This window comes from Monodelphis domestica, chromosome 1 (genome assembly GCF_027887165.1).
Source record: "Monodelphis domestica isolate mMonDom1 chromosome 1, mMonDom1.pri, whole genome shotgun sequence".
In the NCBI taxonomy this organism is placed as follows: domain Eukaryota; kingdom Metazoa; phylum Chordata; class Mammalia; order Didelphimorphia; family Didelphidae; genus Monodelphis; species Monodelphis domestica.
The window spans coordinates 614,984,534-615,128,712 of record NC_077227.1 but is presented as its reverse complement, the minus strand read 5'-3'; the positions used below and the strand labels follow the sequence as shown (position 1 = coordinate 615,128,712).

The 144,179-nt window shown below is 37.7% G+C and overlaps 2 protein-coding genes across 2 annotated transcripts in view; one reads left to right on the top strand and one right to left on the bottom strand.

The window, feature by feature from the left end:
* PCSK2 (proprotein convertase subtilisin/kexin type 2) overlaps positions 1-46,981 on the top strand; it is a 331,306-nt gene extending 284,325 nt beyond the window's left edge. The window contains exons 9-12 of the mRNA XM_001382075.4: positions 19,775-19,990; positions 24,473-24,573; positions 35,663-35,890; positions 46,268-46,981. Of these exons, the coding sequence (XP_001382112.1) occupies positions 19,775-19,990; positions 24,473-24,573; positions 35,663-35,890; positions 46,268-46,754 (1,032 nt within the window). The 3' untranslated portion in view covers positions 46,755-46,981. The remainder of the gene's footprint in view (positions 1-19,774; positions 19,991-24,472; positions 24,574-35,662; positions 35,891-46,267) is intronic.
* Positions 46,982-53,594: 6,613 nt separating this feature from the next.
* Positions 53,595-109,588, bottom strand: BFSP1 (beaded filament structural protein 1). The gene is made up of 8 exons (XM_056813858.1): positions 109,070-109,588; positions 103,324-103,384; positions 86,349-86,444; positions 80,108-80,200; positions 74,505-74,612; positions 62,715-62,935; positions 56,256-56,341; positions 53,595-54,940 (listed from the first exon to the last, which is right to left on the bottom strand). Exons 1-8 carry the CDS (start codon positions 109,429-109,431, stop codon positions 54,015-54,017), a joined length of 1,953 nt encoding a protein of 650 aa, XP_056669836.1. The 5' UTR covers positions 109,432-109,588; the 3' UTR covers positions 53,595-54,014.
* Positions 109,589-144,179: the final 34,591 nt, after the last annotated feature.

Sequence of the window (144,179 nt, the reverse complement as noted above, 5' to 3'; positions counted from 1 at the left end):
GGCAGTACCTGTTAGTTGCTCCAGGCAACTTTCTAAAACTGTAAATGGAGAGAAGGAATGAATTGACATTGGAAGAGGAAGCTCCTCACCAAAAAATACCTATCCCAATGTCAAAAAAAAAACAACAATGGACAAGTTATACTGGATGAGAAGGTATAAAGGATATTTCAGTCTCTACCACTGAGGGCAGCACCACCGATCACTGACATCACGAATTACTGAATTAGGAGGAAGATAAATCATAGCACATAAACGATTCATTTACACTTAATCGCCAGTCTCAGAATCTTTTTACTCATGCAAATGTTCCCCCTCTGACTCTCAGACTCCCTGGCTTATTTTAAGATCTAGCTTAAGTACCATCTCCAGAAGGAGACCTTTTTTTGTACCTTCCAACTGCTAATGCCATCCTCTCTAAAACCACCTTCCATCTTTCTGGCGTTAATCTTATATATTCTGACTTATATATGTTGTCTTTCCATTATAGTGTAAGCTCCTTCAGGGCAGGGACTGTTTTTGTGTTTTGCTTGTTTTTGTATCCCTAATGCTTACTTAGCACAGAATCTGACATACAATAAATGCTTGTTACTGACTGATTAGTGTACCTGACAAATGAGGTTTGCATGTAAAGTCAATCCTGTCTATTGAGCTTCCTCCAGAGAATGGGGAATGGGGTGGGGTGGGGTGGAATGAATGAATAAACAAACCTTTATCTTCCATGAATTAGAAATCCTCTAAACTATAGTGTCAGCAAGTCTGATTTTTCTCACTAATATGTGTAGGGCTTTCATCAATAGAACATGACACAAGAGGACTAGGTGGGTTGATGGGGAGCATAACAGGATTTAAAGAGTATATATATATATATGAAGACAGAAGGAATTAATGTGTGAAAAGGCAAAGAAAGTTACTAAAAATGTGTCAAGATCTCTATAGACTACTTGGCAGAAAAGAGAAGGGAATTAATTGCCAAACTTGGACTGTCCCTTTGAAAGGAAGAATGGAATAGACATTTCTTTAAAATTTAATTAATTTCCAGACAGAAGCCTTTGGGAATTTTAGGACTTCACTCTTAAATCACCCTGTCTTTGAAACTACTCCAAGGCATGAACCCTTAAAGATCATTCAGAAGGACAGCTCTAAAGTCCTTCTACAAAATTCTCTATCTCTAGGATGTATCTGTAACAATCAATACAGAAAGTTTATTGCTTTATGATTTATTGGTGAGAGGGGAATGCAAATTGAAGCCCCAGAAAAGCTGACCGTAGAAACCGGATCACCTTACAGCAATGCAGACGCCTCTTTTTACCAGAATACTGTATATAAGCTCAAGCAATTCTTGGTATAGACTACCTAAAAGAAGGTTTTAAAATAAACCAAGTTATTCTAACTGCCTGAGATGGCAATACCTGTCAATTCCTCTCAATTCCTAACCTTGTCAGCCTAGAAAACATTGGTGATGTGGTTTTCCACAGCATCTCATGGATCCATCCCTCTATCACCTCTCACCTAGACTGTTACAATGGCTTCCTGTTTGGAGCTTGGCACATTGCCTGGCACAGAGGAGGTGCTTTAATAAATGCTTGTTGACTGATTGGTGCCCCTCCCTCAAGGCTCTCCCCTCACTGATCACTGCTGCAAAAGTATTTTCCTAAAATACAAGTCTGATCCTTCTACTCTCCTATGAAATAAATTCTAATACTTTCCCTCTTCCCACCAGGATCAAATAATCTCTTCTGTTTGGTTTTTTAAGTTCTTGGCACCAACCTCCATTTCCAGCCTTATTACACATCACTCCCTTTTATATACACTACAGTCTAGCCAAACTGGCCTTCATACTGTTTCTCATAAATGACTCTTCATCTTCTGCCTCTATATTGCCTCGACAGTGATTGCCCATGACATGAAGTCACTCTTTCCTCACCTCCATCTCTCTATATCCCTAGTTTACTAGTCTTTCCTGGTTCTCTTACTCCAGCTGCCAGAGCTTCCCCACCTCCAAAAAAGAGAAGAAAACAATTAATCCAGTATCTTTTTTATATCCATAACAAATTTGTTTATACCTGCATAGGGTCAGGTCTTTCCCATTGGCTAAGATCCTCAAGGGAAGTAAATGCTCTATCTTAGTCTTTGTATCTACTGTGCCTAATATGTGCCAACTGCTTAATAAATGCTTGTTAATTGACAGATTGATAATGGATGGAGCTCTCCACTTGGAGATAAATCATCTAGACTTAAAGCATAATAAAGACTAAGTCACATATTCTGAGCCTCATATTTCTCTTCTATAATATAGGAGTAATACTTGTCCTATCTAGCTTTTGCCAGGAAATTATTTTGTAATATTGTGGTTGTTCTTTGGGATCTCATTTTAGGGTTTTCTTGGCAAAGATACTGGAGTGATTTACCATTTCCTTCTCTAGCTCATTTTGTAGATAAGGAAACTGAGGTAAAATGGGATTAAGTGGCTTGCCCAAGATGAAAGAGCTAAGTAAGTGTCCAGGGTCAGATTTGAAATCATTAAGGTGCCTTCCTGGTTCCAAGTGCAGTGCTCTATCCACAGTAGCACCTTGCTGTCCTATTTTGTAAAGAAGTGTGTCATATTCAAGCATTCCCTATCATATGTGAAATAGATGGTTTAGATATTCTACCAACCACTCAATCACTTAAAAAAAAAACTTTACCTTCCATCAATCAATCAATACTGTGTATTGGTTCCAAGGCAGAAGAATGGTAAGGGCTAAGTAATGGGAGTTGTTACTTGCCTAGGGTCACATGTCTAAGAAGTACCTGAGACCAGATTTGAACCCCAAGATTTCCCATCCCAGGCCTAGCTCTCTATCCACTGAGCCACCTAGCCTCTCCCCCACTCAATCACATTTAATAAATCAAATTTATTAAGTGCCTACAGTGTGCCAGGCAAAGCTGAGGACACGAAGAAAAAAGTGAGACTAGTCCTACCTCCAAGAAACCAATGTTCTACTATACTGGTGCTGCTAATACCTAGGACCAAATGTGATTTTTCACCACCAAACTCACCAAGAGAATCAAAGCTCACCTTCTGATGAAGCCTCTGTAAATTTTAGCAAGTGAAGTAAGCAATTAGTGTGTTGAACAAAGAGTTCTCTTTTGCCTCATCCCTTCCCCTGGAGCCTTCTATTTCCTGTTTTCAAGTTGAAGTTTAAAGATAGTGTTCCAGGATGATGTAAATAGCTAAGAGTAATAAATTATTTAAAATCTCATCCCACCAGTTTCCTTTTTCTTAGTCTGTTTTAAATGGAAAATGCATGTGGGAATCTATACCAACAGCTGAGTCAGTCGACTACTTCTGTCAAAGCCATTGCTAATATTTGTGTTACAGTTGTACTTCATTCTCCTTTGTCAGGGTTCAGTAAGGACTCCCTGGTTTAGGGAACAAATAAATGAATGAACAAATGAATGAAAGAATGAATTCAACCTTCTCTTTTTGACCTCTCCTTGACTATCTCTTGCAATTTATTTCTTTTCCATGAACTTCATAGTTGAAATTCAGTGTCATTTACAGTATGTTTCCAAAATCCACAAGAATTTCCTTTGATCTGTGCCTGTTAATGCAGACTTCACTCCCAGCATCTATTCAACCAAAGAGGGAGACCTGGGCAGCTCTAAGCCCTGCAGCTCCAAGGAAAGCTAGTATGGCCCAAAGGTGAGGAAAACTTAGAGTCAAAAATACCATCCAAAAATTCCCAGATCTTTAATTCTGTATCATCCTGTAGCAGATCTCTAACATCTTACCTGAACTTGGATTTAACTTAATCCCTTCTAAGATAAATTTGCATCAGAGAATATGAGTGTTATAGTAATGAAAAGAGTGAACCTGACCTCAGTAAGATCTGGGTTCAAATCTTGACTCAAACAAGGCTTGTATAATCATGGATAAATTACTTGACCTCCTGGGCCTCAGTTTCCTCATCTGCAAAATGAGGAAAGAAATAAAATCCATCTTGAAGAACTATTGTGAATATTAGATGAGATGAAAGATATAAAGCACTTTGCAAGGTAGTTATTGATATGATCATAAGTCCATTTTCTGCTGGTCATCAATGTGTCTACCTCTTTCTCTCTCTCTCTCTCTCTCTCTCTCTCTCTCTCTCTCTCTCTCTCTCACTCACTCACTCTTCCTCTCTCTTCTCCACCCTTCCTTCTGATGGGTTTTTTTACCATTGCCTCTCAGTAGTAATAATCCTTTTTCCTATCTTTACCCTGGCATTTACATTCGCATCATGGTTTACAGTCATATTTACAATGGGGAGAGGGCAAAATGATATAGAACATTGTGAAAACTGAGATAATTAGACAGGTCTTTATGCTAGTTAACATATAGAATAGGATGGTAACAGACTTTTTACGAACAAAAATGGCTTGTTACTTATCCTTAGGCTACCTGCAGCATACACAAACCTAAACTGACAACACAGATTAGTGTGCATGCATTTTTAAGAGTAACCCATTCAGATCAATATAAAAAGTATTCTGCTATACAATAGTATTACATGATAATATGATATGGATTATCATATGATAAGGAAAGAAAGAAAGAAAGAAAGAAAGAAAGAAAGAAAGAAAGAAAGAAAGAAAGAAAGAAAGAAAGAAAGAAAGAAAGAAAGAAAGAAAGAAAGAAAGAAAGAAAGAAAGAAAGAAAGAAAGAAAGAAAGAAAGAAAGAAAGAAAGAAAGAAAGAAAGAAAGAAAGAAAGAAAGAAAGAAAGAAAGAAGAAAGAAAGGAAGGAAGAAAGGAAGGAAGGAAGGAAGGAAGGAAGGAAGGAAGGAAGGAAGGAAGGAAGGAAGGAAGGAAGGAAGGAAGGAAGGAAGGAAGGAAGGAAGGAAGGAAGGAAGGAAGGAAGGAAGGAAGGAAGGAAGGAAGGAAGGAAGGAAGGAAGGAAGGAAGGAAGGAAAAGAAAGAAAAAAGGAAGGAAAGAAAGAGAGAGGGAGAGAGGAGGGGGAGGGAGGGAGGGAGGGAGGGAGGAACAAAGGAAGGAAGATAAAAACGTGCAAGGGTAGCTAGGTGGTTCAATGACTGGTAGAGAGCCAGGCCTGAAGATGGGAAGTCTTAGGTTCAAATCTGGCCTCACAAGCTTCCTAGCTATGTGACTCTGGTTAACCCTGTTTGCCTAGCCCTTATGGCTCTTCTGCCTTGGGAATAATAGATTCCAAGACCCAAGGTAAGGATTTTTGAAAAAAAAAGATAAAGATGTGTCATGTTATGAAGAGCTTTAAATATAGACAAAACAGGTATTTATATTTGACCCTAGAAGTAATAGAGTCACAGATATCAGAAGATGGGAATGTGACATGGTCCAACCTGCATTTTAGAAAAACCACCTTGTTGATCCTGTGAAGGACAGATTGAAATGCAAAAAGACTACAGGATGATTTCCATAGTCTAGATGAGAGGTAGGCTTCAATGAGAGTAGCGTCTATGTGAGGTGAAAGGAGGTATATGTAAGGAAAATTATGGAGACTGAAAAGACAATCTGGCAATTCATTGGATATGCAGGTTGAATAAGAATAGGGAGTCACAGATACTGTTGAGTCTGTGAGGTTAAGTAAATAGAAGATAAGTTATACCCTTGACAGTAATGGAGAATTTTGGAAGAATTGGGGAGATGGAAAGATGAGGTGTCTTTTGGAAATAGTGAGTTTGAGATGCCTTTGATATAACCAGTTCAAGGTGTTTAATAGGCAGTTTGTGATTCAAGAATAGAACTCAGAAAAGAGACTTAGGTTGGATAATTAGATCTAAGTCATTTATATAAAGATAATAATTGGACCCATGGAAGCTGATACAGTCACCTCATGAGACAAATATATGAAGAGAAAACTGAGCCCAAAATAGAATCATGGGATTTTGCCCCCCCCAATAGGGACATTTTACAGTTAGTGATTGTGATATGGATTATCATCCAGCAAAGAAGACAGAAGGAATGACCAAAAAGAAGAGAAAGCAATGTCACAAAAACCTAGAGAAGAGAGAGAGTATCCAGGAGAAAGGGATGGTTACACATTTTCAAATGCTAAAACGAAGAAATGAAGAATGAGGATCCTTTGTAGATAATCATCAGAAGGAACAATGCGTCTGGAATCAAAAGATCTGGCCTTGAAGCCCAGGACTAGACCTGTGACTAATCACTCCCTTTTACTGAGTTTAAATGGCCTCATCTATAAAATGGGAACAATAATAATCCAATCTAATCCAACAAGTATTTATTAAGCAACAGCTATATGCCAGGCATTATATTAAAATACAAATTCAAGAAAAACAGTCCCTGACCTCAGGGAGTTTGCATTCTATTAGGAAGGATATAACATGTAAACAGAGAAATCTACACACGATAATTTAAGATAGAAAGCACTGATAACTAGACATAATTAGCATGTGAAACTTAAGCTTGGTGTAGTTAGGGATTCTATGAAGCTAAAAGTTTGAAAGAGAATGCTTACCAGGCATAGAGGAAAGTTTTTTTTCAAAGTTGTGGAGGTGAGAGAGATGAGTTTAGGGAAGAGAGAGGTCAGTTTGAATGGAACAAAGTGTGTGTAACAAGAGGACTAAACCTAAATTGTGAAAGCTTTTAAATGCCATCCTGAGAAGTTTAGAGTCTATTCCAAAAGTATTAGTTATTGAAAATTCTTGGAGAGGGGAGTGACATGATTAAACTTGTACTGTGAGATTATTTTGACAACAATGTGGGGATGGAATTAAGATGAGAGTTGTGAAAACTGGGAGTCCATTTAAGAGACTATTTCAAAAGTCCAGGAAAAAGTTCTCAACTAAGGAAATAAATTATTGTGTGAGTCGAGAGAGAGAAGGGAACAGATGCAAGAGATATTATAAAGATAATATTGACAAGATTTGGCAGATTATTGTATAAAGAGTCTGAAGAATAGGGAAGAATCAAGGAAGTACAAATTGGCTAAAACACTTATAATGATGCCCTCAACAGAAATACCTCACAAGGTTATTCTGAGGAAAATACTTTTGAGATGCTATACCTCAATGCGAGGTATCCCTTCCACTATCACAAATGCTAGTCGTTCTATAACTTAGATCTTGAGAGTTTCCAAGGCAAAACAAATTTATCACCTGATAGTCAACCTGATGGTGAGTCCTTGGAAGATAGAGATATATTGCTAGACCTCTATTTAAGACCATTTGGGATTTATGGAAACTACTCAAGCTTGTTCTCCATTGGGATAGCCTTCTCCAATTAAGAAACACACCTCTACCATGATGTTGAATTAGAGAAGAATTGAGTGGTGTCCAGGAAGGTAATAGTACATTTAAATTAAGGAAAATGCAAAAAGACCATGAGGTTGCCACGATCATGAGATTATCTAATAATGAACATTGATTGCCCTTCTACGTGGATGCTCAGTAACCTTCAGTCTGGGGTTAAGGGAAACCATCTCTCTTGATAACAGAAGCCTAATTTTGTCAGTCACTTGCCCTGACTGCAAAGTGTCTAAGCTCTGGAAAAAGTTGGATACATTACAGAAAATCATCCGTTAGAGGAGGCAAGATTCTTGATTGCTCTTAACAGTCCAGCAGAATCACTCAGGCAGCAGCCAGAGGGCCTCAGAGGTGACATATTAATTCATGAACTTCACTTCCCAATGGGACAGCCAGGGCAACACTTTCGAGTCTTTGTTTTTGCCCTGAGGAAGGTGCCTTTTGCCCACCTATTAATCACATTCAAGAATTGCTGCTAAAATGAATATATCCTGGATATATAAAGGTGCAGATTAAAACACACAGAGATATACATACATGGAAAATAATATTTGTTAGATCCACTGGTATTTTCTTTTTTAACATTATTTTTTTATTTGGTCAATTTCAAACATTATTCCTTGGTTACAAAAATCATTTTCTATTCCTCCCATCCTTCCCCCCACCCCTCCCATAACCAACATGCAATTCCACTGGGTATTATATGTGTCCTTGATCAGAACCCATTTCCATGTTGTCGGTATTTGCACTAGGATGTTCATTTAGAGTCTATATCCCCCAATCATATTCCCCTCAATCCATGTCATCAAGAAGTTGTTTTTCTTCAGTGTTTTTACTCCCACAGTTTTTCCTCTGAATGTGGATAGTGGTTTTTCTCATAGATTCCTCCAACTTGTTCAGGATCACTGCATTGTCACTAATGGAGAAGTCCATTACATTCGATTGTACCACATTGTATCAGTCTCTGTGTACAGTGTTTTCCTGGTTCTGCTCCTCTCACTCTTCATCACTTTCTGGAGGTTGTTCCATCCACTGGTATTTTCAACCATTTAATTTTCAATTAAAGTAAAAGGTTTTAATTTCCTTTCACCAGAACTATCCCTAGAATGGGGCAGCTGGGGCTTGGCTCTAAAGTACACACCTGAGTCTCAAGACTACCATCTCTGGCTCTTGTACTTCATCATCCTCCCTTAATCAACCACCTATTACCCCATCCCCAGGTCTCAGCCACCATTACGCCCCTCTCCCAGGACCAGACTTCCCCCCTCAAGCCCTGAAGAGGCCCTGCTGATAGGAATGTCTGGCACACGTGTGACTGACATCGTTCTGTCCTCTGCAACCCTGCCCCTGCTTCTGCTTTATACATCCATGGTCTCCAGTAATTACAAACCTTCCATGTCCATTTCTTTTCTTTTAATTTCATTTAGAAAAATCAATTTTTTCTCTCTCCTATCTTCCCCATTCCATGTCCATTAAAAAAAAAAGTGGAAAGAAAGGAAGGGCAGCTAGGTGGCTCAGTGGATAGAAAGCCAGGTCTAGCAACAGGGGGTCCTGGGCTCAAATCTAGTCTCAGATACTTCCAAGCCATGTGACCCTGGGCAAGTCACTTAACCCCCATTGCCTAACCCTTACCACTCTTCTGCCTTGGAACCAATACATAGTATTGATTCTAAAAAAAAAAAATTGTTCATCGGATGTGGGAAGAGGTTGGGGGAGGGGAGGGAAAGAACATGTTTTTTTGTAACCCTGAAAAAATGCTCTAAATTAATCAATTGAATAAAATTTAAAAATAAATAAATAAATAAATAAAATTCCCCAAAAAATTTTTAAAAAAATAAAATAGAAGGTAAGGGTTCTTTTTTTTTTAAGTTGAAAGAAATGATATAACCTAGATGTCCAAGAAGAAAAAAAGGAAGAGTCACCTAAGTTTCTCTTGTATTATTCTAGCTACTTTAAAGTCTGGTTATATTTTAAATAGCTTAGCAAAAATTTTGACGTGCATATTCATTTCTCTATAATATGCTCCTTAGCTCTCCCTGGGAGTGGGAAACAAAATTCTACCTCCTGGATTCATGGTTGCATGCTAAATCTCATGTTCCAGTTGTATTGAGAGTATTGTCTTTTTAATGGACAGAATAGCTCAGGATTGAGAGGTTCCGGTCCTATTAGCACCAGAAAGTTGCCCTCCGTCTAGTTGTACAAACATGGTTGCCCCCTCCCCCAATCTTGGAGACCTTCTTTTCTTTTAGGAGTATCTCTAACATCAGCGGGCCTTTACAGATGTGGAGCACATTACCATATTGGCATATATTGAAAAAGATAAGAAAGCATTCAGGTTTCTAATAATGGGAAAAACTAGGCTATTAGTTAGAAATTTGCCCACATAACCCAGCTGCTTGGGGCAAGAATATTGCTGGCATACTGCATCCTACACGAGGGGCATTAATCCAGCCATCATCTGGGAAATAGGAAAAAGAAGCCAATATAAAGTGATTAATCAGTATAAGAGCAGGCCCAAGTATCACCTCCTATAATTTAATCAAAACCATTTGGCAAGACACTGACAGTATGTGTCAGAGCTCTTGGCAGTCAGCTAATTCCTTCTGCACTGGGGCAGATGAGGTTTCAAGAGTATTTTACAAGCTTCATTTAAGTGTTCTCAGCTGTACTGTAGGGTTTTAGTTTTGGGGGAGACTGCAACACATTACAAATGAGGAACTACACAAGAAAGGGAACATAAAATCATTAGAGAAACATATGACTTGGGATTTTTAAATGACCAAACAGTCATGAGATCAGGAGATAACTGATGTATTCATGCTTCGTTGATAATCTACAGAGTGTGGAAAGAATGTGAAGAAGGCCCCCAGGCCTCTGATGGCAGATTTATGAGAGGTCATGGATAAAAAGGGTTAAGTATGAGTGAGTTTCCATCTTCGTTTTTGTAGGGTTTACCCACATCAATTAGATTCTTAAAATCTATTGATGTTCTGGCATAGTAATGTTGTACATTATACTCAACAAATACTCTTTTACCTCATTTCATGAAAACTGTGGCAGCAGACAGAAGATCTGTAGGCTCAGCATTTTAATCTTTTTTTTGTTCACTTTTCAGCTCCCCACATTGCTCTTCTCCACTGGAAAAAAAAGAAAGAAAATGAAAAACAAAACTCTAGAAATAGAGAGTGTGTGTATGTGTTTTCAAACAAACTAATCCCAGCATCAGCCACATTCAAAAACTTGCATTTTATTCTGAAAATTAAATCTGTCTTCTCTGTATTAGAAGGAAAAATAATTAAGGGGAGAAAATCTTTGCAGAAAGTTTCTTTGATAAAATTTCCAATTTTATCAAATTCATTTCCAAAATATTTAAGGAACTGATTTAAATTCATAAGAATAAGAGCCATTCTCTAATTAATAAATGGTCAGAGGAAATGAATAATATGTTCTCAAGGGAAGAAATTTAAGTTATCAATACTCATTTAAAAATGCTCCATACTATCACTAAAAATTAAAGGCATTCTAACTAAAAAAACTTTGAGATTTCTCCTGAAGCCCCCAATGAAGGCTTTCTATAGAAAGCTTTTCCCAACCTCTTTTTCCTACTTATCCTGAATATAGCTTGTTTACATATGTTTGTTTGCTTGTTGCATGTCCCTCCAACTCCATCTCCTTAGATTGTAAGATTCTTGAGGCAGGGATTGTTTTATGGCTCTTTTTTATCACCAGTGCTTTAGCACAATTGTTGGCTATATAGCACCTAGTAGGCATTTAATATAAGTTTATTGCCTGACTGATTTACCTGACACCTCATGCCCATCAGACTGACAAAGTTGACCAAATGAAAAAGGAGGCAGTGTGATAACAAATATCAGCATGGCTACAAGAAAAATGGCACACTAATCTGGCTCCCTACCTGTTGACTTTAGCTATCATTACCCAGAATCCCATCTTGAGTATGATGATAGTAATAGCTCAAGCACTTTAAAAGCCACACTAGAAAAATGTTCTGCTCATAGCTTTAGCTTATTCCTTCAAGTTGAAGACAAACAGAACAAGAAAAAGTGATTCTGGAATTGAACTGGTTTGTATTTTGCATCTCTCACCCCAAACCTTGGCCACTGACTGACTGGAAGAAGGCCCTTCTCTAGGGGATAAATGTGAACCTTAAAAAAGGACACTCTATCCTGATTGGAACATTCTCCAGGGAAGCCCCATGGCTAAGGGGAAAAGGAAGGAGAGGTTGATGAGGCTGAAAAACATACTTCAGACCTCAGAGCACAAACAATTTTGATAGCAGTGACATTTGTGTATGTGTGCGTGTGTTCATAGGAGAGGAGAGTAAAAGCATTTTTCCCAGTGCTTTATCATAGCTAGAGATGAACTTTGAGTTTTAAAAGACTATGTCAGTATGTTATGATAGGTCCTTCTCAGTTGAATTTTGTATATATTATATATGCATAAGTATACCTAAGTATGTGTACATGTATGTAAATATGTGGGTATAGTATTATACATGTATCCACACATAAGCATACATATTACATCAAGGTAATCCTTTTGTACCCCCCAAATTGATTCACTATCCCACTTACCACAGCAGCTTTTTTAAACCTTTTCATCCTTCTTCAAATCTCCCATAGCTCCCTATTCCTCATTTGCTCTCAGTAGAGAACCTCACCTCATATTTCACTGAAAATATTGAGGTCATTCTTAGAGAGCTCTATTTTTTCCATTGTTCCTCATTTCACATTACTCAGAGGCCTTCTGCAACTATATCCTCTTCTCCTCCTTTACCCCTATTTCTCAGGATGAGGAAGTTTGTCCCATTGTCACAGCAAACTCTTCTACATGAGCCAACAATCCCATTCGGTCCCATCTTTTCCAGGACATTGACTCCAGTATCATCCCCCCTCACCCACAAATCTTCAATCTCACCCTGTCCAGTGGCTGCTTTCTTACTGCCTACAAACATGCCATTCTATCTCTCCTATCCTCTAAAAACTTTCACTTGAGCCATCCATCCCTACAAGTTCTAGTCATATATCTCTTCTCCATGTTGAGACTAAACTACTCAAGAAGACCGTCTTCAATAGGTTTCTCCATCTCCTTTCCTCTCTTCTTCACTCTATAGTCTGGCTTCCAATTTCTTTAATCAAATGAAACAACTCTCAAGTTATGAATAATCTCTTAATAGCCAAATGTAATGGCTCATCTTTCTTGACTTCTCTAAAGCCTTTAACACTGTTGACCCCTCTTCTCTTCAATATTCTCTTCTTTCTAAGATTTCATGACAGTACTTTCTCCCAGTTGTCTTCTTCTCTATCTGATCCCGCCTTCTCAGTCTCCTTTCCTAGCTTTTCCATCCAGGTCATGCCTGCTAAAGTATATTACATATTATTTTACATTATAAAGATATTATAGATATAATAATATATTATATGTTATTTCTACCATACTATTACTATACTCCTGGGTGATCTCATCACTCCCTTGGGTTCAGCTGTTATCTCTACATATTCTACTTATACGACCATAATTTATCTCTTGACTTTCACATCTCTATCTGCCTACTGGAAATCTCAAACTTGATGTCTCATAGACATCTTAAACTCAACATAGCCATAACAGAACTAATTTTCTTTCACCCCAAACAATCTCTTTTCTTTTTTATTCCTCTCCAGCTCATTTTATTATTTTTTTAATTAATTTATTTAGTCAATTTAGAACATTATGGCTTGGTTACAATAATCACATTTTTTCCCTCCCTCCCCTCCACCCACCCTTCTCACAGCCAACACGTAATTTCATTGGGTATTACTTGTGTCCTTGATCAGAACCTATTTCCATGTTGTTGGTGTTTGCATTAGGATGTTCATTTAGAGTCTACCTCCCCAGCCATTTTCACCACGTATTCAAGTAGTTGTTTTTCTTCTGTGTTTCTACTCCCAGTTTTTCCTCTGAATGAGGATAGTGGTTTTTCTCGTAGATTCCTCCAAGTTGTTCAGGATCACTGAATCCATTCTGCTATTCGTTTGTGTTTTATGGGTGAGTTCATTCCATTCACATTCAGAGTTATGATTACCAGCTGTGTATTTCCCTGCATTTTGATTTCTACTCCTGGTCCTGCCTTTTCTTCTTTCACTATTTCCTTCTACACCAATGTTTGTTTTGAATCAGTCCCCCTAGTTCCCAATCTTATTTTAACTTCCCTTTTTACCCCCCTCCCTTCTTATTTCCCCCCTTATTTTCTTTGCAGTCTTTTTAAAACTACCCCCCACCCTCTCCCTCCCTTGTACTGCTTCCCTCCCCACCAGTCCATTTGTTACCCTTCTACTTCCCTATAGGGCACAAATCTATTCTCTGCCTCAATGGATTGGATTGTTCTTCCCTCTTTAGATCAATTTCAATGCACATTAAGAGTTGAGTATTTCCTATTTCCAACATCTTTACCCTTCCAGAGTATTGATGTTCTTCCCCCTCTCGCCATGAGCTTCTTTGTGACACATAAATTTACTCCCTTTTGTTTCTTTTCCCATTTGTTTTCCAATTTAGTATTAACCTCTTTTTTTAGCTCTAGTTGTATATATACATATATACACACATGTATATGTATTTATGCATACATATATCTATATATGTATATATATATATATACATATACATATTTATGTCTTGTCATTTCATCCTATACAGTTTGTCACTATTCCCTCTAAGTGTAATTCTTCTAGCTGCCCAGGTGATAATAACAATTTTTAAGAGTTACCAATGACTTCTTTTTTTATAAGGATACATATCATTTTAACTTATTGGGTCTCTTAAAAAAGGGGGGTTTGTTTGTTTTGTTTTGTTTGTGTTTTTGTTTTTTCCCTCTTTTTTAATTACCTTTTTATGATTCGCTTAAGTTCTGTGCTTAGGCATCAAATTTTCTGTTCAGTCTGGTCTTTTCGTTACAAATGCTTGGAATTCTTCTATTTCGTTGAATGACCATACTTTCCCCTGTAAGAATATAGTCAGTTTTGCTGGGTAGTTGATTCTTGGTTGTAGACCTAGTTCCCTTGCTTTCCCGAATATCATATTCCATGCCTTTTGGTCCTTCAGTGTAGACGCAGCCAGATCCTGTATTATCCTCACTGTGTTTCCATAGTATGTGAATGACTTCTTCTTGGCAGCTTGAAATATTTTTTCCCTGGTCTGATAGTTCTTGAATTTGACTATAACATTCCTGGGTATTGTCAATTGGGGATTAAGTACAGGAAGTGATCTGTGAATTCTTTCAATCTCCACTTTTCCCTCTTGTTCTAGAATATCAGGGCAGTTTTCTTGGATAATTTCCTGTAGTATGACATCCAGGATTTTTCTTTTGTCATGGTCTTCCGGTAGACCAATGATTCTTAAGTTGTCTCTCCTGGAATGATTTTCTAAATCTTCTATTTTGTGAATGAGATGCTTCATATTGTCCTCAATTTTTTCATTCTTTTGGTTTTATTTTATAGTGTCCTGCTGCCTTATGAGGTCACTTAATTCAAGTTGTTGTGTTCTGGTTCTTAAAGACTGGATTTCATCCCTGGCTTTTTGGTCATCCTTCTCTTTCTGGTCTGATTTTCTTTGGAGGTCATCTTTCATTCTCTTTACCTCATTTCTCATCTCCTTTGCCTCATCTTTCATCCTCTTTACCTCATCTTTCATCTTGTTTGCCTCATGTTTTGTCTTCTTTGCTTCATCTTACATCTCCTTTGCCTCATTTTCAAGCTGGTTGATTTTGGCTTTCAAGACACTATTTTCTGTTTCCAGATGATTTATCTTTATTTTAAAGTTCTTTTCCCAATTGTCTTCAGACTCTCTTAAATGTGTTTTGAATTGAATTTTGAGTTCTTCCAAAGTCTGTATCCAATTTGCTGGGATTTCTGTTTTCTTGCTTGGTGTTCCCTCCTCCTTCTTTGTTCTATTTGCTCTTTGTTCATTACCTGGATAGAAGCTATATATTGTAATTTCTTTCTTCTTTTTCTGTTGTTTGCTCATATTTACCCCCCTCTTTTTTCCCTGCAGTTGTCTGTGCTCTTGCTCCTCTCATTTTTTTGGGGGGTGGGTGGGATTTTCTGTCAGTCTCCCCACTTGGAGCTTTGTCAGAAGATCTTAGTGCAGTCTTTGGGGTAGGAGTGTTGGAGCTTGAGCTTCCCTGTCCTCAGAAGACTTTTGATGGGATTAAAGTTCAGCTGGGTTGGGCTGGATGTGCCCTGAGGCCAAAACCTCCTGGAAGTCTGAAGGAATATGAAGGGTCTCTACTGCTGTAACCAGGCTGCCTGTTCTGTGCTCCCTCTCCAGCTCCTTCCCCACCACCTGTGTTTAACTCTGAGCCTGGCACAGCCCTGCCCACAAGGTACTCCCTCCAGACCAGCACCTTTGCCCACCCAGAAGTTCCCACTGCCACTGGAGGCTTAGCCCTCTAGGTGTGGGGGGGGGGGACCTGGGACCTTCCTTCTCCCTTTCCCTTAAACCTGAGTGTTCTCAAATTCCAGATTTTTGGGGGGTGTACCTTTTGAATTGAGTCCAGCAGGAGGATTCCTTGACTCTGTCTTGTTGTTAGGTTTGATTTTCAGTCCCCTAGGAGCATTTAGTTTGTAATTGGTAAGGAAGGGTTTTCAGAGGTCTGAACTTTTTCTGCCTCTATGCCACTATCTTCCAAATACTCTTTTCTTAACATATTTTTCCTATCACTTGAATGGAAGGAGAAGGAGGAGAAAGTTGAATTCTGTTACAAGACCATGAGGCTGGTCAGATCATGTGCAGTGGGTAAAGGAATACTAGGATCTGATAGTAGCCTTCTCTAATATCAGTTCATTGAATTACTTCCTTGTTCCAATTTCTTTGCATCTTAGACCAAGGAGACAGCTGATATTGTTTTATCTTTTGTGCATAATTCCCATTTTAGAAAAGTTTGAGAGGTTACAAAGATCAGAAAAAATGTCTAGTCCTCCATCTTGTTGCTCATGTGACCTCACAGCCTAGATGCCATCCTTGACTCCTCACTCTCTCATTCCCCATATCCAATCCATTGTCAAGTCCTGTTGTTTCTATCTTCACAACATTTTTACCTTTTACATTTATAATACATTTGCCTCCTTCTCTCCTTGTAAAGGTTAAAATTATGGTTGAGACTGAATATAATAATTGTTGGTCACCAAGGATTTTAATTTCTAAAATCCTAAAATGAAACACTAAAGTCAGGATGGAATTTTATGGAGATTTAATTAAATAGGAGGAAGAAATTAAAAAAGAGAGAGGGGGAGAGAGAGGGAGAGAGAGAGAGGAGAGAGAGAGAGAGACTTAACTCAAACTGCTCTGACTCAGGCTGAGCCAGGCAGGAGTTCAAGGCCTTGGAGAGCCAAGAGAAATGGGAGTCAGTCCTTTTCACTCACATGACCAATTTGAGGGAAGCTGTCTGAGGGAGTTCCTCCAAGCTTGAGTTCCAGGATTGAACTGCTGGCTCGCCCTCTCCACAGGAAGTGATGAGAACTCCAGAAGCAGTTCTCTACCTCACTTCCTGCATCTCACATGTGCCAATGGTGGCTCAAGCTTGGCTTAGGACAGCCCAGAGGACAATCAGTCATTTCTGATTTGTCATTTGCTAGCACATGCCAGTGTAATGTAGGTGTGTACATCCCTGGGTGCTAGACTAAGCAAGATGGAGAAAATCTAAAAATCACATCCTCTGACACTGACACTACCTTTGTGCAGACCTTCATTGCCTCACACCTAGATGACTGCAATATCCTGCTGTTTGGTTTCTCTGTCACAAGTCTTTCCTCAACTCCAGTCCATCCTCCATTCAGCTATCAAATTGCACTTCCCACATCATAGGTCTGGCCCTATCATCCCCTATTCAGTGACTTCCAGTAATTTCTTCGTACCTAACAGCATCAAATATAAAATAATTTATTTGTATTTTAAAGGCCTTTGAAACTATCTTTCAAGTCTTTTTACACCTTACCTCCCTCAAAGTATTCTGTGGTCCAGTGACAATGGTCTCCTTGCTATCCTCCTGAGGACAAGAGTTTTCGCTATCTGTCCACCCATGCCTGAATCTTTGTCCTTCCTCATTTCTATATCCCAGCTACTTGAGTTTCTTTCCAGTTTGGCAAATGTCTCCCCTTCTTCAAAAATTCTTTCTCTGTCCTCCCTAATCTTAGTGACTTCTTGCTGACATTACCCCAATGTGTAACCTTTCTATATCTTGTTTAAACATAACCACATGTTGGCTCCCCCATCAGACAGTAAGGTCCTTGAGAGCAAGAACTGTAACTTTTTTTTCTTTTCTTTATACCCCTAAAGCACATATCAGGCTCTTAATAGATGCTACCTAACTGACTGACTGACTAAATATATGCACAATATCTTCCCTATTAAAATGTAAAATCCTTGAGAGCAGAGACTATTCATTTTTTATCTGTGTATCCCCAGCATTTGGCATACGCCTATCATCATAGGAGGCACTTAATAAATACTTTTGATTGTTTGGTATACACCTTAATGTATATCTTCCAAAAAACCAGTCTAGATAAGTTTAGAAAGGCTCCAATTAACCAAACTTCAATAATCCAGTGACAACTGCATACCACTATGAAACAAAGGAGTCAGACTATAGTAGAGCATGTTTATCATGGGTATGAATCAAACTGATTTAAGTTTTTTATTGAAAAATTAAACTCTATGTACCTTGGTCTCCACTGTTACATACATAGCATGGTCCTCTGTTCTTCCCTTTAAATAAGAAATGATTTAAAATGGACACACTAGAGATGAGGACTTTAAGACATCTCAAGTACAATCCTAGGGGGAAGAGAGAGATATAAGCCTGGTTGAAAAGTACTTATCTTTCCACTGCAAAATTTCCCCTGAATATCTTTGAGGAATTAATGGAACAACGTTCTGGAATCATGGGTTTGGGATTGGAAAAACAATATCATGAATTTAGAATCTATTCCATCATAAACCATTTCTTTAATGTTGTGGTTGTTCCATGTGATCATGCAGCAGAAAAAAGAAAAGAGGATCAAATTCACTCACCCTTGTCTAAAATAATTCTTTTAAATGGGTTATATATAATCTATAAGTCACACACACAAAAAGCATATCATCAGTGGCTAGAATGTTTTTTCTTTTCTCTATGATTTTTTCTTTTCTTGGAGATTCCCTATGCCAGTAATGGCAAACCTTTCAGAGGAGTCGATGATGTGAGAAATGTCCTCAGGTGAGGGGAAGGGGAGCAGCCTGGCCCCACATCCCTCTGGCTTTCTAGTAATGAACTCTGGTGAACTCATTGCTGGGGCTATGCTGTGTGTGCCCACAAAGAGGGCTCTGAGTACCCCCTCTGGCTCACATGCAATAGTTTCACCACCATGGCCCTATGCTAGGAATCATGTGTTGTTACTGATTAATTTTGAACTAACCCTTTAAAAAATGTATGGATATCTTTTAGTTTTACATCACAATCATTTATGGAAGTACCAAGCCCACCCCTCCAAACAGAACTCCCCTTGATAACAAAGAAAAACAACCAATACAATAGTCATATCTAACAATGTACAGGACATTCTGCCCTAGTCAACTGCCCATTCTTGCTAAGGACTGAAAAACCCAATTGAATAGTTTAGTGTGAACCTTTTGTTTAATGAGAGACATTCTCTTCCTCATGTAGCTACAAATTACATAGAAAGACCAAAATCATGAGCCAAAGGGTTTCCTTCCAAAGACTGATCTGGTCCATTCAGATTCAGATCAATGTTATGTATTAAAAGTGAGCTGACTTCATAGTCAAATGGTCTGGATTTGAGTTCTAGCTAAGATATTTGCTACCTTTGTGACTTTGGGGAATGAAAGGAGACAAGGAAACAAACATTTAGTAAATTCCTACTCTGTGCCAGGCACCGTGCTAAATGCTTTTTATAAATATTAACTCATTTTATCCTTACAGTACCCCCATGAAGTAGGAGCTATTATTACCCCATTTTATAGTTGAGGAAACTCAGAATGGCAAGTGGCTATGACTAAGGAAATATCTGAGACTAGATTTGAATTGTATCCCCTGGGTCACATAACTGCTGAAGTTGTCTTCTCTGGGCCTAAGTTTTCTCTTCTGGGTTTGGTCACCTCTGAGATACTTTTCAACTCTAAATTTGAGATCTTTGAGCTCATCCTTATCTCCATCTTTTGTATTCCTGATTTAATTCTCGTGTTCAAGTAACTCAGATGGATTGGAATCTGACACAAAATGTCACATCTCAATTCCCCTCCAAGAAAAGAGATTCTTTCCCTCGCAAGGGCTTCAGTCTATAATTGAAGATAAATCTTTGATCCACAGAGAGCATTCAGATGATAAAAAGCCTTTAGTTAAAATGTGCCTGCTTACCAGTCCTTTGAAGCTCTGCCCCTAGGTCTGTAAAAACAGGCCCTCTAAGCAATTGTGATTGGAAACGATCACAAATCCATCTTCTTCTTTTTCTCTTCAGGGCCGTGGGGGTAAAGGCAGCATCTATGTGTGGGCTTCTGGAGATGGAGGCAGCTATGACGACTGCAACTGTGATGGGTATGCCTCGAGCATGTGGACCATCTCCATTAACTCAGCCATCAATGATGGCCGGACTGCTCTGTATGATGAAAGCTGCTCTTCCACCTTAGCATCTACATTTAGCAATGGGAGAAAAAGGAATCCTGAAGCTGGTGTGGTGAGTGCACAATGTATGTTGCAAAAGGACTATCCCCTGGTCTGAGACTCAGGAGGCCTTCGGCCTGATTCTGGTATTGATACTTACTCCACTATGTCACCATTTAACCTTCCTAAGCCTCCTTCTCCCCATCAATAAAGTGGGAATTATAGACTGACATATACAAAGAGGCAGCATTTACTGGGCATTTATTATGTACCAGTCATCATGATAAGTATAAATACTTACAAAATAGAGTCACAAATAGAGTACAAAATAGAGTCAAGATAACACTTCAATTCAAGGAGCTAGCATTCTTATTTGAAGTTTATTTATATTTATCATTATTATTTATATGTTACAACATCATATTATTGTGATACAGTATAATTTTGTAAGATTTAAATATGCTTCATAATATTTATATTATTAAAATAATATTTTCCCATTAACACAAATCTATATTCTCATCCTTCCTCCTCCTCCCCACAATTGGAAGAGAAAGAAAAATAAACCCCTTATAACAAATATTCGTAATCAAGCAAAATAAATTCCCACAATATATATCTCAGTGTATACCCTGTGTCTGTCACCTCCCTACCAGAAGGTAGGTTGTGTGCTTCACCCCTTGTCCTATGGAACTGTGCTTGGTCAATGAAGAGGGTTATATTCTGAGGGAAGACCACATATATAGGGTACAGTGGGGAGTTCAAAGGGACTCTGGGCTAAGTCCTCAGTAGCACAGCTAGAAATATGTACTGAAATCCTGGAGCCAAACAAGAGAGGCCAAATCTGCCCTTCTTAGCAAAGATAGTGGAGTGGTTTCCTTATATTCCCATTCTCCAGCTGATTTTACAGATGGCAAAACTGGAGTAAACAGGTTTAAATGACTTGCCCAGGGTTACACAGCTAGTAAGTGTCTGAGAACAGATTTGAACTCATGAAGATGAATCTTCTGACTTCAGACCCTATGCTCTATCCACTGTACCACATAACTGGCCTAGCAAACCCCAAATTGGTTCCAGAGGTAGTCTCCATTTGGGATGAGAGAGAATAGAGATGATAACCTAAATAAAGTATAAAAGCATGGCTAGAAATGTCCAGGAAAAATAATTTCTATCTGATATAATTAAAATATAAAGATTTATGTTGAAAGCTCTTCAAAAAAAGGGATTATAATTTCTTTTCTGTGCAGCCTAAAGCATTATCATTATTCCTCCTACTTGTCCCTTTTCTTGAAGGTGAACTGTGCTCCTTACAGAATGAACAGATCCTATGAGAATAACACAGTGTATTTTATCAGCTCCCATTAAAACTCTACCAGTAAAGTGGAAACTAAGGGTTTGCATCTTGGGGAAAAGCAAATGCTTCTACCAGATGGAGCATCATGTATCAAAAAATGTTAAGACCACAACTTCCTCTTGTTAGGAAATTTGGGTTTTTATCCTTACTGCAATGACAGAGTTGTAATGACACCTCATCTTAATACCGTCATGCACCAACCGCTCTGAGTCCATAGCAAATTAGGACATTTATTGCTACTTTTTTTCTAGTTTTGCATACGCCCTGCCTTTTCGTGATACAGAATCCTGAGGAGGCAAGCAAGAGATGAAGTGGAGACATGTTGCCAAAGTTTACTAATAACTTTAGTAAATAAGTATCTTCTCAACTAAACAATGTAATTACCAGGCTGTTCCCAAAGTCTATGCAGTCTAAAGCTCTAATTTTTTTTAACTCTTACCTTCTTCCTTAGAATTGATACTAAGTATTGGTTCCAAGGCAGAAGACAGGTTTGGGCTCGGCAATAAGAGTTAAGTGACTTGCATAGGACAGCTAAGAAAGGTCTGTGGTCAAATTTGGACGCAGGACTTCACAACTATAGGTCTGAATCTTTATCCACTGAATCACATAGTTGCCCCAAACTTGAATAATTTAATTTAAATAACTAGCCATCCTGCCTAGGTGCTTTTGAAATATCATCTCATTTGATCTTCATGACTGGGATGGTATTTTCTATTTTGATTCCCATTTTACAGCTGAGGAAACTCAAACAGATGGGTAAGAGACTTGTAGAGAGTCACACAATTTATTGTTGCTCAGTCATTTCAGTTGGTTCCAACTCTTCATGAACCCCTTTGGGGTTTTCTGGAGCAATCTCCAAGTCATTTTGCATATTAGGAAACTGAGACAAACAGGGTTAAATGACTTGCCCAGGATCATAAAACTAAGGTGTCTGAAGCTGATTTGAACTCAGGTCTTTTTGACTCAAGACCCAATGCTTTATTTGTTGTACCAACTACCTGCCCAAAGCTAGTAAATGCCTTTGAAAGAGCTTTAATAGCTTAAAATTGTACTAAGGCTTTTGGAATACCTTATAATATTATAGAATCAGAGAGTCTTAGCATTAGTAGGGAACATAGATCTTATTTAGACCAAAACCTTCGCTTTGAAAATTAGTATACTGATGCTCAGAAGAATCACAAGATCATAGATTTAGAGTGAAAAGAAATCTTAAAGGTTATAAAGTCTAATTGCCTCATTTTCAGAGAGGTAAACTGAAACTCAGAATGGTTAAGTGACTTGCCCAGAGTCAAACATATAATAAGTATGAGGCAAGATTTGAATCAAGGTCTTCTGACTCCGTGTCCAGCTCTCCATCCTGTTTACCAAGCTTCTTAAAGCTCAGTGAATCTCAAAGCAGGTAAAAGGACTTGTCCAGAGTAACACAGGATAACAATGGAGCCAAAACCAGATCTATAGTTTTCCATATGCCCGTATATTTCTTTTCCAATGCCTCTATTATGAATTATTATTTTTCATTTTGAGTTAATGGTTTCCTAATATTTTTTCATTCCAAAGAATCCACTTAGATTCATTGGATTTACCATTACATAGCAATGTTTCTATTTCCTCAAATTATATAGTGAGAGGTGGGGTTTGGGAAGAAGGTAAGAGATTCCTTGAAAAGGAGTACATTTACCAGTATTCAATGAGTGGAGTTTTGTTTTGTTTTGTTTTGTTTTCATAGAAGATAATCCACCAAGAGAAAAAGCTTACTCGGCTTGTTTCCAGATGCATAAAACATTGAGGCAGACAGGTCCAAGCCATGCCAAGAATCCTAGATTTCAAATTTGGTGGGGTAGAGGGGAGATCTTGCTCTAACCCTAATATTACTGTAAAAGAGGGAATAGCTTTTACATCCAAAAGATCAGCACAGTAGCTTCATAACCAGAGACTTATTTTCCTGCAAAGTGCTGATCCTGTGCTCCTGGCATAGCTTTTGTTGAATAAGAATATAATTGAGATGGTATAGATTTATTATTGCAGCTTTATTATGGAGTCTGATTTGAATGAAGATCAATGGAAAATGAACAAGCTCTCAATCACCTGCTAAACAGCAGGTGTGACAAAATAAAAGAAAATAAAGAATTTTGAATCATTTTTGTTACTTATCTATACCAGGATATTTGTCTTTCTGGGCCGGATTTAGAATTATAAATGTTTAAGCTCCAGAGACTAGTTAGAAATATGAAACAGACTTGGCTCTAGCATTGGCCAAGGAATAGTGAAACTTCGGGGGAAGTTGCTTTAACCTCCCATAGCCTTAGTTTCCTCATCTGTAAAATGGGCATAATAATCATTGTTTTTACCTTCTCCATTGGGTTGTTGTAAGGACAAATGCATAAAGCTCTATGGAAATATGAGCTATTATTATTTTGTGTTTGTACCTTTTCAACTTAGTAGCAGACATTTGTATTTTGAATGCCATTGGGTTAACGAGGAGGGGGGAATGAAAAATTGAACCCTTTGGCCCAACAGGTTTCTAATTTCTGCATCTTGGAAATTATGCTCTTCTCTTTAAGCATTTCAAAAATCCATTAACTCATTATGGAAATGGCAGCAATGTGTCTTCAGAAACAGGACTACTATTTACTGGACTATTTACAGGACTACTGTTTAACAATCATTACCATCAACATCATCTTAACTAAGATTTTTTGGGTAAGAGGAGGTGGGGAAGAAGTAAGGAGATGTAAGGGAAACCTCAGTCCAAAACCTGCTTCTGACACATATTTGCTATATGGCCCTTAGCAAGTCACTACCTCTCTAGACCTTAGTTTCTCCATCTATAAAATGGAGATAAAGATCCCTGTAAACCCTACCTCATAAAGCAGTTATAAGGCTTAAATGAAATAATCTCTGTAAAGTGCTTTATGAATTTTAAAATATTATATAAATAGGGTTTATTATCTGAATTTAATGTTCTTTCAAACCAAATGCCCTTGAAATTGGGCATATTTCTTTTTCTATTTTCGGAAATTTGAACCTTTCTTTCATAGGATGAAAGGAAATATTGACTGAGTGAAAAAAGATGTTCAATGATTCCAAAATCTCCCACAAGAGAGCCCCACCTCTCTCACTTCCCCATTGTGCTCAGTTTTCAGGAAGTCAATTCAATCTGTCATTGTCTGTTCTATTCACGCTTTCCACCTTCCCTCCTAGGCGACCACGGATTTATATGGCAACTGTACCTTGCGTCATTCGGGAACATCTGCTGCTGCCCCTGAGGCTGCTGGAGTGTTTGCCTTGGCACTGGAGGCTAAGTATGTAAACAGCAGATATGCCTAGTGTCAATTCAACAGAGCTGTTTCAAACACATCTGCTTGCCTGTTTATGGAGTTGTTATTTAGGACTGAGATGGAAAGCAAGCCTGATCATTTGTACATTGGTGGGTCCCAAGGATGAAGGATCAGCTTCCATGTTTACAGGTGCCATTTGGGTAGCTCTAATCTAGTTATTGCCACCAAAGGACACACATGGCTAATGGGACCATATGTTGTGGTCACTCCCAAACACATGAGGCTCATTCTTAGCTCCAATTCTTTTTTGAGGTCATTCAACAAATATTGATGTACTTAGAATGCCCAGTTCCAGTGAAGGTGAACCTTTTAGCAACTCAGTGCTCAAAATGCAAACTGCATCAAGAGGGAGAGGGGTGCAGCCTACCCCCTTGTCCCTCTGGTTTTCTAATAACAAACTCTGGTGAATTCTGTGCTGGGATAATGGCATGTGTACCCACAAAGAGGGCTCTGAGTGACCCCCTCTGGCATGCATGCCATAAGTTCACCAACATATCCCTATCCTTACCTTCTATTTATTTAAAATCAAGTCCTTCCTTTAGCTCAAATTCTGCCTTTTCTATGAGACCATATATCTAAACTCAAACTAAGTTCTTATTGTAGCAGGCTGGAATGAATGGGGTTAAAACCTGGAGTTGGATACAGGAGAGGGGCTGGGGAGAGTGGAAGGAAAAAACATGAATCTTGTGACCATGGAAAAATATCCTGAATTAATTAAATAAAATTTTCCAAATTTAAAAAAAGGCCTGGAGTTGAAAAGAATGAAGTTCAAATTCTTTCTCATATTTAGCTATGTGATGATGAACAAATCATCTAACCTCTCTGTTTCTGTTGCCTTGTATGAAAATGGGGAGAATTCTATTGGTAATGGATGCTAAGAAGTTCAAAAAGATAATGTAACGCCTCGTGTAATGTGAGCCTCAAACTGATATATGAGAAAGAGTACAGAGAGTTCTACAAAACTAATGAAAGTATGGTGATGGATTTGGTTGTTGTTTTTCATACTTGAACACCAAAATGACATCTCTGGTGTCTTTTGACTGACACATAAACTGAATTTAAGTGAGGCAGAGATACAGAGTCATCAGCCTCCCCCTCTCTCACAGAGTCATTGAATTCCAGTGCTAAGACAAAAGTCAAGATGATGAGCAATAGCTCAGGATGAAGTAAATGACCTTGGCTTCTTTGATGTCTAACCAAGCTCTAAGCACTCCATGGTGCCTGCTTCTGCTACCTCCATGGCCACTGGAACAAGTTGTTCTTATCTGGCCCTTCTGCCAGGGGAACTCTTCGTATGCATTAAGTAGATAGATGCCCATCTCACTCATCATTGGATCTGAAGTCTGTCAGTGGCCCTCAACCCAGTTTAGCCTACCTGCCAAGACAGCATACAGGGGTGTGGCCACTGCGCATGCTACAGCTTCTTGGAGCCACAGGTGAGAGCTGGGTGAGAGGGACACCAAAGGAAGAAAGCAGTCCTGAAAAGGGCTTAAGCCCTCACCCCAAAGATGCTTATCTTCCCCAAACAGACCACATACTCCAATGAAATGGAATGGAATGAAATACAGACATGGGGGAATCTCTTGTAAAATGGGCAATTTTCCCTGTTACTATTGCATAAAAGGGAAGTCAAATAACCTTGTATGAATACCAGAAAAAGCAAAGCAGAGTGGAAGCAAAGGGAAGTAATAAGACTGGAAAGGTGAGTGAAAGCCAGATTGAGGTACGTTTTACATAGCAGGCTAAATAGTTGGCATTTTATCCTAGAGGTAATAAGGAACTACTGAAGTTTTTCAATATCAGGTAACATATGATCTCTGTTTTAGAAATATTAATATCATATCTGTGTAAAATATGGATTAGGGAGATTACATAGTATCATAGATTTAGAGTTAAAAGGGACCTCATAGACCATTTCATCTAATACCCTCTTCTTTTAAAAAATGAGGAACCTTAATCCCAGAAAGATTGTGACTTGCCTCAGGTCACTGAAATAATAAGTGATAGAGACAGAATTTGAATCCATGTCCTTCAAGACCGGAAGCAATGAGACCAATTAAAACTATTAGGGATAACTCTCTGGTAAGGAGAGGAATCCAGAGGAAAATCTAGATAATATAAAAGCATACAGCACTACTAATTTATATATATATATATATATATAATTAAAGTAGAGAGTAGGTAGGTATAGAGAAGGGGACAGATACTATAAACACAGTAACCATAGGTAAACACAGGCAACCCAAACCCCATGCTAGCATCATAGGATGAAAGGATTTAGAGCTGGAAGGAGTCTTGGAAAGTATCTTTTCTAGCCCAACTTCCTCACTTTATGAATAAGGAAACTAAGGCCCATAGAGTTGCAGTGATTTACCCAAGGTCATGAAGGTAGATGGTAGCAGAGCCAAGAACAGAGATATCAAATCCCTTGTATTCTAAGACGATGATCTTCCTTTTAAGCTCCATCCTTTCTCTTCAGTGGCAAAATCTGTGCCTTTTGTGTGCTGGGCACCAAAAGAGATAAAAGTTTAGACTGGGCACTACCTTCATGGAACTTACAAGGGGATTTGACACCTACACAAAGTCCTGGGATACCAAAAAAAAATGCAGGATAAAAAGAGAGAAAGACACATAAAGTACTATTTGAAGGCCGAAGCTGAGATCAGGTAAGGGTTATTGAATGATGAGACATAAGAGCTATGTTATACAACAGGAAAGAATTCAATAGTACCTAGAACATAATATAATAATAATAATAAACAATAAATACTCATTGACTGACTAATTAGTGGATTCTCCCTCACTGAAGGTCCACTAGTTGGTGCTATAGTAGAAATGGAACTAATGGCCTCTGAGGTCCCAACCAACTTGGAGAAATTGTGGTTTCTGTGCCATAAGAGTTACTTCATTTATTTCTACCATCTGTATCATAATTGACTTGTGGCAATTAACTACAGTAGATAGTCAGCTGTCCTACATATGGCTGGAAAAATTCAGATTGCAAAGTATAACTTTCCACATTCCAGAAATACCCCCACCCCGGTTAAACTATCCTTGGCATCTGGAAAAGTGGAAGGCACACTGTGGCCTGGCATATTTTCAGGGGGACTGGAAATGATCCAGTCTGTTCAAGAACTGTTTTCTTCCTTGAATATAATTTCTTCAGAATTGACTGAGTAGAGTAAAGATTTCGTGTAAATCCCAGGCTACATCATGTAAAAGAAAATTGATTTGATAGACTATTTCTATGACTTTCATAGTGCATACTCTCCCAAATGCTTCACACTCTCCAGCTGAAGCCAAGAATAATTAGGCTGCTCTTAAATGCTTCTTTCTCCCTTGATGGTCAGGAGTCAGGTTTTAATTGGGCTCCAGGGGAATTTGATGGCACGGCTTTCATAATTATCATGGAAAAAAGAATCAGAGAAGTCTTTTTTAAGCTGTAAAGAAGTAGGGAGTAAATCCCTATATAGGCAGAGGTTGTGTCAAATTTTCTGGATTTTTAATTCATTAATTCAAAGTCAAGAAAAAAAAATCTGTAAGCTTTAGGGGAAGCTGCCCAAACTATCCACCATGAAAGGTATCACTCAAAGGCTTAGGACTCCCTCTGGTAATTCTGCCTCCCCCCACTCCCCTTTATCTTCTATATTCTTCCTTGTAGCAAATCCAATAAACAGAGAATCTAAAGTTAGAAGATACTTTAGAAATTATCACATTCAAGCATTTTTAACCTAGGATACATATACAGATTTTGTGAGGCCCATGAACTCGAATGAAGAAAGGGGGGGGACCAAGGGAAAAGGTATCTTTATTTTCACTAACCTGTAACCAAAATTTAACTATTTCTTCTATGTAAATGTGGGCAACAAACATTATTCTAAGACATGGTCCAAAGGCTTGACCTGATTGTCAAAGATACCCAAGACACAACATAAGAAAACATTCCAGATGAGTCTTACTGAATTTCTTTGGCTTTAGAAACCTCTTCTAATTAATCAAGTCCAATTTATCCCTGAACTTCTGCCTGGATTCCCTAAAAATGCTGTGCTCTCCTGTTTCCAGCCTAATTCTCCTTCAGCTCAGAATCTTCAACAGTACATCTTTTGGTGCCCTGAGATGTGTCCCTCCCAAAATAAAAACTTTCTTTAAAATATTAAGTTAAACCAAAATTTATGAATTATCTGTTGTGTGTAGAACCCTGGGGTAAGTGCTGGGGGAAAGCAACAAGTTAAAACGTAGTCTTTGCCCTCATGAGCTTAGGATCTAATAGGGGGATATGACATCAATGTAAGTACTGCTTCCACCTGGGCTGATTGAGACTCAGATACACTATAACATATGCAAAATGATAAATGCATAAGAGAGAAGCAAGCAAAGTGCTACATGAGATCCATGGAGGGACCATTATTACTGGCTGTGGCAATAAGGAAAGATTTTGTTGAGAAGATGGCATTTCAGTGGATTTTAAAGGATCTGTTAGAATTGAACGGGCTTGGAGGAAGGCATCAAAGACATAAGGGACAGAAAGAGCAGCTCATATACAGACAATAGAAAGTAGTCAATTTGACAAGGCTCGTGTGAGAATTTTCCTTGATAGACTATATACATGCTTGTTGCAAAGATTTTGCTCAGATTTTATTCCTTCATTCATTCCTTTAGCATTCAATCAGGGAGGGACAGTGGGAGATAGAAATAATAAAAGCTTGTAAAAATGTTAAAATAAACATTAGTGCAAATTGATAAGAATGTGGCATGTCTAGAAGGATATAGTATCGGAGAAAGATAGGTATGAACATGCCAAATTGTGGAAGTTTTTTAAAATGTCAGACTAAGGAGTCTAAAGTATACTTGGTAAGCAATAAGGTGTTATTGAAAAGTCTTGAGCACAGGAGTGATATGAATGAGGAAGAGGAATCTGACAACAGTATGAAGAATTGGAAACACTGTTAGGAGAGTATTATGTTAGTCTAATAAAGAGATTAGAATGGAAGGGATAAATGATTAAAAAAAATATATCAAGGAGGTACAATTGACAGGATTTAGTAACTGCTTTGGGAGAAAGAAGAAAATGTCAAAGAGAATTAGTCAATCAATTCACAAACCAATAAGTATTTGTTAAAGTGTTACATTGTGCCAAGAACTATGCTAAGAGAGTTAGAGACAACAAAAGGGAAAAGGGAAAAGTCTCTACCCCCAAAGGAGTTTAATGGGAGATCCAAGTTTTCAAATATGGAAGACTAAGTAAATGTTTGATAGAAAGGGTGAAGTCAGAAAGAGAAACAACTTTCAGGGGGAAAATAATAGGCTTGGTGATTACCAAAATCAAATTCACATTCCAAAAACATATTTAATTTTTTGTTAACACAATGAAGTTCTAGCCAAAGTATTTTTGCCATAGAATAAGTGGAACAGTGGATAGAATGCCAGACTTGAAGTGGGGAGACATCTTCTTGAGTTCAAATCCAGGCCTTACTAGCTGTGTGACCCTGAGAAAGTCACTTAATCGTCTTTGCCTCCGTTTTGTGATCTACAAAATGAGCTGGTGAAGGAAATGGCAAACTATTCCAATATATTTGCCAAGAAAACCCCCAAATGGGGCCACTAAGAGTTGGACCCAATAGAAACAAAGAACAACAAAAGTTTCTAAATGCAGAATTTTATTCTAATTTATATAAGTTCCATGCCTAACTTTTATACATTCTAGGGAGCTAGCCTACCTAGAATACTGCTTCCAGGGAGCAGCTGGGTAGCTCAGTGGATTGAGAGCCAGGACTAGAGATGGGAGGTCCTAAGTTCAAATCTGGCCTCAGACACTTTCCAGCTATGTGATCCTGGGCAAGTCACTTGACCCCCATTACCTAGCCCTTACTTCTCTTCTGCCTTGGAACCAAGATACAGTATTAATTCCAAGATGGAAGGTAAGGGTTTAAAAAAATATAATACTGCTTCTGAACTTTTCCAGCTTTATCTTTTACAGTATGGATAAGTTCTAAACTGCCTTAAAATTACACATTAGGAAGCACATAAATGGCATAAACTAATATCTCAAAGATTCATGTGTCCAAGAAGTTCTCTGGAGTTTTAAAATAATCATTGCCCCTTTTTATAGCAATTTCTTAAAAGCCAAAGTTTTTAATTCTGAAGCTAAATAAATCAATGTAACATTTTAGCTATGGTTCAGAACTCCAGACCAATGCATTTTGAATATTTTTTCATTTAATCCTTTTAAATTTTATTATTTATTTATTTATTACTTTTTTTAATTTTTTGTCCCAAATTCTCTCCTTCTTCCCCACTTCCTTCTCCTCTCACTGATAAAGCAATCAATATTTCATTTACACATATGAAATCATGCAAAAGATATCTCCATATTAGCTGTAATTTTAAAAATCAAGAAAAAGTTAAAAAATAAGAAAATTATACTTCATTTTGCACTCAGAGTTCATCAGTTCTCTCTCAAGAAGTAAATAGCATTTTTTCCATCCCTAGTCTTTTCAAGTCATCTTGGATCATTGTATTGATCAGAGTACCCAAGTTTTTCACAATTGATCATCATTACAACATTGCTATTACTGCACATAATGATCTCCTGGTTCTTCTCACTTCACTTTGCGTCAGTTCAAATAGATCTTGCTATGTTTTTCTGAAACCATCACCATTGTCATTTCCCACAGCACAATAAGACTCCATCAAAGTCATATACCACAATTTTTGTAACCATTCCCCAATTGATGGATATCCCCTTGATTTCCAATTCATTGCTACCAAAAAGAGTTGCTATACATAGTTTTGTACACATAGGTCCTTTTACTTTTTTCTTAATCTCATTGGCATATAGACCTGGTAGTAGTACTGTTGGATGAAAGGGTATGCACAGTTTTATAGTCCTTTGGGCACAGTTCCAAATTGTTCTCCAGAATGATTGGACCAGTTCCCATTCCACCAACAATTCATTAGTTTGCCTCTTTTCCCCTTGGCCTCTCCAGTATTTGTCATTTCTGATGGGTATGAGGTAGTGCCACACAGTTGTTTTACTTTGCTTTTCTCTAATTAGTAGAGATTTAGATCATTTTTTCCTATGACTAGAAACAGCTTTGATTTATTCTTTTGAAAACTGCCTATTTACATCCACTGACCATTTATCAACTGGGAAATGGATCTTATTTTTAATAAATTTGACTCAGGTTTATATTCAACATAAATTTTAGAAATGAGAACTTTATCAGACAATTACTATAAAAAAATTTATGCTACTTCATTGTCTATGGTATCTTTTGGCAAAATGTTGCTTCCCTGATTATTCCTTTTAATTAGTTTATTTTTGCTTTTGCTTTGTCTGAAATCATGATGGCTACCCTTCCTTTTTTAAGTTCATCTGAAGCGTTTACTCTGCTCCAGTCCTTTATTTTGACTCTGTCTTTCTGTTTCAAGTGTGTCTTGTGTAAATAATATATTATTCTATTCTGATTTCTAATTCATTCTGCTATCTACTTCCATTTTATCAGTGAACTCATTCCATTCACTTTTGCAGTTATGATTGCTGTGCATTTCCCTCCATCTCATATTCTTCTGTTTCTTCTCTCTCTCTATTTTCATCCTATCCCTCCTCAGAAGTCTATTTTGCTTCTAACTATTTTCTCCCTTAAATCTGTTCTCCCCTTCATCATCCTCCCTCCTTTCTCTTATAACATTGCCCTGCTTGTTCCCTATTGGATAAGTTGTATCTCTAGAAACAATTGTGAGAGGGTGTGCATATTCTTCTCTCTTTGAACCAATTCTGATATGAAGTTCAAGCATTGCCCACCACCACTCTATTTCCCCCCCTACTGTACAATATTTTCCTTGAACATCTCTTTTATGTGAGAAAATTTTCCCTATCCCTTCTCCCAATAAATCCTTCTTTCTCACCCTTTCATTTTTTTGGAGATCATTACAATGTAATCAACTGGTATCCATTCCCTTTTTTTTCAAACTCCTTACCTACCCTAGTGATTCTAAAGTTCTAAAGTTGTATGTATCATCTTCCCAAACAGGAATATAAAAAGGTTAACTTTATTGAGGCCTCAATGATTATTCCTTCATGTTTGCCCTTTTATACTTCTTTTGAGCCTTGTGTTTGAATGTCAAATTTTTAATTCAGCTCTGGTCTTAGCTCTTCATCAGTAATGTTTGAAAGTCCTCTATTTCGTTAAATATTCATTTCCCCCCTAGAAATATTATACTGTTTTGTTGTTTAGATTATTCTTGGCTATAAGTCTAGCTTCTTTGCCTTCTAGAATATCATATCTCTAATCCCACTATTCCTTTAATGTGGAAGCCACTAAATCTGGTGTGATCCTGACCTTGACTTCATGATATCTGAATGGTTTCTTTTTGGCTGCTTGCAGTAATTTCCCTTTGATCTGGGAACTCTGGATTTTGGTTATAATATTCTTGGGAGTTTTCATTTTAAAATCTCTTCCAGGAGATGATCAGTGAATTGGTTCAATTTCTATTTTACCTTCTGGATTTAAGATGTCAGGCCAGTTTTCCTTGATCATTTCTTGAACTATGATGTTAAGTTCTTTCTCAACATTGCTTTCAGGTAGTCCAATAACTCTCAAATTATCTGTCCTTGATCTGTTTTCTAAGTTGATTGTTTGTCTCAATAAGATGTTCACATCCTCCTCTTTTTTTCTTTTTACTTTGTTTCATTGATTCTTTCTATCTTATAGAATCATTAGTTTCTACTTGCCCAATTCTAGTTTTAAGAACTTATTTTCTTTGGTAAATTTTTGTCTCATACCACATTTATTTGGTCTATTCTCCTCTTTATAAAGGTCTCTTCCTCAGTGATTTTTGCACCTCTTTTACCATTAGGCCAATTCCAATTTGTTTGTTTGTTTTTTTTATTTTTTAAATATATTTTATTTCCTCAACTTCATGTAATAATTTTTAAAAGATATTTTCTAAAATTATGAGATCCAAATTATCTCCCTTCCTCCATTTTCTTTCCCCTTTCACAGATAGCAAGCAATTTGATCTAAGTTATATATGTATTATCATGCATGGTCATTGTTGTAAGGAAATATTCATATGAAACCAAATCCCCCAAATAAAAACACAAATGAACTAATGTGAAAAATAATATTCTTTGATCTGCATTCTGACTCCAACAGTTCTTTCTCTGGAGGTGGATAGTATTCCCTGTCATAAGTCTTCCAGGATCCTCAATCATTACATTGCTAAGAGTAGCCAAATTTTCACAGTTGATCATCATACAATGTTGCTATTACTGTGTACAATATTCTGCCAGTTCTGCTTATTTTGCTCTGCATCAGCTCATGCAAATCTTTCCAACTTTTTCTGAAATCATCCTATTCATCATTTCTTATAGTACAATAGTATTCCATCACCATCATTTACCACAATGTTTTCAGTCATTCCCCAATTGATGTAAATCCCTCCAGTTTCCAATTCTTTGCCAAAAAGAACTGCTATAAATATTTTTGTACAAGTAGATCCTTTTCCTTTTTTATGAACTCTTTGGGAAAGACCTAGTAATGGTATCACTGGATCAAAGGGTATGCACAGTTTTATATTCCTTTGGACATAGTTACAAATTGTCCTCCAGAATAGTTGAACCAGCAATGCAATGGTGTCCCAATTTTGTCATATCCACTCAAACATTTATCATTTTCCTTTACTGCCATATTAGCCATTTTGACAGGTGTGAGATAATACTTCTGAGTTGTTTTATTTTGCATTTCACTAATCAGGAGTGATTTAGAACATTTTTTATGTGATGATTTGGTTTCTGTAACTGAAAAATTCTTGTTCATGTCCTTTGCCAATTGGTTAATTGTGGAATAGCTTATATTCTAAATTTATTCTAGTTCTCTATATATTTGAGAAATTAGAACTTTGTCAGAGAATTGTGTTATACAAAATTTTTCCAATTTGTTGTTTCCCTTCTAATCTTGGTTACATTAGTTTTGTTTGTATAAATACTTCTTAATTTAATATAATCAGAATTATTCATTTTATATCTTTTAATGCTTTCTACCTCTTGTTTGATCAAAAATTCTTCCCTTCTCCATAGATCTGACAGGTAAACTATTCTATGTCCTCTGCTTTACTTATAGTATCACCCTTTATGTCTAACATATACCTGTTTCAATTGTATCTTGGTTATAGGGTATGAGATATTGGTCTATACCTAGTTTCTCCTATACTGTTTTCCAGTTTTCCCAGCAATTTTGTCACTTAGTGAGTTCTTATCCCCAAATCTAGGGTCTTTGGGTTTATCAAACATGAGATTGCTAAGGTCATTTACCTATATATATATATCTAATCTTTTCCATCTTTCCACCATTCTGCATCTTAGCAAGTACTACTGCTAAGACACCTTCTTTCCCTTTTTTTCATTAACTCCCTTGATATTCTTGACCTTTTGTTCTTCCAAATGAATTTTGCTAATTTTCTTCCATAAGATTCCATTTTTAGAATTTCATTGCCAGATGTACCCAGTTCCAGCAAAAGATCCCCTATAATCTCCTTTTGACTAAATGTCTGATCACTTTACTATCTCTGGGCTAATAGTTTCTGCTACTGCCACCACTGTGTGGACTCAAGACAGGCTTCTACTCCAGTGTCACAAACTTTTCCTGCTGACCTAAGACTGGAAAAATGCCTCCTCCTGATTTTTTGTTGGCTCTGCCACTCTAAAATTTGACTTGAGGCATTATTTTAAAGTTGTTTGGAGGGGAATATTGAGAGAATTTAGCTGGAATGACTCTAATCTCCCATCTTAGCCTATTTAATATTTTTAATCCTGTTCTTTATTACCAGGATAATTTGACTTCTGCACACTACCAATGAAATCTCTTCAAGCCAATGACATTTTCATACATAGAAATATGCTGAGATCACTGTTAGTGAGTGGTGGGTTGTCAAAGACAGGATATGCTTTTTGTCATTTTCTTTCCCTATTGTATCATGATATGATCTTATAGGAAAGGAGTATCTTGTAGAGCTCCAAACCTGACACATTTTCTTTGTCCTCTTTCTCCAGCCGGGAACTGACATGGAGGGACATGCAGCATCTGACTGTGCTCACATCCAAAAGGAATCAACTTCACGATGAGGTCCATCAGTGGCGGAGAAATGGGGTTGGCCTGGAGTTTAATCATTTGTTTGGCTATGGGGTCCTCGATGCAGGAGCGATGGTGAAAATGGCTAAAGACTGGAAGACAGTCCCCGAGAGATTCCACTGTGTCGGAGGTTCAGTACAAGAGCCTGAGTGAGTGAGAGTGAATGTTCATTCACTTCCTTCAATGGTAGTGAGCCCCCCAGGAGCCAAGGAGGGTAAACTATTAAGTGGCATTCAAAGATGCCATTATTTCCTGCATGTGAAGGAACTTCCTTCATTGTAAGGCAAGAATAACTTTGTAGGTACCTCAATAGCTGGTGTCATCTGACCAATGCAAACTTGGATGGGGTAAAAGAAGAAAATTATCTAGAATGAGAGCAAGAAATGATATATTGTATTCTACCCTGTTTGATATGGCAGCCTATTTGATTCAATACAACTGAGACTACCATATGCAATTCTGCATATCATGTCTTGGAAAAAATAACTGGGACAAGATTTTGAGTGCTGGACTTGGAGACAGGAAGTCTTGAGTTTGAATCTAACCTCAAACACTAGCTATGTGGCCCTGGACAAATCACTTAGCCTCTCTCAGTCTCAGTTTCCTCATCTATAAAATGATATTATAACAATAGCCCCACCTCCAGACTTGTCAGAATCAAGTGAGATATTTGTAAAGCACTTTGCAAACCTTATTTATTATTATTATTATTATTGTACATTGGAAATATACAAAGGAAAGAGACTCAGATAGTGAAGGCCCTGAAGATCAGACAATATAAGGATGAAATGGAGCTATTTAGCCTGGAGAATAAAAGACTGAAGCAATAAATCACAATGTTTTCAAGTATTTGAAGGACTGTCCCTTAGAAGAGGGATCAGATTTTTCTGCTTAGCCTCAGAAGGCACAACAAGGAGAAATGGGTATATAGAAAAAAATTCCTAATAAACTGAGTTCTCTGAAAATGGAATGGGCTGCCTGAGAAGGTAGCAGGTTAACCCTCTCTTGAGAGCTTTAAAATAAGGGTTATATAAGCATGTATTTTAGATATATCATGGTCAAATAGAGCTTGAACTAGATGGCCTTTGATATTCATTCTAATTCTGAGAATCCACGGTCAGTGATCAGTAAATTGAGCAGCTGATGCTAGACAGCTTTGTCCTCTATCTGCCATTACTCACAGTTGTACAGTCTTATTTCACAAAGCTATGGCATTGACCCCAGATTCTCCTAGTCTATAAAAATGGTGTTCAAATCCTGGCAAGTCTTATCAAACTAGAAAGTCTTACAGTTCCATTATCTGAAGTCCAGGCAACCAATCAATTGGGGAGGTTCATCTCCAGAAAGTTATTAATTCTTTAACCAAGGAAATAAATGTTCCTGTTGCAAGCAGAGATATTCCAAGTTATCCCATTGACCTCAGAGATGTACTTTTCAAAAACAATAACCCACATATTTAACAATAACAATAACACACATCTTTGGGGATTAACAGTTGCCTCTCTTTCCTCTAGAGGGAAAAATGAGAAATCAAATTGTAGACCAGAAGAATTTTGTAGCTATAAAGGATTCTCTCATTTTACAGATGAATAAACTGAAATCAGGGTACTGTGACTTGAGCAAAGTCACACAAACAGTGATAAAGCTGGAAATGAAACCTAAGCTAATTAATATTAAAAGCAGAGACCAGGGAAGTGCAAAGTGGTGAAAGAGCAAGACTAACTGCTTAGAAAGAAATGCCTATTCACAAGAGCAATGATTTTGGAATCAGAAGACCTGAGTTTAAATTCTTCCTCTACCACATAATACGTTGGTAACCTGGGGCAAATCACTTCAACTCTTTGGTCTTCAATTTCCTGTGTAATACCATAAAAAAATAACTGACTCTGGAGTCAGATGTTGTTGTCCAATCAGTTCAGTCAAGACTGCCTCTTTGTAGTCCTCTCTGGGGTTTTCTTAGCATAGGTACTAGAGTAGATTGCCATTTCCTTCTCCAGTTCATTTGACAGATGAGGAAACTGAGGGAAACAAAGTAATGTGACTTGCCCAAGGTCACATAGCTTGTAAGCATATGAAGCCATATTTTAACTCAGAAAAGATGTTCTTGCCTCCAGGTCTGGCACTCTATCTACTGTACCACCTAGCTAGAGTCAGAAGATTGGGTTTAAATTCTGCTTCTTATACTCACTGACCAAGTGACCTTAGTCATATCATTTTGAGCCCTTGGGCCTCTTTCTCTTTGTCTGGCTAAGAAGATTGGATGAGAAAGCTGTAAGGTCTTCTCCAACTCCAGATCAATGATCACCCATCCTTAGAAAATCATCATTCTCTGTAACCTAAACCAACTACCTCCTCAGGGGCAAGAATCAATTTGAGAAAATGCATAAGTGTATCTTTCTTAAACCAGACAGTGAAATTTGGATGCCTTTATTAGAAAGAAAAAAAGGAGTGTTTATATAAATACTATCATCTCTAGCAAAGGTATCTAACTGATATCTAAACAGGGGCCATTAATCCATATTTAAGAACTCCTGCAAAGACACATTGAATTTTTAACATATATATTAACTTTATCTGTTTTCTATTGTACTATAGAAGGCAATGGCAAACCACTTCAATATCTTTAACAAGAAAATTTCAAGGATAGTATGGTCCACAGAGTCAGAAAGAATCAGACTGAACAACTAGTCAACAACAAGAAAAATGCTATTGCATTTTTATTTCTTTTGTTAAGTATTTCCTAATTACATTTCAATCTGGACCTTGGGAGTATTGCAGCTAACATGTAGCCCAGAGGACCTGTATTTGACACCTCTGCCCTAGAGATCCTGCAAAGATGAGCAAAGATGGAGACAGCTGCCATTGCTGTTGCCAATGATTATGACTTAGCATTGCTGTTTAATTGTTACTGAAAGCATAGTGTTTCCAGCTACAAGTCAGGGTAAAATCTGTCTCATACAGAGAAGTGCCAATGAGGGACTTTGCAAAGTAAACAAAGATGAGGGCTCCCCTACTTCTCCTATGATGGACATCACAGGCTCATAGGATGATAGATTTAGACGTGGAATCAGTTAACATTTCTTAGGGCAGCTAGGTGGTACAATGGATAGAGTGCCAGACCTGGAGTCAGGAAGACCTGAGTTCAAATATAGTCTCCGACACTTTCTAGTTATGTGACTCTAGACAAATCACTCAGGGCCTGTTTGCCTCAGGTTCTTCATCTTTAAAATGATCTAGAGAACAAAATGACAAACCACTCTGGTATATTTGCCAAGAAACTCTCAAATGGAGTCACAAAGAGTTGTACACAACTGAAATGTCTGAAAAACATAGGGTCACAAGGAAAATAAAAAACAGATCCTGCCTTCAAGGGATTTACATTCCAATGAGAGAGCCAGCCTGTAAATAAACAGGTACATTTTAAAAAATTATAAAGAATAGATGGAAAGTAACCTTAGAGGGGAAGACTCTGATGGGGAGCCTGGGAAAAGTCTTCCTATATAACATTGGAGCTGAATTTTGAAGGAAGCTGGAGGTCCTAAAAAGGTAGAATTGAATAGGGAGAGCATCATAAGCACAGGAATTGGTCATTGTAAAGACCTAAAGATGAGAGATGGAGTGAGAGGTCTAAAGAAGGATTTTCTAGATGTTTTCCTTAGAGATCCTAATTTCAATTCCTTCATTTCAAAACACACAAATTTTCTCCTAAGACTACACAAAACAAGAGAGATAGGAAATACTTTATTAATTTCTAGCCATCCCTGTACAAAGATTCTAAAATAATAAATATATTCTAAAATAATAAATAAAATAAAAAATAAAAAATTTTTAATTTTTTAATTTAAAATTTTTAATTTAATTAATTTTTAATTAAAAATTAATTTTTTAAAAAATTAAAAATTAAATTAAAATTAAAAATTAATTTAATTTAAAAAATAAAGAATATTCTAACCTTAATTTTTTTTAGCCATAAGAAACCCAAGAACTATTTCAAATATGAACATGTTGGGAAAAGCTGGAGTTGGGGGGGAATTTTTGCATTGTTCATGGGACTGGCATTTAGAAAAATTATGAATTGGCCAATTTTGTCTACCCTCTTACCTCCTATTTCAGATCCCGTCTTTGCCAGACTTCTTCATACTACCAGCCCTCATCAGTCAGTCAGCCAACTAACATTTATTAGGCTCCTACTATGTGCCAGGCATTGCACTAACCACTAGGAATATAAAGAAAAGCAAAAGACAATTCCTGACCTCAAGGAGCTTACAATCTAATGGGAGAGACAACATGTAAATAACTGTACAAACAAAATGTATACATAATGACACACTGGAGATAATCCACAGAGGGAAAGAACTAGTGGCAGTTAATAGAACATGGAGTCAAGAACACCCAAATTCAAATCTAGCTGCACACACATCCTAACTATGTGACCCTGGGCAAGTCATTTAACCTCTGTTTGCCTCAACTTCTTTGCCTGTAAAATAAGGATCATAATAGCACCTACCACCCATGGTTGTTATAAGGATCAAATGAGATCACATTCATAAAGCCTTTGGCAGAGTGCCTTGGTACATGGTAGGTACTTAATAAAACCTTCTTCTCTTCTTTTCCTTTCCACTAGAGGAAGCAACAGGAATACAGATAAGTAAATACAAGTTGATTTCCAGAGGGAAAGAACACTAAACCCTTCAGGGGATCAGGAAAAGTATCATGTAGGTAGTGATAACTTCAGTCCCCCCACTGGAACCATGAGGAAATATAGGAAGAAAATAGAGTTAGATGGTGCAGTGGATAGAGTGGTGGACTTGGGGTCAGTAATATTCCATTTCATGTCCTGCTTCAGAAGGCTGTATGACCCTGGGTGAGTCCCTTAGCTTTTCCCAGCCTCAGTTGCCTCATCTGTAAAATGAGAATAACAATGTCCTCCACAGGATTGTTGTGAAGATCAAACAAGTTAATATTTGTGAAGCACTTTGCAAACCTTGAAATGCTACATATATGTTAGCTAATAGTATTACTATTACAAGCAAATATATTTAGGAATGAGTAGTAGGCATGGTATCTTGGTTCAATAATGTATTTATGCCTATTATTACTATGATGCATTCACACTCATTTCTCTAGGGAGCTGACAGTTTTCAAGATACTTTCCACACAACTCTGTGAAGTAGGAAATAGTAGGATTGTGAACCCCTTTTTTAAAATGAGGAAACTAAGAGGTCCAGTGACCTGCCGACAGTCACACAGTAAGAATCAGAACAATCTGTGAATTTGTCAGCCTAGGAACAAATCCCCATGTCATCCCTGAAGGAAGATATAATGATGATAGCTAGCCTTCATATAGTACTTTGAAGCTTGCCAAGAGCTTTATAAATATCTCATTTTGTCCTTGCAACATCCCTAGGAGGTAGATTATCTATTATTAGATACAGACAGAAATTAAGTGAGTTTCCCAAAGTCACATAGTTAATAAGTATTTGAGGGCAGATTTGAATTTGGGTCTTCTTGGGAACTAGGAGGCACAGTGGATAGAACCAAGCCTGGGGTCAACTGTAATCTCAAACACTTACTGACTGTGTGATCCTAGGCAAGTCATTTAACCCTGTTTGCCTTAATTCCTATAAAATTATTTGGAAAAGGAAATGGTAAGCCACTCCAATATCTTTGCCAACAAAACCCCAAATGGAGTCACACCAAGTTGGGCAGAACCAAAACAACTGAACAATAATTTCTTGACTCCAAGTCCAGCGATCTAACCACTGAGCTTCCAGCTGCCTTGAGGTGCCTGAAGAAACATTTTCCATCTTTGATATGACAACCATGTCATTTTTGTATCAGTCTCTCAGCTCTTTGATTTTATAAATGGGTTTTCAATGTGTATAAACAGAAGATAACTACCCTAATCATATTTTGGAGACAGAAAAGAGATTTTCTTAGCTTGTGTTTTGGCTTCTGTTTTGAAACCTTTCTTTTCATAGTAGTTATTCCATTTGGCAAAGTAATTAGTGATGCATTACAGTCCCCATAATTTATCCCCAAATGAACAGTATTACTCATAGCAAGAACACAGCTTCAGGATATCCTGCCTCATGCGTCATTGTCCTCATTAAGCTGTTTAGGCTAGCCCTCCTCAGATATCTGGGAAGGGCATCAGGCTCATTACATGCTGAAGAGTCAAGGTTTCTCTGGCTATTCTTTGTACAACCATAATAATTTCTCCTTGCCATTTTGCACACCTATGCAGTGTTCCTCCTTGGTGGAAGCATGGAGAGTTGAGAAGTACCTAGAGGAAAACAATTCAATCTTTTTACTGCTCTATTTGGGAAAGGTCATGAATTGGAAGAGTATTGGGCCTGCTGTCAAAAAAACCAGAGAGTGAGCCCTAGCTCAACCACAGACTAAGACCATTTTCTAGCTATATGACCCTGAGCAAGTCACTTAACCTTTGTTGGCCTCAGTTTCCTCATCTGTAAAAAGATCTGGAGAAGAAAATGGCCAACCACTCCAGTATCTTTGCCAAGAAAACCCCAAATGGGACCACGAAGAATGTGACACAAATGAAAAGAATGAACAACAAAAATACTTAATAGTCATTCCACCTCTGTGGACCTCAGTTTCCAAATCTGTAAAATGGAGTTTTATACTACTGAACACTCATGCTCTCATAGGTCCTTGTGAGGATCATATAAGGAGCCATTTTTAGAACCATTCTAAAATTCTCTGTAGAAGAAATCCAGAAGGGCAAGACTCTCTTCCACAGTGCACTGTCGATCTGGGGAGTCCAAAAATCTTTTCAAGATGTACATGGAAAATATTAGTTTCCCATGAGTGAGCTTTTACCAGGGCCAGACCAAAGAGGCTGGGTCAGCATAGATAAACAGAAATGTGATAGTAGCCAAGAATCAGTTCATCTTCTCACTTCCACCCTTTGTGGACCAAGATCATTTGAGTTCTTGAGAATATTTGTATTCATCTACTTCTCCATACACTATTACTAGAATTCAAGGCCACGAATTGCCTCAGCTATTTGGATGGTGTCATCTTTCACCAATCATGTTTTTTTAAAACTTTTGCTTTGTGTCTTAGTATCAGTTCTGACAGAAGAGCAGGAAGGGCTAGGAAATCAAGGTTATATGATTTGCCCAGGTTCACATGGATAGGAAGGGTCTATGGCCAGATTTGAACCCAGGTCCTCTCAACTCCAAGCCTAGCACTATCCACTGTGCTACCTAGCTGCTCCTAACCCAGCCAATTTTTAAACTCTGCAGACTTTCAGGTAGATGGGGATCAGGGACTGCTTGTTTCCTTAGTAATTAGTTCTAAGGACCTTCACAGAACTCTCCCACTCTCTTCTACTGAGCCAGAGAAATGAAAGATCCAAGAAACTGGCCCCAACATGGGAACTGCCAGACACTAGGGTGGCAGTTCACCATGAATAGCCTATAAAGAACCACGTCTCTTTATTTGTGAATGTCCCTCCTGCTGACACCCCACTTAGGCCACTTCTTCATTCCAAGACAGTGTTCAGATGGGCCACCACCCAAAGTAGTTTGCAAAATGGTGCATTGGGAATTACATCATTGCCTTTTATGCTTTTTTACAATAGACTTCTTTTTGGCATCCTTTTTTAAATTTTAAGATCCAAATTCTCTTCTTCTCTCCTACCTCTCCCTCCCCCATGGAAAAGGAAAATTCTTACATTAATGTCCAAAAGTCTGTCTTGTTCTTTCCTCCACCTCCTTCCCACCCTTCCCCTCCCCTCACCAAGCATTTTTTTTGTTTTTGGCTTAGTGTAGCACATCCAGGAGTCTGGTCCCATTTTCAAGATGAGAAAACTGAAGCAACCTGAGGTTCAGTGATCTCTTCTCAAAAGGATTAGATGGCTGAACACTGAATGAAAGTACCTATAGCAGAGCAAGCTGTTTGCATTTCCAGACATCCAAACCTCAAGGAATCACAGTCAATGCTAGGTTTTGCAGCCAACTTAGCTGTCTCCTAATTGTCCTAAGGAGCAAGGACATAATTAGGAACCTAGACCAGCAGTAGTTGAAATGAAGGACTCGCCAGCCAATGATGCCACATCTGAACATAAATATGGTGGACAAAGGCTATATGCATAGAGTGAAGAAAAAGAAATCTACTCTCTTTAGTGGCAGCAAGGTAATGCAGCAGACAGAGCACTAGCCTGGAGTCAGTTTGTTTGATGGAAAGAACAGGATAAGCCACAGGCATCTTTGAGAAATAAGATTAGATCAACCAGATTCAGTCTTTAACAAAACACAAAGAAACAAGTGCCAGTCAAACCCAGATTAAATAAAATGGGAAAGGAGAAGGACCATCAGTTCCTTCATATCTGTTTTCTTTTTTTCTTCATTGCCCCCAGCAATCTAAGCAAGTGTCCACGATTAAGGGCACATACATACACACACACACACACCCAGGATTATACCTCAACATTTGCCCCTTTTTGGTTTCCCCTCTTGAAGTCTTCTTTGGTGGCATGGATTTATGGAGAGGAACTGTGGATATCCCCCATTGACTGACATGGTTTGCACTACTAGAGGGAGCGAAACCCCACCACCTGCCTTCTTTCCATGTTTCCTCCTTCTCTCTTTCCTGCTATAGCCAAAAACTCTATCCTTGAGTCCTGCTCTTCCATTAGCTTCCTTTCTTCCCAAACTGAGAACTCCCCAGGGAGTTTAGTGACTTAGCCATTCTTTCAAGGCAGCCAGTCCACACCTTTACCAGAAATACTGGTAGGGGGGCAACTGGGTGACTCAGTAGATTGAGAGCCAGGCCCAGAGACAGGGGGTCCTGGGTTCAAATCTGACCTCAGATACGTCCTAACTGTGTGACCCTGGGCAAGTCACTTAACCCCCATTGCCTAGCCCTGACCACTCTTCTGCCTTAGAGCCAAAATATAGTATTAATTCTAAGATGGAAGGTAAGGGCTTTAAAAAAGACTTAGTTAACACCTTCAGTTTCCAAGTTACTTCTCCATTCTTGGAATCTCTTCCTTTAACTGGCAATTTCTTGTATCTGGTAATCCTTGGAAGGCTATTCTGTTTCTATCACATGCACACACACACCCCACCCCTTACAATGTTCCCAATTAGTTGCAAAGTCTGACATTTCAAAGAACAAAAATGCCTCTGTAAATGGCACAGTAGGCAGAATGCTGGACTTGGAGTCAAAATTAGTAGTAGTAATATTAGTGGTAGTATAAATTGCAACATTTTTGCCTATCATCTGGCTAAGTGCCATTAATTAATCATATAATTCACATATAACATTAGCTTCGTTTTGCATTTAAGCAATGGCAGCACTGAGCTGTTCATCTATGTCTTTCCTTGCTCAGAGAATGGTCTCTTGCAAGTTTCAAAAATAGAAGGAAAGTTATTTGCAGACAAAGACCTGAGAAAGCAGTGAATCAAGCAATGTGGCAAGCAGAGCATCAAATCCAGAATATTAATCTCCATCTAGGTTCAGAAAAATATGCTCCAAATTAAATGAGAGTAATCAGAGTTTTGAATGATATAAAGAGATTTACTAATTCATTTAGAGGCAATGGAGATATGTTAAAGAAATGGGGGGGGGGGTCATTGGATTAACTGCCTGGACCCCACAGCCCTCAAAGTATTCACTATCAAAAGTGAATGGGATGAATGTTAAGTTAAGTAGCTGAAATAATTATTAAATCAAGTTCACTGCCTCATCTCACTACCTTGGCCTAGGATTTTGGTTGTTCACTTTTTTTTAGTTCTATCCAACTCTTCGTGACTTCATTCATTGGCAAAGAAACTGGAGTGTTTTGCCATTTCCTTCTCCAGCTCATTTTACAGATTCGGAAACTGAGGCAGTGTTAAGTGACTTGCCCAGGTTCACAAAAACTAAATAGTATATGAGACTAGATCTAAACTCATTAAGATGAATCTTCCTTACTCTAAGCCCAACAATTGTATCCACTGTGCAACCAAGCTAAACAAAGCCTAGGATAAGGAATAGTAACCCTTAGAGCAGAAGTGGCCTAGGAAATGGACAGAATGTTCTAGAGGTACCATTTTTTAAAAAGCACATGGCCTGAAGACAGGAAAGGCAAGGGCTTGAATTCTACCTCTGACATTTACCATAGACAAGTCACCTAACTTCTCTGAGCCTCAGTTTCTCCATGTGTAAAAGGGTATAAAATGTGAAAAATAATACCTTTAATGACTGCTCCACAAAGTTGTCCTGCGCAACAAAGGGATTAATGTTTCTTAAACACTTTGTGAACCCTAAATGCTATGCTAAGATCAATTATTATTAAATAGATTTTTAGACTAAAGATACCCTTAAAATGTTCTCTTTCTTTCCAGCCAATGATAGCTAAACGTAGCCCTTTCAGAATTGTATAACCTTTCAGAAAAGTCATTTGAAAAGAAATAAATAACTCATAAGTTAAAGACAACCTTGTTGATCTTTTCTCATGCTTTCCCAATATTATTATCACCCCCTTAATATTTCATTGTCATTTTCACTCTCAGGAAAATACCATCTAACAACAAATTGGTTCTAACACTCACAACTGATGCTTGTGAAGGAAAGGAAAACTTTGTCCGCTATCTCGAACATGTCCAAGCTGTGATCACAGTGAATGCAACAAGGAGAGGAGACTTGAACATCAACATGACCTCCCCCATGGGTACCAAATCCATTTTACTGAGCCGACGGCCAAGAGATGATGACTCTAAGGTGGGTTTTGACAAATGGCCTTTCATGACCACTCACACTTGGGGGGAAGACGCCAGAGGGACATGGATCCTGGAAATTGGGTTTGTTGGGAGTGCACCACAGAAGGGAGTGCTGAAGGAATGGACATTGATGCTGCATGGAACACAAAGTGCCCCCTACATAGACCAAGTAGTGAAAGATTACCAGTCCAAGCTGGCAATGTCCAAGAAGGAAGAACTAGAAGAAGAATTAGATGAAGCTGTGGAGAGAAGTCTTAAGAGCATTCTGAGTAAAAACTAATGCTGCATGTCTGTTTTTGCCTTCATTCCCTCCTTTCCCACAACTCTGAGCATCTTTCTACTCTTACTTAATCCTTCTGTTAGACCTGTAGCAATTACTGTCACTACCCAAAAAACAATCACATTTCCTTGATTTTATTTCCTACGTTCTGTCAATGATTATTTTCCTTACAATGGAAGCATTCTTTTTTTTTCACTCTAGGCCACAAATATATTGTTCCCTACCAACTCCTGTGTACAGTTTGTGACTATAAATTATTTTCTGTGTCTTTCAAATAGGTAATATCTTGCAAAGAAAAATGCAACAGCTTTTCCATTCACATTTACTGTGGCAAATGTTGTTTGTATAAGAAGAGAAAGGAGTAAATTTGAAAGCCTACACTTAGTGACATCAAACTTATTTTTCTGTGGTCTCAACAGAGACAATAGTTCTTGAAAGAAAAAAAAATTAATGTGGTTGGAGAGTGATGTTTGAAACTCCAAAATCAGAATCTCTAAAATCACCTATCATGGATTCTTTGAAAGGGCTCAGAATTATTTGGATTATTCTCTTAAAAGAATGAAGATAGCATGGTTTATAGGTGCCCTTCAGAAAAAAAAGTCATTATAAGAAAAGGTGAAGAGATTCAGGAAGCACAAGTATTGGGGTTGGGGTAAGACAGGATAGAGAAGGGGGAGGGAGGGAAAATTCAATCATCAGCATCAAGGTCACTATATTCTAAGCAATCAGCATGGTGAATTAGAAACAGCTTCTGGGCTTCTGTGTCACCAGCTATCACTCTCAGTTAACATGACACCTGAAACCTGCTAGAGCAGCACAAATTATCCCCATTTTGTACAGTGTTCATCTACCCCTGTTTTCTGGGGTTGATAGCATGGCTGCCAACAATTTACAGTTGGTGAAGGTTGGCAGGCAAGATTGCAGTTGACATCCAATTTTAGAAGATACTGCAAACTTTTTTTTAATAAAGATTAGGTCACTTTAAGGTTATACCTTTTTTGGTGGGGAGGGTGGAGAGGGGAAGGAAGGGTAGGAAACATTTGTTGGAATTGTAATAACATGTTTTGATTATTTTCTTATTTCCAAAATACTGAAAAGGGAAGAATGTTTGGTAGAGTCCCTTTGGGGTTTTAAAACTACCTGTTGAAACACATGTGAACTGTGGGTGTGATGTGACTTGTTTGAAGATGTTGACCTTTGTCATTATCCTTGCACTGATCATTTTTTCAAAACCCCACAAAAGGGTTAAAAACAAGGCTCAGAGCTTTGAGGAAAAGATCATCATTCATCCAAATAAATGTGTACGCAAAGCCCCTGGATACCATCTTGGTAACCAGATAATGATGAGGTAGACCCAGGTTCATTGGCCTGCAGCAACATACCTAAAATAGGACTCAAAGGTTTTAAGATTCATGCCATTCATGTTAAAAAAACAATCATGATTTTATTCACAAATAGTCATTTCTTCTAAATTTCTTTCCATTGGTTTTTCTTGCAAAGTTCTTGTTCCCATCAACTTCTCCATTCACTCCCAAGTAGTTAATATTAATGTTTCCTTTTCTCTTAGACACTTCTCTTTCTTCCCCCATAAGAAAGTCTTCAATTCAATTCAATTTAGCAAATATCTATCAAGGGCCAACTTTGTGCAAAGTGTTGTTCCAGGCACTTCAAGATGAACCACCACCTGGTACTCATAATCATCCACCTTTCTGCATGATCAAATAGAGTTTAATCTAATAAATGTTGTAAAGTAATGATACAGAAAACAACCCAGGATGTGGTAAATGCCTATTGGGTATCAGAGGAAAGAGATCACACCCATCTGGGCAAATCACAGAAGGTTTTTGGAGGGAGTGTAGCGTGGAAGAAGAGCCTTCAAGTTCTCAACAGGCAGAGATAGAAGGGAAGATGAAGGCAATAGCTTACAAACAAAACTGTGATAGCTTTTCCCTTCATATTTACTGTGGCAAATGTTGTTTAAATAAGAAGAGAAAGGACTAAATTTGAAAGCCTGTACTTAATGGCATCGAGCATATTTTTCAGTGACTTCAACATGAGCAAGGTATAAAAATGGGAAAATATATAAAGGAAAGAGTGAGATCTTGCTGAGTCTTATATTCAAGTTCCCAAAGAGCCATATGTCCTGCGAAAATGAGGCTTCCACGTTTGATCACCCTGAGAGGTGGGTGGTAACTTACAAAGGAGGAGTATGGAAAGTTCAAGTCAAGGGTGATTCAACAACAATTCATTGTCATTTTCTCTTTTTTTTTCTCAAGATGGCATGAGCTAGAAACCGTCCATTTTAATTTTATACCATCTGCCTTTATGTTTAGTGTGCTTGGGGTCTTCATCAGATATGAGTCTGAGAGGGTTGTTTGTTTATTTACCACCTTTTCATGTGTGTTTTTTTAAATAGTTAAGGTTAAAATAGCAAATGCTAACAGCTAAATACATTTCATATTGATGGTCTGAAAAATAAACCAAAGGTAAATATGTGTGCACACCTGTCTAAGTGCACACAGAAATATATACATATGTAAGATATATACACGTATATACATATATACACTTGTATATATGTATATACACACATAAAACTAACGTGTGTATGTGTATTTACTAAAGAAAAAGAGTTCATACTCATCCATAAAAGAATTTTCAAAAAGATCTTGATTGGTCAGTTTAGATGAAAGCATACATTGATCCCCATTGTATCTTGTAATTTTGCAAATCTCTGTATAAACATTGTCATATAGCAACAAAATGATAAAACAGCTGTTCATATTTTCACAACTGTGGCATTAGCAATGAACATAATTCTGTTAAGAAACAGAACTGGTAAGTTTTGATATGAGAATACAGTATATAAATTATATATATAACATATATATATATAGTATTATATATATAAATCCTTGGTTCTCTACTCCATTTTCCACACCAGTATTACCAATGAAAAGCATTCAATTAGTATAAGTTTTTATGATAGCCCTGCTGCAAGATAAAGTTCATTTATAGTCATTTATAAAAAAATTTAAATGAACATTAATCAAATGATGATTTATGACAGGTTGACTTTGTTTAAATATCAATCCTTGTGATGATGTTTTATAAGTAAAATGAAGAAATTACATTGTAAATTAGGAGGCTCAATAAAAAAAATTACCTACCAGAAATTATGTGGGATGTGATATATATTCAGCAAATCTACTTCCTATCAATCCACAAGAAATAATTCTGACCCATAACAGAAGCAATCTTATCCTGGTTACACTAGATACTGGTCATAAATGGGGCAATGGTCGAGGGGGGATATTCCCTGACTAAATACTACAATAAAAACCTCATTATTTCAACAAATTTTCATTAAAACCTATCTGACTTAAGAAACAGTTTGAATTGTAGAAATTTAGGGCAATAAAATGTTGCCCAAGAAAGGTCTTTAGAGGCTGCAAAGCTCTCAGTATCAAGGAAATTAATACTACCAGAAAGTTTGAGCATCCTCCCCTATCCCAAGAGCTTTTTTTTTTTAAAACCTTTACCATCTCTCTTACAAATGATGCTAAGAATTAATTCCAAAGCAGAACAGCCACAAAGGATAGGCAATTAGGTTTAAGTGAATTGCCCAGAGTCACACAAATAGAAAGTGTCACAAATTTGAACCCCAGGACCTCCCATCCCCAGGCCCAACTCTCTATCCAATGAGCCACTCAGTTGCCCTCCCCACCCCAAGATCTTTTTACACTAGTAATTTGCTCAGCAAACCCTTCTTTCAAAAGTCAAAGGGCATACTTCATCCCTTTTCAAGTTATTACAAATGCTGAAAAAGATAAACCTCACCCTATCCTTTTGCAAATTATTGCAAATTTTGGATATGTTGTGTCTGAATTAGTGGAAATTTACTGTCTATCCAGAAAAGGTGTTTGGATGCTCAATTTCATATGGTAGAAATCTCTGGGTTTCAAACAATGTAGACCACGTAACATGTATTAGCATGGGGTGCCAGTGTCCAGCCCACCCTTTTAATATTCACTGTTGTCGGATCAAACTCATAGCAAGTAATGAATCTAGGTTAGAAAGGAGGATAATTTTGTTTTGGAGAATCCTATCAGATATTTCTAACTTAAAAAGTTTTCGTGTAATGGTGTCATCCTTTCCTCTACTACCATCACCACAGAGCCACCCAGAATTCTGCTTTCCCTTAAACTTATTACTATGATCAATATAAGTCTTAAGAGTTAAATGAGATTAGGTATCCACTAGTCTTAATGCCAGCCGCCATAGACATGAGGGAGGGGACCTTCAACTTTGTCATACCTGGCACATTGTAGGCACATCATAAACACTTATTGACTGAGTGATAGTCAATATTACTCAACAGAACCAACCAAAAATGGGTTTTCCCATTGTACAATTTGGTACAGATCTTCTGAGAACCAACTACAAGTCAAATGGTAATATGGGGACTGGAAAGGAATGGCAGGATGGGGAAGAGATCCACTTCAAAGTATGGCTGGCATTCCCCTCAGTTCTCTCCTAGAGGGATGGAGAAGAAAGAAAAAGACAAAGGAAATGGAAGCAATCATTGGGTTTCATCCCATGCCTTACCCCCTTCCCAGCACACGAGCAAGCGAGGGATTGAGGAAGAACTGAGTCTGGCTTCATTCAAGATTCTGCTCAAATCCCACCTTATATCTGAGTGTGATCCAAGAACCCCTGGAAATCTCCTAGACCAAAAGTGTCCAACATGATGCCTACATACAGCAAAGTTCCTGAGTGAGGCCAGAACCAGATTTAAATATGATTGAGATATATTCAACAAATAAATATTCAACAAAAATATTCAACAGAAATATTCAACAAAAAAATATTCAACAAATAAAAGTACAGTAAGTCATGGTAAAGTTCATATATTGTTGTGTTTTTTCCTAAGTCATTATATAGCCTACAGGGATTCTTAGCTACTGGTTAGTGGCCTTATTTCTATTTGAGTTTGACACCACTGCCCTATTTTCATAATAATATGAGGATGTTTTCATTTCTAATATTTGTAAATAAGTAACTAAAACTCACAGAAACCAAAGCTTCTCAGGGAGGTCCTCAATAATTTTTAAATGTAAAGTGGTTCTGATAATAAAATGTGTTAAAACTACTGATCTAATCAATTCTTATTTTGTAGAGAAGATTTTAAAGTGAAAGAAACATAGATAATAAGTGTCAAAGACAGGCCTAGAACCTTGAACTCCACACAACCATGAAGTAAAACAAAAGAAAAGCTTTCTTAAGGTCAGCCTGCAAATGTAAGAATTATTAAAAAAAAAACTATCCCATATTGTACACCATTTATTTATGCAAATTCCAGTGTAGATGCATTTCACCTTAAGGTAGACCTAGAACACTAAATTAAAAATGCTTATGCAATATAAAACTAATCTTACTTTCCAAAAATGTATTCTTTATTTTCCATAAGAATGTCAGACTATGCAGCACTTTTGTTGTTCGTTGTTTCATTTGTTTCTCTTCATAATGTCATTTGAAATTTTCTTGACCACAACACTGAAATGGTTTGCCATTTCCTTCTCTAGCTCATTTTATATATGAGGAAACTGAAGCCAACAGAGTTGAGTGACTTGCTCAGGTTTACCCATCTAGTGTCTGAGAGCACATTTGAACTCAGGGGGATGATGAGTCTTCCTGACTCCAGATCTGATATTCTATCCACTACCAGCACTAAAAATGTTTTTAATAAAAAAGAATGGATTGCATCTCCCCCACCAATACTCAAATTCCAGCAAAGTGATTCTGTGCCTTCTAATAATGTCCTTGCTGATCATACTTCATACTTAGGTTCTGGGTTTCTATTTGGGCTCCCAGAAATGCTTTCCATCACTCTGGCATAAGCTATTAGATTATAAATATTTCACTACTGTGCAGATGAGTGGGCTAATTATTCCTCTCTTCAAAAGGATTTTGTATAAAATATTTCCTGAAATCAAAAACCCAAACAAATTTAGAACAGGCCTTTTAAAGCCCCACCGAGAAAAGTAATTGCATTTAGCATTCTTTCTGTTGTACATGAAACTGAAACAATAGAACATAACATATGACTTTGTCAATTCCTGTAGCTGAAATGCAATTGTCTTGTCAGCTGCTAATTATTTTTAGCTGAAGTAATAACCTGTTTAAGAACATTTACTCAGTATTATTATGCATTCTAGATTTTTTAAAGGGAGGCTTGCAAATGCTAATAGGGAAGATTTGATTTCATAATGTGAAAATAAAAATGGAGCCTTAGAAGCAACAGAAGGAACAGTAGAAAAGTCAAACAGTGGAAAGGTCAAACATTTATATATTTAGAGTTAGAAGGAACCTCAGAGACTATTTAGACCCTCATTCTAAGGAAACTGAGACCCAAAGAGGTTAAATTATTTGCCAAGATCACAAAAGAATCAGAGAAAACCTCCCTTGCTTTTTCATAAAGTCTTGTCTTATGCTTAATATATATTTTTATTTCATTCACAATTTGCACCTACTATATGTATGGTACTGATCTAGATGTTAAGGAGACAAAAAAAAATAGAAAATGAAAAGTAGTCCCTTTCTTCAGGGAGTATACATTCGTTTTACTATAAATAAGTAACTACATATTGTGCACAGTGCATTGAGAATGTTAACGTTCCTTAAGACTTACCTAGGTCTGTAATCTGTAAGTGAGAAATTTCCATATGTTATGAAAATATGACAAAATACTTTGCCCAGTGTCTCCAAAGCCTCCCAACAATATATGGTTTGTAAATCTTAATTTCATATTCATGTGAAAATACAGCTACTACAAACACATTCTGGAGATTATAATGCTTTTATTGAATGCAAAAGAGCCAAATGATGAAAGCTAACATTTTTTTTCAATCTGGAAACCCAACAGTGATAATTCCTGAAAAATAATGCCTGAAACAAACATGCTAGAAAAGAGGATTTCTCAATAAGTATAAATATTTGATAGTAACTTCATTGTAAAGATGTAAAAATATTTATGTTTCATTTCTTGAAAATGTATATTCACCCAGATTACTATAAATTGCTAACGTGATTACTCAAAGAAAGAGAACTTTTAATTTTAGGATTAAAGCTTTCTTTAGAAACTCCAGAGATATCAATTGTAATCTTGCACAAACAACAAAGCTCATTATTTCATCATTCACTCTAAATACCCCACTCAGAGATTTATTGAGTATATTTTCTATTTTAAGTCTGGACCATCTATGAGCTTTTGTCTCCCAGTTTCTTCCTATTTGTCTTTTCTATCATTGTTTCTACAATCACTGCTGTTTCTTCATAAGTTTGAATTCTGTCAGTTGAAAACTTCTCAATAGATTCTACCACCTCTACCTTCTCATAGGTCATGGATCCATGGGGACCCTTCTCTGGTAGCCCTTTATCTGCTGCCTCAGTAGCTTTATCTTTCTTGTTCTTCTGAAAAGGGTCTGCAGAATGTCCATTTGGACCAGGTATGATTACTGGGCAGGGCTTCACAGTCCCCTTTTCTTTTGAAATGTCATCAGTTTTTTCTCCCACTTTCCTCTGATCTCTGTTTTGGTTTTCATTCTTTATATCTCCAGAATGTTCTTGATTTTTGTATTCATCATCATACTCCTGAGGGTCATCTTTTCCATTTGGGCATGGGGGTTCAGGCAGCCCAGGTACTGGCTCTACATCATCTTCTTCAGACTGGTCAATAGAAACAATAATCCCACCTTTTGCTGGGATGGATGAGGAACAAAAGTCAGGGTCTGTATAGCTGGCATCTCCTGTGACAAGTACATAGCGCCCTTTGGTGTAGAGATCAGATTGAGGCTCAGGTACTTTGTCACTTCTTACTCTCTCTTTAATAATATTGCATACTTTACCAAAGGCTTTGCTTAATCGTGCACCATCTGGCACATCCTCTGGAGCTATTTCTGGTTTTAGGGTCCCTGCTTCTCCAGGTCTCACTTCTAGCTTTGGTTGGCTCTCATCTTGAAGTTGCACTTGGTCTTTGCCTTCTACAGATTTTTTGGCTGGTTGATCCTCTAAAGTTTCATCTGTTTTGTCCTTAGCTATAATCTCCTTCTTCCTTGAAGCTTTCTTTGGGAGACCTTTTTGTCTTGGTTTTACTGTTGTTATATCCTGCATAGCTCGGGTGATATCTTAAAAAAAAAAATGTCACTAGATTGAATGTCATTATACAAAACAAAATGTAAATATTTCTTTTGCATCTAAACTCATGTTAAATATCTTTGAGACAAAAACTATGGAAGTAAATAGTTGACTAGGACCGCATGTTAAAAGGCACCTTCACAATTATCTAGTCAAGGAGTTCTTCTGGGGTCTATTAACTTTTTCAAATATTTTGAACTACATTTCAGTATAATTGGTTTCCTGTGTAATCTTACATTTCATTTTATGCACTTAAAAACATTCTCAGAAGGGGTCCATAGACTTCACCAAACGATTATTGGGGTCCATGGTGCAAAAAAGATTCAGAACCCCTAATCTAGTCCAAACCTTTCATTTTACAGATCAGGAAACTAAGATCCAGGGAAAAGGAATCATTTGTCCCAAATCTCACTACTAGTAAGTAGCAGAATTAGAGCATGAACCCAGGTCCTCTGACTTTCTATCCTATATTCTTTCCACAGGACCACAATGCCATGAAATTATAAGGTTGGAAGGGATAGCGAGAGGATTATAGGCTGCCGTAAAGGAGGGGGGAGGGCACACAAAGATTTAAACAGTTCTCTTCAAACTCTTCAGAATTTACCATAGCCTTCATTTGAAAAACACTGAAAGAGAAGCCCTATAGTAGATATTATCAACATTACCATTTTCTCTTTCCTTCTAAAATGCTCTATTCATTCAAATCCTAGGTGGTTTGGTTTCTGATTGCACATCCCTACTCTGCACAAAACTGTTTTGGTTTACATCTGTAGTGTTTTAGATAAAATGTTCAATTATTTAGTGTTACAGGCATCTTCATTACTGCCATTCTAAGCAGATTCATCACTGAGAAGCATCACCAAGGAGCAAAATAATGTAATTTCACTCTGATGGTAAGCTCCATTAAATCATATCAATAAAACAAAATTGTCTTTTGTGAGATAGGCCAGGTTTGTGAACACAACCTATTTGCACTTCATTTTAAAATAAGGTAATATTCTGCAACCACGTATTTCCTTCAGGAACTTGAACTAAATGGTTTTGGGTATAATCTGTCTCTCATTCAGAATGACATCTGGGCCTCTCTCAGCATAGATTATTTTTTTAATCATTTATTTAGCACCCACGGTGTACTAGGTGTGAGGGAAGAAAGCGACACTCATATCCACCATGCTCCCTCCATGATAACACTTTTCAGAAGTAGTGAAAGCATATGCAGAGGAGAGGCTGAAATAAGCTTTCTCTTCTCTTCCCTAAAGAGGAAAGGTTTTGTTTTTAGTGGAGAGAAAGGTGGAGGGGTGTTACCTTTTCTGTTGGAAGGCAGGTTGTAAGAAGCTTGGTAGCTCTGGGTGAAGAGTGTGATCGGTGTTCCCACTATGGCAGAATTCAGCCTGACAAAGACAACCAGAAAGAATTCTCTTTCCATGCCTATTTCTTCAAGCAATAGTAATAATTTTTTTTTAAACTCAAGGAGCAAGATTGGCTCTTTAAGCAAAACAAAGATATGATCTACATATCAAATTGATCACATCACTGGTCATTTCAAATAGATATTTGATTTAATAATAATAATGTCATCTGTTAGCTATTCATCCTTTGTCTTGAAGAGGATAAATGACACAGGGTGATATCTTGATAATAAGTTATGATATATAAGTATATATAATATAATAATGTCATGATAAGGTACCACAGTTGCAGAAGATAACATTTAGGAATTTATACAAGATTCAATGAGATGAAGGGACTTGCCTAGAATATCAGTGTGAAAAGTTACATTTAAGCGTAGACCTTCCTGATTTTAAAGTTATCTCTCTGCCACTCAAGGCTGTTTCTCATAATACAGGGAAAATGGATTTATATAGAAGAGCCTCTGATCAACCCGAGTCCTGCCTCTGCCCCCATAGAGTCCAGAGCAGTAAGGGATGCCTCCCATAGTGTTGGATAGGTGTCATGACCCTCTTACTAGATGATTTCCACCATGCTGGGAGGACATGGTAAACTCTCCATTTAAAGGTTAGTAACCAAGACTAAAAACATTCATTTCTCAGTATCACTAGTTCCTGACCTGTGCTCAATAGAGTCAGTCATTGTACTAGCATTTATTTGTTTGTTTGTTTTATTGTAACCTTTACTTTCTCTCTTAGAATAAATACTAAGTATCAGTACCAAGGCAGAAAGACAATAAGGCAATGGAAGTTAAGTGACTTGCCTGGAGTCACTCAGCTAGGAAGTGTCTGAGACCATTTTTGAACCCAGGACTGTCCCCTCTCTAGCCCTGGTTCTCTATCCACCTGGACACTTAGCTGTCTGTCTACCAGCATTTATTATAGATTAAACACTGAGAATATAATATAAAGGGGGAGGAGAACAATCTAGTCCCTGATTTCAGGGGTCTTAAAGTCTAATGAGGGAGACAGCAGGAAAAGAATTATGTACAAACATATTGGAAGTAGTGGCTCAGGTAAAAGACAGTAAGATTAAGGAAGACTGGGAAAGGCTTCTCACGAAAGGTGGGACTTTAGTTGAAACTTGAGAGAAACCAGGGAAACCAAGCAGTGGAGATGAGGAAAGAGAGAATTTCAAAGAGTAGAGATAGCCAATGAAAATGAACAGTCAGGAGATGGAGTGTCTCATTCCAGGTATAAACAAGAGAACAATATTATTGGATTGTACAATATGTGGAGGAGAATCAGATGTAAGAAGACTGAAAAAGTAGGAAGTACCCAGATTATAAAGGACTTTAAAAGCCAGAGTGTTTTATATTTGACCTGGGAAGTAATATGGAATCACTGGAATTGATTGAGTATAGAGGTGACATAGTCAGACTTATGCAACCAGTTTTCTAGGAATATCATTTTTTAAAAAAGCACATTTACTTTCTGTCTTAGAATTGATGCAAGTATTGGTTGTGAGACAGAAGAGTAGTAAAGGCTAGGCAGCTGGGGTTAAGTGACTTTCCCTGGGTCACACAGCTAGGAAGTATCTGAGGCCAGGTTTGAACCAAGAACCATCTGGCTTTCTATCCATTGAACCACCTAGCTGCAATTTTACAGCTGAGTAGAGGATGGACTGGATTGAGGAGAAACTTGAAGAAGGGAAAACAAATAGCAGGCTATAGCAGCAGACAAAAGGAGAGGAGGGGCTAGACCAGGATGGTTCCAGGGTCAGAGAAGAGAATGGAACATATAGGAAACATGTTATGAAGGTAAACTTTGAAATTGATTGAGTATGATGAATAAGAGTGAAGAGTTGAAGAAACCCTCGAAAACAGGTAACCAAAAGGCAGAAAAAGGCAATCATGGAGTCAAGGTCTAGTCTCAGACTTGCCTAAGCAAGCACATACTCCTCCACTGACATGTGCTTCTCTTCTCCCAGTGTTGGGAATCTAAGGGAGAAAAGGCACTAGAAAAGAGTCCCCAAGGCATAAGGACAAATTTTTATGGGCTATGGGGAAGGTGTATGCCCCACTCTAGATATGATTTCACTAGAACAGAACAGGATTAGGACTGGATTTAGGCAAAACCCAGGAAATGGATTTTAGAAAAGTTGATTTCCAGTTGGCTCCAGAAAAGGTACTACTCTCAGCCATCCATCATCAAAAGGTAGCTCCAAGTCACTAGAAAAGGTCCATCCCCTATAATTTCATCAAGTATGGTGAGGAAGGTAGACAAACTTACCAGAGCAAGCTTGACCAACTTCTTATTTTATATACACATTATATTATATGAAATAGCCACTGTTTGGGTCTCTCCACTATGTATTATACTTTCTGAATACTAAGAAATTATAAAAATAAGCATCTTTTTTAAAGCCAAGGGGAACCAATTATCTCTTTTTACAGTACTTTCCTGAGGCTTTGGTGACATCTTAACATTCTTTCAAGTCCTACTGTCTACAACATTAAGTATATAGCTTCCTCCATAATATAAATCAAAGCCCACTGGTCACAATTTCCAAAAATTGTTACACTAACGAAAGGTCAAGAAAATGTAAGAGTGATTTTGGCTCTTAATATTCATGCCACAGGCATGACTGTCAAAATGAAAACAAAACAAAACATGAACTGCTTCTTATTGGTTTTTCTGGTAGTATTTTTCTACTTTCTTCTTGCTTCATGACACCACAAAAAATTATCCGTTTCAAAGCCAAGAATAATGCCTTAATAAAGAACATTTCACAGCTAAATCCCACGCCTATGCTTCACTGTGTCATGTGGAGGGCTCAGGATCCTCAAAAGCTTTGCCAGGAAATCAAAAGCAAAGATGGGAAGGTTTTATGCAGAGACTTAGCCTTAAACCATCTCTATCAGTTGAGGACTGGGGTAACTGCATTCGTAGAGACCTACCATCAGAAAGGTGTCCACTAGCTAGAGAAAGTGTATAGCAAATTAAGGAGATAGTCTATTAAGGTATGGAGGGGTTAAATAATCTGTGTCAGCAATGAAAGTAGCCATGCTGGTGAAATGACACTGCTTTTGAAGTATAGACATGAGCTGTGTCGCACAGAGATCCCTAATCTTGGGCAACTGGGTCACCAGTTCTAAGCTAGAAGTAAGGGTTAAAAAATAATAATAATGTAAATCAACCCAGAATCTAGATAGACCTAAATTTCTCTGTATAAACCTTAAGGCTTTGACATATAAATTAATTATCAATTGTACTTAATGAGCAATAAAAATGTCCCTGGTTTGAGGCTCCTAGTATAATTATTGATTGAATGCTTGTGATCTCCTAGACATTTGGATCTGTTAGGGAATTTAATAATGGGCTTAGATCTAATCAGAGCAATAGCTTGGGACAAAGGTCCAGCTGAAAGCTATGTTCCTAGATTGAGATGATCGACTCTTGTTAATAGGATTGAACTTCCTTTATTCAAAGCTGACACCTCCCTTTAAAAGCAATAACTTCCCATGAGACAACTAGGTGACTTAGTGGATAGAGAACCTGGCCCAGAGACCAGAGGTCCTGGGTTCAAATATGACCTCAGACCTTCCTGGCTATGTAACCCTGGGCAAGTCACTTAACCCCAATTGCCTGTCCCTCATAATGCTTTTCTGCCTTGGAACCAATACTTAGCAGTAATTCTAAGACAGAAGGTAAGGATTTAAAATAAATAAATATAAGTAATAGGCACTCCCTCCCCCCAATCCTCTCAAATCAAAAAGCTTGGAATGCAAACAAGCCATTTCAAAGATAAATGGGGATCAGAGCATAGATATTATAACAAAGTAGGTGATAAAATATTGCCCAACTAGATCAGCAGTAGTAGGAACGGTATAGGAAAAATATGAGATTTCTTGCTTTATTTTCTTGGGACCAGGTGAAAAGCTGCATCTCTGGTAGGCAGAGCAAGGATCTAGCCACAACATACACAAGCACATAGTTATCCCTTAGTATTTCTTTTTCTTCTTCTGTCTTATACACACAAATATAACCTCATTAAAAATTAGCAAAAGAACACTCCAAGGGAGAAGCTGGGTAGCTCAGTGTATTGAGATGGGAGATCCTAGGTTCAAATCTGGCCTCAGTCACCTCCCAGCTGTGTCACCCTTGGCAAGTCACTTGACCCCCATTGCCTAGCCCTTACCACTCTTTTGCCTTGGAACCAATACTCAGTATTGTTGGTTCCAAGACAGAAGGTAAGGGTTTAAAAAAAAAACACTCTAGAGAGGTGCTGATTACTTCTTATGTACAGTAATTCCATCTAGGAAAGGCTAGGGAATGTCCCTTTAAACTTATTATAGGAGGGACAGCTAGGTGGCTCAATAGGTCTGGGATTCAAATTTGACTGGGACACTTCCTAGCTGTGTGACCCTGGGCAAGTCACTTAACCTCCATTACCTAGCACTTCTACCTTAGAACCAATACACAGTATTAATTCTAAGACAGAAGGTAAGGGTTTAAAAATAAAATTTCTAAAAATTTAATGTGTAATGATATATTCTTATATAACAATATCCATTTATAGAAGTCATTTCTCCCATCAAAAATAACACATCTGGAATCATTCTTTACTTCAAAAGAGCTATGATTCCTTTAGTCTAGATATTCCCTCCACCAACACAGTTCACAACCCCTTCCTGCTATAGAAGGCAGTTTTATGAGCTGCTATGATTTTTAAAATTCATGACATGATAGTTTTCTAGTAATGAGCCTCTCCAAACTTAGTTAGGAGGGTCCTTGTACAACAGTTTGTCACCAGGCTCATACTCTAAACCTTGACAGCTTGACATCTCCTAACAGGGCTTTTACTCAATGGACGTAGCCCCCAAAAACCTCCAACACAATGAGTAGGACATTGAATGAAGGGATTGGAATCACAAATACTTTTCAATAATCAATATTGACAGACTATCTAACTTCAGATTATGCTTAGTTATCAAAGAAAGTTCACATTTGGACAAAAACATGATAAAAGGGAAGCACATTAAGAAGTTCCCCAAATAGATAACCACCATTTTGGAAAGCAATTTGAAGTTATAAAAATAAAATTACTAAAATATCTAGAGTTTCAACCCAGAGATTTCACTGCTAGACTTATACCCCTAGGAGGCCATTGATAAGAAGAAAGAACTTATATACATCAAAATATTGGTAGTAACATTTTTTTTGAGATAGCAAAGAATTGGAAATTAAGTGGAGGTATATCAGCTACAGGAAGGAGGTGTCTAAACAAACTGTGGCAAATTCATGTATTAGAATATTACTCTGCTAGAAGAAGTGACATGATGGAAGACAAAAACTTGGAAAGATTTATATGAACTAATGCAGAATGAAGTTCCAAGAAAACAATATAAACAATGGCTCCAATAATGTCAATGGAAAGAACCATCACAAAATGAAAGAGAATGTTGCAAATTAGAAGAAACAAGCATGACTCCAAAGAAATGACAAGAAAAAAGACCCCAAAAGAAACCTTTTGTAAAGATGGGTTATCTATGGGTATGGTACAAAGCACATTTTGAAACTTTTTCTATTTATTGATCAATATTTAATGATTTCTTTTCTCTCTTATTTAGAAATATTATTTCTTATAAAGAAAGGCTCTCTCCAAGAGAGGACAGGAAAGGGAAACTGGGGAAAATTTTGATGATGTAAAAAAAAATGAAATGGGCAAATAGGTAGCAAATTGAACCTATGCTTGGGTTCAAATCTGGCATCAAGTATTTCCTAGCTGTACAACTCTGGGCAAGTCACTTAATCCCAATTGCCAAGCCCTTGCTGGTCTTCTGACTTAAAACTGATTCTAAGAGGCAGGTAGATGGCTCAATAGATAGACTGCCAGGGCTAGAGACAGGAAGTCCTAGACTCAGACACTTGCTAGCTATGTGACCCTAAGCAAGTCAGTGAGCCCCAATTGCCTAGCACTTACTATCCTGCATTGGAACTGATAGATACTTAGTACTGAGGTAAAAGTTTTAAAATAATAATAAGACAAACTATTTTAATAAATGAATCCATTTAAATGTCATTTTAAAAAGAAAAAGAACCAAAAAAGTCCCCTAAATAGTACAAAGGACTCTGAACCTACAGAAAGAGCCTGACTCCTGATAAAAAGAGCCCTCCAGTCAGACCATCCTTGGAGCCAGAATAAAAAACAAATATATCAAAGCATAAAGTTAAAAGAGTAATCGCTTGTTGCCTGTCTCTTCAGATCTGACTGCCCAGCTCCCCTTGTAAGAGTCACATTTCTCCCAAAACAATAAGCTCCCAGCATCATAAAAGTGAAACGTTCTCTTTCCATGGCACTGGACCACAGTACCTGTTATCTTCATTCTCAATGATACGCTTGTATCGCTCCAATTCATTTTCTAGCGATTGCTGGTATATTGCCAGCTGGCGGCAGTCATTAGTGTATTTTTCCAGCATTCTTTCTGCATCTTCAATCTCTTTCCTCAGAGTTTCAATCTGCTCATTGTAAAGTTGAATCTCATCATCGTAACTCTCTTGGGTATGTTTAATAGTTTGTTCCAATGTCACAGTCTGTTGAGCAAAGGCACAAGCATTAAAAAAAAAAAGGGTTACTATGTTCACTGACACATTTTTTCCATGAGCAAGCACAGACTTACGTAAAATAAAATGATGTATACATGCATACACACATGTACGTATATATTTAAGTGTGTTTCTGTGTAGATATACATATATATAAATATAATTCAAAGCATCCACTCCAGCCTTCTTCTTGATATTCATTCTGATTCCTGCCTCTAAGACCGATCTCCTGGGACTATGCCCTTGGTAATTTAATATACTTAGCTCTGAATACTTGCCCTGGGACTGATACTATCCTAATAGGTGAGTGCTTGAGCCCAAACTCCTATAGCTCACTCTTCTTCTTGCCATCTTGCCCTGATGCCCTATACCTGTGTCGGCAAAGACATGGCACACATACAGAGCCGGCACTTGGGGAGTTGCTCTGTTCCCCCTTTTCCCAGCACCTGAACATTTTTTGCATGCGCCACCTCACTGTCCAGGTGCCCAAAGCAAGGACTTTCTCCTTCAGCTCCCTCCAGTGATGCTGGGCTCACAGACAACTTGAATTTGCCCTCTGGACACTCAAATTTGGAAAAGGTTCACCTATGCTGCCCCTATATCTTCTATCCTCTGCCCTACCTCCCCCACAACACACACCATGTTCTGTCTTTTGTTCTAGGAATCCTAATCAAATCAATATTACTATTATCAAATGGCTCATCTTCCCTTTGGCTCTACTCACCCTCCTTGTGACTTATTAGACCAAAATGCCCCCAATACGCCCCAATATGTGTCATCTCCCCATATTAGAATATAAACTTATAAAGAATGGCTCACTTTTGAATGTATATCCCCAGCGTTCAACACAGTATTTGGTACATAATAAGTGCTTAATCAATAAAGATCAGTATGGGTAATCCCTATTCTGATATAGATCACAACCCTTCTGCAATGTCATAGTGGACCAACTTGGTGACAAGGCTCTTCAAAATCAGCTAGACTAGTCTTTCCATGGCAAACAAATGAAAATGCATAAACAAGTCAATATTTTACTTCTGTTTAATTTAACAGAACCTTCCAGGCTTTAGTCTCTCGTGGCATGATATTTGAGAATTTTAGGTCCCAATATCTCTTCGTGTGTGCATGTGTATATTATATAATACGTAATCTATAATTATATTATATGTTATATGTTATAATTATGTGTTAGTGTGTACATGTGTATGGGCAGTTAGGTAGTTCAGTGGATAAAGAACCAAGCCTGGAGTCAAGAGGATCTGGGTTCCAATCTAGTCTCAGATACTTCCTAGCTATGTGACCCTGTTTGCCTATTTAGAGTTGTTAGTAATACAGAAACTAAGGGTTTTAAATCTATATATTATATAGAGAAAGTTCTACTAAACCATAAAGAAGTCAAATATAGGCTCAGTTTTAGCTTTTTGCTTGATATATCTATTGTATATATGTACACACATATTTTGTATGTTTATAGACCTATATAGTTAAGTATGTATATATGTACATACCCATATATACATATCTAATCAAATATATATGCGTATATATACATACAAAAATGGCCGTTGACAACAATGGTGCCATTTTGGATCTCATAGATAAGAAAAATATTAAAATATACCTGAATATGTTGTTCAAAATGTACATATACATAAAAATTATCTAATAAATTAAGCCTTGATAAGTCAGATTTTTTAAAAACACTCCTTAAAATGTCTATTTATTGGAAATTAAAACATTTTTTAGGACCAGATGGATCCAATATGGGTCTAATTACTGAAGAAAATCAGAAGAATTAATAGCACATACGCAATATATATACTATGATTATTGCATTATAATAATGAAGGAAAAATTATCTTTTATTTTTATTTTGTCTTTATCCTAAAGTAATTTTGGGAATTTTCCAATTCCTCTTGACTTTTGCCAAGTAGAGTTGCTTGTGTGTTTAGTTCAGTTAAAAATGCACAGGTGTAAGGGGGCAGCCTGGTGGCTCAGTGGATTGAGAGCCAGGTCTAGAGACAGGAGGTCCTGGATTCAAATGTGGCCTCAGATACTTCCCAGCTGTGTGACCCTGGGCAAGTCACTTAATCCCATTGCCTAGCCCTTACCAGTCTTCCGCCTTGGAGCCAATATACAGTATTGATTCCAAGGCCAATAGGGAAGGTAAGGGTTTAAAAAAAAAATGCACAGGTGTACTGGGGAAGAGAATACTAGGGTAGAACACTTGTCTCACAATCAAAAGACAAAGTTTGAGTGCCAGGCAGACCCAGAACCAGGAGTTTTTGTGCCTGGGGCAAGTGTTACAAAGTGTTACAAAGATGAAGCAACCACTCATAATGGAGTGGTTTGAGAGAGTTGGAAAGCACACCTTGATGAGAGGACCAAAACCTCAAGACACTGGTGCAAGACACTTACACAAGGAAAAGGAGCCAAACTGGGCAGGGGAGAAATTCACCTCATTGTACCATCTGGCAAATTCCCATTTTGCTGAACTATTCCTGATAATTAGGTGCCAAACTTTAATTTATCCTCCACTTAACAGCCAATATTTTACTAAAGAGCGGGCCTGACTGTGTCACTCCTCTACTCAATAAACTCCTGTTCTCTCTCTGTTACTTCTGGGATTAAATATAAATATAATCTCCTCTTCCCAAACTCTACCTTTTCTATTGTTCCATACTTCTTACACATTATTTCCTTCCACATATTTTACTATCCAGACATATTATCCTTCTTGTTGGTCCTCATACATAATATTCCATCTCTGTGACATCGTATTAGCTCTCCTCATGCCTGGAATTCTTTCTTTCTTCATCTTAACTTCTTAGAGTCCCTGTCTTCCTTCAAGAACAACCTTCCTCCAGAGCCCTTTCACAATCTCCCCCAACTACCATCATCTTCCTCTGGAAAGTAAATTTGTATCTATATTTTATATACATACATATTTATATACATATACATATATACATACATATATATATGAATATATTGGTGGCTAGGTAGCTCAGTAGATAGAGATGTGGGCCTGGAGTCAAGAAGACCAGCATTCAAATCCTGACACTCACTAGTTGAATGAACCTGGGTGAGTCACTTAATCTCTGTTTGCCAAGATCCACTGGAAAGGAAAATAGCAAAAGAAAACTCCATGAGCATTATTGTTCTGCCATTATGGTCCCTGGAGTCACAAAGAGTCAGTCACAACTGAGTGACTAAACAACAACAACAATATACTAATATATAAATAGAACTGTATCTATCTGTGGGCATATATAAATATACCTATATAAAATATATATGTATAGATTTTTCATATCTATAAATATACACTCTCTATATGGGCATATACTATCTTCCCCCATTAGAATATAAGCTCCTTGAAGGCCTGCACTGTTTATGTCTTTTTTTTGTAATCCTAACTGCTTATCACTGTCTGGCAAATGTTTACTTATTAAGTATCTAATTAGTGATTGAGTAGCTTGAGTCACAAACAATCATTGATTGGCTTTTTTTAAACTCTGCTGGAGGGTTATATGCCAAGTCAGAGCCCTTTAAATACTGGGGGGAGGGAGGGCAGGGGAAGCTCCAACCCCCCCCCCCTTAGGGCTCTCATCCCAGTTCTGACTGTTAGCAAATCACTTTATTTCACTACTTTTCAATTCATTGTAAAATGGAGGAGAAGTAACTAGAGGGAAGGAAATGATACTTGCAGGGACTACTTCACAAAATGGCTATGAGAAAAGCACTTTCCAAACCTTAAAACACTATAGAAAAGAGAACCGTTAATAAAAATATCCACTCACACAATCACCAAGACCAAATAACAATTATAGACAAAAGAATGCAGGGGGGAAAGTGTTCTGTTTGATTGACTTTCCTACTGCCATAGTAGCTACAACCTGAAAACTTTCTCTTATGAAGAACTCATTAAAATGTTTATTGCCTGGCAAATCTGGGCTATTTACATCTGCCAGACTCATATTTGAATACCTCAACCTTTCCTCTCTGTCTCATTTCTTCATCTGGCAGACAGATGAGCTGGAATGCCCATGAATGACCAGAATCTTCCACGAGATTCTGGTCAGTATTCATAGCACTGTCCCTGTCTACAAAAGACGCGTTGAAGTTCAGATATGCCCTGGAAGAAAAGAATCTAATAAAGAAAAATTCCAAATTTCAATTTGAAGTGAGTGCATTATCCAAGGTGGATCTGTACATGCAAATTGTTTCCCTGCATTTTTTTTAATGTGTTCAGCATAATTCCTTTAAATAAATTGACAAAAAGTGGATCATACACCATTTTTTTAGAGGCAAGTAGGTGGCACAGTAGATAGTGTTGGGCATAGAATCAGGAAATCCCAAATTCAAATCTAATTTCTGACACTAGTTGTATGTTCCTGGGCAAGTCACTTAACCCTGTTTGCCTTAGATTTTTCATCTGTAAAATGAGCTGGAGAAGAAAAAGGCAAGCCACTCTAGTATCTTTGCCAGGAAAATACCAAATGGAGTCTCAAAAAGTCAGATGTGCCTGAAATAACTCAGGAATTCAACTATGATGTAAAATGAATATGCGTGTCCTCAAAATTCAGACAATACACTCTAACTTCTTGAGTGAGAGTATATGTAGGGCTTGCTATGCTTTTGGTGTGAGTTTTGGAGAGGTGGAGGGTGGAATGCAAAGAAAAAGGATCTAGACCTATGATTTCTTCATGGTAGAAAAGTAGCAATAAGGAAATGCCTGTACTAATGTAGGTCTTTAATTGTCCTGCAATTCATAATCACAGAATTGCCTAGGACCATGAGAGGAAACTCAGCCAGTATTTGTCAGAGCCAGGATTTGAATCCAGATCATTCATCCACCAAGGTTACTGCTCTGTCCACTAAGCCACACTGCCTAGTACAATATCCTGACAAAATTGTGCCTGCTGCAAAGCAAAAGCTTCTAAAGAACAGAAGAATTTGAAGGACAGCATGGAGAATTGCATGAGGAATTTAAAGCTCAAAAGGTAAGAATTATTTCTCAGCAAAAGAGAAACAGAAACATGAAGTCAAGCTTTTCATCTCGCCTCTAAATTAAGGGGGTTGGACAGATGATCTCTAAGGTCCCTTCCAGCTTTCAATTGACAATCCTATGATCTCTTTTTAGAGCTCAGAGGAACTAGACCTGACAATGATGTTGACAGTGATGGCAGCTTATTTAAGAGACTTGAAGTTCTTCCTGATTTTAACTAAATCTCAAAGAGCCCTAAAAACTTGAGTATAGTATGCAAAAAATATGAAAGAATCCTGAAGGTTACAATTTAAATAATACTTATCCCCCTTCCCTTTGTAGAGATGGGAGGTCCACAAGTGCTGTACAGTATGCACATTTTCATACTTTATGTACCAAGAGATAGATATGCTGATTTTTTTCCTCTAATTTTGTTTAATCTTTAAAAGACTGATACACTGTGGTACAATCGAAGGTAATGGACTCCTCCACTAGGGACAATGCAATGTCTCTGAACAATCTGCAGGGATCTAAAAAACACTATCTACAAGCAGAGGATAAACTGTGGGAGTAAAAACACCGATGAAAAGCAACTGCTTGAATACAGGGGTTGAGGGGACATGACAGAGGAGAGACTCTAAATGAACACTCTAATGCAGATACCAACAACACGGAAATGGGTTCGAGTCAAGAACACATGTGATACCCAGTGGAATCATGTGTCGACTATGAGAGAGGTGGGGGGGAGGAGAAGAAAATGATTTTTGTTTCCAAAGAATAATGTTTGGAAATGACCAAATAAAATCATGTTTAAAAAAATCTTTAAAAGTTAGTATTTGTTATATGAAATAGCTCTCTAGGAGGAAGGGGAAGAGTTACCTTGGAAAGCTATGGTGATTTTTTAAAATGACTTATTTAAAAATAAATAATATGCTTCTTTCTAAGTATTTTGGTGAGAAACTAGGTAACCTAAAGTTTCAGATGCCAACTTTAAAAGGACTTTAGAAGTATATGCTGGAGAGGGCAGGTAGGTGGCTCAGTGGATTGAGAACCAGGCCTTAGAGATGAGAGGTCCTGGGTTCAAAAGCCTAGACACATCTTAACTGTGTGACCCTAGCCAGCTCACTTAACTCCCCATTGCCTAGCTCTTAACTCTCTTCTGCCTTGGAAGCAATACATAGTATTGAGTCTAAGATGGAAGGTAAGGATTTTTTGAAAAAGGAAAATATTCTAGAGACCATTGGAAAATAAAGAGAAAGAAAAAATCATAAATGTGAATGGGATAAACTCACCTATAATTGGAGAAGAATAGTACAATGGTTTAGAAAGGAGAATCCAATATGTTTATAAGACATGCTTGAAATATAAAGATTCACATATTTAAATTAAAGGTTTGGAGAAAAATCTAGTATGTTTGTTTTTTTAACCCTTACCTTCCATTTTGGAATCAATACTAAATATTGGTTCCAAGGCAGAAGAGTGGTAAGGGCTAGGCAATGGGGATTAAGTGACTTGCCCAGGATCACACAGCTAAGAAGTATTGTAGCAGTCCACACCTATCTATGGACAAGGGAAACAGTTAGAATGTAAAGATTGTCTTAGAAGAGAGCATGCTCAGTCTTGTGCATGGCAAGTAAAGCTTTTTGTGCTTACCTGGCTGAGACAAACCACACCTATACCTTGTTGTTAACCAATGGTAATCCACTATATACTCATCCCTATGTATTGTGCACATTTGCATCTCAATGGAAATAAATAGGAGCTCCACGGAAGGCCAGCTCTCTTACCGAATCAGCTCTCACCTATCTCTGTCTTTCCTGCAACTTAGCCTCTGGCTAAGCTCACTATTTAACTTCCTCTCTCTATCTTTCCTTTTCTCTCCAAAGACCTTTCCTTATTATCATCCTAATTCTCTAGCCAGAGCAGTCTGGGTTTAGAGTATTCACTCTAAAAGACTGGGTTTTCCTCTCAGCTAATCTCTATACTCCTATATCCACCTGTTGTTAATTTAGGGCTGCTTAGCGGTATCATGTCCTCGTGATAGCTAAGTAGTGGAAGGCTTTTCTGTGGAGCTCCATTGTCAAATATTACATGTGTATCTGTCTGCTTCTTGTCCATCTCCTTGGCTGCAGTCCTTACCCAAGGTCAACTTTCTATCTTTCCTTTTGTGGGAAGGCTGCGGGCCAGCCTTCCTGCTTTAAGTATCTGAGGCCAGATTTGAATCCAGGACCTCCCATCTATGAGCCTGGCTCTCAATCCACTGAGTCACCTTGCTGCCCCATATATAGTTTGCTTGTTTGTTTGTTTGAAATAAATTGTTCAGCATTTATCCTCATGCCTCTGGTTATAAGAGTTTTGTTTTTCCCTTTTTGGGGAGGAAGCAGGGGTCAAAGGAAGAAAAATGCCAGATAATTGACAAAAAGAAAAAGGAAATTAAAGTTACATTTTTTAAAACATGTGCTGAAATAAAGCAGTGATCAACTTTGGTCCCTGAAAATGGATAATGAAATAGACTCTTCTTTCTTTCTAGAGTAAGTAGGAGATTCTAGAACCAGAATGTCAGACTTCCATGATGCATATGATATCAAATACAATAATTTTCCGGTCACTTTTGGGTGGACTGTTTTTCATTGTTACTAGGAAAGTTTCCATGGCAAGCAAAGGGGGATATTGAGATACTGACTTCAGTATAAAAAACAAAGGCAACAATAAAACTATTATTTAAGTGCTAGATTTGAGAGTTAGAGAGCATAGGTACAAATCTTGGTTCATTTCTTCATTTCCCTAACCAACTGCCCTTTTTTGAACTTTTCCATTATGCCCCCAGAAACCTCACCATCAGGAACCTATTATTGTCAAAGAAAACCTTAGCCATGGCACTCATACGTCAGCAGTACCCTCTGCCCCTCTAATTGGAGAGTGAGTGAAGAACTCTCCCAATACTCCATTTCAGAATAATATCCAGGCCAGACATCTCTTCATTTTCCTCGTGGCTACATTCCTTTGGCTTTCTCCATCTTTAGGAGGTATTTCTCCCCTCCTTTTCAGCTTCTTTTATTTGTTGTCTTTTCTAAATTGTTAGTTCCTTGAGGGCAAGAACTTTCTTCTTTTGTACTTGGAACACCAGCACTTAACCTAGTGCCTGACACATATTAGGTGCTTAATGTCCCTGGACCCTTTCTTTTTTATTTTAATTTTTTTTCGACTAACAAGGATTTTTAAACCTCCCACTCACTTCCCCCCTTCCCACTGCTGCTGAAAAAAATCAAATCAAATCAAAGCCTTTGTAACAAATGTATATAGTCAAGCAAAGCAAATTCCCCTCATTGGCCAGGACCTAAAAACTGTCACAGTCTGCACATTTAATCAATCACCTCCTCTAGGAAAGGTGAGAAGCCTTCTTCATCACTGATGATCTCGAACCATGATTGGTCATTGCATTGACTAGAGTGCTCAGATCTTCAATGCTGTCCATTTCCCGCTTTTTGACTTCTAAATCTATGAACTACTAGCTGTTTTGTTTACATAGAGCTTTGCCAAAACTGACCACAAGGTGGCGCCAAATCATTTACTAAAAATGTATTTACTTGCGATTCGCTACAGCGTTTCAATCCAGACTAATGACTTGGCTACAGTAATAATTGTTTCAGCTCCGCTTTTTCCTCCTAAGTATATAACTCCTCTGGCATTGAATCTGTCAGATGGTGCTCTTTTGATAATAATAGTTTAATTAAATAATAAATTGTAAAAGTAATAACAACATTACCCTTCTTAGTTTTGTATCTTTTCTCAGTTCTCTTTATTTCTAGGAGTATTCAGGCCTCTTTCCTTACTAGTTCCTCTGCCTTTCGTCAAATCCCATAAAGATTAGATAGATAGATAGATAGATAGATAGATAGATAGATAGATAGATAGATAGATAGATAGATAGATGCATAGATACATAGATACATAGATAGATACATAGATAGATAGATAGATAGATAGATAGATAGATAGATAGATAGATAGATAGATAGATAGATAGATAGATAGACAGATGGAGAGATGGAGAGATAAACAGACAAATACATAGATATATTAGATTAGATATATAATATATATTTATACTATATATTACATATATAAAGATTATATTCTATATATTATAACAACATATAATGCACATACTAGATTGTTTATATGATAGATTATATAATCTATAATATATACATCAATCTTGTAGATTATATGTATATATATCTTATATAATCTATAGTGTATACCTAGATTATGTGTCTATAATAATCCATAGATTGTGTATTATATATAGAGCGTATTTATAGATTATACCTATAATATATCTACATAGATTACATGTTTATGTCTATATACACATGTGTAGATAAATATATGTATATTTGTGTACATATAAATATCTATAGTTCCTATATATGATAAATAGTGCCTATAGTTCCATAATGTAAATCTTGAAATTTCTCAGACTTGTGAATGTTTAAAAAATCCTTTTGGAGAAATCTCTTATGAGAATCCTTTTGGGGAAATCTCTGATGAGGATCGCTTGGGAAGAATCTCTTAAGACAGGCTCTGGAGAAGGGAAGCTCTTGGAAGAGGACTCTAGCTGGAACTCTCTCTGATGAAGTCAGCTGAGATGGAGCTGGCCTGGTGTCACTAGAATCCTTGCTTAGACAGACCTTGTGGTGAGAAAAGACTGACTGATTGATCTCTCTCTCTCTTAAGACTCAGGTCTAGGCCATGTTGGCTTAAGGCCCTTCATACTTATTTCCGTTTTCTCTCTTTCTCTCTTTTCTTTAATTCCACATTTGTATTAATTAAAATCTCTATAAAACCCAGTTAACTTGGGTATATTTCACTGATTGGGAATATATTCCCTGGCGACCACCTTATATTTGATTAAAAAACCAAGACACTGTAGTGAAACATATTTTCTGCGGTCAAATTTACTCACCCACTCTTATATCTATCATAATTTATATCTTCCACCATTTTAACTCACTACAGTTTATGACCCCAACTCTTTTAACTGCCAAAGTTTATGGCAGACAACAATTTTAAATCTTACAATAAATCCCATAGAGACCCAGTACTTCATATACATATACATAATATGTATATATAGCATTATGATGAGAATTATACTATACCATCTCTCAAAAGAAACACTAGGTATACTTGCATCTTTTTTTCTTTTTTTAACTCTTAACTTCCATCTTGGAGTCAATACCTTGTATTGGTTCCAAGGCAGAAGAGTGGTAAGGGCTAGGGAATGGGGGTTAAGTGACTTGCCCAGGGTCACACAGCTGGGAAGTGTCTGAGGACATATTTGAACCTAGGACCGCCCATCTCTAGACCTGGCTCTCAATCCACTGAGCTACCCAGCTGCCCCCTTGCATCTTCTTAATACCAGCAATATGACTTTTTTTTCCTTGAACTTCTGGAGTGGTGATCTGGCTGTATAAGCAGTAATAGGACTCTATATGATTAAAGGGAATCCCTGTCCGGGTTGGACTGTGTAACTTCTGAGCACTCTTCCCACTCTGAGATTCTCTGATTCATTTTCTGTGAAGTACAGTCAATGGACACAGCAGACCCATTCACGCAATTGTACAAGTGAAGCTTTCCCCTTTTTCCCCCCAGCCTGTTTCTAATCCCTCTAGGGAATGATTTTGACTTTAATGTTGAACAATACGATTGCTTCCTATTCATGATTTAACGATAGTCTTAAAGGGACCTAGAATTGGAACCAAATTTTCTGATTTGGTTTCTTTATTTGTATTGACTTCCATTTTGAGACAGTTAGTGGCATAAGGAATAGAGTGCTGGACCTGGAGTTAGAATGACCTGAGTTCAAATCCAGTCTCACATTTAATAGCTGTGTGTGATCCTAGGCAAGTCACTTAACCTCTGTTTACCTCAGTTTCTTTGACTGTAAAATGGGGAAAATAATAGCACCTATCTCTCAGGGTTTGTGGGATGGTCAAATAAGACAACATGTATATAAAGGACTTAGCACAGTGTCCTGTACATAGTAGAAGGCACTATATAAATCCGTATTTTCTTCCCTTCCCTTTTGGAGATGGCAGCATTCTCAGTGCTATTTTATCTTAAAGTTTGAAGTCTTTGAATTGTATATGAAAACAGAATGAAGAAAAGCAGAGGGAGAAACTGGGGAGGAAAGCTTGCTGGCAAGGAAGAAAAAATTCTATGAACCAAAGTTTAACATCTCTTTGATTTCTTGTTTTTCCAAACTAACTTGATTCACAGTGAAGTGCACACACTGTTTATTTTACCCAAACTTCCAGCTTGAAGAGAAGATAGGCATAATTATGTTTTCTAAGCTTGGTACCACCACAAGGAGAGACTGGGGCATACCAAAAGAAAATGGAGTCTTGAATCAAAATCAAAACGTTTATATACTTCCTCCTAATCTTGAGTCTAAAGAAGCATGGGGAGCACTGGAGAATTAGGTCGCTATTTAATGCTCTTATTAGTGTCCTGATAGTAAAAGGGGACCCCAATGTCTCTGGAGATTGGAAGGAAAGGTACCTCAGTCTGTAGCTTGGATTTCTGCATCTGTAACTGGGCCAGGATACCTTTGTATTCTTCAAGCTGGCTCTGCAGAATGGGAACTCTCCTTTCAGCTATGAGCTTCTCCTGAAACAAAATTTAAAAAATGTTTTCTATTTATAACACACTCCCAAAATTTGAAGATTAGCACTTCTAAATCCCAAAAGCCACAGGCAAAGATCCTGGGACTAGGGTTGAAGGAAGAGAGCTTCAGTCAAACCTAGTCAAGTCAATAAGCATGCATTTTGTGCCCCCTAAAGGCCAGGCCCCTTGCTAAGTGCTAGGAATTCTTAAAAGACCTCCTCCCACCCCACCCCACCCCCAAAAACCTGCTCTCAAAGAGCTCACCCTTGAATGAATGAGATAAAATGCAAAAAGTAATGTACAAACAAATTTAATCGGATATAATCTCAAGGGAAGGCACTAAGATTAAGGAGGACTAGAAAGAGCTACTTGCAGAAACTAGGAATTTAGCTGAGACTTAAAAGAAGTCAGGAGAGCCAGAAGATGGAAATGAGAAAGAAAAAGACTTGCAAGTATAGCAGACAGCCAGCAAAAATATCCCTAGCTGGGAGACAGTGTGTCATATGTGAACAACAAGGAAGCCAGTGTAACGGGATGGAGAGTGCATGGAGGGAAATAAGATGTAAGAAGACTGGAGAGGTAGGAAGGGACCAGGTTTTGAAAGCTAACAGATGATTTTATAAAGGTTCCTGAAAGTAATAGGGACCCATGGGAATGGATTGAATGTGGAGGTGGCAAGGTTAGACCTGTGCTTTAGTTTGACAGCTGAGTGAAGGATGGATCGGGTTAGGTAAGGAGAACAACTAGAAGGCTATTGTAATAAGCCAAGCATAAAGTAATGAGGACTTGCATCAAGGCTGTGGAAGTGTCAGAAGGGAGAAATGGGCTTAAAAGAGAGAGTTGCAAAGGTAAAGTTGGCAACAGATGGCAGGGGGTGGTGGGGCACAATAAAAGAGAATGAAGAGTTGACAATGACACCTAGATTTTGAGCCTGGGCTTCTGGGACTCTGGTGGTACCCTCTGCAAAAACAGGGAAGTTGGAAAGAGAAGAGGATTTGGGGACAGAGTTCAATTTTGGACATGTTGACTTAAGTTGTTTATGAGACATCTAGTTTGAGATGTCCAAGAGGCAGCTAGAGAAATCCTGAACCGGAGAAGGGATGGCCAACCACTCCAGTATCTTTACCAAGAAAACCCCAAATGGAGTCATGAAGAGTTAGACCCCACTGAAAAACAATTAAACAAGAAGAGATGTAGACCCATGTATGCTGGAAGACCCAATTTACATACCACCATATTCATAGTCTCCTCTTATATATGTGGAGTACAATAATAATGATGATGATGATGATGATGATGATGATTAATACTCCATCTACTGTGCCACCTAGCTGCCTAACAAGATGTAAACATATAAGTAAACACAAGGTCATCTGAAGAGGGAAAATGTTCTAACAACCAAGGAGATGAGGAAATATTTCTGGTAGGTGAACCTTAAGGAAGTTAAGGATTCTAAGAAGCAGAGATGAGGGCAGAATAAATTCTAGCATTTGCAACTTGTTCAAAGGTTCAAAGATCAGCTAAAGAATGCCATGTTCTGGGAATAACAAGTCTAGTTTTTCTGGAAGGCATTAAATATGAATAGGAAAAAGGTGGAATAAATCTGGAAAAGTAGGCTCAAGCCAGATTATTATAGGGCTTTAAATTAAGTTAATGAGTTCAAATTCTTTCCTAGAGTCAATAGGGAGCCACTAGAACTTCTTGAGTGGAAGGGTCGCTTAGTCATACCTGAGCTTTAGAAAGATTATTTTGGCAGATATGTGAAGGATAGATTGGAGAAGAGGAAAATTTTGGAGAGAAGAGAATAGCGATCAGATCACAGGGTTAGATGTCAAGGAACCTAAACTTTAACGACTCACATATAGGCATCTAAACTCATACTTATCTACTGTTTGCTTTTTTCACCACAAATCTGAGAGGAAATTTAGTGTAAGATCACAAATACTTTCCTTTATTCACCTATAAGAAAGAGACCATAGTGCTTGGTTGGCACCAGAGAAAACAAAGATGAATAACATACACTCTCTCCTCAAATCTAATTTAAAAAGATTTAACATTTACCACAAATAACTATAAAAGAAAACAAAGCATGATGGGGACACTACATAGGAATAAACAAGTGCTATGTGAAGTCCAAGGGAAAAGGAAAAGTCATTTCTGAAGAGGGCAGGTTGTTATTAAAGATTATAATAATTATTACTATTCAGTCATATCCAATTCTTTATGGCCTCTTTTGGGGTTTCATGCCAGTTACCCAGTACCCTAAAGCTTCCGTGAAGGGCTTGTCAATTGGCTGCACTATGGCTCCACTTGCCTGCTGAGTTCAGTCCAAAATTTCCTTTCCTAATCACTAATTCCTTCTTTATGTCATCTTCTTTTAATAGTAAAAAAAATCAATGGCTAAAATGTATATGGGCCAGGCTCTGAGCTAAGTCTTTTACAATTATTATCTCATTTGGTCCTCTCCAGAATGTAAGCTCTCTGAGGACAGGAATTGTCTCACTTTTCTGTGTGTATTTCCACACGTTAGCACAATGTCCATCTTATAGAAAGTGCTTGATAATTTTTTTTCTCTCATTCATCAGAACCACCTGTACATATAATTGTGGTAAACTCATTTGTAGCTTCATCTGTGGATAATTGAAAGGTATTTTTTTTCCCCTAAGATAATATACTACATAAATTAATGACTTGAGAACAAGGAACTAGCTTTTTTTGTTTGTTTGTTTGTTTGATAAAAACCCTTACCTTCCGTCTTGGAATCAATACTGTGTATTGGCTCCAAGGCAGAAGAGTGGTAAGGGCTAGGCAATGGGGGTCAAGTGACTTGCCCAGGGTCACAGAGCTGGAAAGTGTCTGAGGCCAGTTTTGAACTCAGACCTCCCATCTCTAGGCGTGGCTCTCAATCCACTGAGCTACCCAGCTGCCCCCTCACATGATTTTTTTTTAAATGTTCTAGGCAATTGTATCCATTTTCGAACACAGTATAATTTACTGAGATTTTCAAAGTAAGGCTAGAGTGGTTTCTAAATTATCAAGATTTTAAATATTTCAATTTAAAAGGAATAGCTCAAGTGTGCTTAAATATGCGCTCTGTTAGAAATGAATACTGGATTGGAAAAGAAAAATCTAGTTTTAAAAATTAGAAGTGAGATGTTTGGAAGAGAAACCCTGAAGGAGAAAATTAAGCTTTAGCATTCACACTCAAGAGGAACTGTTAAGAGCAGCTGGAGCAAACCCCAATTATATTCATCAAAGAGAACAGTCAGAGGTGGAACTCGGAATGCTGAAAGGTGGGCTGCAGGACAGTAATTTCACTGTGAAGGTTTAAAAGATCCCTCGCAACCCCCCCCCCCCTTCATATGGCTATTCCTTAAATGAATCTAAATAGTTCCATTAAAGAATGTAATTTATCATCCATATTAGCAAAATGCTGGACTCCTTTGCATTGGAGGATTTGGCACAAAGAAATAGAAAAGATGACACCATGAAGCAGATGTGAAATCTTAAACCAGTCCTGCAAATAAGGACAAAATCTTTACCAGCCTACTATGCCCTCTACAGGAGGAATAAGAGAAATTATGAAGAAAAAAAATTAACATTTCTTTCCAATTTTTTTACCAAGTGTTATGTTACCACTAGGATAGTCTAACTCTTACGAGTTATCTGTGTGTGTCTGTATATATAGAGAGTGTGTCATCTATTATATTTAAATATATATAATAAATTATATTTTATATTGTGTTATGTGATATTTACATTATAATTTTATATTTAACATATTTATTGTAATTTTACATGTGTAATATATATTTATGTTATGACTTATATATAATAGGTAATATATTTATGTTAGAATTTTATATAATATGTAACATATTTGTTATAATTCATATATAGTATGTAACATTTATATTGTAATTTTAGATGTGTAATATATTTATGTCATAATTTTATATAATACATAGCATGTATTTATGTTATGATTTTATATAATATGTAACATTATTGTTATAGTTTTTATATATGTAACAAATTTGTTATAATTTTATATAATACATGGCATATAATTATTATAATTTATATATAATACACAACTTATTTGTCATAATTTTATATAATATATAACATGTTATCATTTTATATAATCTTATTTTTATACTTTATAATATAAAATAAAATAACAAAATAATATTAATATATTTTACTATTTTAGAATATGAACATATTTTAATATTTTAAAATGTGAGTATATTTTAATATTTTAAAATATGAATATATTTTAAATGTAAATAAAATTAATAATGATAAATATATTTTACATTTTAATATATTATATCATATATACATTTTATGTGTAATATATAACTTTTGATATATTAAATAAATTTATATAATGTGTAACATATATTTATTATATATGTATATATTTATGAAATCCCCACAAAAGACAGCAGTGACTCAAGAAAATTTTTGAAATTTTGTATTATTATGCAACATAATAATACATTATTCGTTGTATTGTATTAAGCCTTCTTTTTATAACCTTTATGATAATCACCATCTATTTCATATATGTTGAAGGCTATGATCTTATATAATAAATATCATATTGCCTCTTTTAAAATATATTCACTGCTGGTTTGATGCTTTCTTATATCAAAAATAAAAATAAAATTTGAGTTATCAGGGCTGTTCATGAGAATATACCAGTGAGAAATTACACGAACCTTGGATTGTTTGGACCCATCTAAAATTAATAACAAGACTGTTGAGAAGAGAACAATGATGAAAACTGTAAACCTAGCATCACCGAGGATAACAAGACTCCTTAGTAAAAGAAGCAACATCCAGAATGAGAAGGTAATAGTCCCAACTATACTCTGCCGGGTATATGTGAACTATATCTGAGGTACTGGTTTCTGTTCTGGACATGACACTTTCTGAAAGAAATCAACAAATCAGAACCTAGCCAAAAAAAATCAACCAGGATGAAAAAAGGCTTCAAAGTCATTTTGTAGAAGATCAGTTGGAGATTTGTATAGTCAGTAACAGTGACCTCTTTGCCATTGACCTTACATCCCGAGCTCTGGGATATAAGCAAGGCTTTGATGAAGCCAGCTCAAATAGGTTCCGAAGAACCATTGGTTTTATTTTCAGTGTAAGCAATTAGAAGTTGGAAAATGGCACAAAATAGGGCTTGATTTATTGTTTTGTTTATTAACTAGACTTAAAAAGTAAAGAAGAAATATTAATAAATTAGATTAAACTTAAGAGAATGTTGTGAATACATTTTGGGGGAAAGAGCTAGTTGTTAAACATTTACCAGCACACCTCTGGATTTAAACATCTATGTTCCCAGACACACTCTTTTCTCATATGGAGAATACAAGTGGTAACGTTCCACTCAGGTGCCACAGGCATAATCTAATCCTCTTCCTTGCTTCCAAACTCTCTTTCTGGTGGTTGAATCATTAAGTCCTGTCCTGAGATCTTACCTCATTTATGCTGATGGCAATAGTGGACACTGGAGGTGTGTTCTGAATGATCTGCTGGAGGACGCTGACGTAGGTCTGGATTTCCAAAAGATTCTGTTGGAGGAATAGAAGTATTTCCATTAAAACTTTGCATGGCAATGGTTTTCCTTCTAGGAGTATGTATGTTAATGTGGTGAGAGAGGACCCTACATCTCTTCATCTACCAGTATTTTCCTGCTGTTTACTTTTCAGAGAAAGATTAGATTTTCTGTGAAGTCATAGGTCAGTCCATTCTCATTTCCCTGGATTTCGATTATTCTGAATTCTCTCTTCTGCTTTAAAAATTAGTCATGGAAAATTTCTAATCTCAGGTCAATTTTTTCCATATGAATAGCACATTTCCTGCTTCCTTATGTTCAAGAAATTCAAACAAGTTATACTATTGACCTAAGTCATTTATAACCATAAAAGTTCATTTGTGGTACCCTCCCCTAAAAAAAAAGCACATAAATCACTCCAAAATCCAATTTTAAAAAATTATGGGTTATTGATTGTTTTGTGTTGTCTATGTCTCTATTTTCCTTCACTGCTACAGAAAATTGGGAATTTGGCTATGAGAGCCAGACTTCATTGTCATGGTAGATAAAGTTCTCATTGTTCTAGGATATAGTTGCAGCTCTTTGGGAGTAATAATGGAAGTGTTACAGACAAAAGAGTGGGTGCCTTAATCTGTGACCGCAAAAATATGGTTTCAAAACTTTGAATTGCCAAAACTGTAAAGATAATTTTTAGTGTCTTGATTTTATATTAAAATAAAGTGGTCGCCATGGGAAAATTCCCAAAATATAAAATACCCAAGTCAGATGGGTTTATGGAGACTTTAATTAATACAAATGAAGGAATTAAGAAAAAGGAGAGAGAATAGGCCAATATATCCTAGGCCTGAGCCTTAAAAGAGACCAGTCAGTCTTTAATCCACTCACCACAAGATTTGTCCCAAGCAAGATTCTAGTGTTCAGAGAGATCCAGCTACTCCAACTAGTCCGAGCTCCAACTCAGCTACAAAAGCTGCATTCCCTCTTCAGAGCCCCAGCAGCCTTCTCTGAACTCCTGACCTCCAATTCAGCTCCAAAGCTGAATTAACTTCAGAGCCCTCCAGCTCCTTCCTTTTAAAGAAAATTTTCTCCTATGTCACCTCCCCTAAATTTCTATGTCTACCAATCACCGTAGACATTTTCCAAAGGACTGACCATTCTCAATTCACACCTGAGTAGACTAAAACTTTTGAGTAATTCACACCTGAGTAGACTAATCTTGTCCTTTGCAAGTTGCCTGATTAATTTGATCTTCATAGGTACTTAGCACCCCCTTGTATTAGATCTAAAAATAGACCTAGCTTAAGGGTTCTTGCTTCACTTTAAGTATGGGTTGGGGACTTTTCATTGTTCAATCAGGAGTTTATAACTTTATCTTCCCCTAAAGTATGCTTAAGTATGGGTGGAGTAATGTTAGAGTTCCTGATCAAGTACCTTCATTGTTTTAAAATGGGGAATGGTCCTAACCAAATGATCTAAGGTAGAGTCTGAGAATTTTTAAGATTCACAAGTCTGAGAAATTTTAAGATTCACAGAAGTCATGTGGTATGGTGTTAGAAAACCTGGGTTTACTCAATGAACTGATGCAGAGTAAAATGAGCAGAACCAGGAGAACATTGTACACAGAAAGTAAAACACTGTGTGGCAGAGGCCATCATACCCCAACTGGCTGACAAGGTCACAGTCTGAGGAAAGGAGGCCAGCAAAGCATACCCCAGTATGAGGGCCCTCCGCTGATCTCCTTCTGTGACTTCTCTCCCCAAATTTTCTCCACTAATGGACGTTGTGATTATTATTCTCTCCCCAATATGAGATCAATTACAGAATTAAAACCCAAAGATTACTGCCCATGACTGCTCCTTTCTCAAGCACAAGACATGCTCCAAGGCCTTATAATAAACACTGGCCAAAAGCTTGAGTACTATAATGAATCTTTTCCTACAATTACCACACTCCAATGAATGTGTTGGAACAGATGCCAAGCAGCATTGCTAGGCACTTTAAAGTAACACAAGAAAAACAGAACTTGTAAATTGAGGAAAACCCCCAAACTGGTCTGCTTTAAGCCCTCACACCTAGATATGAAGATGTTTTGTTGTTCATCTCCCAAGTAATTATGATGGATAGTGAAAGATGACCAAAAGCACAATGATCCTCTCAGCAGGTAAAGGGGTACTAACCTACAAATGGCTTTATTCACATTAATTATATCTATCACAAAGTGTTGTTGAAACCAAGTAAATGATCACAGAATTCTTTGTTGTAGTAACATCACAAGAGTGTTGTTTAGGTGATTTGACAATATCCAATCAGATTGTAGAATGTCTCATACGTAGAAGATTGATTGTGTGTCAAAGAAGCATGTACCAAAAAACCTATATAATAAACAAACCACAATACTATGGCAGAGCACTGTGTGTGATGCCTGCATACATGGGTTGAATGCACAGTGTGTCTCATCTCCTTATTCTGACCCTGATGTCACATCTGGGCAGATCCTCAGAGGATCTGCTGGATGGACCCCTATAACTGTCGTCCAAAACAGCTTTTGGACCACAGACCTCTGCCTAGGTAAGTTTCCAATTTTCCCCAAAAAGGTCCCCAGAAAAGAATATACACCCCTCAACCCAGATGATCACAGTATCCCTTTCAAAGGACTGCGGCCTCCTGTTAGCAGAGAACAGTTAAAGAAGGTGGGCAATCCAAGCCAAAGAACTTTTGAGAGATTTAAAAAGGATCATGGGTCACAGTGAATCAAAAGAAAGAAAGCTATTTACTGGAATAATAAAGCACACTCTGACCAAACCACCTTTGGCAGATGGACATGACACATGTCCCCTCCTTTGGCCATTTATCTTATGTACGTGTCTCAATAGATACATTTTCTCATGTAATTATAACCACAGTACACATAGGTGAAGCATACAAGGGTGTGTCTCAGCATTTATTTACATGTTTCTTATATCTAGGTATGCCAAAAGCAATAAAAACAGACAACAGACCTGCATATACCTTCAAAGCCTTTGCAAAACTTTATGGCACTTTTCAAATTTCTCACTCCACAGGAATCCCCTACAACCCCCAGGGACAGGCAATCCCATTTGCTGGACAGACCCCTATAACTGTGGGAAAATCCAATGTAATAGACCGTGCTACTAGTAGCAATGCAGCAAGCCAGGACACTCCTGAACCAGGACACTCCTGAAGGACTTATGTAAAAGAATGCTATCTACACTGAGAAAAAGCATTGTGGGAGTAGGAATGCAAAAGCAAAACATATGACATACCTTATCACATGCATATACGGGTATGTTATTTGGGGCTTAGGCTTTAAAAAATCACTCTATAGCAAAAATAAATATTATGGAAATAGATATCAAGTGATAATATTTGTATAGCCCAGTGAAATTGCTTGTCAGCTCTGAGAGGTGGGGAAGGAAGGGGAGGGAAAGAAAATGAATCATGTAAACATGGAAAAATATTTTAAAATTATATTTTTTTAAAACTGGGTACAAATCCAACCTTAGCCATTTACTACACATATAACCTTGGAAAAGTCATTCAGAGCCTCAGTTTCCTCTTGTGTAAAAGCAAAACATTGAACCTCTAAGGTTTATCTTAGCTCTAAATCTACCCTATAATGCTCTATCAAGGGAAATATTGGTTGTTCTGAGATGCTATTATATGGAAAAAGTAGTACCTAGTGATGCACAAGAAAAATGTAGTCATAGCTGCTCTCTTTGTGGTGGCAAAAAATTGGAAAATGAGGTGATGCCCTTCAATTAGGGAATAGTTGAACAAATTATGGTATATGTTGGTGATGGAATACTATTGTGCTCAAAGGAATAATAAACTGAAGGAATTCCATGGGGACTGGAACAACCTCCAGGAATTGATGCAGAGTAAGAGGAGCAGAACCAGGAGAATATTTTACACAGAGACTGATACACTGTGGTACAATCCAATGTAATGGACTTGTCCATTAGTAGCAATGCAGTGATCCTGAACAACTTGGAGGAATCTACAAGAAAAACCACTATCCACATTCAGAGGAAACACCAAAGAAAAACAACTGCTTGAATACATGGGTCAAAGGGATATGGTTGGGAATGTAGACTCTAAATGAACATCCAAGTGCAAACATCAACAACATGGAAATAGGTTCTGGTCAAGGACACAAGTAATACCCAATGAAATTATGCATCAACTGTGGGAAGGGTGGGCGGAGGGGAGGGAGAGAAATAATGTGATTCTTGTAACCAAAGAATAATGTTCTAAATTGACTAAATAAACTAATTCAAATGGAAAAATTTAAAAAAAAAAAAAGAAAAGTGTAGGCTATCAGGCATGCTATTAGAGGAATGCCCAAATACCATCTATCCAACCTTGTGAATCACCCAACTCAGTGTGCAAATGCAGGAGGCACACGTAAGAAGAAGGAATCAACCACCTAAGACCTCAGAGTGGAGAGGATAATGACCTTTCTGACCCACATGTTCTTCCCATCTGACTCCAAAGAGGAACCTTGGACCACTTTAGAATGACCCAACATCCTACCCACAAGGATTACCCAAAGGGTCAAAGCTAAGAGCAAAATATAGAAAAGAAACAGAGCATCTTGTGATAATTAAAATGTTTGGGAGCAAGGGAAATATATATATATATCAATTATGACCGCTGAAATGTGTTTTCTACTGTGTCTTGGTTTTATATAAATATAAGATGGTCACCAGGGAATATATTCCCAATTTATGAATATGCCCAAGCCAACTGGGTTTTATAGAGAAATTTAATTTATAATATACTGATTAATCAATAGAAAAAGAGAGAAAGTAAGAAAGGAATAAGAATGAATAAATCAGTCAGTTGGTTTTATCACTCACCCAAGATCTCTCTAGGTAAGGCTTCTCATGCCAACCTCAGGCTCCACCTTCAAGAGAGCCTCCTTTCAAGAAATGTTTCCAGAGAATTCTCCTCCTTCAGAGCCAGCCTTCTCTCCTGGTCCTCCCACAGAGCAACCTCCTCAGTCCTCCTTCAGAGCAATCTCGCTCAGAGCAAAAACTCCTCCTTCTCTCCTCAGACCCCGCTATCTTTAAGGAAACCATCTAACTCCCCTCCCCTAAGTTCTCACATCTACCAATCACTGTCGATGTCTCCCCTGTGCCAATGGTGGCTCTAGATTAACCCAGGACCACCCAGAGGTCTGTTTCCTTTGCACATGTCTGTTGTAGGTCATATTCTCAAATAATTAAATCTTGATCTATGCTACAGCCCTTCCTAAATCCTGTTAGACTGAGTAGGGTGGAGATTGTAAGTTCCAAGACCTGGTTCTGTCATTCCAAATATCTCTATTGTATCAATTCTAAAATCAATCATGACTCAAAGAACTTCCTGTTCTATGCTTAAGCATAGGTCAAAGCCCTTTCCATTGTTTAGCAAAAGGTTTCTGTCCTAAAGTAGTCTTAAGTAGGGAGGAAAAGGATCCTCCCATGCCAAGGGGTTTCACATTCCAATAGAGTTCTTACTATCAGTAGGAAATTTTTTTCCAAGTATAAAATTTCCCAATGGTGAAATTTCCAACATTCATAAGTCTAAGAAATTTTACGGTTTACAATCTAAGGATGGAAGAATGGTTGAGAGAATAAGCAAATACTATATAGCAAAGCGGGGGAGGGGGGGAGAACAAAAGATAAAAGGAAAGCATACTACCTCTAGGTTCCTTTTTCACATGAAAAGTACAGAATGATTTGATGAATAAGCATAACAACACCAATTAAAAGATGAAAGGGTGGGGAGATGTGACAGTAGCCTCCAGCATTCAGATCAGTCTGTTGCCACCATATGGAAAAGATTCATTGACATTCATTGTTTCCTTAACTAGTTAGAAAATCTCAGCAGCCACAGTTGATTACTTTGAATAGCTGATGACCATTGACCAATCCCAATTTTTTATCCCAGTGACTAGATCATAAATATGGAGCCCATCCCACCATATGGAAAATATTCAATAAGAATTATTGAGCAACCAGCTGACCACATCCATTTTACTAAACAAAAGGAAAAGAGATCGAGGCTAAAGCATCGTTTTCCATTCCTTTAAAATTTATTTGGACTTATCTGGCTGACTAAGAGATGGGAGAACCTTTTTAGAAATGGTTCATACTTACCTTCTTGTACCTGTCTTTTGCTGCACTGATGTCATCCTGAAGAAACTGGGATTCAATCTGAAGTTCCAGATTATGCAACAAGGCTTCATCGGCTTCCTGAAATGGTAAAAAGAAAATAATTTTACGTTGGTCTCCCCAGTTCAAGAGATGGAAGAAACATTTAAGATTCAGAGAACTTGACACATGTAAGGATCAGTGCAAAACTTAGCTCTATAGTTTAAAACTGCTGGTGAGATCATTAATATTAATAATATTAGTAGAGATCTTTAAGACTTTCCAAAACTTTTCCATACATTATCTCATTTGAACCTTATAACAATCCTATGAGATAAGTGCTATGAGTATTATTGTCCCCACTTTACAAAATAAGAAAATTGAGGCTCAGAGAGGTTTAAATAGCTTTTATTATGAACATGCCAACCTAGTTAAAGTACCATAATAATTTGTAAAAAGAAATGATATGGAAATTTTTGGCAAGAGTATTAGAGCTTGTCAAAGTAGTAGTCATAATTGGGATAGGAGCCAAGGTCTTCCTAATTCCAAGTCCTATCCTTTTTCAATTAAAGTTAATTCAACAAACATTTATTAGCAGTCTACTTGATACAATACCTGGTACTGGAGAGACAAAGACAAAACAAATAAACTAGCCCCCTTGATCAAGTAGCCTACATTCTAATGCAGGGATGCAACATGTATACAAGTAAGTAAATAATAGAGGCATTTAAATTAACAAAGGAAAGGGAAGCTGGGTGGTTCAGTGGTTAGAGAGTGAGACCTGGAGACAGGAAGTCCCAAGTTCAAATCTGGCCTCAGACACTTCCTATCTGTGTGTCCCTAGAAAACTCACTTAACCCCAGTTGCCTCGCCCTTACCACTCTTCTGTCTTGGAATTGACACACATTGATTCTAAGAAGGGTTTTTTTTAATTAACAAAAGAGAGAGTGCTAATAATAAGAACCAGAAACAACTTTTTATAGGTTCTTGAACTATAATTTGAAGGATACAAGGAATGATGGTTACTACAGGGAAAATGTACATGGGAATTATGTGTTCTCACCTATACAACCCAAGAGGTAGATGCCTGAACCCTAAATTTGTTGGCCCAGGCCTGGAAAGAAGAGAGCAGATTTATCTCTCAGCCTCAGAAAGAGAATTCACGAAAAGTAGATTTCATGGCCTTTATTTCACACTCAGAAAATACAGTAAACCATAAGCAATCAATACAATTTGCTTCTCACTCCTACTGAATCCTCAGTTTCTAGCCAGGATCTCAAAAGATGTCCAGATTCATAGTAACATTATAGTAACGCTCTGTGGTCTGAATTCACCTCAGAAAAGGAAAGAGGGGGCAGCTGGTTAGCTCATTGGATTGAAAGCCAGGCCTAGAGTCAGGAGGTCCTAGGTTCAAATCTGGCCTCAGACACTTCCCAGTTGTGTGACCCTGGATAAGTCACTTCACCCCCATTGCCTAGCCCTTACCACTCTTCTGCCTTGGAATCAATATTGACTCAAGGTAAGGGTTTATTAAAAAAAAAAATTTTTTAAAGAAAAGGAAAAGATTTGGAGTTGCTAGAGAAATAGCCACCCAAAATTACAGCAAGCCTCATCTTCACCCCAAGGACCCAAGCAGTGATAGGCAATGGGGTCAACTTGTACTAGTTTAGTAGAATAGATTGTTGAATTTTCAGTGTGAACATTTACACCTCAGCAATTGGCAAATGCTACATATCAGAGGTTGATTTATTGTTTTGTTCATCATCTAGACTTTAAAAGGTGATGGAGGAAACAATAATAATGCAAATTAAATTTTAAAGTGTGCCATAGGAGCTTTTTTTTTTTTCTGGTGACTTTACCACATCCCCTCCAGCATTCATTACTTTCCTTTGCTATTATGCTAGCCAATCTGCTAGGTGTGAGGTGATACCTCAGTGTTGTTTTGATTTATATCTCTGATTATAAGAGATTTAGAACACTTTTTCATGTGCTTACTAATAGTTTTGATTTCTTTAACTGAAAATTGTCTATTTATGTCCCTTGTCCATTTATCAATTGGAGAATGGCTTGATTTTTTGTGCAATTGGTTTAGCTCTTTATAAATGTGAGTAATTAGACCTTTGTCAGAGGTTTTTGTAATGAAGATTGATTCCCAATTTGTTGCTTCCCTTTTAATTTTGGATGCATTAGTTTTGTTTGTAAATTGAAGAACTTTCTAAGAAATAAAGCATATGAGCTTTTGTGACATCAATTGGAAAATGAGGGGATGCCCATCAATTGGGGAATGGCTGAGCAAATTGTGGTATATGTTGGTGATGGAATACTATTGTGCTCAAAGGAATAATAAAGTGGAGGAATTCCATGGAGACTGGAACAATCTCCAAGAAGTGATGCAGAGTGAAAGGAGCAGAACCAGGAGAACATTGTACACAGAGACTGATACACTGTGGTACAATCGAACGTAATGGACTTCTCCATTAGTGGCAATGCAATGACCCTGAACAACCTGGAGGAATCTACGAGACAAACCGCTATCCACATCCAGAGGAAACACTGTGGGAGTAAAAACACAGAAGAAAAACAAGTGCTTGAATATATGGGTCGAAGGGATGTGGTTGAGGATGTAGACTCTAAATGAACATCCTAGTGCAAACAACAACATGGAAATAGGTTCGGGGAGGGAGGGAAGCAATGTGATTATTGTAACCAAGGAATAATGTTCTAAATTGACTAAATAAAATCATTCAAATGGGGAAAAAAAATAAATGCAATTTTATTTTTTTAAAAAAGTTCCTCAAGTCCTCACTCATAATTTATCCTTATTTTAAACATTTCTAACCATCCCTTTTCCTTTGAGATTCATGACCGTGGTACTTCAATTATATATTTTAAAATTTTTATATGTGAAAGTATAATAAGATGATTGGAAACACTACTCATTAGTCACTGTTGAAAACATCAGTGGGCCTAAGTGCAAATTCCTGGGGGAAAACATTGCTATAATCTTCAGGTTTACAGGGATCCCCCTCTAAATCAGTCACGTGATATATGCCAACAGGATCACAGTTTTCAAGGAAGATCAGCAAAAGGGGACAGAATTAGAACAAAGGCTGAAAAGTCTTTGAAGTTGAAAAAGATAAAAAGTCTGGCATATTCATCTTTCCTTAATTTAAGCCATTTAAATCAAAACAACATTTACCCAGTATTCTTTGTGAAACATTGTCCCACAATTAAATGAAAATGGATATTTATTAAGCGTCTATGGAGGGCAGATGGCACCTGCCCTGCTATGCTAAGCCCGAAGAAAGATAGAGTTTAGATAAAATGTGGTCCCTATCTTAAGGAACTTACGGTCTACTAGGAAATAATAATGCATGCAGAAATTATTATAGCACATGTCATGTGTATAAGAGATGTGCAATCAGAAAACCATGTGAGGTCCAAGTGGAACAAGCTCTTTATAGGGGTTTGGGGAGGTAATCAGGTAAGACTTCCTGGAGAAGATAGTGAAAGGTTGGGTCTGAAGCCCATTAAGACCTTCAAATTAAAGCTGCCCCTATTCAGAGTGTCTGTCAAAACACAAGTGATGCTTTTCATCAAAATAAAAAGTTATCCACATGCTCCTGGCAACACTCCTTCCTTTAAGGGCTTTTATCTGGCAATTTGCCACCTTAACCAACCCATAGAGGAGACTGGGCTCCATTTGTCTCTCTCTCTCTCTTTCTCTCTCTCTCATTTTCTCTCATTCTCTCTCTCTCTGACTCTCTCTCTCTCTCTCTTTCTCTTTCTCTCTCTTTCTCCCATCTCTCTATCTCTCTATCTCTTTCTCTCTATCTTTCTCTCTTTCTCCCCATCTGTCTCTCTGATTCTGTCTCTCTGTCTCTCTGACCCTCTGCCTCTGTCTCTCTCCCTTTCTTGTCTCTATCTCTGTCTGTCTCTATCTCTCTCTCTCGTTCTCTCTCTGGTCTGAACTCCCTATCTCTGTTTTCCTATCTCTATCTCTCCCTCTCTGATTCTCTCCCCCCATTCTGTCTCTCTGTCTCTCTCTGTCTCTGTCTCCCTCTGTCTCTGTCTCTCTCTCCCATCTCTCTATCTCTTTCTCTCCATCTTTCTCTCTTTCTCCCCATCTGTCTCTCTGATTCTGTCTCTCTGACCCTCTGTCTCTGTCTCTCTCCCTCTTTTGTCTCTATCTCTCTCTCTGGGTCTAAACTCCCTCTCTCTGTTTCCCTATCTCTATTTCTCCCTCTCTGATTCTCTCCCCCCACTCTGTCTCCATCTCCCTCTCCTTCTCTCTTTCTTCTTCCTCTCTCTCTCTCCTTTCTCTCCTGTGCTCCCAAAACAAAGATGTGAAGATGTACACATTTTCATTATGCCACTGCTGCTGTCAGCTGGTCTTTCAGATATGCCACCAATGAAAACTTCTCCTTTTTTTCCTCATTGAGGCCCAGGCTGATGCTACAAACCCATTCTGACTCAGTCATCAAAAGCATGTGTGTGCCCCATCACACTGAGGCTCATCTATTGAAAAGGGGATCCGAGTAACAATGAGTGTCTGGGAAGGCTTTACAATAAAAACCACCAACAGAATTCATAAATTTCACAAAAACCTCAATTAAAATCCAGAACACTCAGGAAGTGAATAGATGTTATTTGAATTTTGAGTTAAATAAGTTTAACCAGAAAGCTATTTTTGTTTCAACTTTTGCTGTTAGAGTCTAAAAGGGAAGCTAGGTTAGAATGGTGGACCGGAGGTCAGGAAGACCTGAGTTCAAATTTAGTCTCAGATACTTATTGTATAACCCTAGACAAGGCATTTTTTTTAAGCCCTTACCTTCTGTCTTAGAATCAATACCGTGTATTGGTTCTAAGGCAGAATGTTAAGGGTTAGACAATGGGGGTTAAGTGACTTGTCCAGAGTCACTAACTAGGAAGTGTCTGAGGCCAGATTTGAACCCAGGACCTCCCATTTCTGGGTCTGGCTCTCAATCCACTGAGTCACCCAGCTTCACTGCCCCCCACAAACCAGTCATTTAATCTCCATATGCATTTAGTTTCCTCAACTGTAAAATGGGGATAAAAACAACACCTACCTCTCAGGATTATTGTGAGAATCAAATCAGACAATATTTGTAAATCACTTAGCACAGTATCTGATACCTAATAGGCACTATATAAATCCCTTCCCTGCCTTATTAAATACATAAAATTTAATAACTATGCACGTCCATAGGTTTATCATTTCTAAAGTGCTTTCCTTACAACAATACTGCAAGATAGCTACTGTAAGTATTATTTTCCTCATTTTAGATATGAGGAAACAGAGGCAAAAATATTCTATGAAAGGATAGGCTAGGATAGGAAGTTCATGGATAGGAAGTATGTGTTCTAGGACTCAAACCCAAGACTTTGGGCTTCTAATTCACTGTTTTTTTCTCTTACAACATTGAATCTCTGAATATTTAATCTTTCTTTAATAATTCAGAATATTCTCATTTCTCCAAGTTATCATTCATGTTGGGGGGGTTTATCATAGAAATAGCTATAAGATAATTCAGCTGCCAGAGTTGATGCTTTTACAACCCCCAGGTTAGCCCCCGAAAGTTATTTGTTTCCCTGTGTATAACCCTTAAATAAAAATCACTTGTTTTCTTCTCAACTGAATAAGCTAAAGCCCAGATAGATTAATTCTGCTTAGCTGAGGGCTTCAATTAGGTTCTCGTTAATCAAGATTTTACAGCATTTGTGTTGAGGGCAGATGGGCAGATTTCAAAACCAGTTTCCAAAGCACCAAATGTTTTCAAGTTTTGGTACCTGGGTCAGAGAAAGCCAACATGAACCATCTTCAGATGGCCCCCTTGTGAGCTAACAGAATTAAAGAGTTCTTACTGATGAGATCCTTGCACAAAAGTAACTCATTAACTTATGGAACAGATGCTGCTAAGTGCTCCATGAGACAAGTGTTGGTGGTATTTTCCCTCTAATGGGAGCACCAAATTGCCTCTTTTTTTTCCCCTTCACCTACAGCTACTATGTTTTTATTATCCTCTCCTTGTTCATTTTCCTCTTTTTCTTCTTCCTGTCAATAATAGTAACAATAATGATAGTGACAACTCACATTTATTTAGCATTTTTAACATTTTTTAGTTGGCTCTCTCAAGACAATCTACAGGGTACCACTAGGTGACTTAGTAGATTAAGAGCCAGACCTAAAGATGGGAGGTCCTGGATTCAAATTTGGCCTCGGACACTTCCTAGCTCTGTGACCCTGGGCAAGTCACTTAGCCCCCATTGTCCAGCCTTTACCACTCTTCCGCCTTGGAATCAATACACAGTATTGAGTCTAAGATACAAATAAGGGTTTTTTACAAAACCTACAAGGTGGATAGAGTGTAAGACCTGGAGTCTGGAGGACCTGGATTCAATTCTGGTCTCAGACACTTCCTAGCTAGGTGATCCTGGGCAAGTCACTTAACTCCAATTGCCTAGACTTTGCTGCTCTTCTGTATTAAGAACCGATACTGTCAAAAGGTAAGAGTTTGGGGCAGGGGGCAGGGGGAGTGGGAAACAATCTACTGGGAAAGAGAAAAAACCCTTAAAATCTGTTCCCTACTTTATTTTCCAGCAGCTGGTGGTGCAATGAAGAAAACAACAGCCTTAAGGTCTAGAAAATCTGAATTTAAATCCAGACTCAGAACTTACTAGCTATGTGTCCTTGGGCAAGTCATTTAATTTCTTTTTGTTTCAGTTTCTTCAACTGCAAAATGGGAATATAATAATAGCATCTACCTTCCAAATTTGTTGTAAGGATAAAAATGAAGTCATATTTGTAAAGAGTTTAGTCCAGTTGGAGTCAGAATGCAGATCAAAGCAAACTATTTTTCACATTAGATTATTTATGTTTTGATTTAGGGGTTTTGATTTTATTTGAGTATATTCTTACATGACCAATGTGGAAATATATTTTGCATGATAACATGTGTCTAATTGCTTACCAGTTCTGAAAGGGAAATAAATTTGGATCTTAAAATTTGGAAATACATGTTGAACATGTTATTACATGCAATTGAGAAATAAAATATCTTTTTTTTAACTTCTAAAAGAAAATGTACATTAAGAAATTGTATATGATACATAATCTGGAAAAATAGCAAAATTAGTATAATAAAAACCCCTATGGATAAGCATATAATGTAAATGAGCAACATATAATGTAATAATGAAAGTAAAATATTCAATGTATATTAATTTTAAAAGATTGTGGTCGCCATCTATAAAATTAACTCTCAAGTCACGAGTCTGTCAGTAGCGCTTAACAATGAAATTTTAATCAAAACTGGAGATAAAGTAAAAAGAGGGAAATGTAGGAAGGAGACAGAAAATACCACCTAGCGAAAATACCCTAAACTGAATCAGGAAGCCAAAATCTGAAGACTGCCAAGCCTCTTAAGCCTGCAAAATTCCTTGAGTGAGCACACAGCAGGCACCAGAGCTCCCACTCAAGACTATGTTCCACCGAAGTGCCAACCCAGAGAGAGAGACAGAGAGAGCTCTCAACATCCTGCAATGTACCCATGCAAAATGGGATGTGGGGTAGAAGGAGCTTGGGGAAGATGAGCCTGGGAAGTGAATTCTATCTACACAATACACACTTAGAAATATACACATTTCTTTTATTTTTGACTTATAACTTGCATGTATTTTCCCCAAAAAATATGTTCAATAAATGTTAAATTTCATGGGGAAAAAATGCTTAGCACAATGCCTGGCAGATAGTAGGTGCTATACAAAATGCTAGCAATTATTTTCATTTGACTGTGAGCTCCTTTGAGGTCTGGGACTGTCTTTCTTTTTTTTCTTTTCTTTTTTTTAATATTTGTAAACCCAGACCTTACCACAGTGCCTGACATAGAGTAGGCACTTAAAAATGTTGATTGCTTGACAGTCCTTTTAAGACATGCAAAATTAGGCCAAGTTGGGACATAAACTTTTCCATTTTCTGTATCTTTTGCCAATTTTCCTTCTTTCATCCTCCCACCTGTCCCCCAAAAAATCTTCCCTTTAGAGGCAGCCAGGTGAAATAGCAGATAAAAGTGCCAGGCCTGAAGTCAGAAAGACCTAAGTTCAAATCCTGCTTCAGACAATTACTAGCTATATGACCCTGGGCAAGTCATTTAAATTCTGTTTGAATGGGAGGCAGCTTAGATGGCTCAATATATAGTTCTCTGGGCCCAGAGTCAGGAAGACATGAGTTCAAATCCTGCCTTACTACCACTTACTAGCTGAGTTACCCGGGACAAGTCACTTAATCCTGTTTGTCTCAATTTCCTCATCTGTAAAATGGGCTGGAAAAGAAAATAGCAAACCACTCCAGTACCTTTGCTAAGACAACCCCAAACAGGATCATGAAGAGTCAGACACAATAGAATATGGCCCTTTTTAGGAAGTCTATGCTCTATCCATGATAGTCCCTGAATACATTTTGACAAGGAATGAATGAATGAATTTTTGTACCCCACCTCCTCTCCCCACTAACCCTCCTTATCCTCTGCCCCACTGGAACAAATAGGGTAGATATGGTAGTCATTTAACAAAAGCTTGTTGAATTAAACTACTTACGTAGAGTTCTAAAGACTTTCTGGGTATTCATTCACCTGACTAGAATTCTTATTTCGTAACAATTCTTACAATATGAAAAGTTGTGACTTGGGCATCATCAGAGTTTCTCAACAAAATCTCATACACTAAAAGAATTCATTGAGAAATTGGAACATAAACTGAATTCTAACCCTTTTGATGGATGGAGCCACAGGGCCACCATTCTTTCTAAGATGAGAACTACTTATATTTGATGGTTTTGTAAAAATAGTTTCTAAAACCAAGCCTTTTCAATGCATAATAGCATTTTAGACTAGAGTAGCAATTATTCAACCAATTATTTCTACAAAGCCTCTTTCTTTTTACTGATTTGGAATGTAATTCCTCCATTCTAGTCTAGGCTCCACTCCTGACTCTCTAATCTTTAAACCCCATAGCAGAGCAGTCTTCTTGCCCTGGGCATCCACCTTGCCCCCCACCCCAACCTTCTCATCCTGGCAGCTCTCTCTACCCTCAATCTTCTCACATTAGTCATTTACATCATCCCTGCAGACTACTTATTTGATTGGTTGGTTTCTCCTGGCACCTCCATTTTAGGAAAGCTGAAGTCCAACCATATCTTTTTATTCTTCTCTGGGTTTCCCTCATGATGTTCCAGATTTTCCTCATCATGCCCCTAGTGGGTACCTTCCCCACAAGACATACACCCTCTTCAACTTTTTTTTCGAATATGTTTTCACCACCTTTTAGAATGCAAGCTCCTCGAGGGCAAGAATCTTTCTGTATTTTTATTACCAGATCTTAGCCCTGTGCCTAGCACATTAAAAGTACTTAATAAATGCTTTTTGACTTGAATGTTGCCATAACTTTGGGTTGTGATTTCCTTAAGAGACCCTTTGGACCCACATAAGTCATCAGCATTTCTATATATCTCCAACACATCTCAGCAGCAAGAATTAGAAAGAGAAATTCCATTCAAAATCACCCTAGACAATATAAAATACTTAGGAATCTATCTGCCGAGGCAAACACAGGAACTATATGAATACAACTACAAAACACTCTTCACACAATTAAAACTAGATCTAAACAATTGGAAAAACATAAATTGCTCATGGGTAGGACAAGTTAACATGATAAAAATGATAATCCTACCCAAATTAATTTACTTATTTACTGCCATACTCATTGAACTACCAAAAAACTTTTTTACTGAATTAGAAAAAACCATAACAAAGTTCATTTGGAAGAACAAAAGATCAAGGATATCCAGGGAAATCATGAAAAAAAATGTGAAGGAAAGTGGCCTTGCAGTCCCAGATCTCAAACTATATTACAAAGCAGTGGTCATCAAAACAATTTGGTACTGGCTAAGAGACAGAAAGGAGGATCAGGGGAATAGACTTGGGGTAAGTGACCTCAGCAAGACAGTCTATGACAAGCCCAAATATCCCAGCTTTGGGGACCAAAATCCACTATTTGATAAAAACTGCTGGGAAAATTGGAAGATAGTATGGGAGAGATTAGGTTTGGATCAATATCTCACACCCTACACCAAGATAAACTCAGACTGGGGGAATGACTTGAACATAAAGAAGGAAACGATAAGTAAATTAGGTGAACACAGAATAGTATACATGTCAGATCTTTGGGAAAGGAAAAACTTTAAAGCCAAGCAAGAACTAGAAAAAAATCACAAAATGTAAAATCAATAATTTTGATTACATCAAATTAAAAAGGTTTTATACAAACAAAACCAATTCAACCAAAATTAGAAGGGAAGCAACAAATTGGGAAATGATCTCTGACAAAGGTCTAATTACACAAATTTATAAAGAGCTAAATCAATTGTACAAAAAATCAAGCCATTCTCCAATTGATAAACGGGCAAGGGACATGAACAGGCAGTTCTCAGCCAAAGAAATCAAAACTATTAATAAGCACATGAAAAAGTGTTCTACATCTCTTATAATCAGAGAGATGCAAATCAAAACAACTCTGAGGTATCACCTCACACCTAGCAGATTGGCAAATATGACAGCAATGGAAAGTAATGAATGATGGAGGGGATGTGACAAAGGACATTAATGCATTGCTGGTGGAGTTGTGAATTGATCCAACCATTCTGGAGGGCAATTTGGAACTATGCCCAAAGGGCGATAAAAGACTGTCTGCCCTTTGATCCAGCCATAGCACTGCTGGGTTTGTACCCCAAAGAAATAATAAGGAAAAAGACATATACAAGAATATTCATAGCTGCACGCTTTGTGGTGGCAAAAAATTGGAAAATGAGGGGAAGCCCTTCAATTGGGGAATGGCTGAACAAATTGTGGTGTATGTTGGTGATGGAATACTATTGTGCTCAAAGGAATAATAAAGTGGAGGAATTCCATGGAGACTGGAACAACCTCCAGGAAGTGATGCAGAGCGAGAGGAGCAGAACCAGGAGAACATTGTACACAGAGACTGATACACTGTGGTACAATCAAATGTAATGGACTTCTCCATTAGTGGCAATGCAATGACCCTGAACAACCTGGAGAAATCTATGAGACAAACTACTATCCACATCCAGAAGAAACACTGTGGGAGTAAAAACACAGAAGAAAAACAACTGCTTGATTACATGGGTCAAAGGGATATGATATGGTTGGGGATATAGACTCTGAATGATCATCCTAGTGCAAACATCAACAACATGGAAATAGGTTCTGGTCAAGGACACATGTAATACCCAGTGGAATTGCATGTTGACTATGGTAAGGGTGGGTGGAGGGGAGGGAGGTAAATAATATGATTCTTGTAACCAAGGAATAATGTTCTAAACTGACTAAATAAATAATTTTTTTTAAAAAAAAGAGACCCTTTGGGATGAAAAAAACTAAGAAAGGAGTGGCTAAAACTAAAGAAAAGACTGATGCAAAAACAAAATCTTGTTCATTTGATCTAATTATTAGTGGTGCCAGTGATGCATCAATTGCAGCAGTTATTCTCAGCAAAATTTAGGTGCTCATTTACTATATTGACTTAAACCAAAGAACTATATACAACTGAAAGAAGAAATCTGATCCAACATGTTTTCCACAATCCCCAACTACCTGAGAGGATGCCAGAAGGAGGCTCCAGCAGCCAATTCCCAGCCCTTCTCTAACATTTCCTATTTCTGCCCCCAGACTGGCACAGCTGCCCTGATTTCCCTAGACGATGGAGTGGCTTCTGCTTCTTCTACCCCATTCCAAATGATCCAGAACTCCTCCACTTCTACCAGTATTGCTTGAGGTAAAGAATCAGCCAGGTTTTTTATCCAATTACCCCATAAGGAGTGTGGATTTTTCAAGGGAGTCATATTATCCAGAAACATGACAACATAACAAAAGAACAAGAAGGATTACACGGGGTGGATGGAATTACAAGGAAGGAACCTGCCAGAGACTACACATTTCTGGAATGGTTTGCCATTCAAGCAGAAACACTCAAATGTTCAGCAAGTTAAATTTGGGCTGGTACTGACTATAGGTGTGGTAGGACCATTAATTAATAAGAATAGAGGTAGTGGGGGCAGCTAGGGGGCTCAGGGGATTGCGAGCCAAGCCTGTTGTGGAGCAAAAGTCCATCAGATCCTGAGTCAAATGCCTTCACCATCCATTCATTCCTGTCCATTGTCTAGTCACACACATTATATTCTGACTGTCTCTCTGCTGAGCATGATGATTCTTCTGAAGCTGTTGGCTCATGCTTCCTCCTTCTTCCAAGAAGTCTCCTAAAATTTAAGGTTAGGGAGAATGGGAGATGAGAAGTTCTAGGTTCAAATCTGGCCTTAGACACTTCCTGGCTGTGTGACCCTGGGCAAGTCATTTAACACCATTACCTAGCCCTTACCACTCTTCTGCCTTGGAACTAATATATGGTATTTTATTCTAATGTTGGAGGTAAGGATGAAGGAAGGAAGGAAGAAGAAGAAGAAGAAGAAGAAGAAGAAGAAGAAGAAGAAGAAGAAGAAGAAGAAGAAGAAGAAGAAGAAGAAGAAGAAGAAGAAGAAGAAGAAGAAGAAGAAGAAGAAGAAGAAGAAGAAGAAGAAGAAGAAGAAGAAGAAGAAGAAGAAGAAGAAGAAGAAGAAGAAGAAGAAGAAGAAGAAGAAGAAGAAGAAGAAGAAGAAGAAGAAGAAGAAGAAGAAGAAGAAGAAGAAGAAGAAGAAGAAGAAGAAGAAGAAGAAGGAGGAGGAGGAGGAGGAGGAGGAGGAGGAAGAGGAGGAGGAAGAGGAGGAGGAGGAGGAGGAAGAGGAGGAAGAGGAGGAGGAGGAGGAGGAGGAGGAGGAGGAGGAGGAGGAGGAGAAAGAAGAAAGATATGGATTATACCTGTGATTTTATTAGTTATAAGGCATTCCTGGTTGGAGGCAGTCAGTTGGCTCACTAAATAGAATGCTTGGCTTGGAGCTAGGAAGACCTGAGTTCAAATCCAGCCTCAGATACTTCTGAGCTGTGTGACCCTTGGACAAGTTGCTTAACCCCTGATTGCCTGACAGAAGTACCTACTGGGTCCACCAGGAAGGAAATGGCAAACCACTCAAGTATCTTTGCCAAGAAAACAACACATATATAGCTATGATCTACAGGGTCATGAAGAGTTGGACATGACTGAATGACTGAACAATAGCATTCCTAGAAGGGGAATTCTTGCTACCCACACAGATAAGCAACTTCTGTGAAAATTATAGTCTTAGGGGTAGTTAGGTTGCTCAGTGGATAGAGAAACAGGCCTAGAGATGGGAGATCCTGGGTTCAACTCTGGCCTCAGACATTTCTTAGCTATGACCTTGGGCAAGTCATTTAGCCCCAATTACCTAGGAACTGATATTTAGTACTGATTCTAAGACAGAAGCTAAGAGATTTTTCAAAAAGAAAAGAAAATTATGGTCTCAGAAAGCCATATAGAACACTGAAAGCTTAGGTGACTTGTCCAAAGTTACAAAATTCAGTGTGTCTCAGATGTGATATTTGATATCAGCTCTTCCTGGGTTCCAAGATTTCTACCCAATTTGCCAAATTTACTCTCATCAATTAATAAATAATATCAATCAAGTAATATTTATGTGTGATCTGCCTTTGCCAATACCTACAGATATTACCTAGGAAACTTACTATAGAACACACCTGCTGATTGGGCAAATTATCCAGAGTTTATAAGGTTCCTATGTTCTTACTCTGACCTTGAATTTTTTTTCTTCCTTTCTTTCTTTTTTTAAACCTTACCTTCTGTCTTTTAGAATCAATACCATGTTTTAGTTCCAAGGCAGAAGAGTGATAAGGGCTAAGTAATGGAGGTTAAGTGACTTGTCCAGGGTCACACAGCTGGGAAGTATCTGAAGTCAAATTTGAACCTAAGACCTCCCTTAATTATCAACAGACTTCTAGGAAGAAGGAGGAAGCCAGAGAAGACAGCTTCCGAGGAATCATGAACAGCTGAGAGGTGGTCAGAATATAGTACGTGTAAGTAAACAATGGACAGGAATGAATGGCTGGTGGAGGCATTTGACTCAGGATCTAATAGGCATTTGTTTCAGATCAGGTGATCAAAGGACAAGATGGCAACCATCTTCCTTTTCCTCTTCCTTTACACACTCCAGAGAAATGTCAAATTTCCTTTTTGTCAGTCAGTCCTTTCACTTCCTATTTTTCCATTTTCTCTTCCTAGTTTCTTCAACCACAACTGAGTTTCAATTTCTTCATTTAATTTTGTGCTTATGTTATTTAACTATTAAATATTTCTCTAAAAAGAAAAATACTCACTGGACCTGAGACCCAAATTGCTTTGGTTGGTTGTTGAACTGCATGACCCAAATTTTTGTTTTCAGTTGAATTATACACAGTGGATGGAGAATTGGCCCTAGAGCCAAGAAAATTTGGCTTCATGTCCCATCTCTAGCACTTACAGGCTGTCTGACCCTGGGGAAAGCACTTATTACTGCTCAGTGCTCTAGGAAACTCTATATATGTAGCAAAACAGGTGCCAATTTGCACTAATTCCAGGTATTTTTTTATTTGGGGATTCCTTCTGTGAATGAAAGTCCCTATTCCCACAGAATTGTACAGAAAGGGAGAGAGAGAGAGCCACCTTTTTTTTTTTACCCTTTGTTTCAAGCTTGTGGCAGGGGGAAGGAAGGGAAGAGAATAAGCAGAGCCATAAAGAGTCTATTTTGAGAACCCCGAAGATTGCACAAATCTCACGACAAACCCTAGACTGATTTTCTTTTCCTTTTGTGAAACAATTTTCTGTAAAACAGAAAAGCCATTCTTGAGAGTTGAGCAAGCTTCCCACACAGATGTTTGACAGAATAAATAGCCCAGCAAAAGAGAGAGAAGCAAGGGCTTCGTACAAAACTATGGGTCTAAACTAGCGGGCTCCAACCCTTCAGTTATTGAGCAGCCAGCTCTGAGGCAGGAGGCATTTTCTGAAGTGGTCGGGACTTGGAGCTGGATGGCCCCTGACCTGTTCCCACAAGTCCCCTCTGGTGGATTGGTGGATATGTATGTGGAGTGTGTGTGTGTGTGTGTGTGTGTGTGTGTGTGTGTGTGTGTGTGTGTGTGTAAGGGTGGAAACCTCTGATATTTACTCCAATTACTCCAGTCTTCTATCACTTAAAATGATAAGATGCTCATTAATCGATTAATTGATAATCAATCAGTCAGAGGCGTTGGACTTGGAGCCTTCCCATGGAAAAGACACAGGATATGACTAGAGTTTAGAGGCCAAATCCTTGGCCATACTTTAGGGTTCTCGATAAGTATAATCATTCCAGAAATTGGAAGGAGAATGATATTCTTGCTAAACTCCCTTGAAAAGGAACTACTGAGGCAGGAGGAGCAGCTAGGTGGCACAATGGATAGGGCATCAAGTGTGTGTCAGGAGGATCTGTATTCAGGTCTAGTCTTGACCCTGGGCAAGTCACTTAATCCCATTTGCCTAGCCCTTGTCCTTCTGTCTTAGAATTGTTACCAGGACAGAAAATAAGGGGTAGGGGGCTATAGGGAGATATTCTTCCCTCTATTGACCTCTATTGGTATTAATGAATCTCAAATTATGCTAAAAGCCATTAATTTGAAAATATATAAAATTAAATCTGTAAAATAGTCTAGCCTGGGGGCAGCTGGGTGGCTCATGGATTGAGAGCCAGGCCCAGAGACAGGAGATCCTGGGTTCAAATCTGACCTCAGACACTTCCTAGATGTGTGACCCCAGGCAAGTCACTTAACCCCCATTGCCTAGCCCTTATCCAGTATTGATTCCAAGACAAAAGGTAAGGTTATATATATATATATATATATATATATATATATATATATATATTCTCCCATTATTGTGCCATTAGAAATGAAAAACAGGATGATTTCAGAAAATGCTGTAAGAACCTCCATGAACTGATGCAGAGTGAAATAAGCAGAACCAGTAGACCATTATACAAAGTAACTGAAATATTGTAGAATAATCAAATGTAATAGACTTTGCTACTAAAAGCAATATAATTAACCAAGATAATTCTAAGAGACTTATGAGAAAGGCTGCTATCCATCTCCAGAGAAAGAACTGTGGGCGTAGAAATGCAGATGAAAGCATTATTTATCACTTGTTTATTTGGGTATATGATTTGGGGTTTGGGTTTATAAGATTATTCACCTACAAAAAATGAGGAATATGGAAGTGTGTTTTGCTTGATAATACATATATAACCCAGGCTAAATTGCTTGTCAACTCTGGGAAGGGGGAGGGAAGAAGGGAGGGGGACAATATGAGTCATATAACTTTGTAAAGCTGACATGGAAATTTATTATTAAAATAAAATAAAGAAAAAATATTCTTTCAAAACAACCTTGGAGAATTTTAAAGTCCAACTTCTCATATTTACTAGTAGAGTGACCCTGGAAAAGTCACTTGCCTCTGTGAGCCTCAGTTTTATCATCTATAAAATGGGAGCAATACTCCTAGTAACTATCTCACAGGGCAGTTAGGCAGAGGAATAGATAGAGCACTGGCCTTGAAGTCAGGAAGACTCATCTTCCTCAGTTCACATTTGGCCTCAGACATTAGCTATGTGATCCTGGGCAAGTCACTTAACCCCATTTGCCTCCATTTCTCCATCAGTAAAATGAGCTGGAGAAGGGAATGGCAAAACACTCAGTGTCTTTGCCAGAAAACCCCACCAAAATGACTGAAGAGCAACAAAAATGACCTCACAGAGACAGAGGGGGAAAAGGGCAGAGACAGAGAAAGAGAGTGAAACAGGGAGAATAAAATCACTACTTAATGAGGAAGTTCATTCAGCAGACATTTCAGCAATCCAGTAGAGCATTGTCTGAAAATCTGCCCCAACCCCAACATGTAATAAGTTCACCTTGTTCAGCCGTTCAAGCGTTTCTTTCAGCAGGAGCTGATATTCACATTCATTCTGATACCTGCAAATGGAAGGCATAGAGCACATGTAAGCAGCTTATGCACTGATCCCACACCCACTGGGCTAGGTTCTGGGGATACAAAGGCAAAAATGAAAAACCCTACCCCAAGGACTACCCTACCCTTACATTCTATCACGTGTGCCTAGACAGATCCAAGGAGGCAAGGCATGGGCATCTGGGGGAAGTCAAGAAACACTTTGGACACAAGGCACTTAGGCTGAGCCCAAAAGAAAGCTAAGAATTTGAAGAAACTGAAGTGAGGCTGGAGGGTACCCTGGGCATGAGGGACAGCCCATGCAAAGTCACAGAGACAGGAAATGGAATGCCATAAAAAGGAACAGTAAGAAGATCAGACTCACTAGACCATAGAATGTGTGCCGGGGAGTGTATTTAATATGACTCAAAAGGCTGATTGGGGCCAGGTGGTTAAAGGTTTAAATGCTAACAATTTTCCCCTAAAAGTAACAAGATGCCACTAGAGCTTACTAAGTAAAGCATTTGCCTCCCAGGGTTGTTACAATTATTGTAAATAATTATATTTTTAATTAAATTATTATTATAATTATTTATAAAACTCTTTGCAAACCTTAAAGAACTATGTAAATACTAGCTATTATTATCTGTCAAAAAGCCAAAAATATACACAAAAAGTTAAAAATATATACAGAATTATATACATATATATGACAAATCCTCTAAAGTTTTCCTCTAAGCTACTTTAACATGATACAGAGATGACCCTGAATTTTCAAAGGTTATGTCAATCATTTTGAAAGGTTATCTGTCCAGTGTCTGGAGCAGTGATGGCTAACCTTTTAGAGACCAAGTGCCCAAATTGCAACCCTCACACCACATGTGAGCTCCCTCACCCACCCCAGACAGGGGAGGAAGGAAGCACTCCCATTGGGTTGCTGGGCAGAGGGGTGGGTCATGTGAGAAATGTCCTCAGGCCAACATAGAAAGGGGGAAGGGAGCAGCCCCCTCCGGCATGCTCCATCACACATAGGTTTGCCAACATAGATCTAAAGGATAGGTCTAGAGACAGACTCTGGGACCATCAGCTTTATAGTGTTTCAACTAAGTGATACTTTTTTTTGGCTACATCTTATGAGGGCATATGGAGACAGAAGGTGATGCAGTAGGTAGAGTACGGAGTCTGGAGTCAGGAAAATCTGAATTCAAATCTAGCCTCAGACACTTACTAGCTGGGTGACCCTGGAGAAGTTACTTAAATCTTTGGTTCCTCAACTATAAAATGTGGATAATAATCACACCACTTCCCAGGGTTATTGTGAGGATCAAATGAGATAATATTTGTAAAAAGCCCTCAGCCCAATGCCTGGCACATATTCTGTGCTAGATAAATGCTTATCCCTTTCCCTACCTTACGAAAGACCAACTATTAAGGCAAAGGGAGCAGGTGGAGAGGGAGGGCAATAGTCACATTCGAGGAGCAAGGACCCACAGAGATGAAGTCACAATACAGTAATTTGATAGACAAACATCCCCTCGTTTCTGTGGAGTTTCTCTCCCTGACTCTAGAGAAAATGACACTGCCTGGAAAATCAGAGGAGGGAGACTCAGCAAAATGTTCTGCTGGGAAAAGGCAACCATATACTGGGAAATCTTTCCACCTGGAGAAAGAAGGAATGCCTCATCCCCAAATAACTTTCCTCCTTCCTCTGAATCACCCAGTGCAGGTGGGTGTATGCATGCACTTCGGCTGGGAAGAAATACAATTGGTAAATTTTTGAGTTATATGCTTAGGTTTTTATTTCCAAGGTAGTAAGCAAGAACAAGACCTAAAATGTCATCGTCATAGAAGGTGCTTCCCATTGGACTTGCTTTATCAACTTCTCTGCAACTGAGAGCCTTAGAGTTGCCTGGGCACTGAGCAGTCAAGTGACTTGCACTGTGTCACACAGTTTTTATCTGTCAGAAGAAGGGAACGGAACACAGGCTTTCCTAACTCTTAGGCTGCTCTGTCCACTATATCAAGCTGCCCTGCATTTCATCTTGATTATTGGCCTTTAATAAAAGAAAGTATATTAGTATTTTTGCAAATACACTTGAATTTGATGCTTTTTATTTCATAACAGGACTAGGATTCAGAATACTAGCACTGTGAAAAATCTATAAAGGCTTGAGTTTCCTTACCTACCCCAGGAGGCAGTGGACTGGTTCAGGAGCTCTTAACTACGTTTAGATCAAGGACCCCTTTGTGTCAGGGACCCCCCCCCCACAGGTGAAACTTGTGTACCCCTTCTCAGAACGTTCTTAAATACAGTAAATAAAATGCATAGGATTGCAAAGGAAGCCAATTGGATTGGGATAAGGTTATCAATTCTTTCCAAAGAACATATTTCCCAGTCAATATGGAAATATATTCTATATTACTTCACACATGTACTATTAACTATTATATTGCTTGCTTTCTCAAGGAGTAGAGGAAGGGCAGGAAAGAGGAAGAGAATTTGCAATTACTACTAAGACTGAAGTTAAAGGCTTAAAAAAACTATTGTTTTTCTCAATAATCTCATAAAGGTAGCAAGTTATAGTGAAAAAAAAGCATTGTCATAGGAGCCAGGTTCAAATCCTGCCCTACAATAGTTTGCTACCCATATAAGCTTGGACAAATTTTTTCTTTGTAAAATGAGGAGAGAGGGAGGAATAAGTATTTACATAGTGCCCGCACTATGCCAAGCACTGTTGTTAAGTACTTTTTAAAATATATGATCTCATTTGATTCTAACAGAAACCTTTCAAGGTAGGTACTATTATTATCCCCATTTTATAGTTGAAGAATCTGAGGAAAACACAGGTTAAGTGACCTAGCCAAGGTCACAAAGCTGGTAAGTGTCTGAGGCTGATTTTTCAGTCTAGCCTTCCTGATTCCAGACCCAGCACAGTAACAACTGTGCCACTAGCTGCCTAAAATGAGGGGGTTGAATTAGATGAAGTCTTAGGTACCTCTATCATCTATTATTATCTAGGTGATAATAAGAGCTAACAAGGATCTAGAGCAGGACTTGAATTCAGGTTTTTCTAACTCCAGGTCTAGTGCTCTATCCAATTTATGCCTCCTAAATCTAACTCCTAGGCACTGAAATTAGTATATAAGTGACCCTAGGGTAAGAATGAGGAAAGATAAAAGTAGTATTTTTTAAACCCTTACCTTCTGTCTTAGTATCAAGGGTAAGACAGGAAATTAGCAAGGGCCAGGGAATGGAGGTTAAGTGACTTGCCCAGGGTCACACAGCTAGAAAGTATCTGAGGCTAGATTTGAACACAGGATCTCCTCCTGTCTCTAAGCCTGGTTCTCGATCCACTGTGCTACCTGGCTATCCCCAAAGTGATAGTTTCATTAAATAATCTGAACTCTCACTTCAATACCAGATTGTATTTTGCTAATCTAACCTGAAAAGAAATATGATGTATTGAATAGAGAAACTATCCTTAGAGGGAAGATCTAGGTTCAAATCTTACCTCTGACATACTAGATTATGACCAGGACAAGTCCCTAATTTCTAGAGAACTCATGGAATTAATTCTCTAAAAATAAAAACTGCAGGAGGCAGCTGGGTGTCTCCATAGATTGAGAGCCAGACCCAGAGGTGGAAGATCCTGGGTTCAAATCTGGTCTCAGACACTTCCTAGCTGTGTGACCCTGGGCAAGTCACTTAACTCCCATTGCCCTCTTTCTGTTACCACACTTCTGCCTTGGAACCAATACACAGTATTGATTCTAAGATGTAAGGTAAGGGTTTAATTTAATTTAATTAAAAATTACAGAACCATTCTGAATCTGTATGGATGGAGGAATGGTCTGCCTGGAAGAATCCCCTACATGGATAAAATCATAGTTTTGGACCAAAAAAAAAAATGTGTATATATACATATATAGTCTATGCTGGACCTATAAACCCATAGGTAGAAATTCTTAATACTTTTTCATATATTAAGATTCTGTTTTTTTTTTAGTATATGTGCTGCCGAAGCAAGCACAAGATTCTGTTTTTTAAAGTTCTCTAACCAACTAGACATAGAATAAATTTTAAATTAGTAGGATTCCAGGCCAGCTAGGTAGTACAGTAAACTGAGCACCAGGTCCAGAATCAAGAGGTCCTGGGTTCAAATTTAGCCCCAGATATTTCCTAACTATGTGACACTGGACAAGACAACTAACTCCAATTGCCTACCCCTTGCCACTTTCCTGCCTTAGGATCAATACTGAGACAGTAGGTAAGAGTTGTTTGTTTGTTTGTTTGTTTGTTTGTTTAAACCAAAGCAGAAGAGTGGTAAGGGCTAGGCAATGGGGGTTAAGTGACTTGCCCAGGGTCACACAGCTGGAAAGTGTCTGAGGCCAGTTTTGAACCTAGGACCTCCTGTCTCTAGGTCTGGCTCTCAATCCACTGAACTACCCAGCTGCCCCCTAAGAGGTTTTTTTTTTAGTTAATAGGGTTCACAAATGATGGCTACATACATTTTTGGACTTGGGGCCTCATTTCTTTTCTTTTTTTTTTTAATTAATCTCTACCCCAGAATCTTTGTATGTGCAAGGAAGGAATATTCAAGAGGGGAATGCTGCAGTTGTCATAATTTCTCAATAAATAAATCCTTTTGAAAAACTTAAAAAAAAACCTAATCTCTAGTTTGGACTAGTTATAAACTCACCTGAGGAATGTGAAACCAAATTATATGAATTACATGTGATTGGCATATTATGAAAATGTAATTTCATTTTAAAAGAACCTTTCAACTTTCCCTTCAAATAAGTACAAATTGTTCTACCAAATAATTTGTAAAGAAATGGAAATTCTCAAATAAATCACAAAGACAAGAAAAGAATCAAGTAAAATATAGGGGGAAATGGCTAAAATCAAAACTGGGATTTCCTCAGGTAAGAGTTTATAGCACCTTTATTTTAAGGGACCAAATAAATAATTTGCTTCCTCAATTATTAGATAAAAATTAATGTGGGGTCCAAATTACCCTGATAGCCTTTTTGGACTATGGGACAATTGCACAATTCTCCCTTCCCTTTGAATTCCCTCAGAATATGTCTTGCATTGAAGAATTTTGGGAAAACTACTCTAAAAGCAGAGTCAACTGAAATTTGATCCTTTTGTTGGATCACGTGTGAATCTCTGTCCTTACCACATTTAAAAAAACAACAACCAGAACTGGAAATAAAGGGCATCATGGGAAATGTAACTAATTTCTATCATTTGAGAGACAATAGAGCACGCTAAAGAGAGCTAGAGAAGGAAATGGCAAACCACTTCAGTGTCTTTGCCAAGAAAACCCCAAATGGGGTCAACAGTCAGACGTGACTGAAACAACATCAAAGATTCTTGTTAAAGGTAAGTCTTCTCTCATTAATATTCACAATAAATCTAAACCATTTTAACTCTGGATTTGTTTGGTACAGAGACATGGGTACTCAGTGGTACTTACAAAAAGTCAATGGCTAGAAAACACTCAAAATGTCATTTTTTCCACTAATTTGCAAATCAGTTTCCTGAATAACTTCAGAATTATATTTTTATCCCCTCTGAGGACATCTGACTGTGGCCATGGGTAAGTGGTAGAGTGGACATTCCCCACCCTTGTGGGTGACACATTCCCATAACTCCCACCGCCTGGGGCCATATCTTATTCTGAGTGCATCCCCACAAAGCTTACTTATTTCGGAACTCATCAAGTACCCGTTGGGCATCCTTGTCCTCCCGCTCCAGCTTGGCCCGGTCAATAGCCAGGTCCCTTGCTCGCTGAAGGTTCAGCTCTATTTGCTCAGAAAATGCTTCCTCCAAGCCAGCCAGCTCATCTAGACGCTGGAAGGTCTCTAGCTGCTTGCGGAAGATGGCATTGCGTTGCTCCAGCCCCCTGGCCCAGTTGATATAATTGGCAAAGCGCTCATTGAGTTCCTGTAGATGCTCCAGCCCTTGAGCCTGGCCCAGGCTACTCAGCTCTCTTGAGCCATGCAATTCATCAGCCCGCTCATATTTCTCCTTTCGGGTCTCACGAAGGTAGGTGCTCCTATACATGGCTATTTGGGGTACCTAAGCACCTCCCTTTTCCCGGGCCCCACACCAGGAGCTATGGCTCCTTCTGTCTGCTGTGGGTACCGATACAACGCTTCTGAGTGATGGGGGAGCAAGATGAGGACGCTGTCTAAATGCCTGGCTTGCTGCCTTTGTCCCAAGAGCCTGAATCGCAGCAGCCCTCTAAATAAATATCCATGTGCCCACGTCACTCTTCTCTCCCTTTCCAGAACCAGGTCAGCATTTGGACAGAATTGGTTTTGTTCCTACCTCTGCACCATCCCTGAGCTCATGAAAAATAAAAGAGAGAGAGCTCTGGCTTTTGCAAGCTGGATGGGCAGGCCACGGATCAGGTGCCCTACAGAGGCTCTGAGAATTAAAAGGCTAGATTGAGATCATGGGTCAGTAGCTTTTTGTTCTATATTTGCTTAAGCCCCTTGTTGTTTTCCTGAATAGCAGGATTTTGCTGTGATTGGTTTCATTGTTAGGCTATTGTGAAGGAAATGAGGGCAAGTTGGTATGCACAGAAAGTTAGAGACAAGGAAGTTGAGCTCTCTCAACTCTTATAATGCAATTAGAAAAATATGTTGAACAGTAATGCAGTCATTAATACAGCATAATACTTCTTTTAGACATGTCTCAGGAACTCTGTTGACTGTCAACTTCTCTATGATACTCACTAGTTTTTTTTTTTAATTCACCCTTTTTTTTATAAAGCAAAAATATTCTAGGTAAGCTTAAGCTATAAGAAGATCTGAAATCAATAAAACTTGCTAATTTCTGCCAAACTGCTTTCCAATTTTCCCAGGAGTTTGTGTTAAATAGTGGGTCCCTAATTCAGAAACTGGGTGCTTTCAGTTTATCAGACAATAAGTTATTAGGTTAATTTGTCTTAAAATAATGTGTACCTGAGGGTAACAGGGTGACCCAGTAGATTGAGAGCCAGGCCTAGAGATGGGAGGTCCTGGGTTAGAATTTGACCTCAGACACTTCCTAGCTATGTGACCCTGGGCAAGTCACTTAACCCCCATTCCCTAGCCCCTACCACTCTTCTGCCTTAAAATTAATTGGTTCCAAGACAGAAGGTAAGGGTTTAAAAAAACAATAATTATGTATAATGTGTACCTAATCTGTTCAAATGATTAACCCCTATTTTTCAACCACTTTAAAATACTCTTATGATCACTACTTTGCAGTATAATTTGAAATCTGATAATACTAGGTCCCCTTCTTTCCCAATTTTTTTCTTCTCCATTACTCTCAATTGATGATCAACTCAGTTTATAGTCTCCCTGAAAAGGGTTCTGAGGAAATGTTCCATTACTTTAATGATAAGGATAGTAAGAATCACAATTCTTAGACCTATATAGTTGGACATTCTTGAACCCCTAAAACTACATTACCCAAAATTCCTTTCTGTATTACCTAGAATCCTTTTCCCTTTTCCTGGATCCTCATGTTTCTGTGATTGTATTTAAGTTTGCTGTGACTCCTCCCACACTCTCTTTTACTTCCGACCTGCTGAGTTCAGGTAGTTCTTTTACTTTAGTTATTTTTAATAAAACCTTATGGCATAAAGATGTTAAGAATATGCATTTTATTACAAACTGAAATTGTGTCTAGCCTTTGACAATGAATTTCCTTTTTTTCCTTTTTACAAACATGCTCTAATAAACCTCCAAACAATAAAAAAATGGTACCTACAAACTTCATAAGAACATTTACCAAAAAATTAAACATTTATTTAATAAAACTTTATAAAATATAATACTTAGTTATTGGATATTAATTTTAAAACTCACAGACCAATCTACAAAAATAAGATTGACTTTTCTGGGATTCTTAATATTAAATCCCTGACCAATGGTTATGATGGAAATTTGTGAATAAAAGAAACTGAGTCAAAGAGTTCTATGCACAATCAGTTTATTAGCAAAGGCTAACAATTGCCGATGAAATGGGTGCAAGACCATCTCAGACAGTACAATGATAAACAGAAAGATTTATAGAGAGCATTTTCAGTCAATAAAGAGGAATTGATCAAATGACATAATCTTGAATAGCATGTTTACCAAGTTTTCTGACTGAAAGGAGTTTTACAAATCTTAGGTTATTTCCAAAGTTCAGAGCAAAAGAGGAATTTTAAAATTGGTACAGTTTCTGAGAAGTCTTCTTGCTGATTAGCTGAGATATAGGTTGTTGTTTGTCATTGTTGTTCATCCTTTATTAGCAAAAAGGACCAATGACATCATAGGGTGATATCTTGACTTGTACATGATTTGAGTGAGGCAGAATAGCACAAAGTCATCAGCCTCACTTTCTTTTCCAAAATCATTACAGTTCAGTGGCAAGACAAAAAGTCAGAATGACTGGCAATGGCCCAGGATACAATAGATGGCCTTGGCATCTTCAATGGCTGACCAAACTCTAAGCACTCCATCATGCCTGCTTTGGCTATCTTCATGGCCACTGGAACAAATCATTCTCATCTGCTCATTCTACTAACTATAACTAGGGAAGTTCTTTGGGATAGAAATCTGCCTGAGTTGGAAGGCAGCTAGATGGCTCAGTGGATAGAAAGTGTATAGACCTGGTGATGGGAGGTTTAAATATGACCTCAGACACTTCCTAGCCCTATGATCCTCAGCAAATCACTTAACCCCAATTACCTAACCCTTAACATTATTCTGCCTTGGAACAATACTTAATATATATTTTAAGATAAAAGGTAAAGAGTTTTTTTTTATGGAAATATGTATTGTATGATAGCACTGAAATAAACTATAACAGATTATGTACCATCTCAGGGAAGGAGAGAGAGACTTTGGTTGGCAAAATGTCAGAAAATAATTGTTCAAAATCGTTTCTACATATAATTTAAAAATGATAATAAAAGGAATTTTTAAAAAGAAAGAAAGAAATCTCCCTAAGTCATTGATGGATTTGAGACCTGTTGGTTACCCTCACCCTGATTTAGCCCAATTGCAGAAAGTTTCACCAGGATGTGGCCATTCTACTGTGAACTTTAAAAATTATTCCACCCTACTCAGTACTTTAGGGGAAGAGAACTGTTGTAATCTCCTGATTGAACAATGAAGGTACTTAGTTCTCACCTTATAGTGAAGCTAGAACTTTAAGCTGTCTATTTTTAGGTCTAATGCAAAAAGATGTTAAGTACCTATAAAGGTTAAATTAATCACAAAAAGGTCAAGTAACTAACAAAAGGTGAACTTAACAAAGAAGTATGAAGTAGCTCAAAAGATATAATCTAACCAGAGAAGGGGTGAGAACTAAAGAATGGGCAGTCCTGGAGAAAAATGTCTATCGTGATTGGTAGACGTGAAAATTTAGGGGAGGTGACACAAGAGAAAAGATCTTTAAAAAGAGGATGTAAAGGCCAGAAGGGGATTTTTGAACATATAGTTGAGTTCAGGTGAGGAACTCAGCCTGGAGTAGCTCCCTCAAACAGCTTCCTTGAGACAGTCTCGTGGTGTCTTGGGTAAGACTGACTTCCTTTCCCTTGAGCTCAGGGAGGCCACTTTGGCCAAGGCCTTTAACTCCTGCCTGGCTCATCTTGAGCCAGAGCAGTTTAAATTAACTCTTTCCTCTCTCTCTCTCTCTTCTCCTTAATTCCTTCTCTCTATATTAATTAAAATCACCATAATTTCCAGCTGACTTGGATATTTTATTATTTGAGATTTTCCCTGGCAACCAAATTAATTTAGATTTAAGTCACAACACTAAAATTATCCTTACACTAAATGCTGTGGCTTCTTGGAGTCACAGATGAGAGTTGGGTAAAAGGTGGATGAGTAGCCCTGAAAAAAGCTCAGCAAGCCCTCATGCTAGAGGCGCTAGTCCTCCCTGAACACCCCATGCCCCAAGATATAGGTACTGATTAATAAAAGTTTTATATTAGCAGATTATGGCAGTAGCTGATGGGAATGAAGTTTCCAAGAGGGAACCTTTACAAGAATAAAGAACTATAACAGATTTGCAATACTCAAGATTTGAGCATTTCTGGCCCCAAATGACTATAATTAATGGTGGAATAATTATGATCTATAATCTATTACAAGATTTTTATTAAGAATGAGGAACTTAGCTCATCAACTGCTGAGCTCTGGAAGAGTTCAGTTTTGCAAAAATGTGGAAGTTAGCTAATAGGAAAGTTTAGCTAGAGTTAATGCCCTGTCAGCCTATACAGTGGCACATACAAATTTCTTGATTGTTGTTCAGCTGTTTCAGTCATGTCATGATCTCTGTGATCCCATTTGGAGTTTTCTTGGCAAAGAAACAAGAATGGTCTGCCATTGCCTTCTCCAGTTTATTTTACACATGAGGAAACTGAGACAAACAGCCTTAAGTGATTTGTCCAGAGTCACACAGCTAAGTGTCTGAGGCCAGACTTGAACTCACAAGGATAAGTCTTCCTGACTCTAGGTCTGGCATTCTATCCACTGAGGCACCTAGCTGCCATATACTTCTCTAACTTTTTGTAGTTTATAAAATCAAAAGCACAATGTAATTGATTAAAACAAAGATTTTTAAATTGATCAAAAGTAAATAAGTGATTATAATTTCACACAACCACCAAGTTAGAAAGAAGGAAGGAATGAAGGAAAGAAGGGAGAGAGAGAGAAAGGGAGGGAGGAAGAAATTGAAGAATGTTTCCTTAGCAAAGCAAATAAAGGAGTTGGCAGAGTTGACATTATTGCACATCTTTGAAGATTGGATTTAGCTATTTCCTGATTGTAATAATGAAGATACTTAGTTTAACAAAATTGGGAATGTCTTGGGAACTCTAAATTACTCCACCCTACTTAGACCGTACTTTAGGGGAAGATAAAGTTGTAATCTCCTGATTGAACAATGAAGGTACTTAACTCTTACCTTATAGTGAAGCTAGAACTTTAAGTTAAGTCTATTTTAAGATCTTAATACAAAAAGGTGTTAAGTAACTATAAAGATTAAATTAATCACAAAAAGGTTAAGCAATTCACAAAAGGTGAACTTAACAAAGAAGTGTTAAGTAACTCTAAAGATATAATCTAACCAAAGAAGATGAGAACTAAAAAGAATGGTCATTTAGAGGAGGAGACACAAGAGTGAAAGGTCTATATATTTGGCTCACTTCCTCTCTCCGGCACCTTTCTGGTGGCAGAGAGTTGGCTGGTGGTAGAGTGCTGGGCCTTTCAGCATCTTAGCGTGGCTACAAACTATTGTTCAGTTCGGTGGTGAGTTTCTGGCTGTTTTCCTCTTTTACTTTCCAACTTTATCCTCTTAGAAGCCTCTAATCTACTTCAGAGACCTAGAGGTGGGGATTTTAAACTCCCCCTGGCACAGGCCAGGCAGGAGAAATCCTATATCCTCTTCCCTCCTTCTCCTTAAATTCCTTCCCTCTATATTAATTAAATTACCATAAATTTCCAGATTGACTTGAGTATTTTATTTGAGATTTCCCTTGGCGACCAATTAAATCTAGATTTTAAGTCACAACCCTAAAATTATTTTCACACATCCAAAGGCAACATGATGTATTACATGAGGAATTTGGTCATTTCATATTGCATTGAATGATGATAAGTATTTGAAAAATAATCCCTGTGAAAATACTTGTAGTTATGTATATCCTATGTCCCAGTGATACCACTAATTGGTCTAGATGCCAAAGAGACCAGACATGTAAAAAAAGATTCATATACACAAATATATTACTGTTAACTTTTTTGTAGTGGTAAAGAACTAGAAGCTAACTGGGTGCCCATCATTTGAGGTATGGCTAAACAGATTATCATCTGTGAATGGATTGAAATAGTGTGTTTAGTGTGCTATAAGAAATGGTGAAAAGTATGGTTTTAAAGAAAGTGAGGAAGACTCATATGAACGGATTCATACTGAAGTGAGAAGATCCAGGAGAACAATTCCTAAAATAACAACTATATTCCACAGATAAACAATTTTGAAATTAAGAATACTGATCAACAAAATGGTCAACCAAGATTCCAGAAAATTGATAATTAAGCATACTACTCATCTCCTCATAGACAAATTGTCAATGGTCTCAGGGTGTAGAATGACACATCTTTTTTGGACATGACCAATTAGGAATTTGTTTTGCTTACTTGTATATATTTGTTATAAGGATTTTGATTCTTTTTTGTTTGTTTGTTTTCCCTCAATGAAGGAGTAGGGAAATGGGAAGGAGAAAAAAATTGTATGGGGTATATTAAAAAATAATTGTTTCATAATGAAGAACCAGCTCCTATTCCCTTCCCTGCCCCCCACCCACCCACCCATAGAAACCCTGCAGGCAAGTCATCACATCCTGACATATGCCAGGAGCTGATAATGACCCCAACCCCAGAAGTTCCTGTCACTCTCCCTCCTGACATATGCTAGGAACTGATAACAACCCCAACCCTAGAAGTTCCTGTTAAGTTCCTGTTCACTCCCCTTACCCCAGGAATTCCTGTGCATTCCCCCTACCACAGAAGTTCCCATTTACTCTAGTTTATAAAAGACCTTTAAGCCCCAGAATAAGGGCTCAAGCCATTTTTAGAGTGCCAAGTCCAAGCTACAGTTTGTTTAATAAACTCCCTCTTGCATTTTACATTGTTGGTCATCGTTTCATCCTTGGGATCGATTCGCCGGGCACTTCAGTAAAAGAAAACAATTGTAACTTATACAATAACATCTGTTGCAGAGGATGATGAAGCAGAGAAATTGTAAAGCTTGCCTTCCACATTAAATTAACATATACTTTAATACTTGTTGAGACATAAGACAGTGAGCCATTTGTTCAACAAAGTTAACAAGATGTCCAGCACAAAATTTAGATTGAAGAGTTGTCTCTATCTCTGTGACGTCTCTAGTATCTTTCTCCTTCTTTCCATTAAAGTCATAGTTTTAATTTAGGCCTGAATTATTGTAAAAGTGTCCTAATAAGTTTCCCTACCTCTTCTCTCTGAACTCCAATAAATCTTCCTTATAGCCATGAAAATGATTTTCCTAAAGTGCAGGTCTAAACGTTTCATTCATCTACTACAAACTCTCCTGTTTCACATGTAGAAAGAAACAACCTGGCCCCAATTTATCTGTCCAGGCTTCTTACATAGTATCCCTCTCTTGACCCCAAACTTTACAATCCAGTTAAACTGGAGCTCTTACAATATTTCATATGTGGCACTCCATTTTCTGTCTCTGCCCTTGGCCTTGTACTGGCTGTCTCACATGCTTAGAATGGTCTCCCTGCTCATCTCCATCTCTTAGAATCACAAAAAGGTGATACAGGGCATAAAGTGTTGGAAGTGGAGTCAAGAAAACCTGAATTCAAATCTGGTCTCAGACACTTAGCTGTGTATTAGCTGGGTATCCCTGGGCAAGTCCTTTAATCCCTATTTGTCTCATTTTCCTAAGGTTAATAACAGTACTTAACGCCACCACCACCCCAGGGTTGTTGGAAAGATCAAATGAGATAACATATATAAAGTGCTTTTCAAAACTTAAAACTGCATATACATTCAAAAGAATATAAGTCTCTTGAGGGCAAGGACTATTTCACATTTCTGTTTCTAATCACAGTATTTGGAAGATAATAGTTTTTTACCTAACATTTGATTGACTGACTAATTCCATAAAGATGCTTACAAAAGCAATTACATTGTGCTAAATTGCATCAAGTTCTAGTCCAATGCATAACCTCCTAAATAATACCTATGATCATCCAAAAGAATTTTGCCTCACTATCTGGAGAGAAAAAGATTAAGTAATAATATTCATTGTCCTGTTTGTGATTAAGAAACTGAATAAAAAATAGAGCTGATCTATGAGTACACATATTTTGGACAGACAATATTAATGGAAAAATGAACCAGACCTAGAGATAAACAATAGAAGGAAAATAGATTAGATTATCTTTTAAAGACTATATAGGTGCTGGGAAAACTGGAAGACAGTGTGGGAGAAATTAGGTTTGGATCAACACCTCACACCCTACACCAAGATAAACTCAGAACAGGTGAATGACCTGAACATAAAGAAGGAAACTATAAGTAGGTAAACACAGAATAGTATACATGTCAGACCTGTGGGAAGGGAAAGGCTTTAAAACCAAGCAAGACATAGAAAGAGTCACAAAATGTAAAATAATCAATTTTGATTACATCAAATTAAAAAGGTTTTGTACAAACAAAACCAATGTAACCAAAATTAGAAGGGAAGCAACAAATTGGGAAACAATCTTCATAACAAAAACCTCTGACAAAGGTCTTATTACTCAAATATATAAAGAGCTAAATCAATTGTACAAAAAAAAAAATCAAGCCATTCTCCAATTGGTAAATGGGCAAGGGACATGAATAGGCAGTTTTCAGCCAAAGAAATCAAAACTATTAATGAGCACATGAAAAAGTGTTCTAAATCTCTTATAATCAGAGAAATGCAAATCAAAACAACTCTGAGGTATCACCTCACACCTAGAAGATTGGCTAACATGACAGCAACAGAAAGTAATGAATGTTGGAGGGGATGCGGCAAAGTTAGGACATTAATGCATTGCTGGTGGAGTTGTGAATTGATCCAACCATTCTGGAGGGCAATTTGGAACTATGCCCAAAGGGCGATAAAAGACTGTCTGCCCTTTGATCCAGCCATAGCAATTCTGGGTTTGTACCCCAAAGAGATAATAAGGAAAAAGACTTGTACAAGAATATTCATAGCTGCGCTCTTTGTAGTGGCAAAAAATTGGAAAATGAGGGGAAGCCCTTCAACTGGGGAATGGCTGAACAAATTGTGGTATATGTTGGTGATGGAATACTATTGTGCTAAAAGGAATAATAAAGTGGAGGAATTCCATGGAGATTGGAACAACCTCCAGGAAGTAATGTAGAGTGAAAGGAGCAGAGCCAGGAGAACATTGTACACAGAGACTGATACACTGTGGTACAATCGAACGTAATGGGCTTCTCCATTAGGGGCGGTGTAATGTCCCTGAACAACTTGCAGGGATGAAGGAGAAAAATAAAACAACCACTACCCTCAAGCAGAGGACAAAGGAGGAAAGTATAAACACCAAGGAAAGGCAACAGCTTGACTGCAGGGGTGGAGGGGATATGACTGAGGAGAGACTCTAAATGAACACCCTAATGCAAATACCAACAACATGGAAAAGAGTTTGGACTCTTTTCCATGGAGGACACATGTGATACCCAGAGGAATCATGCATAGCCATTTGGGGGGGGGGGGAGGGAGAAAAAGAAAATGATCTTTGTTTCTAATAAATAATGTTTGAAAATGACCAAATAAAATAATGTATAAAACTGAAAAAAAAAAAGACTATATAGGGCTTTTACATTTTTGTCTCTGAAATAAAGAAGCCTCTTTTCCCAAAGCATTCTTCCCATGATGCTGCATGACTATGAGTCATGAAATACCACAATTTTTGAAGAATCGGATTTGAGGGTCATAGAAAGGGAAGTAAAGAGAAAAGAAAGGAAAGAGGTGGGATTATACATTACAAGGAATTTAACAGAAGCCATGCAAGAATGTCACCATATGAAAGGGGGAGAGGTGCTTTTACCAGGAGAAAAGCTTACGTATATGCATAATGAGAATCATGGCCATGTTAAAGATCTAGCAGACAATTTTTAGCATCTAGAAGATTTAACTTTTAAGTAATCAGTCTGTTTCTTTAAAATACATATGTTCTTTATACACCATAACTGAAATATTGTGGGACGCTCAAATGTAATAGACGTTGCTACTAACAGCCATGCAATGATCCAGAACAATTCTGAGGGACTTATGAGAACGAATGCTATCCACATCAATAGAAAGAACTATGGGAGTAGAAAGCCATAAGAAAACATATGATTTATTATTTGTTTATATGGGTATATAATTAGGTATTTGGGTTGTAAAAGATTACTCTGTTGCCAAAAAAAATGAATATTATAGAAATGGGTTTTGAGTGTATAATCCAGTGAAATTGTTTGTCAACACTGGGAGAGGGGAGGGAAGAGAGGAGGGAGAAAACATGAATCATGTAACATGTGGGAAAAAATAAAAATATCATTTTAAAAAGAGTCATGAAACTAAAATAAATAAATAAAATACATATGCTCAACTGTTACATTATTGAGTGGGGTTTGAGAAACAATTTTTCTTTTGATTTTTGTTTTGTTAGTTTTAAGTATGATTTTTAAATTTGAGCTTATGGAATTATACCTGACATTTGTTTTTGAAGGATCAGTTTGCAATGTCTAACAGCCCTGAAAACATTGCATGCCCCAAAGCTTAGACTGCTAAAACCTGACATTTGTGATTAAATCTTATGGGACTGTAACTGATATTTGAGCCTGATTCTAGATATACTAATAAGGCAGTGCTAATAAGCCACACTGATCATGAATTGCAACAGCCCCTTTGGGGGTGATACATGTCAGTGACAAGGTATGAAAAGCTATCTCAGGGGAGAGAAGAGCCACTGTTTGGCAAAGAGTGAGGTAGGCTTTTTCTCATTCCACCCCCCCAAGTAGGATATCAACTCTTATGGAGAATATTCTCACCTAACTCTGGAGCCAGCTTGTTATTCCTATGACTTTTGTATGAACTAAAAATCAGACTAAGGGACTACATTCCTCTTTGTCATACTTTTGTCCCTCTATTTCTTTGGAATGTCAGCTTTCTTTACTCATGGGAGATGGTGGGTAACTGCAATATTGTTTTACCTGACCTACATGCTTGTAGGATATAAGCTATCTCCACTGGAAAGTAGATAAGTATCAGAGACTGATTTTAATTTTTTTGTATTTGCCTTTTTTCTTATTTTGGGGAAAGATTTCTATATTATTTGGATGACTTATTTAATGCCTTCTTAAATAACTGACCCATGTGAAATTGGAATATGTTACCCTAAAAACTACGATTCCCAGGAGTCCACTCACTTCCTGTCATTATGTGCTGACATAGACAGGAGACAAATGGGGTGGAGTTCTGTGTCTAGGGCTCTTTTCCTTCCTGTTGGCAGCATTGGTGGAGCGGGCATTTTGAGCAGGTAGAAAACTTAGTCATGTTCTATTTTGTTCTATTTTGTCAGATAATAAACTTTTAAAAATCATACTTGAAGTATTGGATATTAATTTAACTCTTACACCATCATGCATCCCATATCAAGTCTATTGTTGTTGTAAAAGATTATATGCCATTTTGGAACATTCTTTTGTGTCACCATCAAGTTATGCATGTGCTTGTACATAGGGTTAAATCCTTAGAAAGATCTCATTCTCCTGAGCAGGATTTTTAAAAACCATTTTAGGAAAAGTTGTTGCCAGTGACCTGGACCAGAAAATCAGATCTTCTGGAGAAAATACTATAGGGACTATCATGATTCTAGATGGACTAAAAATATGGCAGCAAAAGAAGATGTCCCCAGAAATAAGGCACTACACCATGAGACTATGAGTGAGCCTTTGGACATAACAAACTGAACTATAGAGGTTAAGTCATCCATCCCCTTTGGTCTTCCCCATGCGTAGATATTTTATTTTTATTGTAAAACCCTTGGGCCAAAAAAGGGGAATGTCCACTAATGACTCCTTATCAATACATCCATTGATCATTTTTTTAATGTTAAGAAACACCAAAATATATTTAGACCCTGTGAATCTTAAAATTTCTCAGACTTGTGAATTTTAAAATTTCTCAGACTTGTGAATGTTAAAAATTATCAGACTCTACCTTAGAACATTTGGTTAAGACCATTCCCCATTTTAAACAATGAAGGTACTTGATCAGGAATGTGAGAACTCTAACATTACCCCACCCATACTTAGGCATACTTTAGGGGAAGATAAAGTTGTGAACTCCTTACTGAACAATGAAAAAGTACTTAACCCATACTTAAAGTGAAGCAAGAACCCTTAAGCTGGGTCTATTTTTAGATCTAATACAAAGGGGTGCTAAGTACCTATGAAGGTCAAATTAATCACTAAAAGTTCAAGCAAGCTTAGCAAGAGATGTGAGGTTTTAGTCTACTCAGGTGTGAATTACTCAAAAGTTTTAGTCTGCCCAGAGAAGGTGATAACAAGGTGTGAATTAGAATGGTCAGTCCTGTGAAAATGTCTACTGTGATTGGTAGATGTGAAAACTTAGGGGAGGTGACATAGGAGAAAATTCTCTTTAAATGGAGGCCAGAAGGCCTCTGAGTTTTTAATTCAGCCTTGGAAGCTGAAGTGGAGCTTCCTGAGCTATACTGAAGGGTCTCTCTGAACACTAGAGTTTTGCTTGGAAGGATCTTGTGGTGAGTGGATTAAAGACTGACTGATCTTTCTCTTAAGGCTTAAGCCTAGGCTGGCCTAGGCTGGCCTAGGCTGGCCTGGCCCCTTTCCCATTATTTCCTCTTACTCTTTCTCTCTCTCTTTTTTCTTAATTCCTTTATTGTGTTAATTAAAATCTCCATAAAACCCAGCTGACTTGGGTATATTTACTATTTGGGAATTTTCCCATGGCATCCACTATATTTTTTATTTGAAACCATATTTCCACAGTCACGGTTTACAGAAAACACTCTTTTGTCTGTAACAACCCTCAATGAAATGTATAATACCTTTGGGCCCTTATCTATCTTGGTGAGATAATTCTGAAGTACATAGATATTACATATGGAATGATTCACTAGAGAGACATTAGTCTCCCCAATGAATCAGAAGAGGGATTGTAAAATTTTAACACTAGCCTATACCCCTTTTTTTGGAATCCTCAAGGCAATCTTTGAATTTTAAAGAAGATAAAAAAGTTTAATCTTAAGATTGAAGCTACAGGGGCAGCTGGGTAGCTCAGTGGATTGAGAACCAGGCCTAGAGATGGGAGGTCCTAGGTTCAAATCTGGCCTCAGACACTTCCCAGCTGTGTGACCCTGGGCAAGTCACTTGACCCCCATTGCCTAGCCCTTACCACTCTTCTGCCTTGAAGCCAATACACAGTATTGACTCCAAGATGAAAGGTAAGGGTTTAAAAAAAAAAAAAGATTGAAGCTACAATTTGCTTCTCCCCCACTACCTTGATGAATAAAGGTAGAGACAAAAGCTTTTTGTTTATCTGTAAATAAGCCTTGTAACACAGTGCAGCAGAGAAAAGTGGGCATGACACTGTGCAGATGTTCTAAAGGTCTCCCAGTATCCAGAATAACTGCCTCTTGTTCAGAGTGAGGTCAGAGCACTCCATTCAAAGGGGCTTGGGAAAAGGACTTCACGAAAAGTAAAAATTGGATGGAGTACAGGGAGGAAGTAAGGGCTTTTTCCTAGGAATCCTGAGAGAGTAGATGTGGACTCTGACCAGGTCTCTGGGGGAAGGCAGCAAAGGGAACAGCTGGCCACATGTGGCTTCTGCCTTCTCTTTCTCTGGCCCATTTTTTAATTATTATTTAACAAATAATTATATAAAAAGAGAGAATTCTAGAGAATTTTAGTCAAAGCAGTTTCTTTGTTTGAAAAAGATTAGTAATAGTATATCATGATTATAACCAAGTAAATTGCATGTGCTGTGCCAGAAATTAAAATCATAGAACCATAACAAAAGTCTTAAAAAGTTTGTGGATGGGCCAAATGTGGTGGTGTATGCCAGTAATCCCTCTGGCTAAAGAGGTTGAAGCTAATAGACCATCTGAGTTCAGGAATTGCAAGTAGAAGCAGAGCTAAAGCCAAACAAGCAGGTCTGCATAGAGTATGGCACCAATATGGTAGGTTACTGGGAGAAGAGGGCCACCGGGTTGTCTAAGGAAGGACAAGCATACCCCAATTAGAAAAACAATAGGTTAAAACTTCCAAGATGATCAGTAGGGGAGATCCATCTTGTGCTGCACTTTCAGCCTGGGCAAGATAAGAAGACTCAGGTAGAAGGAAAAATAAAAATAAAAGAGAAAGGAGAATGGGAAGGAAGGAACATATGTAAATGTTCTTGAAAGTGTAAAGTAATTGGCTATAGTTTATTTGTTTCTGCTTTTCAAATTTCCAATTAAAAAATATTTGTTCACATCATAAATTTGAACATGAAATCTTAATCTTTATTATCTCAGAATCATAAGATCAACCTAAAAAAATTAAAAACCCCAAAGATTATGCAAAATGTCTTAATGGATTGAAGTTTTTCTTGATCTGATGTTTTAGATTTGTTAGATTTGTAAAACAATACTTTTAAATTAAGCTACACTCCCAGTGTGCTTTGTTTCCTATAACAATAAATGAGGGGGTTTCGGGAGGTTGTTCAGTGGTTAGAAAGCCAGGCCTAGAGGCAGAGGTCTTAGGTTCAAATCTGACCTCAGACACATCCTAGCAGTGCGACCCTGGGCAAGTCACTTAACTCCCATTAGTTTGCCCTCACCACTCTTCTGCCTTATAACCAATGACTCTAAGACAGAGAGTATAAGTTTTAAAACAAAACCGAGACATTTTCCATAGTTCTCTCTTCATACAACTTAAATGTTAGGAATCTATGCCTCTACTCTAAAGTTGCCATAAGATGGCGATAGTGTCTTTTCTTTATGCTTTTGGAGGTGGGAACTCAGAAAAGCAGTCTAAGCAGAAGATATGCAAAAAAGATTCACTTGTGTGTAATTTTGTCCTAATTATGGCTCAGTCAATAAATTGGGAATAGGATCTTTCATTTTGAGCAAAAGTGGCAGAGTTTTCCAGAAATTAAGAGGCAAAAAACTCAAATGGCAGCCTCCACAGTCCAATGTGTACTTAATCCAGATTATTGGTTTGAGACATTCATTTTCAGGCACGCTTGAATTGGTGAATTTCAAAGTGAGGGAGAAGAGAAGAAAAAAGAAAAAAGGAGGAGGTGGATTTCCAGGACAATGCTCTATTTTCAAAAAATGAATTTTAATAATTCTTTTTATGAATACATGACATCCATTCTGTATATGCAGCCCTATCATTCCTAGGAGGCATGCAACCTACAATAAAGACTTCACTTCTAACAAAGTAAAACAGTTTAACAAAGAAAAAAAATCAGTATAATGTCAATGTACAATGTATGCAGCATTCTGATCTGGTAGTCCCCCTCCTCTCAAAGAGCAAAGGGAGGTATGTTTTATTTCTGTTCTCCAGGGCCATCAAACATTTTTCAGATACTCAGCTCATCTTTCTTTCTGCATTAATTTCCTACACAATGCTTTAGTCCTAATCTATTCTATCCTGTTGGTTCTACTTAATTTCTCTCTAATCAGTTCAGATAGATCTTCCTCTGTTTCTTTGAATCCCTCATTTTTGTCATCTCTTGCTATCTGATAAAATTCTATTAGATTCATATGCATAATGCAAACCAAAACAATTCTGAGGTGTCATCTCATACCCATCAGATTGGCTAAAATAACAAAAAGGCAAAGTGACAAATATTAGAGGAATATGGAAAAGTGGGGCCACTTATACATTATTGGTGGAACTGTTAACTGATCTGACCATTTTGTAGAGCAATTTGGAATTATACTCAGAGATCTATAAAACTGAGTATATTCTTAAACCCATTTTTCCATATTTCCCAAGGAGATGTGGGTAAAAGGGAAGGAACCTGTATGTTTGAAAATATTTATATTTTAATAGCTTTCTTTGTGGTGGCAAAGAACTGGAAATCAGGGGGATATTCATCAATTGGGGAATGGCTAAAGAAATTGTGGTGCATGATTGTGATGGAATACTATTATGCCATAAGAAATGAACAGTTTCATTTTTTTAAACTTGGAAAGAGCTACATGAAATAATCAAGAATGAAATGAATAGAACCAAGCAAACATTATTTACAGCTACAGATTTAATATTCGAAGAATAAACCTGTGAGTGTTCACCTCGAGAGAAGAGAGAATAAACTGAAAAGTGCAACTGTGAAAGACATAATCTATATATTTTGCCTAATGATGCCTTCTATGGTGTGGGAGAGAAGGGAAGGGCAGAATTAAAAAAAAAATTAATAAAATAGTCATATGCCATAGTTTGTTTAGCTATTCCTCAGTTAATTAAAAAAAACTGTCAAAATTGCTACTTTTGATATTCCAGAATTTAATGGACCTTAATTTCTGTTTTTTTATCTCCTTTAGGCTTATGGCCAGGAATAATACTGCTTGAATCAAAGGGTATTTACCATATATCAACTTTTATAAAATAATTACAAATTGTTTTACAAAATGATTGAAATGATTCATGGCTCCACCAATAATGAAAGCCTATCAGTATTCACATCTATTAACTTGTTCTGAAACTAATCATTTTGCCTGGAGCTACAAACAATTATTTAGTAAGCTCCAAAATAGAAGGACAATATCATAGTTATTAAGGCCTTTAAAAATAAATCAATTTAATCAAACTCCTACTGTGTGCCCAGTCCTGTACTAAAAGCTTGGCAAGATGATTAGATCATAGGGGTGACAGCTAGAATATCTGGCCCTCTCATTGCAGAAATAAGGAAACAAAGATTCGAAGCGACCTTGGATCCACACAACTAGTAAGGGACAAAGGTAGATTCAAGCCTAGGACTTCTTCCTCTGAAATCTAATCCTCTCCTAGCTATATGACTCTCCAGTCTTTATAGGGGACCAAGACATACAAACATGAAACAACAAGTGAGCAGTTTAAGAGCATAATAAAGTTATTTTTTTCTCTTACAGATAGCTCTACAATAGTGGTTAGAGAACTTGTTTTAGAATCAAGAAGACTGGTATTCCAAGTCCTGCCTCTGACATATATTGCTTGTGGGACTCTGGGTAAATCTTTTAATCTTAGTGCCCCCAGCAACTCTCTATAACTATAAATTGCTGAGCAAATGTTTATCTCCATCAGTAAAGGGAGTTTCCTACATAGATGAAATCACAGGTCTGTTAAAAAAAAAAAAAGACACAGAATGTTTCAACTGGAATTCAGCTAAACCAACCTCAAAAAAGTGCAGTGACTTGATTAGTGTCCCACAATTAAATAATAGCAAAGCCAAAATAAGAACCCAAGGCTTCTGGCAGGCATTTGGGTGCTGTTGGGTTTTGTTTGGGTTTTTTTAAACTATACTTTATGTCGCTTGGTGTGAAACTAGTATGTGACAGTTTTCCATATGCCTTACACAAATTTACAAAACCAGTACAAAATATTGGCTTAGGGTTGGCATGATGCTCTTAACTTTATTAGAAGTGGTATAGGAAAAGGAAAGGAAAGAAAACTTCTTTCTAATTCACTAAAATAAGAAAGAAATACTGCAGGGGCAGAATTTTTGTTTGGAGAAGCTACTTTTCATTTCTCCAAATCCTTGTAATCACTATGGTATGGAAATATGCAGAAGAATCCAGAACCTGACAACAAGTGGGTAGGAGACTCAGACGCTAAAGGTAAAGTTTCTGAATGGAGAAGCTTTCAGCTGGTGCACCGTTAACACACACACACACACACACACACACACAGAAGGCTAGTCATGTAAGTTTACCAGCACTAATCAGCTCAAATATCTATCCAGCCAGGCTTAGAGAGTTACTTTTAGATCCTAACCAAATAATGGGAAACCTCTTATAAAAAGCATTCAAGGGTGAAGAGAGAAACAATCCAAAAGTAGAGGTACAGTGCAACAGGAAATATATGTGGTAGAAAATCTGAAGAAAAAGGAACACAGAAAAATAGAAATATAAAGGAACAATGACTATATTTGTTGAGCTTCATACCCTTCCTACCATGCTCTTCAATAATGACATTTTACATAAAAATAATTCATCATCTACATGTCTAAATGACTCAAGGCTCAAAGCTCATTTTCATAAGACTCTTCATTGGTACAGATTAATTGTTCAATGCTCCAAGCCTACATGACAGTCTGAGTTGGCAAAAGCTTGAAAGAGAAGAGAAATACTGGTCCTCTGGCTTCCAGTTTTAAAAAAGAAGAAATATTTTTTCAGGTCCTTGGAGGAAAAGATACACTCTGGAAACAAGTTGACATGTTGAGGATCATGCCTTATGCCCAGTTTACAACCCTAAGGACTTTGGGGAATTTTCTCTTGGGTGAGATCTGGAATTCTTTCTCTTGGTTCAACTGGAATATCTCATACTCAATAGATTTCGTTCTCTCTGTGTATTGTCTGGTTTATCCTCCTTTGTATCCTTTCTGTGAGTTCTGTTTGCTGTAAATGGATTTATTTGCCATTTGGATTTTTTAGAACTTTTTTTGCTATGTGCTTTTTTTTAGAACTGACATTTGGTGAAAGAAGAGTCAAGTCTTGGATACATAGTGCCGCAAGGTACCTTTTCCCCAATAAAGAGCAACGATCAATAATTAAGTTTAAACCTAAAAATTATTTTCCCACAACTAACAATAATTTGATATGCAGATCATTGTAATTCTAACCCAGTACTCTCCTTTGACTGAGAACAGAGAAACCAACTTGTAGGCCCAACCTCCTGCTTCCTCTCCTAACAAGGATCAAAGTTTCCCTTGAAGCAGAATGGGTAGAAAAGATTCTAGATAGAACTATTCATGTTTCCCTTCAAATCATATCTAGACAAACTCCCCCCCCACCCACCCATATGGACACACTTTCCTTGCACGGGCACCATCACATATGCCTTACACCTTTACAGAAAGAGCTTATGTACTGGTTACCATTTCCTTCACATTATGGGTATTCCGAAAAACCTCCATCTAGGAAGTATTAGTAATCAAATAAAGAATATCATCTCAAAATAAGCATGGGTTGGTTCCCTTTTTTTAAATTATGTTTTATTTTGAACATAACAAGCACTAAACAAGTAACATTTCAATATACATTGTAAAACAGAAGATTATTATGAGAGTTAATAAGTATTTATTAAGTGGTTACTATGTGCCAGACACTTTACTAATACAAAGAAAGTAAAAAACATTCTTCATGCCCTCCAGGAGCTCACATCCTAATGGAGGGACAACATTGCAAAGCGCAATGTACATACAAGATATACACAAGGTAAATGGGAAATCATCTCAGAGAAAAGGCACCAGAAATGGATTGGAGGCAATGGGGAAAGGACTCGGAAAAGTCATCTACAGAAGTGGGAATGAAGTTGGGTCTTTTTTTTTTAAACCCTCACCTTCCTTCTTGGACTCAATACTGTGTATTGGCTCCAAGGCAGAAGTGTGGTAAGGGCTAGGCAATGGGGGTCAAGTGACTTGCCCAGGGTCACATAGCTGGGAAGTATCTGAGGGCAGATTTGAACCCAGGACTTCCCATCTCTAAGCCTGGCTCTCAATCCACTGAGCTACCCAGCTGCCCACTGAAGCTGAGTCTTTAAAGAGGGTGGGGAAGCAAAGAAGTAGAAATGAGGTAAGGAAACACTTCAGGCATGAGGAAGAGCCAGTTCAAAGGTACAGAATCAGGAGACAGAGTGTCATATTAGGGAAAATAGCACATGGATCAAGTAAGTGAATCATGAAGTAAATGGAAGAGAGAAAAATATAAGAAGATAGGAAAAGTAGCGAAGGGCCATGTTGAGTGTTTTTTAATGTCCCCAGGGAAGAATTTAGCAACACAAACTGGAAATCTTTCTGAAATAGCCATCAAAGGATTTGAAAAATCTTTATTTGAACACAACACACAGGACTTCCCTAAATACTTAACATGTCCTTATAAGACCTTCTCAGCCTCTTTCCAAAATAGCTCAGTAGTGAGTAAACTGAGGTTCTTTTTAATAAAGTTTATAACTGGGATCCTACCACACCCCACTCCAAGATCATTCCACCAAGAAAGCATTCCCTAATAACTCAATTCAACTCAAGAAATAACAAACTTAAGTAGCAATGCTCTAGGAATGCTATTCTGAGAATAGTTGTCAGGCCTCTACAAGGAAAAAAAAATGATGACCACATGAAAAATGGATAATTCCTCCATTTGAACCACAAGATGGTATTCTAATCTCAGTCAACAGAGATGTAATTGTTACAACTATTAAAAAAGCTTTAATTTGATATCAGTCAGTGAAATTGAAAATGAGCCTTGAGCTACCAGACCTGGAACACTTTGGAGATGTTATTGAGATATTTTTCACACTTGTGGTAGGGGGAAAAAGGAAGAAAAGAATATTAGTGAAATATCAAAAAAATACACAGAACAGAGAATAAGAAAATATGGACCAGTTGGACAATGTTGAATTATTATATTAAAATACATGGATTTCTATATCCACATTTATACATGTATAACTATATGTGTATCTGTGTGTATAGACATACATATATTTATGGTCATATGTAATAGATGTAACTAGCTGTATATAATAAATATTCATGGTTTCACAGAGTACAATTCTCTCTTTCTGTCCTTCATATGTAAAAATGTTCAGGTTTGTTGATGTTTGTGGAGTTCATAATAGTAAAGGAAAGAATTTAAGATATTTTTCACAGCTGCTATTTCATCATAATTTTGGCAAGGTAGAAGGGTCAAACAAGAGGCTGTGGGGACCCAGAAATGAATCATTATCCCAGCAGTCCTTATCATAAACCCTCAGCTGAAAGAAGGCTCTTTTACATATATAATTTTTTATAAATTTAAATTCAGCTATGTTATTCATGTTTCTAGTCTATAATCAACTTCAAGATTTCTTTTCAAAATACTACCACTCTACAGTCAGCTGGTCTGGCACCTGACCACAGGCCTTCTTTTTTTCTGGGAAAAGATTTACAAGCACAGTTGTCTAATAGGCTCACCAGACCACAGCTGGCTTTCTGGCATCCCACTTTGTGCTAAAACAAGAAGATTCCAAAGTAAGACTAAGTTTCATATCACAAGGGGAAAAGAACACAAGGGTGTGTTCCTATTTGTTGGTGATTGTGTTCTTACATGAAAACAGCAGCTTCTCCAGGCCAGTGACAAGTTAAAGTGGCCCTATGTTACCACATGTAGGAGTAGGCTCAGTCCTGGTCAGTCCCCACAAAAGGCCTGGTCCAACCTGGGCTTCTCTAATAAAGAACCAGAAATCAGAATTTAGAATATGGCCAGGGCCACTAGAAAGGTTCATTCTTTTTTTTTCTTTTTTTTTTTAATTCTATTTTTTATTTTATTTTATTTTTTTAATATATTTCATTTGATCATTTCCAAGCATTATTCGTTAAAGACATAGATCATTTTCTTTTCCTCCTCCCCACCCCCCATAGCCGACGCGTAAGTCCACTGGGCATTAGATGTTTTCTTGATTTGAACCCATTGCTTTGTTGATAGTATTTGCATTAGAGTGTTCATTTAGAGTCTATCCTCTGTCATGTCCCCTCAACCTCTGTATTCAGGCAGTTGCTTTTTCTTGGTGTTTCCACTCCCATAGTTTATCCTTTGCTTATGAATGGTGTTTTTTTCTCCTGGATCCCTGCAAGTTGTTCAGGGACATTATACCGCCACTAATGGAGAAGTCCATTACGTTCGATTATATCACAGTGTGTTTGTCTCTGTGTACAATGTTCTCCTGGTTCTGCTCCTCTCGTTCTGCATCACTTCCTGGAGGTTGTTCCAGTCTCCATGGAACTTCTCCACTTTATTATTCCTTTTAGCACAATAGTACTCCATCACCAACATATACCACAGTTTGTTCAGCCATTCCCCAATTGATGGGCATCCCCTCGTTTTCCAGTTTTGGGCCACCACAAAGAGCGCAGCTATGAATATTTTTGTACAAGTCTTTGTGTCCATTATCTCTTTGGGGTACAGACCCAGCAGTGCTATGGCTGGGTCAAAGGGTAGATATTCTTTTGTCGCCCTTTGGGCATAGTTCCAAATTGCCCTCCAGAATGGTTGGATCAATTCACAACTCCACCAGAAATGAATTAATGTCCCTACTTTGCCACATCCCCTCCAGCATTCATTACTTTCCTTTGCTGTAATGTTAGCCAATCTGCTAGGTGTGAGGTGATACCTCAGAGTTGTTTTGATTTGCATCTCTCTGATTATAAGAGATGTAGAGCACTTCTTCATGTGCTTATTAATAGTTTTGAGAAAGGTTCATTCTTTCAGGGAGAATCTTCTTGTCAGGGATCCTTAACCCAGGGTCCATGAAAACACACACACACACACACACACACACACACATATACATATATATATATATAATATTTATATACAACTTTTACAAAATAATTTATTTTCTTTATAATCCTACGTATTTTATTTCATGCATTTCAATATATTATTCTGAGAAGGGTTGCATTGGCTTCACCAGATTTCCAGAGGTCTATGATACAAAAAAAGGCTAAGAGCCCCATAACTTGGACCTATTTGTCTATTTATAGTTTTTCTAGACCAGAACTAGACTAGAACTAAGCCAGAACCAAAAGGACTAACCCTAAGACAACCCTAATAATTCTAATACTTTTTTCATGCTAACATTCAGTTATATCTCTTTTTTAAAATTATCTTTAAAACATGTTTTGTTGGCATCTTTTTTTTATTTAGAATATTTTTCCATTGATTACATGATTCATGATTTTTCCCATCCATTTTCCCTCCCCCCTTCTCAGAGATGACAAGCAATTCCACTGGATTATACATGTATCATTGTTCAAAACCTATTTCCATGTTATTCATATTTGCAGTAAAGTGATCTTTTAACATCAAAACCTTAATCATATCACCCTCAAACTACATGATCAATCCTATTATTTTCTTCTGTGTTTCTGTTCCCACAATTCTTTCTCTGAATGTGGATAATGTTCTTTCTCATTAGTTCCTCAGAATTGTCCTGGATCAGTGCATTATTGCTAGTAGAGAACTCTATTACATTCAATTGTTCCATAATGTATCAGGCTCTGTGTATAATGTTCTCCTAGTTCTGCTCCTTTCATTCTGCATCAATTCCTGAAGGTCATTCCAGTTCACATGGAATTCCTTCAGTTCATTATTCCTTTCAGCACAAAAGTATTCCATCACCATCACATACCACAATTTGTTCAGTCATTCCCCAATCAGACACCTCTCATTTTCCAATTTTTTGCTGTCACAAAGAGCACAGCTATGAATATTTTTTATAAGTCTTTTTCCTTATGATCTCTTTGGGGTACAAACCCAGCAGGGGTATGGCTGGATCAAAGGGCAGGCATTCTTTTAAAGCCCTTTGCGCAAAATTCCAAATTGCCCTCCAGAATCCTTGGACCATTTCACAACTCTACCAGCAGTATATTAATGTACCAATTTTGCCACATCCCCTCCAACATTTATCACTTTGCTGCCATATTGGCCAATCTGTTAGGTGTAAAGTGGTGCCTCAGAGTTGTTTCATTTACATTTCTCTAATCAGGAGGGATTTAGAATACTTTTTCATATGATTATTGATAGTTTTGATTTTTTCATGTGAAAACTACCCATTCATGTCCTTTGACCATTTGTCGATTGGGGAATGGCTTGATATTTTTGTAAATTTGACTTAGTTCCTTATATATTTGGGAAATTAAACCTCTGTCAGAGAGTTTTGTTATAAAGATTTTTTCCCCAACTTGTTGCTTTCCTTCTAATTTTGCTTGCATTGGTTTTGTTTGTACAAAAACTTTTTAATTTAATATTCTCAAAATTGTTCATTTTACATTTTGTAATATTCTCTATTTCTTGCGTGGTCTTAAATTCTTTCCTTTCCCATAGATCTGACTGGTATACTATTCTATGTTCACCTAATTTACTTATAGTTTCCTTCTTCATATTCAAGTCATTCACCCATGCTGAATTTATCTTGATGCAGGGTGTGAGATGTTTATCTAAACCTAATCTCTCCCATGCTGTTTTCCAATTTTCCCAGCAGTTTTTGTCAAACAGTGGGTTCTTGTCCCAAATGCTAGGATCTTTGGGTTTATCCTATACTATCTTGCTGAAAACGTTTTCCCCTAATTTATTCCATTACTCCTCCTTTCTGTCTCTTAGCCAGTCCCATATTGTTTTGATGACCACTGCTTTATAGTACAGTTTAAGAACTGGTACTGCTAGGCCCCTCTCTTTCATATTTTGTTCATTATCTCCCTTGATATTCTTGATCTTTTGTTCTTTCAAATGAACTTTGTTATAATTTTTTATAATTCAATAAAAAACATTCCTAGGTAGTTTGATAGGTATGGCACTAAATTAGTAAATTAATTTGGGTAGGATTGTCATTTTATTATATTAGCTCATCATACCCATAAGCAATTAATATTTGTCTAATTGTTTAGATCTAGTTTTAATTGTGTGGAAAGTGTTTTGTGGTTGTGTTCATATAATTCCTGTGTTTGTCTTGGCAAATAGATTCCTAAGTATTTTATATTATCTAGGGTGATTTTAAATGAAATTTCTCTTTCTAACTCATGCTGCTGAGATGTGTTAGAAATCTATAGAAATGCTGAGTTTATTTTGTATCCGACAACTTTGCTAAGGCTGTTGATTCTTTCCATTAGTTTTTTAGTTGGTTCTCTAAGAGTCTTTAAGTAGAACATCATATCATCAGCAAGTTTAGTCTCCTCATTGCCTATTTTAATCCCTTCAATTTCTTTTTCTACTCTAATTGCTACTGCCAGTGTTTCTAGTACCATGTTAAATAAAAGAGGTGATAATGGGCACCCTTCCTTCACTCCTGATCTTATTGGGAATGCATCTAGTTTATCCCCATTGCAGATGATTCTTGCTGGTGGTTTTAAATATGTGCTGTTTATTATTTTGAGGAATGGCCCTTCTATTCCTATTTCTTTCTAGTGTTTTCAATGGGAACAAGTGTTGTATCTTATCAAAGGCTTTTTCTGCATCTATTGAGATAATAATGTGATTTTTCTTGGTTTGGTTGTTGATATGGTCATTTACATGGATGGTTTTCCTAATATTAAACCATTCTTGCATTCCTAGTATAAATCCCACCTGGTAATAGTGAATAATACTTGTGATAACTTGCTGGAGTCTTTTTCCTAGTATTTTATTTAGGATTTTTGAATCTATATTCATTAAGGAGATTGGTCTGTAGTTTTCTTTCTCTGTTTTTGGTCTGCCAGGCTTTAGAATCAATATCATATTTGTGACATAAAAAGAATTTGGTAGAACTCCTTCTTTGCTTATTTTGTCAAATAATTTGTATAATATTAGGATTAGTTGTTCTTTGAATGTTTAATAGAATTCACTTATGAATCCATCTGGCCCTGGAGATTTTTTCTTGGGAAGTTCCTTGATGGCTTGCCCAATTTCTTTTCTGAGATGTGATTATTTAAGTATTCTATTTCCTCTTTTGTTAATCTGGGAAATTTATATTTTTGTAAATATTCATCCATTTCACCTAGATTATCACATTTATTGCCATCAACTATATCTTTTCATAGGACAATTATTCCCACTATTGTACAAAATGGCAGACTATAACAAGGGATTTTAGGTTTGGAGAATTTTCTAAGTGGGGGGGCAGGGATTGGTGTGTGTGTGTGTGTGTGTGTGTGTGTGTGTGCGTTTTGTTTTTGTTGTTTAAATATTCTATATTAACTTACCTTTATCCTAGCTGCTTATAGTAGTAAGCCCAAGAAAGTGTTAAGTCTAAAAGAAAGGAGGAAGATGAGGCATTAGCCAACAAGGAACATTCTTTTAGTAAAGGACTACTAGATAAAAGCAACATACAGTATGTGTATGATATTTGGAAAAAAAAAACATTGCAGAACAGGAGTTCTTAAAACAAATCTCAGGGAGCCCAATAGTTTCTGTATTACATGGAAATCTGAAGAGAATGTATCAATTTCTGACTCAAGTACTTTTCACAAGCTTATTATTGCCCTAAAAGGAAAAAAAATGAGGTTATTGAGTCATCCATGAGCCTAATGATATGGTAACAAGATCAGTAGAGATCAGGAACTATTGAGGGCAAAGTCTATCTGCTCCTTCCTCTAGGGCTCTAATTCTCACATATTTACTATGAAGGGATTATACTAGATCAGTGATTTTTTGTTCTCAAACTTCTTTCAACAACAACAAAATGTGTTCTGATCCCTGGAGGGTAATTTGATATACTATTCTTATTATTCTTCTAGACTTAAATCATTAACACTTAAAAGGTTAACTTTTGTCCTCCCAAAAGGTCTAAGTTAAAATTTACATTATATGAAATTATAAAATATAAAATTTTATTCAACTTATAATTATTAAAACTAAATATAAAATTATGAAACAATTACAAATATTTTATGTGGGATTTTCTGAAAGAATTAAAAGAAGAAATCCATCAAGATCTCATATGGCTATTTATTATTATCTGTAAGACTTCCTATTAAATTTCTTTATTTTATAAATTTTATTGAATATAAATAGCATTTTAATGAAATAAGTTATAATTTAGAAGATATTTAACATAATAATCATACATAAATTTAATCTCAATTTTGGATTTTTTAATTTAAAAAAATGTTTGCAATATTTGGTTCAAGGACAGATAAACATATCTGGCATTAAATCTGGATCCTCATTCAGTTTATTTCTGATTTGATTTGAAGGAAGATTTGTTTCCACAGACCATTTGTGATGGTCTGTGAAGGTTTCAAGATGACTTATAAAGCATATGCTCAACATTCATGATTTTCAAGTAGTCTGACATTTGTGTAGCAAAAACTCAAAGGTTCATGACAACTTGATCATGTAATTATATAGCTAATGGTTAGGAGTTAACGGAAGAGAATGAAGGAACTACTCTGGCACAGTATACAGAACACAAGTATGAGTATGTTTCTGACCATCTATTGAGAACTGGTTTGCTCTAGAATATTGAACCATAGGGGTGGTTTGGATACAATTTGATGACAGATTGAGAAACTGAGAGAGCACATGCTTAGTCAGAAGTTTGATGTAATCTATGCACAAACACCAAAATCATTGTGTGTGTAATCATAACAGTTTTGAATCACTGCACAAACAAATCCATAATGCTTCAAACATGCACGTTCTTGTTATAGAAAAATATTTTTGTAACATAATCAGGTTATTATTCACTGCTTAAAGTGCCATTAAGGGATTTTTAGTGCAAATCCTTTGGACCATTGTTGCAAACCCCTAAGGGCTTCTCAAAATACTAAATGTAGATGATCTCCAAGTCCCTACCTCATATGCCTTATTGAATCCCCATTTCCATGCTCTCCCAATGCATTTTCCATAGAGAATATACCACACCTTGATCTCTTTATTCTTTCTGTTTTCCTTATACATATCAGCCTTGACAGCCTGCACCTCTCTCTTTGAACCACCCAACAACAAGTCACTAAAATTGAAATTCATGGATTTGCTCTCATGGTACATATAATAATTCATTAATAAAGAAAGTAACTCAACAAAACTCTTTCTTTTTTTCTAGTATTGCTATTTATACTCCAATAACATCAAATGCTCAGTATGTATCGGTTTTTAATAAGCAAGTAAACTGTATTCTTGTTCATTCACTAACAAAAAAGAGGAATTCATCTATTTTACAATGATTAACCAGCATTTCATGTGTGGATCAACATTTCAACCTCAGTGTAGGGTTGGGAAATTGGTTTTGTCAACTACTTGTTTCAGACATAGGTTAAGGGCCTTTTTATACCTGGGGCCCTTTCTACACTTTGGGCCCTTTTTCTCTATATAAAAAAATTAGCTCAACAAAACACTATTTCTTTTTTCCAAGTATTATTTTATATACTCTAATTATATTAACTGTCCAGTATTGATTTATGTACCTATATTTAATAAGCAAATAATCTGTTTTCTTGTTCATTCACTAGTAAGTAAAAAGAATTTAACTATTTTACAATGGTCAACCAATATTTCATGTGTTGACCAACATTTCAACCTCTGCGGAGAGTTGGGAGATTGTTTCTAACAACTACTTATACTGAGGAAGGAATGTTTACGTTACAAGAGTTCTTACCCTTGACTCTTAGAACCAAACTGCACAGGAAGTTTTACATGAAGTATTCAGTAATATCAGGGAAGATAGGTGGCTCAGTGGATTGAAAGTCAAGTCTTGAGATGGGAGTTTTTGTACTCAAAAATAGCCTCTGACAGTTCCTAGCTGTGTGACCCTGGGCAAATCATTTAACCTTCCATTGCCTAGACCATAGTGCTCTTCTGCCTTGGAGCCAATCCATAGTATTGATTCTTAGATGGAAGGTAAGGGTTTTAAAAAAGGAAATATTCAGTAATATGTTCATATCCATAAAACAGCTATTTTGTGAGCTAGATAGATAGATCTATCCAAGTTTGAAGAACTCCATCTCATAAGCAGCTGAAGCATCAACACATTTTGAAAAAGAGCTATTAATAATGTGAATGCTAGTTATTTGTAAGTTAATACAAGCAGAATAAACAAAATAATGAACTCTGTATTTCTGTTGTTGTTGATAGTGTTCTATTCTTATTAATAATAAGCCTTTTGTCTTTTAAACAATTATTGTAGGCAAGCCTCATGTTCCAAGGTTTTAAAAGGCAATAAGTTCTCAGAGAACATAAAACACAATTAAAACCAACAGGATTAGAAAGAACCATTGCAAGTACACAATTTGCTAACAAACAAATCCTGATTCCTTGGGCAGAATCAACACAGCTAGCCTTCACACTGCAGCAAGAAGCATGGTGAAGAGTCTAACTCTAAATACCCCCCAGGCAAGACTTTTTATACCTCAGGGAACCAGAAAACCAAATGGACTCCCTGACCCTTTAAAGGATCAGCCCAGACCATGTAAAACAAGTGTTCTTCCTATAACAACAGTGTTTTCTTTAATACCATCTTCTGGGCTAACTGATGTGAAGATTATTATCTCCATTCTACAAACATGAAAAAGAAAGGTTTAGTAATTTGCCCTTGAAAGAAGTATTGGTCATTGTAATCCCTATCCCCAGGTCCATTGTTATGGGGTTCTCTCATTGGTGGAAATGAAAGCCCTGTCCTATATGAGGGATGGGGTAGTGTTGGCAGCAGCAAGAGAATTCCAGTCTTCTTCATTCCTCTTCAGGACCCTTTAAGCTCAAGGTCTTCCAGTCTCTTTAAGCACTTTCTGGCTTCCAGCTTCTAAAGGGAAGATGGAAGAAGCCATTACCACTTCAGGTTGCTCAAGGAAAATATTCTGAGAAGGCACGAGAGGAACCAGCAGTCTCCATCATGTTCCTGTCTCCAGTTTGTTAAACTAGAAACTGCAGGAAGTTTTCCCTTAGGAGAGATCAAAGACTATCTTTCTTGGTTGAATTATCTCATTCCCAATGGAATAGATCCTTAATTCTGTGTCGTCTGGTACATATACTCTGTAAACCTCTGATTTCTGTTTGCTACTGATTTGGATAACTGGGTTTTCTTTGCTATTCATTATATGTTTTCATTGTGGAACTGTTATTTTGTGGGAAAGGGATCAAGTCCTTTATATAGAGCTTGGGACCACTTTTAATGAGATACAGTGATCCGAGGTTAGATTGGACACATTCATATACCCTAAACCTGTATTGGTGAACCTTTGGCAATGTTGGAGACAAATACAAGGAGGGAAGTAGTTATGGACTGGATTATTGAGATGGGGCTGATGAGAAGATCAGTCAAGCCTTTGGGCTTGACCTCCAGGAAGAAGCTTCAATAATTCAAATACCTATATTGGTGAACCTATCATGCTGCAGGGGGCTGCTCTTTCCCCTTCTCCAAGCATGCCTGAGGACATTTCTCACATCACCCACCCTTCTGCCCAGCAGTCCAGGGAGTGTTTCTTCCCTCTCTTGTCTGGAGTAATGCAGGGGACTCGCATGCTGCTTGAAGGTTGCAGTTTGGGAACTTGGTCTCTAAAAGGTTTGCCATCACTGCCCTAGACTAACATTAATTAAGGAAGGAGATAGAGATACTTCAGGCTAGATGCCTTTTCTCTGAGGAGAACAGAGAAGCTACTAGCCCTTACTTCCTACTCCTGGTAGGAAAAGGGTAGAAGGAGAAAAAATTAGAAATGTCTATTCTTCCTCCCTTTAAGCCTTTTTAAAATAGCTCTTGCCTCAGGTGGGCCCTCTCTCCCTATGTGATAAATTCAGGCATTGAGAATTTTGCTTTAATACTTCAAAAAGCAAAGAAATCCATTCAGATTATCCACTAGGACAGGTGTCCTTTTAAAATTCTGTTCAATTCAAGTTAAAGAAAGTAGAAATAATTACTCTAAATTATTTCCCAAACTAAGTAGAATCTATCTCAGATTACACATGTAGGTTGCCAAACCACTCTTGATTGCCAAAAGTGGAGGAATCTACAGAGATAAAATAAATTCCACAATAGCTTGGATTTTGAACGGATAGTATGAGAAGCCTGAAATGGAAGTTGAAACTCTTTAAATATTGAAAGGCCTATGTTCAACAATTTGTTGAGCTTCTTAAATGGGGAAGAGAAACATTAGTATGAGTAAACAAGAATTATTTCCTCTTTGACCAAAAATCTAAGCACATAGTTTTGCTTCATTTTGTTTTTAACCCCAAAGAGATTAATTTTGTATGACTATTGTTCTAAAGGATGTAGTCAAATTTAATTATCATATCTGAATTGCAAGTTATTCACAAATAATGGTTAGGAAGAAATGGCTGGTGGAAAAGGGAGCAACTAGGTAGTGTAGTGGACAAAGCTCAAGGCCTGGAATTGGGAGGACTTGGGTTCAAATATGACCTCAAATACTTCCTAGCTGTGTGACTCTAGTTAAGTCACTTAACCCCATTTGCGTAGTCCTTGCCCTTCTATTTTAGAGTTGTTACTAAGACAGAAAGTAAGGGTTTAAAAAATAATGGTTAGATTTGTTTTTTCCTCAGATTTTGGAGAATAAACAAGGTAGATAGGCTACCAAACTCATTAAAAACAAAAACAAAATATAAGGCCCTCCTCAAAATGCCTGTAGTAACAAACATGATAGATACATATTTTAAGAGGAAACAATAATTAGCAAAGAAACAGGTTTCTACTTAAGGAATAGGAAGAAAGCAATCTACATTTTTAAAGTTATGCGTCTAATTTAGATACTTCATTTATACTCTAAAAAGCTGGCCCTAGGTAAGCTATGTCATTGAAGATATATACAAAAAAGAACAAAATCCGGTACAAGGTATGGAAGCCAAGTTAAACATAAACTAGTTAGGTTGTTTCCTGTTTGGCAAATGCCCAAAACTATGGTTCCAACTATGTGTGCATGAATGTGTGCTTATTCCGGCCCTCAAATGTGAATCATTCATCTTCTATATCTCTATTTTTGACTTAATAGCTATAAAGACAAATAAGAATAAGATACTAAGAGGAGAAGCAAAGTGGCTCAGTGGATGGAGAGTCAGGCCCAGAGATGGGAAGTTCTGGGTTCAAATTTGGCCTCAGGCACTTCCTAGTTGTGTGAACCTGGGCAAATCACTTAATCCCTGTATGAAGTGGAAATCGAGGGGATCATGGAAATATCAAAGTTCACCCTCTTTTACCACTTATTAAAAAATATGACTGTAGAAATCAATCATTTAAAATATAATGCTTTATTGAGAGAGCCAGGGACCCAAGACAGATGCCCCCAAGGGGTTACAGAGAAATTATAGGTCACTGCCTCAAGTTATTGACCCGAGATATATGCCCAAAAATCCACAGAAAAATCCCTTAGAGGAGAATCCTGTCTCAATCAAGTCTCCCAGAAGGCATTATAACATTTTTATAATAGTTGGAGAGATATTGAATAGCTCTACAGGGACTTTACAATGAATCCATTAGCTAATTAGCATCTTCAAGAAATTGGAGAATAGCTTCACAATGGATATATCCAAGCAAATCAATATTTTAAAAAAATGATCTGGAATCTGAAGACAAATACCTGGAGGGAAGTAGTTAGGGACTGGATTATCTAGGAGGGGCTGAGGGGAAGATCAGCCAAGCTTTAAGAGTTTGACCTCCAGGAAGAAGCTTCAATAATTCCAATACAAAGATACAATAGAGGAGTCTTCTAAAACAAAAGAGTACTCAAGATTGGTACTTAAGTTTTGATAGTGTGATACAAAGAAACTCCTACAAAGAAACTCCTACTAGGAGCATGGAACATCAGGACATTACTTGAGAGAGAGAATACCCCAAGACCTGAGAGAAGAACAGCTCTAATCGGTAAAGAACTGGCGCAATATAACATTGACATCACAGCCTTAAGCGAAACACGCATACCAGAAGAGGGATCACTCAGAGAACCCACCACTGGATACACCTTTTTCTGGAAAGGTAGAGCCACAAATGAAGACAGAATCCATGGTGTTGGCCTGGTTATCAAGACCAGTTTGCTCAAACAGCTGCCAGACTTGCCTGTGGGCATCAGCAAGAGGCTCATGAAGATCCGTTTGCCTCTCAGCAAAGACCTGTATGCCACAATCATCAGCGCATATGCCCCAACACTGACCAGCACAGAGGAGACCATCAAGCAGTTCTACTCTGACCTGAGTGCCATCCTGCTCTCAGTGCCCACAAATGACAAGCTGATACTAATGGGAGACTTCAACGCCCACATTGGCCAGGACCATGAAAGATGGAAAGGAGTGCTCGGCAAATACGGCGTGGGCAAAATGAACAACAATGGCCTACTGCTACTCAGCAAATGCTCAGAGTTCAAACTCACCATCACGAACACTGTGTTCAGAATGGCGAACAAATATAAAACAACATGGATGCACCCAAGATCAAAACAGTGGCATCTCATTGACTACATCATTGTACGCCAGCGAGACATCCAGGATGTACAGATCACCAGAGCCATGAGAGGAGCTGAATGCTGGACAGACCACTGATTGGTTAGAACGACTCTTCAAATGCGCATTGCGCCTCGCCATCCAAAACGCGCCCAGACAGTTCGCGCATTTTACAATGTGAGTCATCTTAGAGATCCATCTTATTTGCAAACATTCCAGTCCTGCCTGGACAACAAGTTGTCTGCCAAGGGACCACTCACTGGAAGCTCAACCAAGAAATGGAATCAGTTCAGAGACGCAGTGAAGAAAACATCAAAGGCAGTCCTAGGCCCAAAACAATGCAACCACCAGGACTGGTTCAACGAGAACAATACTGCTATTGAAGACCTATTGAGCAAGAAGAACAAAGCCTTTATGGAGTGGCAAAATAACCCAAACTCTGCTTCTAAAAAGGACAGATTCAAGTCTCTCCAAGCCACTGCACAGCATGAGATCAGGAAGATGCAAGACCGATGGTGGGGAAAAAAGGCAGAAGAAATCCAGAAAGTTGCTGATATGAAAAACTACAAACAATTTTTCAGTGCCCTCAAGACTGTCTATGGGCCATTAAAACCCACCACCACTCCCTTGCTATCCCCTGACAGAGATACACTCATAAAAGATAAAAAAGGCATCAGCAACAGATGGAAAGAACACTTCAGTCAGCTTCTCAACCGACCCTCTTCAGTCGACCAAAGTGCCCTTGACCAGATCCCCCAAAACCACTCCATTGAACAACTTGACATCCCTCCTTCAATAGAGGAAGTCCAAAAAGCCATTAAACAAATGACTGCAGGCAAGGCACCCGGTAAAGATGGGATCCCAACCAAGGTGTACAAGGCCTTAAATGGAAAGGCGCTCCAGGCATTCCACATAGTGCTGACCAGCATATGGGAAGAGGAAGACATGCCCCCAGAACTCAGAGATGCCTCCATCATAGCCCTATACAAGAACAAAGGCTCACAAGCAGCCTGTGACAACTACAGAGGCATCTCACTACTCTCCACTGCTGGAAAGATCCTCGCCCGTGTTATACTCAACAGACTCCTGTCATCTGTTTCAGAGCAGAACTTGCCTGAATCACAATGTGGCTTCTGACCAGATCACAGCACCATCGACATGGTCTTCATGGTGAGGCAAATGCAGGAAAAATGCCTTGAGCAGAACCTGAGTCTCTACATTGTCTTCATAGACCTGACAAAGGCGTTCGACACAGTGAACAGGGACGCATTGTGGGTGATCCTCAGCAAGCTCGGTTACCCAGCAAAATTCATCAAACTGATCCAGCTCTTTCATGTCGACATGACAGGGGAAGTCCTATCTGGTGGAGAGACTTCTGATCGCTTCAACATCTCCAATGGCGTGAAACAAGGCTGTGTCCTCGCTCCGGTACTATTCAACCTATTTTTCACCCAAGTATTATGACATGCTGTGATGGATCTAGACCTGGGTGTCTACATCAAATACCGACTGGATGGCTCACTATTTGACCTTCACCGCCTGACTGCAAAAACAAAGACAACAGAGAGACTCATCCTGGAAGCTCTCTTTGCAGATGACTGTGCTCTCATGGCCCACCAAGAAAATCATCTCCAAACCATTGTGGACAGGTTCTCCACCACAACTAAACTGTTTGGCCTGACTATCAGCCTCAGCAAAACAGAGGTGCTGTTCCAACCTGCACCAGGGAGGCCAAAGAACCAGCCGTGCATTACAATCGACAGCACGCAGCTTTCTAATGTCAACACTTTCAAGTACCTGGGCAGCACCATCGCCAAGGACGGGACCCTAGACCACGAGATTAATGCCAGGATCCAAAAGGCCAGCCAGGCACTCAGGAGGCTGCGCTCCAAAGTCCTCCAACACAGGTGTAAGCACTGCGGGAAGCACATGAAACAGCTGGAGCAATTCCACCAACGCTCCCTCCGCTCAATCATGAGGATCGATGGCAGGACCGAATCACCCACCAGGAAGTCCTCGACAGAGCCAACTCCACCAGCATCGAAGTCCTGGTCCTCAAGACCCAGCTACGATGGTCTGGACACGTCATCCGCATGGACCCACAGCGAATACCAAG

Excerpts from the sequence above, each read along its gene's own strand:
- BFSP1 (XM_056813858.1), bottom strand. The coding sequence starts at position 109,431 with ATGTATAGGAGCACCTACCTTCGTGAGACCCGAAAGGAGAAATATGAG. Across the intron at positions 80,201-86,348 it reads CAAAAGACAGGTACAAGAAG|AATCTTTTGGAAATCCAGAC; the intron begins GTAAGTATGAAC and ends TTCCTCCAACAG. Across the intron at positions 62,936-74,504 it reads AATCCAAGCTACAGACTGAG|ACTGTGACATTGGAACAAAC; the intron begins GTACCTTTCCTT and ends TTTGCTCAACAG.